The sequence below is a fragment of the Natrix helvetica genome (genome assembly GCF_964273705.1).
Source record: "Natrix helvetica genome assembly, chromosome: 2".
Classification (NCBI taxonomy): domain Eukaryota; kingdom Metazoa; phylum Chordata; class Lepidosauria; order Squamata; family Natricidae; genus Natrix; species Natrix helvetica.
Window position 1 is genome coordinate 53,372,287 of NC_138552.1, and position 144,179 is coordinate 53,516,465.

The window sequence follows — 144,179 nt, forward strand, 5'->3', positions numbered from 1 at the left end:
CATGACATTGCACATCGGGGCAGGGTTTACATGATGAAGTTATGACACACACTTTGTAACTTACGTTCTTTTCCCCTGGGTGACCCTGGCACCCCCAACCCAGTTTGGATAGCTGCTAATAGTTTAAATATAAGATCCCACTTTGTTAACGTGGATTGTTATACACAGGAGTAGCTAGGAAATGGCATTATTTGAGCCCTGCAAGCAGACAGAGCTTTCCTGGAGTAGTACTTAAAGGTTTACCACTCTTAGAGATCTTTCTCTGGATATACAACAAATGCAGACTATTTTGCAATTCTTCCTTGGCATATTGACATAGACAGACACTGATGTATTTCACATGTCCATTATACATTTATTTATTACTTCTATCTTTCTTTTGCTAACTCTGTTACTGTCATGACAAGAAGCAGCCAAGTTGGGCTTATGCGCCTTGCTATTTCCCTAACCTTGCTGGTCTTTTCAATTGTCATTCTGCAATTAATAAGTCATACTATTTACCTGTTTTGAATCACATTTTTTATCTCTTTCCCTTACACAAGCACCAACTAGAGAGAGGAAAAAACCAAGGGAAAGCCAAGTTTTCTCCAGTTGAAAGTGACACTGACTCTTAGGGTAATTCTTCCAGCACATGAAACAATTTCCAGTTCCTGACATTTAAAGTATCTTCTTACCATTTTGTCAACAGCTCCTCCCACTGGGAACATGTGAGAATGAGCAAATGACCGAATAAAAAAGCATGAAAGACAGAATGTCTGAGAGAGGGAGCGAACGAGAGAGTTCAAGATGCAAATAGACTGAGAGAGAGTAGTCAAGAAAGCAAATTAAATCAGTGATAGTGTAAGAGATGGAGTAAGAAAGAAGAAAGTGATAGTGAGCAAATGAAAAAGAGGAGAAAGTAGCATGCAAGAGAGTATTATCGAAGGATATGTATATAGAGAGATTGAATAGAATAGAATAAAATTCTTTATTGGCCAAGTGTGATTGGACACACAAGGAATTTGTCTTTTTGTACATATGCTCTCAGTATACATAAAAAGACAAGATACATTCATCAAGAATCATAAGGTACAATACTTAATGATAGTCATAGGGTACAAATAATCAGGAAACAATATCGATATAAATCGTAAGGATACAAGCAACAAAGTTATAGTCATGCAGTCATAAGTGGGAGGAGATGGGTGATAGGAACAATGAAAAGACTTACAGTAATGCAGCCTTAGTGAATAGTTGTTGAGGGATATATAGACATGTAGAATGAGAAAGACTGAACAAGAGAGAGAGAGAGAGAGGTAAAAACAGCTCATATGGAGTGTGATTGCAGTATGTACACCTGTGATATGGGTGGGAGCTTTCCAGTAAAACAGAAGCAAAAAATCCCCAACCACCCCAGAAATCAGACTATGGGTGGATGCTTTTCCAGCTAGTAGAGGATGGGGAAACAAAGCCAGGGGAATCTACCAATCATATCCTTAACTTCAATTTATAGGGGGCAGCTGTAGCACCATTTGGAAACTTAATTACCAAAGCAAAATAGAAATACGCTGACACAGGTTTATACTATGCCATAGACTAAAAGAAAACATATTAAACCAGCTGTATGGATGTGCCCTACAACTACTTTTATTGCCATCCAACGTGCTCTGGGGTTGATGGTTATAATCCAACCTGAAATCATTTCCTCAAAGTCTTTGTCCTATCTTTATATTTGTTACTTGGCCATATTTTCTTTCGCATGATGGTTTCTTCTGTTGTTTTCTTCTCATCAGAAATTATTCATAAAAATTCCACTGTTTCATTTCTGCTCATTATGAATTTATGCTTTCCTCCTACACCTATGTTCTGCTCTCTGCCAAGCAAGTCTTCCCTTTACAAATTTCAACCTTCTTTTTCCTAAAAATCCATTTTCAGCTCTCTTCTGAGATCTTTGGGCATAGCAAAAATGGTTTTCTAGTTTATTTTATTGTTAAATGTGTTCTTACTTGCAGGTCGCTTTCTTTTTTTAGTATTATGATTTCCTAATTTCCCCTATTTTATTCTTCTGTCAGTGGTGTTTGTTTTGCTTTTCCTTCAGTGGAATTTACCACTTTTCTCATTGGTTTAATTTCCACTGTCATTTAATTGTTTTTTCTGTCCATAACATTATTCTTCCTACTTTATGATCTGTTGATTTAAAGGTGAGATTGTTTCTTGGGGACTGGGGAGGGGATTATTCATCCTTACTTCCTCAAAGCAAAGCCTTCACCTCACAAGAAAAGCTGTTGTGTTGGTCAGTAATGGTCATGCTCAGAACCCTTGTAAGTTTCTAAGAATTCTGGTAGGAGGGCATTCATTTTGAACAGTTCCTTCACTCTAATGCCTGCTTAGAGTTCAGACTGGGATAGCACCTAAAGGTGCAGTATGGAAATGTCCTTCATTGGTCGCCGGAGAGATATGCAATGATTATAATAATAAAGAACCAAATAGAAAGGCCTTAGAACTTTTCATAGATTGGATAAAAGAGATGTAGATAACTTTATTAAGATTTTCACACTGAAAAATTACATGAAAGAGAAGGACAGTCCACTTTCCTTTTGAGATGTAAAATCACCATTCTTTGTAAAAAATAATTTAGAATAGAAACACTGGCGGATATCAGAATGCAGGTATCTAAAGGTAACAATTCTGCAATTTATAACGTGGTACACTATACAAACAATAAATATACCACTGTATTTACGTAGAATACAGTGATGCTGTAGAATCAGAATTTTAATCAAGATCCTGTTGAGATCATCTATTCTAAATCTTACGGAATGCAGTAAAATTAATACCACTTGCTGTATAGGTTTTCTTAATTCTCTTACTCCCCTGAATTTTTGATATAAATACAGATCAACAAAAAGATATTGCTGGGGTAAAACATGTTTCACCATTTACTGTGTGAATGGTTAAGATTGATGGGCTATCATTCTAAAAACTGTATAAATTTCTCATTACTATCTAGAATAGGTGCAATATGTGGGATATGTGTCATCAAAGGCAGATAATGACTATTTTCAAGATGGAAATCTCAAACCCCAATGTCTGCTGATTTTGTATGAAAGAGTTTTATGAACTAATGAGGAAAGGGGAACTAAAAACAGAAAACAAATGATAGGCCTCTAGGAACATGTTTCTAGCACAGTATGGCCAAATGGATCTAATGGTCTCAACAGTAGTGATGTGTTTCTTTCCCTTTCCTGTCAATTATTATTTTCTTAGTTTTTCAAAATCATAGTTATGCAGATCACATTTAGTTATACCAGTCCTATGCAAAACCTGATCACGGTGGGGGAAAACTACATTGAACTGTGTAATTGATATCTTGGCAAAAAAAGACTATAAAACATGGGTGTCAAACTCGATCGTGTCAAGGGCCAGGACGTATCGTGACATTTTTGCTTTTGCAAATCTGGGATGGGCGTGAACTGCGCATGACATATCCGGACCTCAGACCCCCAGTTTCATAGGTCTGCTATAAAATGTGTTTAGGTCATTTTCCCCACTAATGACTTAGAGGATCTGGTGTTTTACAGGTAGTCCTCAAGTTACAACAGTTCATTTAGTGATCATTCAAAGTTACAACATCACTGAAAAAAGTGAGTTACGACCATTTCCACACTTATGACCATTGTGGCCTCTCCATGGACACATGATCAAAATTCAGATGCTTGGCAACTGACTCATATTTATGATGGTTGCAGTGTGAGATCATGTGGCCACCTTTTGCAACCTTCTGACAAGCAAAGGCAATGGGGAAGCCAGATTCACTTAACAACCGTGTTACTAACTTAACAACTGCAATGATTCACTTAACAACTGAGGCAAGAAAGGTCATCAAATAGAGCAAAATTCACTTAACAAATGTCTCATTTAGCAACAGAAATTTGGAGCTCAATTGTGGTCATAAGTGTAATTGGTTTTGATTTTCTTTTTGTTATTGTTATTGAAAGGAATGCTATAAATTATTATTATTATTATTGAACATTTTTCTTCATTTCCTTTATGTAATATGTAACATAATAAAATATCATTCTCTTGATAACATGATAGTATCAAATTTACTGCGTGTATTTTTATAGACTGGGATTACTGAGCAATCTTAAAAATGGTACAAAACCAATTGATTAGGGGTGTAAATAGGTATAAAAACACATAAAATGCCTGGAAGTTTTGAGTTAGCCTTTCACACCCACTGAAAATTCTTTTTCTGCCAAATAAACACTTTCCTGTAAAACTTTTGCATATCTCTGGGATTTGCAGTAATAATGAGTCCAGTTAACAATTTTCTCCTAAATTGATCACTTAACGTTCTTTATGTTTTGCTTTTGTAAGGTTTCCTAATTTCTGAAAATAAACAGAAATGCTGTGAACTCTACTTCTTAATGGGTATTGCCACTATGATTAAGATTAGGTTTAAAAGGTTAATGGACTGTATTTTTTCATATCTTGGCATGAATGCAAAATGTACTTATCAACTTTGAAGATAAAAGCATCTATGTGAAAAGAATACATAACAAATATTGGTACTATGAACATATTAACATGTTTTAAAGATAAAACCTACTGCATACATCTACTAGCTTTTTATAGGGTTTTAAAATATTTAAATCATTACTTTGTTGAGTGAAACAACTTACCTGTGTGTGTGTATTTCTATGCCAGGTAAATATTTGTATATATATAACCTGGGTTGTGTTACATATTAGGCAGATTTGTTAGCCACTAAGCCACAGGCTCTCCTCCTTATCAGCTGAGCCAGGGAAATAGGTATGTATTTGTGTTACAACCCCTGGTATGCCCAAATATGGGAGGGAGCTCACTACTCCCCCTTTCTGTCCTTCGGCTCATTACTCATGTCTAACAAATCTGCCTAATATGTAACACAGCCCAGGTTCAAATCCCAGTAAGGGTATGGCTAGCTGATGAGAGCTAAATAGCTTGAAATAGATCTATACTAGTCTCCCTTTATTTATTTATCAGCACAAATACAACACAAATATTAAAAGGCAACATTAAAAATAAAAATATGGTTTTCTGCCTGGATGGTCCTCTGTAATGAGCCGAAGGACAGAAAGGGGGAGTAGTGAGCTCCCTCCCATATTTGGGCATACCAGGGGTTGTAACACAAATACATACCTATTTCCCTGGCTCAGCTGATAAGGAGGAGAGCCTGTGGTTTAGCGGCTAACAAATCTGCCTAATATGTAACACAGCCCAGGTTCAAAACCCAGTAAGGATATGGCTAGCTGATGAGAGCTAAATAGCTTGAAATAGATCTATACTAATCTCCCTTTATTTATTTATCAGCACAAATACAAAACACACACACACACACACACACACACACAAACTCATACATACATACACACATACAAACTACAGTTCAGACTGTAGGTTAAAAATACTAATATTTAATTTACTCAAACCTGGAGGGGCAGAATCATATTTTTGCCTGAAAAGGTTCCAGCTGGGTCATCTTGGGGAAGTTATTTTATTAATGAAGAACCATCATTGAATGGGCTTATATTTTTTACATCAGATGACATAGTGTCACCAGGAAAGAAAAAGAAAAACCCCTCAGTGATAATTTCTATGGAGAGATAACTGGGTATGGGAAGAAGCAATTTAACAAATGCTTTAAATATTTTCTTAATATATGACAGAATCAGCAACTTTACTATTGAGATGTTATCAAAATCTCATGGACACGAAACCATTAGAATTATGAAAAGTCTCATGAGATCTTATGTGCGAACACTGAAAGTTATCTAATGATCTGGTGATATTTTAGATTTTTAAAAAATGAAGCCCCACAGAAGCTATTAGGAGTTTTGTGTACCATAATGCTGATGAATACGGTATTTCAAAACTCTGGGATATGATCATTATGAATTTGTCAATTTTGGGTTATCTCAAAGACTATGGGTTTGTTTTTTTGCTGAATTTTGCTTTGCCATAAATTTTCCCTACAATCCCCCTTAAGGACAGGGATAACATAAAGGTGACCCTCACACACATACATCTATTACTTTTCCAAATTAAGAAACACAAATGCCTTCCAGCTATGACTAAATGAGAGGTGGAAAATTAAATGCATATCTTTTGCTCTATTTCTTCAGCATGAGTCACCTTACTTGTTAAAACATACACAAGTAAGAATGATTATTTCCTTGTTCGTGATAATTCAATTAACGAGATTAGTTCCTAAAATAATGCTACTAGTATGGTATATGTTTATGTACTTCAAAATGTATGATGAATGCATGAAGTACATGATGTACTTCAAAATGAAGGGGAACTTTCCCTTTACTCCATCAGTTTTAGTTATGAAGTACAGAAGATGCTAAGGTATTTCTATAATATCAGCATCATTAGAGATGTATATAACCTACTTAGCCAAATAGATACGGGCATATGATCTGGGTTTTGGACATTCTAGTGTTGGCATGAGATGTCTGTTCTGAATGGTACTGTACTTCATTGAATATTTGATCAGGGTCAGTCACCAGAACCAGAGGTTTAGTCTTCCAAGCTTTTGGAATCAGATCAGGTAACTTCTCTCTACCAGAATGTGTGCTTTGGGCTATTTTATGCATTGTATTTATGTGGTGCCTGGTTGGATGTGGCTTTTTATTGGTTGATTGGCGTGTTGATGGCCCACTATTAAGTTATTGGCTGCTGTTTCCTTGTGCCAGCTCCTAAGTACCTGATAAACTGGTGGTAAATCAGCACTTCTGTTGACTAACAAGGGATGTATGTCATTTGCACCTGGTCGGTCAACAAACTTAGTAGATGCAAAATTGAACATATGTCCTTGTTCATTGCAATGTTAGGTTACCAATGAGTTTGGGTCTCCTCATCTGACTTTTCATTTGTGTTCTTGCAATCTGGTGGTTAGCTACTTCCCCTTCTGTCCTACACAATATTTGATCATGTTCTAGCTGCTTCTTATGACTTACAAGCTGAGTTAGGATTCTACAATTTCTACCTCTAAAAGTTAAAGCAATTTAAATAGCCTTAAATGATTGAGGATCAGTGTGGTATAGTACTTAAGGTTCTAGTTAGGAGCAGGAAGTCTCAGATTCTAGCCTGTCGTTGAGCATAGCAGTGGTCTGGGTAATTTTGTGCCAGTTATTTTCTCTCTGCCCCAGACTTTGTATTGTAGATAAAAATATTCAACTTTCAATAAAACTGCCTTCCTTCTACAGTAGATTGCTTCAAGAACACCCATATCAATGTTGAATCATCATCATAATGAAATCCTGCAGCTAAAATCTTACTTTCTCATACACAATTGTTCTAACAGCACACAAGGAGACTTGTATTTGCATGACTGGCCATTTTTGTTTCATTCTCATTCCCTTTACTGAAATGTAAACACAATAAATAGGCTACACAGTATGTGGCCTATTTCTAACCAAAAGGTCTTGACTGAGTTAAATCTCCAGACCTCTTATTGGGGAAGGAGGGCAGGCCACTTGTTCCTGGGCTACAAGGCTGCATCTCAGAAGCATATCCCATTTTTAGCCCATCCACAATTCCCTGAAGTTATGCTGAAATGGCATCTGCATCCAAAAGGTTGCAGCACGGCCCAGGGACAAACCAATCTGGGTTTGTCCCTGGGATTCTGAACTTAACATTCCACCTATCTTGAGTTTTCCAGCTTCCAGCTATGTGTATGTGAATGCCTGCCACATATTATGTCTTTTATGTCTCAGAAAAGATCTTAGTCAAATTCGAGCTAAAGGATTGACAGGATGAGCACAAAGCCAGACCAGATATCTCACTCCTGTCTCTCAATCCTTATTTAGCTCTGAAAAAGTGGCTGATCTGGCTTGTTTCTGAAAAATGCATTTATGCACAACATACGCAATGTCATGTGTGATATCTATAAGAAGATCAACATTGTCCTTGAACAAGATAATTTTATTGATAACAAGAAGTCATCATTCTAACTTTTTAAAGCCAAGTATGTTCAAAATGGGAATTGAGTTTATTGGGCAATTTCTCTCTTGCTCTTATATAAACCATAGACAAGGCAGTTTATGTCTTCATTGTTTTCTCTTGGGCATAAGACAGTTTCAGTGGTTAGGCAAGTAAGAAAGTAATCTCCTCTTGAGACTTCTGAAAACTCACATCCAAGCCTCAACTCCAAATCCCCCCCCCCCAAAAAAACAACCCTGGTTAATGGAATATAATAAGAGCCATGATGGAAAACCACCTTAGATCATTGTAAATAAACAAACTGTGAAATGATCCGGCTTACCTACACTAAATAGCTGGGGGGAGTGGGATATATTGAAGCATCTAGAAAGTTGGTCAGAAAAGATGACGAAATAAGTGGAGTGCCAAACTGTGCTTAGATCGCTAGCAAGAATTAAACTACTATTTTCCATATGCATTTTTGTTGATTGGGAAAAGGGGCAGGAGTGATCACCCCTAATATGTTTCACCAATTTTATGGAGAGTATACTTTGCAGAGATTTTCCTGTCTTTTGGATCTAGGAAAGGGGTCAAATAATTGATTTTACCACAGTTTTGCTAGAAGACTTAAATAGAATACGGTTGTGGCTATTGCTTCCCTGATAAAATTGATACAAGAACTAGTTTTGAAATGTTGAAAGTGTCCAACACAGTGTGTAGTATTCCAAGTGGATTATAAATATCAGTTAGCTTGATAAAGATTTTGAAATTCATACAATTAGTTTAGCCAAACTTTATTTAACTACTGTTATATTGAATACATCATAATTGACTAGTTCACATGTAATATTCAACCATATACAATGCATATGTTGTGTGTGAATGGGGAGATCTCAGTATTCCAACTCTAAGCTATCTGCTATACTCTGAGCATGATTGAACCAACAATTTATACCATCCACAGTATCATTAATAAAGATATTTATTATTGCCATAATGATGGCTCAGTAATGCAACAAAAATCTACAATGCTTCCTATCTCAACCTGGTGACCCTGCATAGCTAATAATACATAAACACAGAAAACAGGGAAAAAATAAAAGAAACACAGGACAATACAATACAATGCAAACAAAGCACCAAGCAAATCTCACCATAAAGCAGGGATGGGGAATGATAGCCCTTTTATGACTTGTGGACTTCAACTCCAAAATTCTTGAACCAGACATGCTGGATAAGGAATTCTGGGGATTGAAGTCCACAAGTCATAAAGAGGCATTGTTTCCCACCTCTGCCATAAAAGATACTTAGTAGCTCAAATATCTGGCCCCAAAACCATCTCTTCAAGGCTTTTGCTTCCAGCTGCCATGAGTTCTGCCCTTACATAGTTTTTCATGACAAAAATGAGATATCTTAGACAAGATGCCAGAGTGATGACTACAAAACAAATATCGAACAGCTATTAGTTAAAAATGCTATTTTATATAAGCCTACGTACTGAAACCCCCACACACATTAAGTTTAATAAGAACAAATGGAGGTAAGGTTGTAGCCTTTCCGTAAGATGTATATCATGTTGAGCCTCCCACAAAATATGTAGGATGAAGTGATTTGCAATAAGTTCAGCCTTCCATCATGTTCTTGTATTTATTCAATTTTGCTAAGAAAAGGTCTACATTTATTTTAAAAAATAAACTCAAGATCATCATGTAATATAGCATCATCCTTCCATTAAAAACATATTCAATATAAATAATCAGCAATAACTACAAAGGGGACCATGTCAAATAATAGCTAAGATAATTAGTTAAAAGCCTTCTATCGTACACATGTTTTGGCTACACACTTGGAAAAAAATCTTTGTGGTTATTGTTTTAATAATAACTGACCAAGGTCTGGCAAAGTTCCTAACAAACAGCATTTTTCATAGTGATGGACATCATCTAAAAGTATTTGTTCTTGGCAACTATCCAACCCTCTGTATCTCTTTCAATGAAGATAACTGGAACAAGTATTTGGATGTTTATTAAATAAGTCAGGAAATAACATATAATATCGTATCAATGTCATTGATTGTGTGTTTTTGAAAGACAAGAAGGCTAGGCTAAACTAACAATATAACCTTCCTGCAATGTAGGATAAGTAGAATGTTGTCCTCCATTGCACTAAAGGGCAGCTGGTTAGTTTGAAGTTGCAAGATGGCATGCACAATTCTTTCTAATTTACCTAAGTTGAAAATACACTCCTTTGCTCCTTAACTAGCTCCTTTGCTAGTTAATTTTTCAGAATTTGTGAAGCCAATACATTTTATTAGTCTTTTCTATTATTATGAACTGTGGTGGCGCAGTGGATAGAATGCAGTATTGCAGGCTACTTCTACTAACTTGCAACTTCTGACTACTTTTGACTGCCTGCAATTTGGCAGTTCGAATCTCACCAAGCTCAAGGTTGACTCAGCCTTCCATCTTTCCGATAAAATGAGGACACAGATTGTTGGGGGCAATATGCTGACTCTGTATACCACTTAGAGAGGGCTGTAAAGCACTGTGAAGCAGCATATACGTTAAATCTAAGTACTATTGCTAAGTGTTATTACCCACCAGTGTCTACATAAAATTAATTACTGTATGGCAATGTAGCTAGTATGAATACGTGTAATTATTTTTTCCCCTGCACCCAGGTACTTTAGACATTACCTCTCAATATCCATTTCAACATTTTGTTTGGCTCATCCCATATTCCCAAATCTTGCATGCTAAAGGAGTGAGATGATCCCTTTAGTATTCAAGTGGCCACTTTTATCTACTAGTCAACTTTATTTCTAAGCATCATGTTAGTTAGTTAGTTATTGAAGATGATTGCCCTATCTACAATTCATGGATTGTATCTATCGATCATCTGTCTGCCTGCCTGCCTGCCTGCCTGCCTGCCTGCCTGCCTGCCTGCCTGCCTGCCTGCCTGCCTGCCTGCCTGCCTGCCTGCCTGCCTCCCTCCCTCCCTCTCTCTCTCATCTTTGACCCTCTTACCACAACTGAAGTTCAGTTCAATAGCACTAAAATCTAGGGATCTACAAAATATTTGAAGAGGCATTTCATGAACATTTGGAGGCACCTCCAGCCTGTTTGTTTGTTTGTTTGTTTGACTAGCATGTTTTTCTATTAGCAAGCCTAGGCATTTTCATCCCACAGCCTTTTTATTTTTAAGCTTACTTGTTCACAGAACTAAACTTTAACTGTTGGCGTGGTTTATCTTTTAGTTCTATTCAGGTAGTTTTGCTTTATAATTTAATTTTTTTCTTAAATTTTATCATTAAAAGTGTAGCAGTACCTTGAACACTACTATAGAGGAAATACAATATTGATGGGATACTTTTTAGATTTAGATTCACACCCCTCCGTGTGACTGTGGTGCTCCTCAACAAAATATTCACCACATTGTGTCACTACATCAAGAGTTCACACCAGCCCAATGTCTGATTTTTTTCAATATAGACCATCCTGTCCTTGAATGGCTGGTTTGCCATACACTAAATAAATAAAATGGTTAGATTTATCAAAGAGTATAATCCCTAAACTAAAAGCATTCTAAGCACATGGATTAAATGTTTGAAGGTGACCTCATCCAATAGTCTTCAATGCTGAGACAGGTGGATGAGGACATGCAAAGACAAAGAAATGACTGTTTTTATATATTAACTAGTCTAATAAGTACATATGTATAAATTTAAAGCTATCATAGTTTAGGTGGCATCCATATATTTTTGCATTTTCACCGAGGGAAAGTTTGCTCGTTGTATATTAGGTTTAATAAGCTGCTCAGCTCCATTACATTCTAAAAGGACAATAATTTTATAAACTAGGACTGTGATGGCGAACCTATGGCACACGTGCCACAGGAGGCACACGGAGACATTTATTAGGGCATGCACGGCATTGCCCTGTCAGCTCCAGCGCGCATCCACGCACTGGCCAGCACATTTCAGCCTTCATTTTCAGCCATTTTTTGCCCTCCAGAGGCTTCCCTTCAAAGAAGCCTCCTGAAAATGGGCCTGAGAAAAATGACCCTAAGGGCAACCCGGAAGTCCATTCCTGAACTTCTGGTTTGCGTGTTGGGCTGTTTGTTGCCCTCCGGAGGGCGAAAAATAGTCCAACACGCAAACCGGAAGTCAGAAAATGTGCTGTTTCTGGCCTCCAGAGGGCCTCTATGGGGGCAGGAGAGGCCGCTATTGCCCTCCCCAGGCTCCTAGAAAGCCTCTGGAGCCTGGGTGGAGCAAAAAACGGGTCCACCATGCCATCGCATGCCAAAAGTGAGGGGGGATGGGGGGTCACACAGGCATGTGCAGGGGGTTGCATGCGCATGCATGGAGGGAGGGTGTATACAATTATGAGTGTAGGCACGTGCATACACGATCCCCCATGGCCCCCCGCTTTTGGCACACGATTGCAAAAAGTTTAGCCATCACTGAAGTAGGATAAGGACAACTAGAGGCTACTGGAACATTAAGCACATCTTTCTTCTTATAAAATGCTACTTTTGAGTTTTACCTTTTTCCCCCTCCTGTTTCTTTAAATGTTCCCATTAAAAATTATCATACAGTATTCATAAATAAACCTGTGCCCCAACATCAGCATAGCTCCGTGAATTACCTTTTTTATTTGGATGTCAATTGTTTCTTTTTATTCCTCCAGCTAAGAAGCAGACTCGGAGTTCTTACAGAGTTAATGGACCAGACTGTGTTGATTTCAACATGGCACAAAGGAAGCTAATCGTGATCAGCAGCAATCTCCACCTACTTTGGAAAAAGCTGTAGTGAGATTGCTTTGTATTTCAGACTTCCTTTTCAAGGGCATTCTGAGGGCATGAATTGCATAAATGCACCAAGAATTGCTGTTTCACAGGAAACCATAGCTAATATTGCATTTACATAAATAACAACTTTGCAGCAGTTGAGATCTCACATGTCAGAGCTACTTGAGAATAGTAATCCCATTAGTGCATGGGGGGGGGAGAGATTAAATATTTCTGTAGGTGAAACCACAAACAATGTGATTTAGAATACAGAACTGGAAGAGCCCTTGTAGATTTTCTAGTCCAACCCCCACTCTGGCAAGAAACCCTATACCATTTCAGACAAATGGTTCTCCAATCTCTTCTTAAAAACTTCCAGTTCCAAATTTCTGGAGGCAAGTCCTGCCACTGATTAATTGTTCTAATTGTCAGGATATTTCATCTAAGTTCTAGGTTGCTTCTCTCCTTGATTAGTTTTCCTTCATTGCTTCTTGTCCTGCCTTCAGGTGCTTTAGAGAATAGCTTGACTCCCTCTTCTTTGTGGCAACCCCTGAGATATTGGAACACTGCTATCATGTCTCTCCTAGTCCTTCTTTTCATTAAACTACATAATTCCAGCAACCGTTCTTTATGTGTTTTAGTATCAGTCACCTAATCATCTTTGTTGCTCTTCTCTGCACTCTTTCTAGAGTCTCAACTTCTTTTTTACATTGTGGCAACCAAAACTGGATGCAGTATTCCAAATGTGACCTTACCAAGACATTATAAAGTAGTATTGACACTTCACTTGATCTTGATTCTATCCCTCTGTTAATGCAGCCTAAAACTGTGTTGGCTTTTTTGGCAGCTGCAGCACACTGCTAGCTCATACTTTAAGTGGTTGTCCACTAGATCTCCAAGCTCCCTCTTACAGTTACTACTCGTAAACCAGGTACCGTCTATACTGTACCTGTGCATTTGCTTTTTCTTGCTTAAGTGTAGAACCTTACTTTTTTCACTATTGAATTTCATTTTGTTAGATAGCGCCCAATGTTCAAGTCTGTCAAGATCCTTCTGTATCTTAAGCCTCTCTTCTGGAGTGTTGGCTATTCCTGCTGGCTTGGTGTCACCTGCAGATTTGATGAGTTCACTATCTATTCCCTCATCTAAATCATTGATAAAGATGTTGGGCATAAAACAGAGCCTTGAGGTATCCAGCGCATACTTTCCTCTATGTAGATGCCGTTCCATTGAGGATTACACGTTGAGTGTGTTGGTCACCCAGTTACAAATCCATCTGGTGGTGATGCTGTCTAATCCGCACTTTTATATTTTATTAAGTAGTTGGTTGTGGTCTACATTTATAACAGTGCACTTATAAACAGTATAAACTCATTTTAGATCAAAGGTGAACCTGTTCACTTATTTTCTCTTTGGAGCAACTCAATAATACTCTATTGACTATTAGTGACAACTTTGCCCCAAATTTATTCAAGGTCAAATAACCCCTAGGACAAGTATAGACTTTGAGTGGAAGTATTTCTCTGCAAGACCAAGATAATAGTATGAACTTTTAGGATAATACATTTGGTGTAGTGTACTACATACTGGAGACTAAGAATTCTAGTTCTTCCTTAGGAATGGATGGTGGATTAGTGACTTTGGGTTAATCACTCTCTTTCACTCCAACCCGCCCCATAAGTTTGTCATAGTGGAGAAAATTGGAGGAATTGTTTCCTTGAATTGCACAAATTAGATTAGCTCTATCCTCAATTGGTACTGTAAAGGAAAGCAGGTAGGCAGTTTCCAAGGAATCCAATCCCCACCTCATGGCTGGCAGACCTGGAAGAAGCTGCTGGACAAAATCCACACACTAAAGCAAACATCTAGATTTATATGATTATTACTGGTCTTGAATGTAATAAGAATAGCCATCACAGAGGCACCTGATGCTTCCAAATCCCCAGGGAAGTGGGAAAAGGCACATTCCTGAATGGGACACAAATCAGTATGGTGCATTGCATGAACAGTTGAATGAAAAACTCCCAGATTGTAAAAACTGCAGTTGCATGAGATAGCTTCATGAGATAGATGAAGAATTACCTAGTGAGGGCAATAGTTTTAATGATTGTGGTGTCCTTGCTCAAGTCCACAGAGGTAATAAAAAATAATTTTAAAGTATAGCCTCAAACCAAAAGCACCCAATTCCCTTGTCAGCAGAAATAGCAGGAAACCTGTAAATCACAGGTTGACATATTAGCAATATATAGCAGACAGAACCTAATTCTTTTTCCTTGTTTAGATTCATCTTCTGTGCATCAGAGGGGATTTCTTGTACTCCAAACTAAAATGGCAAGCAGTGGAGTGGGGTTCAGCAGGGTTTTGCTCAGCAACCAAAGAAGAGAGGATACACCCAAGGCAGCCTAAAGTAGCTAGGCAGGTTCCAACTTCTAATCTCAATGAAATAGTCACTGAAAGGTGCCAGATTAAATCACTGGCAAAAGTTGCATCAAGAGAAGGTGGAAAGTCCTAGTTTAAAACCAGAAACCAGGTCCAAACAACTTTGATCTGTTTCATTTACAGTCTATGGGGGAAAAGTGACATTATAAGAACATGACAGCAACAACAACAAAAAGGTTTATATGTGAGAAAAAGCCCGTAGAGATGTAGAATATAGAGGTAAATTTCTACTTAAGGTTAAATTCTCTACTCAATTTAACTAAGTTAAGGGAAGAGAAAGTATATCTCTCCTGAATCTTTGCAGAGAAATTAGGATAAAGGCCTCAGTGGTGAAGTCCAGGTTTAATGAAAAAGTAGAAGGAGACAGATTTGAGTTAGAGGTGGAAGATTGGAAGTGGAGAACAATAAGGGAGTAAACAAGTGAATTTCATAGGGACATGAAGTTTGTTATCTTGTACCAGAACCAGATTTTCCCAGCCCAACACCCTTTGTCGGAGTTTGTGACTTTGCAATGGATCTTTTGCCAGACACCCCTATTTTTCACATGCCCAGTTTTCCATGTATCCATTTTAAGGGTTACACTCTTTTTTTAAAATCTGGGTTTCTAAATATACACATTCATATGCCTATGGGAGCAATTGCCTCTCTTTTGATGGATGTTTTCTAGCAATTTCAATTTGCCTTAAAATGTACTTTGAAATGTGCATATATTTAAATGGATCAGCAGATGAAGATAATGCTGTGCTTTGGTTCTGTTTTTTCAAGATTGGAGATAACTCTTTCTATATGTGAAAATAACTTGCACAGATAATATTAGCAATTGCAGGACCATTCAGTAAACTAGTCACACTCCTGATATTAATAGACTTTTCATCTTTCTATTTCTTATCTCTAAACTGTTTAGCTTGGCTCCTTTCCAAAGATTATGATAAAGGACTTCATACATACACAGTTTTAAGAAACTGTTAATTGAGACAGAAATAATATTTAATAAATGATTACCAGTGCCCCCTGGTGTGTCTTTGCTGGCTGTAGAGAATAAGGAAGATGACCTTGATGGAGAAATACAGGCTCTGTTGCCTAGGCAAAAAAGGCTGGAGCATTTTTAACATCCAGAACAGTCAGATAATATTCAGAAGCAGTTCAAACAGTTGCCTCTCTCAGTCACTGAACGATAAGGAGGAGGCAGAACAAAATTCTGCTATTATAGCCAACCTCAATAAAAAGTAATTTTTGCTTTTATGTAAAGTTCATTTCCTGATCTGGTCCATCTAGTGGAGCTGACTCTGCTGGTCAGTTTGTTTGTAGGGATCTTCAGTTTATATTGTAATTCTTTTCTGCAACAAAGTCGTGTAAAGGCTGAGATTTTTAATTTATTAGGACGTGCAGAACTCAACAATCCACACTGAAGTTATTCTATGCACAGAACAGGTAGTTTTGGTGCTCTATGCCTGAATTGAAACAGATACATTTCAAATATTTTGGTCTTTATCCAGAATGAATCAAGGCTGTTTTGTTCCAAATAAAGACCAAGGCTCAGTAGACCTGATTATAGAAGTGACAGGAAGAAGCCATGAATGAGGGTCTTCCTTGGTGATAATCAGTGTGGACATCAACAGCAACACCTGTAGCTAAGTGGAGACAGTGGGAAGAGGAAAGGAAAAAAGCTGGAAAAATGGGGATGGAAGGGTTGCTTGCATAGCCATGTGGAGGATGAGGGGAGAGATGGGGCAATGTGCACAATCAGTGTCCTATTCAAAGCATGCCAGGCTGGCTTTGGTTTTGGCCAAATTCCAAAGCAACTAAACCATTCTAGGTTTTGTTAAACCATAGTTGATCCAAAACCTTTTATTTAAGCCTCTGGAATTAGATGGTCTGCTTGGGTTTGAACAAAACCGCTTTTCCATTTTCATGTACATTTATCTCAGGTTGTATTTATGAGTTCCAGTCTTTCAAACCAGCACTTCAAAACTTTGGTGATAGATATAACTGTGTATTCATGGAAAACTAACATATTCAGAAATGTTAGTACCAGGGGAAAATATTTATCTGGAGGAAGGGAGGAGAAAGTTGAAATTTGGGGACAAAATGAACTCCTTGTGTGTTTTAAGCACCGTTTTCAACACTAGATTCATTCATTGAAGAATGTCAACTGTCTGTGTCTGAATTCACTGCTCTTGGAATCATCATCTGTTAAATTTAAAAAGTGTGGCTAAATAATAAATTTAGAAGCAATGGTTGGGTGAATGACTTTTCACAAAACAATTAGGAAATATTTCATTATAAGTTAACTGACGTGTGAAAATATATTTATATAGCTAAACTGGAGTTTTATATAATGAATTCTATTGATAGACAACACTTCTTTTCACATTATTTAAGACATTAGGAGTAGCCACTGAAAGACCAGGTAAAGTGAAGAAAATACAATCATCTTGCTTCAGTTTTAGAGAGAAATTTGAATTTTGAAAGCAATGTCAGTTGAAGCACCCCTTTGAAATGTTGTGCTGTTTACTTAGGTAACAATAAGAAGATCTGATTCCAGTCTCAGATCTTCAAATGCTTTTCCTTAATTAAGGAAGACTGCAAATTTATTTTATCACATATTGTTAATCAATAATTCTTCAAAACAGAATGGCAATGTTTGCAAAGTAAACCACACAATTTATACAGGAGCTGTTTGTTTGTTGACATTTATAGGGTTACCCCCTCCCACCACAGAAATTTATGTTGATAAACAAAGTTAAAATAGAAAACACAATAAAAATTACCATTAGAGCCCATTTGGTCTAGTGGCCAGATAAGTAGATTTTGTTTAGCAGTAAAGATAAAAGACTAGAAACCAGGAGATTATGAGTTCTAGTCCAGGCATGAAAGCTGACTAGGTGACTTTAGGTTAGTCACTGTCTCTCTAAGCCCAACCCATATCACAGGGTTATTGTTGTGGGGAAAATAGGAGGAAGGAGTATTATGTATGTTTGCCACCTTGAGTTATTTATAAAATTAATAAAGGTGAGATATAAAAATCAATAGATAACATTAAAACATACCACTCAAAACATACAATTTGATATTTGAAAAAAAATGTTTTTCAGAGTACGTTGAGATGACTGGGCAGCAATATTTATTTACAGTGACATAACCAATTCTTCTTGGAGTTTATTTGAAAGGCATTCCAAACACAGGACAGAAATTATGTTTAAACTGTGCGTAATAATTAAACAGGAGCATGAACTTTTTTAAAAAATCCAGTAAATCCTTGGCTTTGGTAAAGATTACATGTTGATTATTTTGATCATTCTCTGCAGGAAGGGTTCAATCTTTCAGTTATATAGAGATGTAAATTACCCAATAGTTTTTATGATGTATGAAGACTTCAGGTCAAAAGGCAACAGTTCCATATAATCTTTTGAAAATAGTTTGCTACCGGCAATCGATGCTCCTCATACAATTTTTAACAGAGATTTTATAAAATACATCTGTCTTCTTCTTGGTTACCTAACAGTAATAAAACAGTTGAGGTTTTATTTGGCTTCTTCCACAGGATTTAGTGTTCCTGCTTTATTTCTAATTCTACAATGCAATTAATTCAAAAAAGGAAGCAGCAGCAAATCTATTGGGCAGAAGAGAAGGCTGGGAATGAAAATATTTCCTTTTGTCGAATGTTGTTCAGTCAACAGTCAATAGTCACCATCTACTGGCAAAACTGAATATCAGCAACAGCAAGTCAACTTTCAGAGTGTGATACGTGGAGAATATTAGAAGGTGGAAATCAAAGTATAAAAAGACATCTGATGGCTTTGGTTCCAAGGGCATTTGCTAAATATAACAATAATGATACATTGCAGATTGTACATCCTTTTGAGCCAAATTCACCACGAGGATAAATGGAAAGAGGCAGATGAAGGGAAGGCTCTTTACAGGCTGCTGCTGAGTTCCTCTCTCACCTGCCCTATTATTTAGTTAAATCAGTATAAGTGATTGTTAAGATTTAGTGAGAGCTGGGCTGATCTCCTAACTTACATCTAAACCAATTTATATTATAAAGATTTGTGTATGTTCTGTTACTTAAGTACTGCTTTTAGCACTCTGTTTATGTTCAGGAATATATTTTCTAGCAAGAGTTTCTGCTGAATTTAATTCCCTTCACAATAAGCCATGCCTTCATTTCTTACTATAAGACCGGGTTCCCAAATTTGATGTCATAGAAACAGCACACTTAACATATGTCATAACAGGCATGGTCTATTTGAAATACAGTATTTTAGATGATTCATTATAGGCTAATCTTGAGACAACATTAGTCTGATTCTTCCTGGTAAGTCACAAGTTAAACCCAGCTATCTCCCAGCCCGAATCTCACAACATCTCTTTCAAGCAAGGTACAGTTTTCCATGCACTCGTCCAGTGGTCCCAGTACAATGGACTCATATTGTATTCAGTCAATAGAGCATGCTTTGCAATTCAGGCATCTGCAAACAACAACAACACTAATACACAAATATTTTGTGTTGTATGTAAGGTACACTCAGTTGTGGACAGAAAATAACTGTCAAGAATTTTCCCTTGATAAAGATCAGTCAAGATGAAAGCTGCCCCACCCATATCTATTCTTGGTCTCACAAAGTTTTTTGGCACAAACCACTGGCTTGTCCACCACCATTCTGTATGTCTCAGGAGGGCTGGAAGTTAAAGCGGCACCAGATGCCATCATTTCCAGGTCCTCCTCCTTAAAAGAGCTAATCAACGAGCTTCCAAATTAATACATGCCGTGTGTGTGTGTGTGTGTGTGTGTGTGTGTAGACAGACAGACAAACAAACACACACACACACATACACATATGCAACAGCAGGGTGAATATCACACAACAGTTCCTGAATTGTTGGCCCATCAGCAGTACCATGAGATGGTATCCATTTTATTTATTTATTTATTCATTTATCAAATGTACTTAGCCACTCATCTCACAAGAACTCTAAGTGGCATACAATCTATCCTGACTCTGCTTCATTCATCTGAACAGACTAAAAAGCTTTATGAATTTAGGAGAATTTATTTCTAATCAGACAAAAATGAACTGGATCCTTAAGGAAGAGGAGAGAAAAAACAGAAAAAATAGGGTAAATACTTTTCCACTTATCCAAAAGTAAAAGCATGAAGACACAAAGGGGAAAACTCTTATAAGATATAAAATACTCATCTTAAAATTGACTGAAAAGTTTTATAAAGCATTTTACTCATTCAAAATGTATAATGAGATTTTTAATGTAAGGCGATGTATTTATCAGATCCTAATATCGATATGTATTACCTACAACATTTGTCTAAGAAATCTCGGTATTGCCTGCAAAATTTGTGTTCAATTTTCTTTCCACTCCTGATTGTAAAAATTAAAATACTTGTTTTAGCCAGATAAAAAACAACAATCCTCTAATATTGGGTAGGACTATATTTCTAATTTGCTTAGGCAAAGCTGAATTTTTTTACCCATGAAACCACATTCAGATACATGCTTACTCTGATAAAAATTCCACCAGTGGTTCTTCTTAATAAGCATATGCAATCGGTATATGCAGAACCCCTTGGAAGAGCCAGAGGAGTGAAATGATGTAGATCCTGGATCAGCCATGTAGCTCAGTGTGTGACTGTGTCTCTCTCTCTCAATCCAGCCTGCCTGATGTGATGCATTTTATGGGAATAAAGAGAGGATCCCTTTCCCCAGCCTATATGTTGCCTTAAATTCGTACAGAAAAAGTAGACAGTAAGTGTGTGAATATTAATTTTAAAAATACTCTGCAAATGTCAGAATATTCCAATTAGTACAAATGTACAGCATATGATGAATAAATGATTCATTGCTAAAAGAGCAAAATAAGGTTTAATAGGAAAACAGTTCTACATCTGTGTCTCCCTAATTCCTGCCCCAGACAGGTTCTATTAGTCCCACCTATTCTAGCCCCTTCTTTCCTTCTATTCTGGATTGAGCCCATTAAATGACTGGTATGAGGATGTGTTGTTGCCGTGGGTTGGGGGTGGTGTTTTTTTTAAAAAATGTTTAAATTTATTTTATATTGTTTTTATTTCCTGTAAGCAGTCTTGGGTTGCAAGAGTGAGTGGGCGGCAATATAAAATTTCCAAATAAATAAAATAAATAATAAATATTCTGAAGAGCAGATCTGAAGGACTGCAGGAAGAAGCTCTAATAGTGAAACGTAGCATTCCTTTAACAGACTAATAGCTATAGGCTTATATTCAGAACTCTTGGAAGCTTGCTTCCTTTGCCTGTGGATTGGGTTGGCCATTCAAATACCCTAAGGAATTGCTCTACTGTATGTAAAACGTTTTGAATGACATCTGGGTTATAGCTGTTGCCGTTATCTGTTCATCAACCAGTTTTGTAAAAGTAGAATTAGTAATGTGCACTGTGTTGTCTTTTGTGAAACTCATCAATATGAGATTAGAAAAATTCCAGCATGGAATAACTATACTGTACTGGACATGTTTACGTAGGGTTGTTTTGTATTACACTAACATACTCCATTACAATAATTCAGCATAGTCAATTGCTGCTTGATTAGTCCTTTGATCAGAGTACAGAGAAAATTCAAATTACACAGGTCAGGCCTAAGCATTCACATTTATAGTTTACCTTCTTAAGTGGTAACAACTTGGACAGCCATTTGAATTTCTTTCACGGATGTTTCCTACTTAAAAAAATCTTAATAAAGTAAGTCTCTTTACTCATAACAAGGAAAAGAAGGAGACAATAAGGAAACATTACATCACCCATGTATATCCAGGATAATCTTCTCATAACAAGGGCTTTTGATCTATAGACAGATGTGCTATGATGCGCCATTAAGACTGCCTGCCCTTTGATTTTTCAGGTCAAGATCCCAAGACAAGGTGATTTTGGAAGGATCCAGTCAATGCAACAGTTAGGCAGTCCCGGGAGTTAAGAACATCCAACAATATGAATAGGCTGACTATTATTAAAAGTAGAGGACAGTGTTCTTCTTTCTCAAGCCATTGAAGTGCTGAAGCGATGCAATGCTTGCAGGAACCATTGGAGCAGTGCGTTTTTAATATACAGCCTGTTTTCAGTGGTTTTCGGTGGTTCCTGAAAATTTTATGTTGTTTCAGCATCTCATTGACTAGAGCAGGGGTGTCAAACTTGTGGCCTGCAGGCTGGATGCATCACACGCTGGCTATGCCCACCCATTTTAACGAAGGGGAGGAAAGGAGGGATATATCACATGACGTGATGCTATGAGTTTGACACCCTGGACTAGAGGAAGAATAATGCCATCTGCCATTTTAAGTAATAGGCAGTTCACTTGCAAGAACAAATTTCAACTTAAATAGAAATTTGGTTTAAAGGCAGTTAAGAGAACACAATTCATTCTTAACCAAGGGACTGTCCACATTCCCCACACAACATTTGGAGGCCACCACCAATTCACGGCAAGAGTGACTCAGAATATATGACAGAAGCTACCCTGAAATTTCAGTCATTATCTGCTCTAAGGGTAAAGGAGCTTAGATATATCTAAGTAGATGTGAAGAATTAAGGGTAGATAATAATAAACTATCACTGGTTTGGTGGTACCAGTGCCTTAAGTAGGTCCATACAGAGAGTGGTAAGGACAGCTGAGATTATAGGAAGCTTGCTTCCAGTTAAGTCAGGATACTGCTTATAAGCGCTATGTGCTTAGAGCTTGAAGCATTGTTAGAGACCCCATACACCCACTTCAAAGTGTGTTTTTGTTGCTCCCCTCAGGGAGGAGAGGTTTTGAAGTATTTCTATCAGGACTTCCAGATTCTGTAACAGCTTTGTTCCCTATGCCATCAGTCTTGTAAATTTGCAGGATTCTTTTTTCCCACCTGTATATGTACACATTCGAACTAGACTGTGATGTTTCTGTATCACATATGTGCGTGTATATGGGAATTTGCATAATGGGTATCTTTTGAGAGCTGAATGCAATGAACTTTCATTTTAATGTATGCTGATTAGTGTACATTTAAAGTGACAATACAGTTCTATTCCACTCCATTCCATTCTATAGTGTATAACTAAAAAAGCTAAACAATTTTTATTCATAAACTAAACTATTGAATCATGTACAATTAATATTATATACACAGAAGACCTTACAGACCTTGCATTATCAAGGTTTTGCAAACAGAATTTGGGGTAAAATAATCCCAAACTTCTTTAGAAAATTTTTGCTAGTAACTGCAAGTCCTTGATTTTTTTATTCACTCTTGGTATTAATTGAAAAGATGTGGCACAAAATATGGATGGTAAAACTTACAGCATGTAAACATGACTGTTTAATCGTGTGTGTAAAAATGGGTAATGCCATTAAAATGTAATCCCATCCAAATAATCAGAATCCGGTGTTCTAATCACTTTTATGGCCACAGGTGTATAAAATCAAGTACCTAGGCATGCAGACTGTTTTTACAAACATTTGTGAAAGAATGGGTCGCTCTCAGGAGCTCAGTGAATTCCAGCATGGCACTGTGATAGGATGCCACCTGTGCAACAAATCCAGTCATGAAATTTCCTCGCTCCTAAATATTCCACAGTCAACTGTCAGCTGTATTATAAGAACATAGAAGTGTTCAAATAATTGTAGTCAAATGAGAATTGTGGTATATTGATAGTAAGATACATAAAGATTTTTGATTCAAAGTGTATAATCTAATATGAACTACAAGTAATGACTATGGAAGAAATGCACAAAAGTTATTTGTAACCAATCGACACGCTTTCTACAAGATGTATTGAAGGATGATTTTTTTTTTGTTCAATTAAAATAAAACATTTTTAAAAAAGAACATGGAAGTGTTTGGGAACGACAGCAACTCAGCCACGAAGTGGAGGGCCACATAAACTGACGGAGTGGGGTCAGAGGATGCTAAGGCACATAGTGCGAAGAGGTCGCCAACTTTCTGCAGTCAATCGCTACAGACCTCCAAACACCATGTGGCCTTCAGATTAGCTCAAGAACATGCGCAGAGCGCTTCATGGAATAGGTTTCCATGGCCAAGCAGCTGCATCCAAGCCATACATCACCAAGTGCAATGCAAAGCGTCGGATGCAGTGGTGTAAAGCACGCCGCCACTGGACCCTAGAGCAGTGGAGACGCATTCTCTGGAGTGACGAATCACGCTTCTCCATCTGGCAATCTGAAGGACGAGTCTGGGTTTGGTGGTTGCCAGAACGGTACTTGTCTGACTGCATTGTGCCAAGTGTAAAGTTTGGTGGAGGGGGGATTATGGTGTGGGGTTGTTTTTCAGGAGATGGGCTTGGCCCCTTAGTTCCCGTGAAAGGAACTCTGAATGCTTCAGCATACCAAGACATTTTGGACAATTCCATGCTCCCAACTTTGTGGGAACAGCTTTGAGCTGGCCCCTTCCTCCAACATGACTGTGCACCAAGGTCCATAAAGACATGGATGACAGAGTCTGGTGTGGATGAACTTGACTGGCCTGCACAGGGTCCTGACCTCAACCCGATAGAACACCTTTGGGATGAATTAGAGTGGAGACTGAGAGCCAGGCCTTCTCGTCCAACATCAGTGTGTGACTTCACAAATCCGCTTCTGGAAGAATGGTCACAAATTCCCATAAACACACTCCTAAACCTTGTGAACAGCCTTCCCAGAAGAGTTGAAGCTGTTATAGCTGCCAAGGGTGGACCGACATCATATTGAACCCTATGGATTAGGAATGGGATTTCACTTACAGTAAATTCATATGCGAGTAAAGGCAGGTGAGTGAATACTTTTGGCAATATAGTGTGTATATACCGGTGCAAAATAAAACATAATTTAACCAAAATTTTAATTTTATAAAATGACTATAGTTTTGAACTGAATTCCTGCCTCATAGAGCATCAATTTTCTCAAACTAGTAACATAGTAACCAGGTGGTATAAGAAGAAACAGACATTTTACTTGTTATTTTTATTAGAAAAAAAACTGAGAAAATCTTCAGAAATGTTACATTTCCACTTCACAATATCTTCAAAACAAGGCCTTTTGGATTGTTATTAAAGCTTCAAAAATTATTTTGTAAAAAACAATCTCCATGATGTACCTTTTTGCCTAGAGTTCACAAATTACAGAGTGGTTACCAACTTTTTTGTTAGTTATAGCAGCTATATTGTGAGTAATCCACATAAGGTTTAGCTTAGTCTATATGTAAAGTGCAGAAAATAAAATTGTTTATTTTTTCTCCCCCCTCCATTTTTGTTCACCGCATAGCTAGGTGTTTCCCTGGTCCCTTAAACTAAAGAAAAGCACCACTTTTGCATTCAGGAGACCCTGAACATTCTACTATTTCCCGGCTCAAATTATTATTTTTAATTCAAACAATAAGAGTACCTAAAGGCAGGAAAAAATGTTCCAATCCATTGGGTAGATTAAATTGATGGTATTAATTAAACTGACATTAGGCAGAATATCACTTCACTGTAAATAAATAATTATCACATTATAAATAAAAAAGCTTAAATTAATCATTTGGGTTATTATTTGACTCAGAATAACTAGTGCTTACCAGATCTTGTGTAACTACTGCATAGTTGATATTTTTTGAAACAGTATTTAACACACAAAGTGGACTACACATATCTACTTACGTAAAACAAATTAAAAACCCTATGACCTGAAGTGCAAAGCTTCACAAACATGAAGCATTTTTTTTACACACTTAAGATGATTATATGGAGCTTTAGACAATTTTATATGGATTGCTTTTTAGCTAAGAAGTTTGGACTGATGATACCTTAAGGTAAAAGTATTTCAAACTTAATTTATCAGCGCTTTTATTCTAAACACACTGACCGCCTTAATTTTATGAAGAATTAAATGTGCCAAAACCTTTTCCTAAAGAAAAATATAAAATCCAAATTGTGTCTGCATTTCATCCCCCCCTCCCTCCACACAAGTCACATACGCAGAAGTTTTAACACCAAGGTTTGATGAAAAATTGCACTTATTTAAATATAAATTAAATACAGCATATAGGAGATCACCTAAAATACTGAAAACACACATAAGAACCTGCATTTAATCACCGTTGCAATTGCACCAGGTTTAAAAATCAATAATATGAATCACAATAAATCTGTGCGACACACAGTAACTATGATTCATTGTCCATCTCCTAAATGCTACCAATTTGCTCATAGCTTGGATTCACAAAGCACTTTGCTCTAATGCAAAGACAGTTTCTGAGACACACTTGACCACTCAGGATAGTCAAAATTAGCTCCTTCTGAAGTGAACAAATCTATAATTACTAAAAAGAAAAGCCTACTTCCATTTGTTTAAAAATGGAATGTAAATGGAGGCAATGTCAGAAATAAGGATTTAAACTTAAACAGACTGGCAGGTTTCCAGTTTATCAAAGGCAATGAGGATGCTAATCTGAGTATCCAAGGTCACTATAAGACAAAAAACAACAGTTCAAACAGGTCTTCGGGTAGAGTTTTCTGGACACTAGACATTTAGTAGAGTTGTTTTTTTCTGCAATTAAAAAACAAAAGAAAAACAGACTCGAAAGCAGGGGGTGCAGCAGATGCACTTGGAGTTATGATGTAATTAAGACACAAAGCTAAAGGTGGGTCCTTGGGTATTAAATGTCTTCATCCTGATATTGCAGGTATTTTGCTGCAATCGTTTCTTCTAGATGAATTCCTGAGCTCCCCATTAATGCAAAAGCTGGATACATTTTACCAGAGCATTCCACTGGGCGTTCGTAAATGCACTTCATCCGATCTGCATCATAGAATCCAATGCTGCCTTTGTCACAGTCAAGGCAGATTCCGATGTTTGATGGCATGGGAAGAACTCTGTTCACACAATCTTTGGGAGCAGCTGAAGCAGATGATGCTTTAGGAATAAACATTTTTTTCATGCCTATAGTTATTAATGTGAAAGGCTGCAAGGACTCAGCAAAGATGTCTTCACTCCCACTGTCATGACCACTGTCTTGTTCGTATCTGAAAAAGGAATACTAGTCATGCCACAATACTTTTCAGTTTTCAGTGATTTTTTTTCAGACTTCACCACAATGTTCACACATTGTACATATTAAAAATATTGTACTGTACAATATCACAAATAAAGGTAAGTTGTGTTCGTTTTATTAAATATCTTTTGCAACACTCTCAGAAGGATTCTAACATTAGGACATTTAACTGATCAAAATTCTCTTTCCAGATGAATTGCAATACAGTCGTGTTGGGGACTCAATCTGGCTGCAACATTATTTCAGTGTAACCGTGTGAGAAGATGGGGGGAAATCCTGTAATAAGAAGAAGCAATCCACCCCCATCCAGTGCTTATCTCAGCTAGAATGTGCCATCAGGAATACAAGCAATCTATATAGCGCTTCAAATCCCCTAATCTATCTTGCCTACTACAAGTAATGCTCGATTTACAACAACTCACTTAGTGACCATTTAAAGTTATAACCGCCCAGAAAAAAGTGACTTATGACAGTTTTCCACCCTTACAGCTGTTGCAATATTTCCATGGTCACGTGATCAAATGTCAGATGCTTGGCAACTGACTCATTTATGACAGTTAGTGTCCCAGGGTCATGTGATCACATTTTGCGACCTTCCCACAAGCAAAGTCAATGAGGAAGTCAAATTCATTCAACAACAAAATGTTAGCAACTTAACAAGTGCACTGATCTACTTAACTGTAGCAAGAAAGGTTGTAAAATGCAGCAAAATTCACTAACAACTATCTCGCTTAGTACCAGAAATTTTGGGGTCATTTGTGGTTATAGGTTGAGGGCTACCTGTTCAGATTCATATATAGTATTTATTGTAGTTAATCTATATCGAGTACTTCAATCTTAAACAATACTTAACAAAGCCTCATATAACCTAACCTAAAGGATTCCATGGTGCTTTGCTGAATAAGTCATTTACAGTATGTGATCACAAACTCTTTTTACCTTATCACATTTTACTGTTCTTGAGATCTACCTATCATTTCATCATTTCACTTTATCACTTCCACTGACTTCTTTTTAGATCAGCAGTTCTCAACCTTCCTGATTTCATGGACGGGGTGGTGAGGGTGGTGGTTTTGTGCACACAACCTAAGTCCAGTGCATGCATGAATAAGCTTCGTGCACTCAACTGCCATTTGCATGGTCCAATTCCCAAAAAGCTGTACCGGTCCGCAGCCCAGGGGTTGGGTACCCCTGCTTTAGATTATAAGAAAACATCAGTATGATGTAAGTTTCAGATTCCAGATCTAACTTTCACAAGACCAGAGTACATGCTAAGATAATCTAAGCAAAACTGGATGAGCCTGTGACCCAGGGAATACATAAAAGGAGAGGGCATCATTATTTTTCAAGTGTGGATTGTCGTTATACTTTTTTTTAATGGGAGACTTTTCCCATCAAAAGATCACCAAGCTGCTTTTGGAACCTTCAATTCAATGAAAGCATGTTGGAATCCATTTGACATACACAGTCTAAAATTCCCTTAGGCATGAAAAATGATTCTTTATTTTAGATGCAGATCATTATCTAAAATATTATCTTCCCTATTAACATCCAATTAATATTTGAACTAATGGATAAAAGCTAAACTATTAAATTAAATTACAACAGCAGAACTCAAAACAAAATCTATGAAAACAATAGAAAGTGATTACTTACCTGGGGCTACTTAGTTCACGAGAATTGTGGAACCATTCTTGGATCTTAGCATCAGATGCAACTCCTACTTTCACAAGATATGAATAGGGTTCCACATGGAAAGCCCAGAAATGCTTTCCTTTCACAACACCAGTGTCTCCAATAATGTAGTCCAAGGCAGTGTAACAGCCTTGTTGGATACGTTCAGCTTCCAAAAGCAGAGGAAACCCAGCTCTGCTTTCCACAACATTTCTTCTTGCATTTAGCAGAAGACGTTCACTATTGTAGCCACATTTGTCATCCAAAAGAAAACTGAAAACTAAAAATGAATAACCAGTCAGTAATAGAATTATAGTTTCAGAAAATATTCGAAAGAAGAGGGTAATAAACATCTCCCTCCCCCCAAATTTCTAGATTACCCAATTCTATCACTCTGGAGGCTTAACACGTATAAACAATAAAATCAAAATAAAATCTGGAAAACTGTTATTTAGAGGGAACAAAAGTTCTAAAGAATATAGATAGTCTTGAGTTACAGCCATTCATTCAGTGGTCTCAGGAAGTTATGATAATGCTGAAAAGTCTTACAATTAGTCCTTCAAAGTTCCGGCTGTTGCAGAACAAAATTCTAGTACCTGGCAACCAGCTCAAAGTTATGACGAGATGCAGCATCCCACAGTCACATGATTATCATCTGTGTCTTTCCCTGCTGGCTTTCCCCAAGCAAAGTTAGTGGGAAGCTGGCAAGGAAAGTCACAAGTTGCTGGGGTAAGTCTTCCCTCCACCTTTCTTCATTTGCATGTGTATCACACCCTCCATTCACACCCACCTCCTACTCTTTTTAGATGGCCTCCCTACACCTACTGTACATGCACCCCAAAACTTCTTTCCACAGCTTCCCTAGAATAACACATGCTCTGCACCCTTTCCATGGCCTTCCTGCTATGTACGCACAATGCACACACCACATCATTTTCCTTTTTCCTTGGTAACTCTGCAATTGCACACATACCCAAACCCCCTTTCTCAGCTTCCCTGCACTCATACACATTTATATGTACTCCACACTCACTTTCCCTTGCCTCCTTGCACTCACCACACATGCACTTCGTACACTCTTTCCCCAGCCTCTCTGCACTTGCATACATGCTTCATCTTTCCCCGCCTGAGTTCATGCCACACCAAACACCCCTCCCTCACTTCACTGCAATCTGTGTCAGTCCACCCAAGGTTTCCCTCACCCCTTTGCAACACCCCTGCATTCCTTACCTCCTCTGTTTCCTGCTTAACTACATCTTAAGTTACAATGGCAACCAGGACTATCTGGATTGCTGTCGCTAAGCTATGCAGTGATGTTACACTTTATGACTACATTGTTTAGTAATGGCAATCACAGTCCAATTGCAGTTGTAATTTGAGGGCTAGCGATAGAGATAGATAGATAGATAGATAGATAGATAGATAGATAGATAGATAGATAGATAGATAGATAGATAGATAGATGATAGATAGATGATAGATAGATGATAGATAGATAGATAGACAGACAGACAGACAGACAGAATACATACTTTGAATAATATTTTAAAGTAACTGCTGTTAAGAAATCTCAAGAATATGTTATAATTTTTGTCAACGTGTTTCTTCTTATGCATTATTAGAAAATGGACAGTAAACCAGGTAATCAAACTATTTCATTTCTGCTTTTATCCAAATTACTATAGAATTCCCTTTTCTCTAAAAACAAGTATTATTTTATATTCACAGATACTAATAGTTTTCTTCATTCTGATTTAAATGTTCAATAAACTCACTACAAAGACATATATCATGGCATCTCTACCTCATTATAGCAACTTAAAGATTGTCAAGAATCTGTGGATATCATCTTAATTCTGTTTAGACTTATTAAGTATGATTGTTTAAATTTACACCTAAGATTCTTCGGTTTCACTAACTGCAACAAGAGAACAGGGACAAAAGTATCATGTGTACATTTTTTATTGTACCTGGAGCTGGTGGTGTATGTAAGATAAGTTCTCTGCTCCATGGGCTACAAATAGATCCTTTATATCCTCTGACCCTAAAGGCATAGGTACTGTTTGTGTCAAGGTCAGAAATTATTTCACTCTTACTGCAGACTTCAATTTCTTGCCATGCTGAGTTAGCCTCTTCTTTATTAAGCTTGTGATATTCAAGTATGTAAGTATCAGCTGAACCTGTTTTCTGTGGATGATCCCAACAGATCAAAGCTTTGTTATACATTTTGCTCTGTTCCTCACTGATTTCTGGTATATCATTTCCTGAATTAAACATAAAAATATACAAGATGTTACAAATAAAAATACTGATAAGAGGAAAATACATTTATATATAAAATATTCATAAAATTGAGAAGAAGAAGAAGGGTAAAACATGTTTACATCATCTTAGTTCTGCCTATCCAGTAGTGGTGGGTTCCGGCTCCTGGTGCAACCGGTACGGTGCAACGGGACCTGGCAACGGGGCCCGGCATCCAACACATGAACATCCACAGCGCACGCACATGTGCATGCGTCACCTCCTGCGACGGAGCATCGCGCAGGTGCCTTACGCTCCATGCACAGAAGCTCAAATATCGGTAAGGCGCTCGGGTGGGCAGGTGGGCCCTCCAGAGCACCATACCGGAACAGTACCCGGAGCTCCTGGCAGGCACCGATATGCCCGTACCATGGCTTAGCGGTCGTAACCTACCACTGCTATCCAGCCAAATTTAGGTGTTTTCAATTCTTGAGTGGGCATCATTTTTGTTAACCAGAAATGAACCAAGGGACCTTTTTGCAGGTTACTTACCCACACATATTATCCTCACCAAACTATATGCTCATAACATACCAACTTCTCCCTTGCAACAAACATTACACCAGGAGTAAACAAAACATTGGCCTGCCTTCATAGATAGCCAGAGAACATCTACTCTGAGTCCCTGCTACCCAAGAGACATAACAAATCAGGGCAAGCATTTTGTGTAAGTTGGAAGATTCTGTTCATTGACCTGAGGATCAACCTGCCCATTCTTCCAAAAGACTGGAAAATATCTCTTCCAGATGGTCATTGTAGATTGATTGTGGCATAATTAATGTTAAAATTAGTTTTATGGTAGTATGTTTTCTATTTTATTATCTTGGTCCCACAGTCAAGCCAGATGTTTAGACTGGATTTGACATTTTAGATAGGCATTCTTATTTGATGCTGTTGAAGGCATCATTGTGGGATGCAAGATATTCCAAGTAAAACTGTTTATTGCAATTGACTGATGATGATTTTATCAATGCCAATGGTGTTCAAAAGGTGTCCCAGATCTTTTGGGACTGTACGCACCAATATGCCTATTACTATTGATACTATCCTTGCTTACTTTTGCCACAATCATTCTACTTCTTTTGCAGATCTTTGCATTTGAAATTTTCTCTTCTGTGATAAATAAATAAACACTGCAACATCCACTATCCAGATTTTTCTATCTTTCTTATCAATAATTGTTAAGTCTGTGGTGCTATATGGCAGGTTCTTGTCTGTTTGAATTCTAGAATCCCAGAGAACTTTAGTTTCCTCATTTTGATTATCATTATTATTTTGTCTGTTTGGTAATCATTTGATTGCTTGCAGACAAAGGGTATTTCTTGCATATATTCCAATGCACCTTTGTTGCTACTTTGCCATGCCACTGTTTGTAATCAGTCTGTGCAATTTTCTTGCAGCAGCTAACTAGTTAGCCCTCCATTTCTTCAGTTTCTTTGGGGTGGCAGCAATTGCAATCTGTTGCTGCTTCTCAGTTCTGGCTTTGTACGTGTTTTTCTTAAGGTTTGTTGTTGTGCAGCCAGAATTAATCCTTTTGTCTCTTTCTTCAATTTTGCTGCTCTTATCCATTGCCACATTCTACTGTACACCCACTCAATAGTATATATGAAATACTTAGAGATGTTAGTAATAACTTGTTCGTAATGGCCAATTTCTCTTCCTATACGGACTTTTAGTATACTAAGAAATTCCCACATGAGGATGATCAAGTGTGTGTTCAACCAACGTTTGAAGAATATTGAATACTTTATCAAGAGCAAACTGTTTACAAATACCGTTTCTCTAGCTCCTTCTCTGAGGTGGAAAGAGGTTAAATGTTTTTTTCCTTTAAACTTACCATTTGAATGGAAACACATATTTTCAAGAGCTTCCTGTTGCTTTTCTATGTCAAGAACAAAGTCTTCAAAAGAAGCTTGAGCTGCAGGCCTGAAGCTCTTCAAAGATTCAGTAGCTTTCTGAATTCTATAGACAGAAAAAAGTACCAATATTATGTATACACTAGCAAATTGCCTTTAATACTTTAATATGAGAGAAAAAAATTGAATGCATCCATTCGTGAACCATGCTAAAATACATGATTTTACTTCTAACTGCAAACAAAAAATAATTATTTCACTAAAGAAAATCCCTATATTATAATGAATATTATAATGAAATTAGTTAACAATAGCAGCTGAACTATATAAATTGCATAAAATTTTCAAGATGGTAAAATGTAATCCATCCAAAATTCTACTGTGCAAACTAATTAAAATAGGTAGGAATGTAACAGATCTCACTTTGCATTTGGGTCCAAAGCAGAACATGCATCAGCAGAACATACTTTTATAGGTATCTATTATATACTATATAAAGCAAATTTCAAATTTTTGTGCCTGCTACCCTTGCACTGCATGTATCCCAAACCAATGGGTACTATTGGAGAAATGATTTGCAAAAGTACAACTAAAAGGATATTGGAAATTGGGAAAGAGGCATGCAGAGGACTATGCACAATTCAAGCTATTCTGAAAAGAAATAAATTACATACCTATCATGAAGCTGCTTTGCTGTTTGAACAAAACAAGATGGGTCTGTTTCTTTGAGAACTTCTTGTGCATATCCCACTAGGCCATTGTTTTCTAGAAGTCCCTGATACTCTTCTATTTGAGAATGCAATTTGTCCATTCTTAAATGTTTGGATGCTTCAATAGCTCTAATTGCAGTGTTTTTCCTTTCCTCCAAAACTTGAAACAGTTTATCGAAGTTATTAGAAGCTTCCTCCTTCGCTCTTTCACCATTGCACTGTTTTTTTAAAGTTAAAGCAGGATAACATATTAACTTTAAAATGTTTTTGATTAGATTCAAGAACAATCTCAAGGAAGGTAATGAGATTAATGTAATGTACAAAATCAGGATTCTTTCTAAAGTTAAATGCATTTGATACACTGAAATACCATTATTCATCTTTGTGATTCTGTAGTTGTTTTTAAACAAAACATTTAAAAACATAATTTTAAGTGACAACAGCATTTAAGCTTCTTTGCTTTCTATGTTACAGAGGCATGTTTACAATTCAACCCTTTACACATGTACAACTAAACCATGACAAATTATAGTTGTGAACAAAGAATTGCCCTTAAAAATTTAGACAACAGAACATCTGTAACAATCAGGACAAATATATTAGGATGAAGAAACACTTCATCTAAACTACTTCTTTACATTAAATATTAGGTTTCAAGGTCACAGTAGTACAAAACTACTGATAGAAAAATACTATTTTTAAAAGAACATGTTTATAATAGAAGTATTTCAAAACTGTTTAAAAATTGAAATATTTTCATTGTGCATTTCAGAATAATAAATTACGGATATTTGCATCTCACAATCTCAAAAACAATTTAAAACAAATAACAAAGAGTTATTTCGGGAGGAAAGGGTGAGAGATGCCTGTTCAATATGTAGGCATTTAGCAAATGTTTTTCCAATCAGAGCCATCCATGGGGGCAAAGACCAAAGAGTAACAAAGAACAAGGAGTCTGTAACACTTCCTTTTCTGGGCAACATAAAAAGTGAAGAGAGGGCACTTAGGCTACCCAACTTGCTCCAGTGAGAATGCTTTCTTGCCAAACAGGGTGAGGGACACTCTCCACTTTCTGCATTCCTATAGTACTTTTTTCTGATTTGAACAAAATTGTGAAATGGGTTAGCTCTAGATGCTTCTTGATTGTGGCATAATTTTCTGAATATTTTATATAGATTACTAAACTGTAGAATATGATTAATCTAATTTTCAATAAGAGATTTTCTAAAATTAAATGTTAGCTGCTCAATATCACTTACTGCCAACTGTCACAAATACAGTAAGTGAATAATCAGTTGTAGCACAATTTTCTAATACAGATAAACCTATTTACAAAGCAGAAACTATGTAACTCTTTGGGTTTTTTAATGCAATATGCATTAAAATAAATTAGTCAAATTATAATGGATAGAAATGTTTTAGTTACAGTAAAATTGTTTATGTAGAAATTCACATCAATACTAATATTATTAAAGAGCCACAAAGTAGCCCTTTATGCCCATGGCAAAAATAAGTAGTTCTTACCTCAGCTTCTTTCACTAAAAGACCAAGCTCTGAAATTTGGTTTTTCACGTGGCTCTCCTTACTAATGAGGTAGTGTATATCCTGCGAAAGTTTCTCCTATGAAAAATCATACTGCATGGTTAAAAATGATTGTAAAGTACTATTTTTGCATTTGAAGTTAGTGAATAGAAGAAACATTAATATTTTTGTTTTGTGGTTGACAGTTTGGTTCAATAAACTACTATGTTCTATATCTATCAAAACAGCCAAGCAATTGTTTTAGAGTTAACTAAAAATGCACATAATTTAATCATATGAGAATAAAGAAGTGTGATACCCTTGGCATAAGCTATGTAGGCACCAATGTCAAATATGTGAAAGCTGCATTAAAAAAGATAACCATGTTTTCACTACTATGGAAACGTTTGCAGTTTCACTTATTCTAATTGCTTCTTTCTCTGCTTACTAATTAAAAAGGTTATTAAAATAATATGTATACAACAAGTCCATTAAAACCTGCAGTGAACTAAAACAACTTAAGCCAATATTACATATTATCAAATTACATCCTTTGTCTCTGTTCCAAGAACTAATCTAAAAAGTTACTTGTGCCATCAAATATTTATCTATTTGAACAGATGGCACAAGTCAATATAAGGTATTCAATGATGTGGATTAAATTTAAATGTTCTCCTTCAAGGATATTAAATTTTTTGCAAACTATGGCCATGACCTTGTATTATAGATAGAAATACTCAAATGTGCCTAAATGTTAAAACATGATTAGGACCAAAGATATTTAAACAAAGTTGAAGTCAATTTTATTTCTGAGGAAATTTATAATATTCTACAGATATAACCCACTTTGGAAGGTGAAAATTATTGAGTTTGCTGGTCACAAAATTCTGGCATAAGTCAGAAGCAAAAAAAGAGTGGATGCTATTTAATTAGCCCAGGTTTCAGTAACATTTCATGATACTGAACACAGGACCATCTCAACAAAGCAACTACTTTACACCTTGTAACACTAAGCAACACAAAACCAGCTAAGAAATAAAGAGGGGAGACACCTTAAGTGTTTTGTAGGCACTGCTCATAGTAGTCACTCGATGGTTTGCATGTGTACCACCCAATTTGCAAAGGTGACAAACAGGTCTTCTGCATATTTCACAGTACATATTTACTTTTTCCATTTCATGTTCCGGACACATCAAAATCTGAGAATAAAATAATAGAGTATAAAATATACTTCAAGAACTGTGTAATGATGAAGTAAAATCGGAAGCATTTTCATTTTTGCTTTTCATATACATTTTAATATTTATGAAGATATTAAAATTATTTTCTTTCTTTCTTATCAGATAATACTTATATACAAATGAATGGATTGTTGCCAGAAGTATCGCTCTGTCCCGCTGACTCCTCGCTAGTATCATCCAGCTTCTAGCCTTTCACAGCCGCCATAACAAACCATCTTGGCTTTCATCCAGTCGCTTCAGGGCTTTCTCCTGCCTTCCTGTCTTAGACCACCATCTGAGAGTTGGCTCACAGGGCATCCCAATTCTTCTTGTCCCCCTCCAGGGGACCTACGATTCCGGAGAATCAAATAGACAGATGGAATCAGTGGTGTTCACGGAGAACCATCTCACACACCCGTTCAGATTGGCAGTTGGCCCCGCTCCCCCCCCCACGCCGCAAATTTTCTCTTGTTCAATATCAAACAATTTTATGCTGGAATCTGTGTCTCCAGTCAATAGATTATCTTAATCTCTTCTGGAGATTTTAGAGACAGACTGCAGAGGAAAAAGTTGCATGAGGAACTGTCTCTGAAACACTGGATGGAGACTTTTTAAAATAGTATTAATGTAACTATACAATCACAACATACTATGACCTTATTGTAAGAAATAGCGTATGTTTTGTTATTTTGGAAAATTTCAATCTCATTTGCTTCTACTATCTTTGGAATAAATTATGTCTTAAGAATAGATCATTAGCTCTTTTCTTTTGGACCCGTTAAGTCTAGTTACCTGCATTTTTTAACCTTTTAAAGTAAATTAAAACGAATTCCTTAACCATTTGTTTTGCATCAAAGCTTTCTTTCTTTTTTCAGCTTAACTACATCAATTATACTATACTATATTTTTTTAATTTCAGAATTAATGGAAAATACAATAGTTTTGGCTAAAGTATCATAATAGCCTAAAGTTTAATATTTTGATAGTTCACTTAGATAGGATTATAAAATTACATCTCACTGAAGCTATTTAATTATAATTGGAACTACCGGTAAGCTCAAATATATCACCATCTTCCCTGAGATATTACATATGCATTTATTCTTTAATAACTTTCCAAGCCAGTTTTTTACAATTGCAAGTTTTTTTTAATATTAATGGAGGGCACCAGATGTGGGTTCCTACTAGTTCGGACCAATTCAGCCAAACCGGCAGTAACTTGGTGGCCTGGGTCACTGGAACCGGCAGCGACCCAGGACTGCTATACCCCCAAACCAGTTTTCTCAGCATTGCCATAGGCGCCGCCATCTAGTTTTTGCCATCTGCGCATGCGCAGAGCAATTTTTGTTGCACTGAGCATGCGCATGCACGGTGCATCCCTAAGCAAAATGGCAGTAGTGGCTGTAAGTGTAAGTGCCCACCCCTGGAGGGCACCTACACTTACAGAGATACAGTAATATTCATAAGGTTGAATATTAACATTTTCTAATGTTAACAAAAGCACTTTGCAAGAATTGTTGCATTTATAATATGGTTGGGAAACCCAGATGCTGTTGAACTACTGATCAATTGGGGGAAAGAGTGCTCATTGCTCCTGTGGGGTCTGTTAAATCACAAATTTCATTTGGGCAATTTAAGTCATTTGTATAACTACATCATTATGCAAAATGTAGAAATTATGTCACTCCTGGTGGTTTTCATCATTTGAATAATAAAGCTGTGAATTGATGCAAATGACATAATTTGTGCATAATTTGTTAGAGATATTGCAAATAGCAACAAAGATTATTTATATTAATGTCAACTTAACTGTTCATCTAGACTATTTTGGTCCATTATAGTTTGCTAAAAGGGGTTCTATTAAACTGAGATTTCATTACATAACTGTCACTATCCCTAATGGTGGTTGTCATTTGTTTTTTTAATTCTACAATCTCTCAGATATTTAATTATTTGATTCAAGCTACTATTTAGACTAATGGAAAACATTTGATAGTGGTTCAATAGCTAGTGCAAATGGATGCAACTATGAGCAAATTATAAATTAGAAACTAGGGGAGAAAGATAACAATGTAAACAATGAAGAGTTGATTATTCCATGAATAAAACTGAAATATAAACCTCCTAATTTAATTTTCTAAACTGTTCAATTTCATACATTATTTACAATCAATTTCAATATCAGCTTTCAATAGACAAATCTTAAGAATATAACCATTATCAGTCCAATTCATATTTTTTGCTTGAAGAATTAAAAGATGTATTTTAAAAGAGAATCAGGAAGAAATCAACCAGAGAGAAAAATGGACATCATTTAAAATTGACAAATAGATAAGTATTTTTATAAGTAAATCAGTAGTCTTGGGGTAGCATTATAAAACAAAGATGTTGAGCAGAAAAGAAAGAGGAAATGTTCTTTTATATGCTACAGGACATGCTCACTTGAGACTTGAAGCCAATTAACATCTGAATCCATAGCTATTCCACAAAATATTATAATCTGATTCATGCTGAAGAACAATATATTCACATGATACAATGAGGACAGAACTGACCTAAAACCCTACTATCAAGCAAGGTTTCCTCACTCTGAACAAGTTGCTGAATAGCAGAAAACTGCAACCATGATGTCAGAATTGCTACTGTGTGATGTGCAGCATAAACTAAGCTACAACTAGAGGTCATAAGACCACTTTTATGAGTTGGTTTTTGCAAAGATATCAACTTTTTTCCAGTTCTCTGATCTTTGTCCCATTTAGCAGTGTGTAGCAATATCTGTTCTCAAAATTATAACATGGCTTTTACCACATTACCAAAAAATAAATCTTCTTTCTAGCTATCTAGTATAATCTATAATAAGAGGCAAATTTTTTAAAAAGTAGGTAGATAGAGGGATAGAGCGGGCAAGAAAGAGAGAGAAATACAGTAGGTAGGGAGGGAGGGAGAGAGAGAGATAGGTAGGTAGAGGGATAGAGAGAGAGAAATTAAAAAGAGAGAAATACAGTAGATACGTAGGGGGAGAGTAAGTAGGTTGGTAAGTAGGTAGAGGAACAGAGAGACAGAGAAATAGAAAGAGAGAAATACAGTACATAGGTAGGGAGAGAGAGAGTAGTTAGGTAGGTAGGTAGGTAGATAAAGAGATAGAAGATATAGCCCAGGTTCAAATCCCAGTAAGGGTATGGCTAGCTGATGAGAGCTAAATAGCTTGAAATAGATCTATACTAGTCTCCCTTTATTTATTTATCAGCACAAACACAACACACACACACACACACACACACATATATATGTGTGTGTGTGTAGAGAGAGAGAGAGATACAGTAGGTAGGTAGGGAGAGAGAGTGTAGATAGGTAGGTTGGTAGGTAGAGGGAGAGAGAGAGAGAGAACAGAGAGAGAGAGAGAAAGAAATATAGTAAGTAGATAGGGAGAGAGAGTGTATGTAGGTAGATAGGTAAGTAGGTAGGTAGGTAGGTAGAGGGATAGAGAGAGAGAAATAGAGAGAAATACAGTAGATAGGTAGGTGTTTCTGCTGGCACAGCACTTGATCAATGTAATTCTCATCAATCAGTTAAAGAGCTTTCCAAAAAGAAAAAAAAAGTTTTTGCACTCTGCAAACCTCCCGAAAACAGCCTGTTTTTCACAAAAACGCCCCCCCCCCTTTAAAGGCATGAATAGCTTTGGGGGAGCTTACAGAGTGCTCCGGGAGGGGGGGTAAAAACAAGCAAAAAAACGGCCAGTTTTTCATCAAAAAAATTGCATGCATAGCCTTATGGAGGCTTATAGAGTGCTGCTGAGGGCTGGGGGAGGGCAAAAAATGGCCTGTTTTTTGCTCATTTCTGCCCTCCCCAGCCCCCATGAGCTCTCTGAAAGCCTCCATAAAGGTATACAAGGCCATTTTGGTGCAGGGGCGGGGCTTTGGGAGGCAAAAAAGGCTGTATTCGGTGTATAAGACACACCCAGATTTTCAGCCTCTTTTTTTGAGGAAAAAAGGTGCGTCTTATACTCCGAAAAATATGGTATTTATGAAAGACTGTCAGAACACAGTATTACAATTTCGCTGAAAAACAGTTTAAATAAAATAGTAAATCAGGGATTGACCGTTGTCTTACCTGAACGGTCGTTCTCATGGCGCTGCGGAGAGTACAAGGATGGGTTAACACAGCCTGTTTGCCCATGGACTGAGTAGATTTTCCCCCTCTGGCCACGCCTCCTTTGCCTCTTCTGGCTCAGTTTTAAAAACGAGGTCTTGTCCGACGAAGACGTCCTCAGCTCACACCTGTGTAAAGATACAATCTCGGAGCTAAACAATCACCCTGGGTGGGTCTTGTACTCTCCGCAGCGCCATGAGAACGACCGTTCAGGTAAGACAACGGTCATTCTCCATAGCGCTGCTTGGAGAGTCCAAGGATGGGACATGCCCAAGCTATTGTGTCCCAGGGCGGGAAGAAGTGACATTGTCCGGAGCCTCAATAACCTTCTGTAATACTCTACGGCCAAAAGAGGCTTCGGCAGAGGCAAAGGAATCGATCTTGTAGTTTCTAATGAAAGCCGTGGGAGACGCCCACGTGGCCGCTCTGCAAATGTCCAGGATAGATGCTTGAGTCGCCCAGGCCGCGGTCGTGGCCGCACTTCTGGTGGAATGTGCCGTTACACGAGGTGGAACCGGCTTGCCCTGAAGGTCATATGTCATCTTAATGCAAGCTCGCAGCCACCGACCTATGGTTGAAGATGACACCTTGCGACCCAGCGAGCCTGGTTGAAAAGACACAAAGAAGGCCTCGGAGTGCCTGATGTCCTTAGTTCGTTTCAGGTAAATGCGGACTGCCCTTCGCACGTCCAATTTGTGCCACCTGCGCTCCTTGGAGTGTTGAGGGCTGGGACAGAAATTCGGGAGGATAACCTCCTGAGACCTGTGAAAATGAGAATTCACCTTCGGCATGAAGGCGGGGTCTAACCGTAGGATGACCCTGTCTGGGTGGATGATGCACAGCTCTTCCTTGGCCGAGAAGGCCGCAATCTCAGATACCCTTCTGGCTGAAGTAATGGCTATGAGGAAGGCAGTCTTAAGAGTCAGATGTCGAAGAGATACCTTCCTCAAGGGTTCGAAGGGAGCCGCTGTCAATGCCTGCAGGACAAAGGGTAGGTTCCAGGTCGGGTACCTGTGCACCACCTGGGGTCGGATGTTGTAGGCCCCCTTCAAGAAGCTCTTGACCTGAGGATGGTGACTCAGGGATTGAAGTTGGTGTCTGGCTAAGATGGTGGATAATGCAGCAACATGGCGCCTGAGAGTGGCTGGTGCCAGTCCTTTGTCCAAGCCCTCTTGTAGGAAGTCCAATAACTGAGGGATGGACGCTTCCACACTGTCAATGTCCCGTTTGCTGCACCAGGAAGAAAAGGCAGCCCAAGTCGCATCATAAATGCGAGTAGTGGCCGGACGTCTGGAAGCTTGGATGGTTTTAATGACGTTGTCTGAGAGGCTCTGGTCCTTCAGGAGCTGCCCCTCAAGTGCCAGACGGCTAACTGCAACCATTGGGGCTCTGGATGGTTGATGGCCCCTTGACGTAAGGATACCTGGTCTGGAGGAATTTTCCACGGTTGCTCCACAGACAGATCGACCAGGTCCGCGAACCAGGATCTCCTGGGCCAATGTGGAGCCACCAGAATGAGCTCCGCCCCCTCCTTCAGCAGCTTGTAGATCACCTGCGGGATCAGAGGGAGGGGCGGAAACGCGTAAAGAAGCCCTGGAGGCCAGCTGGACCTCAGGGCATCCGTCCCCTCCGCTTGTGCTGACTTGTAGCGGGAGAAGAACCGCTGGAGCTGTGTGTTTGCTGCCGAGGCAAACAGGTCAACCTGTGGGAGACCAAACCTCCTTACCACCTGTGCGAACAGGTCCGGATGAAGTTGCCACTCCGAGTTGTCGATGGTCTGACGGCTCAACCAATCCGCACTTACATTGCTGGTTCCGGAGATGTGATCCGCCCTCAGCGACGCTAAGTGGATCTCTGCCCATCGTCCTATGGCCTCCGCCTCTGACATGAGTCTTTTGGAGTGGGTCCCTCCTTGTCGGTTCACGTGAGCCTTTGTGGCCACATTGTCGGTCAGTAGCAGAACGTGGTGCCCCTGCAGCTGTTCTGCAAATCTCCTCAGCGCAAGCCGGGCTGCCCTGAGTTCTAGCCAATTGATGCTCCGGGCTGCCTCCACGCTGGACCAACAAAGGTCCGCGGAGGAGAGGATAGAAACTCCAAGGTTAGACCCCTCCTGATGGTATTTAAGACCCACTTGTCCGAGGTTGTTTCCTCCCAACGGTCTGCATAGAATTGCAGGCGGCCCCCGATGGGAGGAGACCCCAGACGGTCACTTCCCACATCTAAACTGACGGTTGTGGGATCCCCCACGAAAGGGCTTCCGAAAGGACCCCTGATTGGATTGTCTGCCCCTGGAAGAAAAGTTGTTTCGTTCCTGGGACCTGTCAGAGGACTGGTTAAACTGTCTTTGGGAGGAATATGAAGAGGAGGAGGCCTGGGCACCTTCCTGTGCCCGAAAGGCCTGTTTCCTGAACGAGCCCTGACCTTTCCTGTCATGCTTCCTGAAGGTGGAAGGAAGGACCTTCCTCTTATCCTTTGTCTCAATTAGGAATTTCTCTAGGGAATCCCCAAAGAGGTTCTCTCCCTTGAATGGAGCTGAAGCCAGCTTCCACTTAGCCTTCATGTCCGCCTGCCAGTGCCGAAGCCAAAGCAGGCGGCGAGAAGTGATGTTGGACGCTAGTGCCCTGGAGGCGAATTTCGCTGCATGCAGAGATGCATCAGAGGCATATTCCACAGCCGTGATGATCTTGTTAAGATCATGTCGCCAACGAGATGCTTCAGATGGGGGCTGAGATCTGAGTTGGCGCAGCCATAATAGGGATGCCCTCGTAAAGAACGAGGCAGAAGTGGAGGTTTGGATCGCCCAGGCAGCCGCCTGGTGCGTTTTGAGGCAAGCCTTTTCTGCCCTCTTATCCTCTGCCTTTAACCCTTCTAATAACTCGGCCGGGAGATTAGAATTAGAGGTCAGAGAGACCACAGGGGCATCCACTTCTGGAGGCTTCAATACATCCTCCAGCCTAGGTTCTAAGGGATACAGTGATTTGTCTGCGCCACTGGGGTTGGCCAGGGTACCTGGCTGTGCCCATTGGCGCTGGACAACCTCCATGAACATGTCAGGGACTGGTATCAGTTCTGGGTCAGGGGTTGTTTCGCTGAACAGCCCTGCCATGAGGTCCTGGGAAATAGAGGGGACTTCCTTGTCCTTAGGTTTGGCACCAAGCTCAGTAGAGGCTCTGGCCTTGTGTAAGATGGACTTGAATAACGCTGGCTTAAAGAGACCAGCGAAGGAGGGCTTGTCTGGAGGCATATCCTCATCCTCCGAGAGAGCAAAGTCCTCAGCAGTCTCCTCCTCCCACGTAGACACCTCTGTGGTGATAGAAGTGCCCGGGGAATCGAGTACTCTGGTCCTCTTTTCCCCCAGGGGGCGAGCAGGCCTAGAGGCCTTGCCACCCCTGCCTTCCTGTAGCCTCATGGCTTCTACCACACCCTGGGAAATAGCCTGCGTGATGAGATCCCTCATTTCTGCTGACATAGCTGGGCCCTTGTCCTCTACAGGCCTGGATTGGTCATAGGCCTGTCCCCTGGCACCCCTAGGAGGATCTCTCTGATCCTCTGCATGAAAACAGCATTGAAAGGAGGGGATATCCTCCCTGACTGAAGAGCTAGGAGAACCTGGGTAACCCAGAGAGGCTGCAGGGGATCCTGACATGGAATCCCTATCACAGAAGGATGGGGATCTATCCCCCATTTCTTCCCCCTGCTCTATCTCCCTCTGGTTGAGTGGGGGAGGAACTGGCCCAGCCTCACTTGGTAAGGGTGCAGAGGGAACCTGGGGCCTAGCAGACTTGTCCTTTAGGGAGTCCTGCCCCTTGTCCCCTTGAATTTTGGGGGCCTTGCTCCCAGCTGAAGAGTGGGAAGCTTTCCCCCCAGCGCCCTTGTTTCCCTTTCTCCCCTGGCCTGAGGGATCTGGCCTACTGCGCTTTGCAGATGGCCCTGCCAGCTCCTCCCTTCGCTCCAAACCTTCATCAGCCATCCTTGGTTGATCTTGAGTCGAAGAGGTCGCTGCTGTGGGAAGGACAGTGGACGCTGGCCCGACGGCTCCAGAAGCGTCTGCAGATTCAGTTGGGAGGCTGGATCAGGCACCAGGACACTCCTTGCCGCTTCCCCTTAGTTGGCTGGGGAACTTCAGGCTTGCTGGAGACCCAGGCAAGCCCTCGCAATCCTCTGCGGCTGTCTGCTTGAGGCGGAGAGCTCTGCTGCTTGCTGCTGCTTCCGGACAGTAAAAAAGTCTCAAAAAAATGGCCGCCGGTTCTTCTGCGTGCCAAAAGCCTCACTTAAGGGCCAGGCGCTTCCCATTGGCTGCAGCCGAAAAGCGCGCCAAAGCAGCGCTTTTCAAAATGGCCGCCGCTCTCCCGATCGGCAAAAGACGCCGTTTGGAGAAGCAAGGGCTTTTTTTTAAAAGCCTCTCCTCCAAAACAACCAGGGAAACACGGGGATTGCCGTCCTTCCCTGCGCTCGCCAGCAGACGCCGGACAAGCGGCCTCGCTTGTTCCCCCAGCTGCGACTAAGCAGCTGTGGAACCGATCGCTGCCTCAGCCTTACTTTGGTAAATCCTCTTCTTGGTAAAAAATAGAAAAAAGGAAAATAAAAAGTCAAAATAATAAAACCTGGGGAAAAATCCTAATAACAACTAAATATCAACACATAAAATACTCTAAAATTACTATTGGAGAACCCAGCCTATTTGCTCAAAGCTGAGTGTTCCCCAAAACTCGTCCTATCGGGCGGACTGAGTTTTTAAAACTGAGCCAGAAGAGGCAAAGGAGGCGTGGCCAGAGGGGAAAAATCTACTCAGTCCATGGGCAAACAGGCTGTGTTAACCCATCCTTAGACTCTCCAAGCAGCGCTATGGAGAAGGCAACATTTTCAGCATTGTTCTACACAGGCACTACTTTTCCAGCAGTTTTACATGACTATTTAAAAAATATAGAAATAAGATATGGATCTAATAAGGCTGGATACATAGCAATATGATATACGTATGTGTGAACAAATATTATCCAACTTCTGCCCTACCTTTTTTTATTTAAAAAACTGGAATTTTGTCAGGCACATGGTTCAATTAAGCTGATTTATTTGCTAAAGTCATTACACAGGAATCTTTTCTAGTAATGATCAACACCTGGCTAGAGTTAGATAAGAGCCAACTGCACTCAAGGGAAGTTTGGACTTAGTTCACTTGTGGCCACTTAACTATTCTAGCCTGATCCTCTTTTCAGTCTGGCCCCAGGTTCTGCCATTCCTTCTCCTACAAATTTGGCCAACAGCAAAACATAGCACATCTCATTTTTATTTCTAAGAATACCAAATATAGTTTCAGTACATGCTCTTAGAAAAACAAATATTAAAGGGACACAATCATCGGGGGGGGGGGGGGGGGGTGTGCTCATCCATCTACAAAATTGTGACTTACAATGAAAGAAAAAAATCCAATATGACTAGCAGTAAAACCTCAAATTCCACTTTAGGAGCATTAGGTTTCTTAACAAAATATTTAAGATTTAGGGGGACATTTGTAAATATAATACTCTAATCAGCATTTAAGAGCTCATTGTGCTAAATAAAGTAATAAAGTTAAGCTGAAGAAAATACTAAGAATTAAGCATGACTAATCCCACAAGGTAATATTACATTATATTTTAGTAATAAAATTAATATAGATCTTAAAATACTTTCAAATTATTTGAATATAAAAATAAAACTATATGCACTTTTAAAAATACTATATATAAATACTAAGCTTCTTATCCTAAATCTGCCTTGGTAATAACACTAAACTGTACATTTCCTCAAAGTGCAGCTTTTGCATACACTATATACATTTCAGCTCATTCATCAACATTTATAGCTATCGAGTCAAAAGCTATGAATGGTACTGTTAGTACATGTTTGCTAGGAGTATTAAAGTAATTGTTTCATAGCAAAATTTAATGAACAGTTGGTTTTAAACAGATGCATATACATTCAATTCTAAGTGATTAAATGTACACTGAAGGAAAATACCACTTACTTTAGGTCTGAAATTGGTGGTTGGTCCCACATATTCATGTTGGGCTTTTAAAGTTCCCCAGGGATGGTGTATTTTGAAGCATTCGTTGCAATAACTTGCACCACAATCCATGCAGCTCTTTGTGGATTCTTGTGCTGGAGGTTTACATAGATCACACATAATAGCTGTGGCTGCCCTCGCTGCCTGCCTGTACCGTTCTACAATAGTTTCCAAGGTGACATTTCGAAATAGGCCACTGATCCCACGTTCGCCAAGATCTACATCATGCCGGCATCCTGGGCAAGGGAAGGTAGTTGTCCTAGGCGTTAATGAATTGCGTTTCCAACCTGAATAGATGGTAGGATGTGGTTTAATTACAATGCAATGAAACATGTTTTACCTTTTCAAGAGATGAAGAAATGCTAAAATACTGGATTGCATTTTAAAACAATCAATGTACACTATAGGCAGATACTAAATTAGTGCCACAGAGTACTATTATTAAACAATTTTACAACTTGTTATTAAATATCTCAAATGAACTATGTAATCTTAACATGGAAAATTACACTAAATACTTTATAAATGGACAATCTATGAGTAAAATGTTGGAATGAATACATATAGAATATAGTAATAACCATAATAGAAAATAGTGTAATTTAAATGAGAAAGATTATATAATGGGAAGGCTTTGTTCAGATCCTTCCTTATCTGGAAACTCACAATAGCCTTTTGCAGTCTAGGGTCTCCCAACTCAATCTGTAGCAAATGTTTTTAATAAGGTACCTAACTGATTCCAGCATTGTTGTGGAGCAGAAACAGGGAAAGAAAGAAATCAACCTTTGAAGCAGGGGACTAATACTCTACTTCATTCTCAAACTGCAAGCAATTACTAACTAGTTATTAAAATTGCCTCATAGAACAGGGTTTTTTTTCCCCATAAACATGAAATATATATGCATTTCACATGCTCCAATGTATTAGTAATATTCTTTTGGACCTACAAGATCACAGCCCCTTAAAATATAACTCATGAAATCCTATACAAATTTCTATTTTAAAAAAAGCTGATTTTTCTCACCTTTGATGTCAAAAATAAAGTAACCCCCCCCCCCCCGAGTTTAAATAAATCTAGACAACTTTCAAATATTGCATAATTCTTTTTCAGATTCACTTTCCCAAAATATCTGTATTGTTTTGGAAAACTCTAATGTAAAGGTAAAATAAATTATAGGACTTTTTCACAAAAGGAAACTTTTGAACATAATTCTAAAGTATATGGAAAAGTGATTATTTAATTACATTACAATGGCATTTATTAAAATATTATTTTTTAAATAATTTATTATGTACTATTTAGACTCAGAACAACTGTGTGAATCAAAAGATAAAGTGATATTCTAAGAAAGATTTAGAAAAATGATTAGCACCAGATGCATATGAAAATTTGCAATAATAGAGACTATCCATAAAATAATATCAAATGATTATTTTAAAAAAATTGTTGGGACAGCAAGTCTAATCTAAAAAGGTCACACATGCTAACAGCATAACACACATGCATTTTTAAAATTAAAGCATAATATGTTCTAAACAAAATTTAACTCACAGCACAAATCACTACAGATATACTGAGAAGTGACATTGAATTAATGGGGAGTTATTTAAAAGTAATTGATGTAAGTCTTTAAAATGTAAACATCAGAAGGGTATACTAGTCTACAACATGCAATATGCAGTTAAGCAATGCCACAGAAGCAAACTTAAGATGACAAATTAAGCAGGGAAATAACTTAAGGCATTATTATTCAAGTTGAGATTAAACATATATGAAAAATAAAATATAATATAAATTAAAGTGCAGTGGTCAAGTATAGATAGTATGATTTGAAATGTTTAGATAGTAACATGCTTTTGAAATGCCCATAAGGGCAAATATTTTCACTGAAGCCAAAGCATGAATGCTTAGAACTGTTTCAAATTTAATTACAAATAAAAGTAACGACAATGAAAACATAATTGTGGTGATGATGATGATTGTTATAAAGAGATCTAAGATGTTCTATCCCTTTTCATATTCTCTATTTATATTTGCTTAAACTAAGATAGTATTTGGCATTTTACCCTTATTTGCACAGATATCACAAACTTCCAGCATTATTAGTGGTAGTAGCAAATCTTTATTTGTCTGGGCAAGATTTATTTGCATTTGAATTTTAAAACGGTTTAAACATATCAGCACAGTTAATACAGACTGCCAGTACGGTGTTTTCTATTATACTTTATAGCCAGAGGATCAGAAAATTTCAGCTGGGCTAAACACAGTATGTCCCTCTCATATTCCAATTAAGGTACTGAGTTCAATTTTAAACCACTAAAGTGCTTGGTACCTAGACTCTTAAGACATCTATGAATTTGCATTAAATTTAAGATTGTTCTAGATATTCTTCAATGAACATCACCTTTGCATAGCACCAGAAGTAACTCAACATTGAAGAATAAACATACTCTTATATTTTCCACTATCTATACAAATACAGAACTTGACAAAAATAGCTGGCTAAGAAAAATTTCCAACTGCCTTTTCCTGCTTCTATGTGATATTGCAAAAATATTAGCTATGGTTGCCAGGCAAAAAGTCCTTTTATCAATGCACTGAATATAGTTTCTACTACTCAGGGAGAGATGAATTATTTTATTCAATATTCTAATGGATTCACAAATAATTCACAATATCACACGACAAAGTAGAAAAGGGATAATACACCCTTAATTTATTGTAGAGTTCTGAATCAATAGTATCACGAGCATATCACATGAAAAATAAGAAGAATCAGTTCATGGGTGTATTTAAAAACACTCCACAAAATTAAGTCAACAGGATTCATTTTTGACACTAACAATGCTCTTCCTATAGCAACAATGGTCTTCCTATCTTTTGATATAATATTTAAAATTATTAGAGAACGACAAATATTGAACTAGGAACTAAAATTGAGAACTAAATCACAGTTTGGGAATAAGAATTTTTGAACAGAGGTGATTAAATCTAATTAGAATAATAATATCTAAAATCTATTACCCTCACCACTGGAAGTTTCGTTCATACTTTTTGGGCATTCAATTCTGCTAACAAAAATGAATTTTGAAAATGGGGCATAATCTCATATTCTTCTTTCCAGAAAATAATGAAAATACAAACCTGGTAGCAAAAAATCAGTGTATGAAATACAGCATTTACTCTTTTACCATTATTTTCTTCCTTTTCAACAGAATGTGATTAAAATTCCTTTACTAGTGATTTTAAATTTTGCAATCTATACTTTTTCAAAACTCATTTGTTACAGGAGAATTCAGAATATAAAAACTAACAAAAATTTTCACTTAAAACATCTTGATAGCATCAGAATTAAACATTAACTTTAGAAGTCATAAATGGTATTTTGAATTTTGGTATACCAAAATTCAAAATACCATTTATGACTTCTAAAGTCAATGTTTAATGCATGTTTAAGTCATCTAAGCAAAGTGCAATATTGCCCGTTTGAATCCAGTGAGTTCTATATGAATTAGCAAAATGAAAGTAATTTTTGTTCGCAATATTGCCAACTGATAATTTTGGACTTGACCACTGATACTTAAAACAATTATACTAAACCTTGTATAATAACATCCATGTTCTACCAAGTATTATCTACAGCCATATAAAAGGAAACATTTCTACCTCTCAACCCATGAGGCCTCCTCTGTGAGGCTGTAAACAGTGAACAGAGAAGCATTTTTAGAAGCTGAAAAGGAAGGATTCTTGTTTACAGTGGGTTTACATACCACTGGTTTACAATGGTATGCTGGAGATAACATAGCATTTTATAACAGCAGTTGGTTAAGTTTAAGCCATGCACATTTACTTGAAAGTTCCACTGATGAATAATGGGATTGACATTTGAGTAAGCAAGTTTAAGAGGGAAGAAGAAAATTTCTATCCCCATTTATATCTGAAAGAGAGTTATTAGAACATATTTTATTGATGCTTCTAACTATAGAATTGCTAAAGATTCAAGCATTTTTCTTTAAAATGTGATTTAAGAAATTTAATCAAACATACATCAACTTAACCTGAGAAATCAAAACGTTTAACATCACTTCTGTACTTTTTTAACATCAATAACACAATCTTTCAAAATATTTGGACAAAAAAAAATGCAGGTTAGTTTGAAAACAACGATTACAGGTAGTCCTTGATTGGCAGCCTCCCCATTATGTAAGTCATGATGGTCATAAAGCGTGTCACCATGTGACCAGACCAGCTTTTATGACTTTTCTTAGGCAGCTGTTGAAAAACTGCTGTGGTCATTAAGTAACCACCACAGTCATTAAGTAGTCACGTGTTCGTTAATCCATTGTTTGCTATGGAGCATTTTTGCTAAAAAACACAACTAAATGCCAGTTTTCAGCAAAAATGTTAAAAATTGCAGTCACATGACTGTGGGACACTGCAAATGGCCATAAATCATGGGCTCATTACTGAACATCAAAAATGCAATCATGTGAATGCGGGGAGAGGACAGCAATCATTAGAACTTCAGATTCAGGTTATAACTTTCCTTCAGGGGATTCAGCTAACTTCAAACAGTTGCTAAATGACCGGTTGTAAATTAAGGGTTAAGGTAATATGAACCTTACTGAATCTGTATTAACTAAATTTTCAATGTCTAAAACAATGGGAATTTGGTACTAGAGCTTATGAACTCTTGATTGAAGACAACCAGTTAAAATCCTTATTTTACATGATCAGCATGAGGCCATCCATGACTCATTAATTTTAATTTTCAATTCTAGTTACAATTGCTAAAATTGAGAATCAAAAAAGGTTGATAATCTATTGAAAATGATTCAAAGATCCATTAGTTGATAACAATCTATCAACTCTGACAACACCAGAAAGACTGCAGGAACATGAAAATGACCATAACTCAATCATCAATACATATGTTTTATATGCAAAAGATCATAGATTCATACTCTTGGTATCCATGTTTAAAGGGAAAAGGAAGTATGTGATACACATGACCTCTGCGCTAAGACTCTAGTCAGCAACTTCTAGTCAGAATTAACAGCTGTGAACCAGATAAATAGGTTGTGAAGTTGATGAACATATTTCCCAATTTTGGCTGGGTTTGTGAAGAATTCCATTATCATATATACAAATGAAATCTAATATAGTAGAGAAAGAAGTGGAGAAACAAACACCATGATCTCAGCCACTCTTCATAGGATTGTATTAATTTAGTAATTTATGCAGAATGCAAGCACCTGGAAATTGAATCAGGACAAAAATATGGCATATTCTTAGAAAAGTGAAGACGCGCATACTATGAAATATCAAACATTGTATTCAAGTAAACAATTAAGCTTTGCTGTACTCTAAATGCTGGAGACTACTAATTTCATGATGCTACATGTATGTGCATAGATAGATGAATTATAAAACCTATTTCTTGGAACATTATTACCCAACCTCTATCTTGACAACATAGCAAGAAAGCATCATTTTACATTTTTTGATTCATTGGTTATTTAATAATACACTGTGCAATTTAAATGATACTAATCAAGAGATTATATCATTTCTAATATTAGATCCAAAATTATCTATTGCTCAAGCATTTTGACTGTTTGACCTAATTGGATGTAGCTATCATGACATGTTTTTATTATTGTATTTTGATGTGGTTTTATTAAGGTTATTGTTTTGTAAATTACCGTGTTACTTTAAGAATAATTTTTAAAAACTTTTTTTACTTACTTGATCTATTAACCCTGTCAATTCTATCCAAGCTAGGGGAATTCATTCTACTGCGAGGGCTACTATGATTGGAAGTTTCTGAAGCGGCATCATTGAACGAATCTTCAAATGTTAAGTATAGGATTTCTTTTACACATTTGTGGCAGATACTATGTTGACAAGGGAGAATAAGTGGATGGGTAAATAACTCCTTGCATGCTGGGCAGATGAGTTCTCGTTCAATATTCTTAATGGTAACCTATAAACAAAAAGAAATGAGAAACTGATCAGAAGTACCATGATGGTTACAGCCAGTTAAAAAAACATAACATTATTTCAGTCAGGTAATTAAAAGAAATTAAAATATAAATACTGTCTGCTGTACGTAGCTATTTTGACATTCAGCAATCCAGATAACCTATAATTTTCACTACAAATAGTTGTTCATACAATAACTAAAGACTGCAAGATTAATAACTAAAGCTAACCATTTTGAGAGATTAAGAGCAGTCAACAATGAAATACTAAATACACAAGAGCAAAAACATAAAAATGAATTGGGAAAGAATATATAAAATATGACCTAGGAAGGTAGAGGGTAGGACTCCAACCAGTATAGAAGGCTGATTTCTTGAGTTTAGTGAAAATTTACTTTGAGCAAGGGAAATGTTCCACGATGTATTATTTATGTTTATTTGAAGTAAATGTATAAATACAGTATGGCTAAACTGAAAGAAAAAAAAGGAAAATTAATTGAATTATATGACAAAAAACAATAAAGCTATTTTGTAATTCATTTGTACTATTAATATCGAATCTTACTTAACATTGGGGAGGAGGATCCAATGTCGCGACGATACGGACGTGCAGTCTCGATGCTCCGAGACCGCAGCCGATACTTTTGCCACTGGGTGGTCCAATCAGACCTAAACCATCCTGCAGAGATAGTGAACAGGAAGAATACATCCTGCTGATCTCAGGGACATCGCAAAGTCCCTGATGGATCCAAGAGAAGTTCTTCAGGCCGGCGACAAAAAATCCAGCCATTTGGCTGATGAAGTCAGGCCGGCTCCAAAATGGAAGAATAAAGAAAGAGAAAATGTTTCCAGCTGGTGAGGAATTTTTGCCGTTTTAAAAGAGACTGCCTATAAAAAACTTAAAGTTAATTCAAATTTGAGAACAGAAGAAATAAGTGGCGGAATTAAGCTTTGAATGGTTTTGGACAGTGGGTTATCTTCTTAAATGCTATGTTCATGGATGGAATTTATGCAAGCCTTTTAAAATGAATGGATTAAGTTTTCTTCTTCCATTTTTTTCTTTTATTATTATTCTTTGTAACCTATGGACTAAAATTCTACTTCTTCACTACTGTGGGTATTTTTCCCCTTTTCTTCTCTAACTCATTCAAGAATTTGACTTTTGTTTAAGTTAGAATATAAAAAAGATACAAAAGGAAACAAAGAAAGTTGTTACAACAGAGTAAAAGAAAAATGCTGCTGCTCAGAAGCTGGAGGTTTGTGTATTGGAAACAAAGCACTCTTACTTTCCTCACTGATTATTCTGGCTTGGCACTTCAAGGTCTCACTGTTTGTTTATAGAGAGTGATAAGAAGAAAAACATACAGATGTTCCTTTGAAGTATATCTTTAACCAGAGAAAAGTGAAAATAAGACCTTATTGTGAATTTATGTTTAATCTTGTAAAAAATCTCCTAAGCCAGAGAAGCAGTGTTTGTCAGCTGGAGATAATGGCACAACTTCAACAGCAGAAAGAAATTTTAAGCCTGCAAAAGATATTGTTAGAAATTCAGAAATTATCAAATACATTTGAGAGAATGGAGAAGAAGTTGGAAAACCTAGAGCATCTAACAGTAAAATATGATGAAGAAGTTGGAGATGTTTATCAAGTAGAAAAAGTGGAGGTTAGAGTCCTAAAAACCGAAGAGGAAAATGACCATAAAGAAATTAAATCCGCTGATATCTATGGTGATTGGTTTGTGTCTGGAAATGGAAAGAGTGGAACACTGAAAGAGGAATTAAATGGAGGGGAACTCCTCCCCAGATGGCAAGATACAGAAGAAGAAGAAAAAAAACAAAAGAATGTATGGATTTAAAGAGAGAAATTTTATTAGCAACATCATTGATAACACTACCGACAATTAAAGATAAGCTGATTAAGGAAACAGAAGAAGGGCATCGAAATTACATGAGAGACTTAATAAGCAATGCGTTGCTAAGAGGAGTCCATACAAATTTGATTAAGGAGATGATTAGAGCAGTGTTTTTCAACCACTGTTCCGCGGCACACTAGTGTGCCGCGAGATGTTGCCTGGTGTGCCGTGGGAAAAATTGAAAAATTCCACTTTTCTGATGTCCGGGCTGTGATTGGTCCAGACGGGGACGGGAAGCGAGGAGGGAGAAAAAGAGACGGAGGCAAGGAGCTTCCCCCCCGCCCCCTCCCAGCAAAAATCTAACCGGGGAGCCGGGCGGGCAGTAGCAAATTAGCCGATCAAGCCGCGTGATCAGCTAATTTGCTACTGCCCGCCGGCTCCCTGATAAGATTTTTGCGGGGGGGGGAGAAGCTCCTTGCCTCCGTCTCTTTTTCTCCCTCCTCGCTTCTTGGGGCTAGAAGACCTCCAAGGTCCCTTCCAACTCTGTTATTCTATAAGGTCGTTGCAAATTTGATGCAAGAGAAGTTTCTGACAAGTGGAATGACGAGAAGCGAGGAGGCAGAAAAAGAAACGGAGGCTAAGGAGCTTCCCCCCCCCCGCCTCCTCCCAGCAAAAATCTAACCGGGGAGCCGGGCGGGCAGTAGCAAATTACCCGATCACGCCGCGTGATCAGCTAATTTGCTACTGCCCGCCGGCTCCCTGATAAGATTTTTGCGGGGGGGGGGAGAGAAGCTCCTTGCCTCCGTCGCTCCCTCCTCGCTTCTTGGGGTCCACTTGTCAGAAACTTCTCCTGCATCAAATTTGCAACGACCTTATAGAATAACAGAGTTGGAAGGGACCTTGGAGGTCTTCGAGCCAATTTTGCAGATCCCTGCCTGGGCTAATATGATTGATGCCCTTGGTGGACTTCAACTCTCAGAATTCTGGGAGTTGAAGTCCACCAGTCTTAAGAGCCAATTTTGCAGATCCCTGCCTGGGCTAATATGATTGATGCCCTTGGTGGACTTCAATTCTCAGAATTCTGGGAGTTGAAATCCACAAGTCTTCAAGCTATCAGGTTTGAAGACCCCTTGGGGTTTTTTTCCTAAAGGGTTAGGGATGCAAGGATCTTGTAACTTGACAGCTTTAAGACTTGCGTGCTTCAAATGCCAGAGTTTATTGAAACTAAAAATATAGTCAATATAGGCACAGAGTTAATTTTTTTAACATTTTCTAATGGTGGTGTGCCTCGTGATTTTTTTCATGAAACAAGTGTGCCTTTGCCCAAAAAAGGTTGAAAAACACTGGATTAGAGGACTGATACCACAAATGGCAGAAGACATGAGAATGTTTTGCTACTGGAAAGATACAGGTTGATAGATGGAAGTGCATAATTTAAAACTAGTTAAACTTAGTGAAAATTAGTGACAATAGATATAGTCAAATAAATAATTGATAATGATAATAATATATACATATGTATTGTTATGATAAGTAATAATTAGATATGAATATTTGAATGGTACCCATGAAAGGAAGATTAGAAATCTTTTTGGTTATATATAAAGGCTAATAAAAAAAGAACTACGTAAGTTAAATTTAGTTACATTTTGATTATAAGGGGGGGAAATGTTATGATACAGGATACAGTCAAATAAAGGAGGGATAATGATACAAGGGAAAATATATACAGTATGTATGGGTACTAAACTGGATGTAAATTGTAAACAGTGATTTGCTAAGGAGGATTAGAAATTTTTGTTACTAGATATTATGGATGTTTAGCTAGAATAGGCCATAAGGATTCAGTGTTATTGGATGATTTTAGAAATAGCAAATGAAATGCCAGTATGTGGTTATGTTTTAAATCTTGATATATTTATGATGGACGTTTAAACAATTGTAGTCAAATGAAAATGGAGGTATGATGATGGTAATATGTATAAATATCTGAGTTAAAATACTTGAGTTAATATGAATTATGATTGATGACTGTGGAAAAGATGCACGAAAGTTTTTTGTAACCAACTGATACACTTTCTACAGTATGTAAAAAAGGAGGATTCTTTGTGTTGTGTTTGTTTTGAAAATTAAAAATAAAATAAAAAAATTATTTAAAAAACCAAAACATTATTTCAGTCAGGTAATTAAAAGAAATTAAAATTTAAATACTGTCTGCTGTACATAGCTATTTTGACATTCAGCAATCCAGATAACCTATCATTTTCACTACAAATAGTTGTTCATACAATAACTAAAGACTGCAGTCAAAAATGAAATACTAAATATATAAAGAGCAAAAACATAAAAATGAAATGGGAATTATAACATATAAAATATGACCTAGGAAAGTAGAGGGTAGGACTCCAACCAGTATGGAAATGTATTAACTGCCTTGGAAAGAAGGCTGATTTCTTGAGTTTAGTGAAAATTTACTTTGAGCAAGGAAAATGTTCCACGATGTATTATTTATGTTTATTTAAAGTAAATGTATAAATACAGTATGGCTAAACTGAAAGAAAAAAAGGAAAAGTAATTGAATTATATGACAAAAAGCAATAAAGCTATTTTGTAATTCATTTGTACTGTTAATATTGAATCTTACGTGTGTGTGTGTTTAGTATTATTTAGTACTGTATACTAAACATATATACATTTCTGCTATTTTTTCTAGGTTTAATTTACTATATTTGTTAACTACTCTAATCTTATGATCCAAGATAGTATATAATTATGGTTCATTGCACAATTAGCCAGATGTTCACACAGGATTTGGTATTTTTGTCTACCTATCGAGCCCTTTCCAAGGACCTGGGAAAGGTAGATGGAAAGGTATTTGATGGAGTTACAGATATTGTCACAGGTTATAAGCTATTCTAAGTAAAGCTACCTTTTGCAATTGACTGATGGTGAATTTGTCAATGCTGATTGTTCAAATGGTGCTTCATTTTGCACCTAATAATTATTATTGGTTTACCTTTGCTTACTTTTGCCAGTCATTCTATTTCTATTTGCAGGTCTTTGTATTTTGTTATCTTCTCCATTTATTTCTCTTTTATTCCGCTGTCTCCAGATACTGCCATAGCCATTATCCAGACTTTTTTGTCTTTCTTACTGACAACTGTTAAGTCTGAGATGTTATGTGGTGATTGCCTATCTGCTTGAATTCTACAGTCCCAGAGCAATTTAGCTTCTTCATTTTCTATGACTTTATTTTATTGTCCCACCAGTTCTTGCTTGCAAGCAAATGATATTTCTTACAGATCTTCCAATGCACAAGTGTTGCTACTTTGTCATTGTGTTGTAGGGAGTGAGTGGTCCAGTTCACAGCTTCTCCTTTGTAGCATGCTGTAAGTCTCAGTATTGTCTCCATTCCTTTTTAACATATAAATGAAGCCATTAGGTGATATCATCTATCACCATGGGATGAGGTACCATCAGTATGCTGATGATAGTCAACTTTACATCTCCATCCTTGGTGATTCAAATGAAGCTATTGCTGCCCACTCACAGTGCCTGGAGGCTGTGGGAGTTTAGATGGGGGACAACAGATTTTGGATGAACCTTGGTAAGACCAAGTGTCTTTGGGTATGTAGAGCTTCAAGATACAGGACTTTAACATCTTTAGTTGTGGAAGGGGGTACAGCGTCCAAATGTACAATGTTATACATCTTATGTGCTTTTTCCTGAATCAGGAGCCCCTACACTCAGTCACTCAAGCCTTGTTCATCTCATGCTTGCATTACTGCAAACCACTCTATATGGGACTACCCTTGAAGAGTATTCAGAACTCACAATACGAGCAAAATGCATCCACACAGACAATCCTTGGTGTCCCTAGGGTGGCCCATGTTATACCACTATGAATTGTATTGGTTGCCAGTTTGCTTCTAGATCAAGGCATTCTCATCTTTAAAGTCCTTCATGGCATGGGTCCAAGTTGATTCCCTTATCTAAGGGAACCATCTTACTCCAATGGGATTGGCCTTCCCCACCCACACTGGCAGAAGGGGTATGAAGACACTGTCGATCAAACAATTCCAGCTGGTTGGATGTTTAGGAGACTCCTGTCCTCTGGAACATTGTGCCCCTCTCTGGCAAGGTGAGATCTGCACACACACAAATAGGCCTGAAGACCTGGTTCTCCCAATACAGTGGGGCCATGTAATTGTGGTGGTGATTAATAGATTATGACCCCATCCCCTATGTGATTTTGCTCCCTTCCTTGTCAATTTGAAACCAATCAAATCAATTTGAAATCTTTATCAATTTGAATTTGAGTTTAGTGTTGTATTTATTGTTCTAATGTTTAATCATGTTGTATTTATTGATTGTAACCAACCAAGGGCTGCCCCTAGGCAAGTTTGGCGGCATTAACGTTTAATTAATAAATAAAAGTATTGAAAACAAATCAAGGATAAAGAAAATCTAAAAATGATACATTATTTTTATTATATTACATGCTTTTTTTTACCCTTTGAAGAAAAAAAGCAAATAAATATAACACTATAGAGAAAACAAATGCCCCAAACAATATAACAGTATTTGATTCTGAGAGTTGTACTTTCACATTGATACCATGGTATGGCAGTAAAAACCTTAAGAGTTTATCAAACCACTTTAGACATGAGAATGTCGTTTGTTAAAAATCTATTTTAGTCTAAATATTTAACAAAAGAATACAAACCCTATCCAATTTATTATTGTATTTTCTACTTCTAAAAATAGTACTACATAGATTGAAGTGCCTGTGCTTTAAATACATATGAAGCATATGGCAATTTTCTTTGCCTCCTTTCCAAAAGGATTCTGAAGAAGAAAGTACATGGATAGAAAAGATGCTTGTCCCAGTTACAGTTCAGTCAGAATAAGTTATAAGCTGGTTGAATAAATCAGGAGATGTATTCTGCAACATTCAGTACTTTGCCTTTTGGGAATGTCAATTTAGAAACTCAGGAACCAAAGATTTGAAATAGTAATTATTCATTATCCGGGGGAGGGGGGGGGAATCACTTTCCACTTATCCAAAGAAAAAAGGGAAATGAGAGAAATAGTATTCCATGTTACTCTGTAATATATTGACTAGAGACACAGTTCTTTTTCAGTTCAAATTGAAAATATGATGGAGAAAGATAGATGCATTTTTGTCACACGGTCATTTTCTCAAAGGAATTTTGAAGTAGCACAATCTGCAATCTAATCTTTCAAAATGTATTTGCTCTGATATAAGCAAAATATATAAACAAACCAAAATCTCATTTATTTACTCAAATTCACTCAATAAAAAATGATAGTTATTTTCACTGCTTAAACATCATTTTCCACTGATAATTTAAACTGACATTTCTTAAAGACCTATGGTATTGACTCTCCCTTTTACTTTCTATGGTTTGACAATATTGTTTGCAAAAGTTGTTTGCAAATTAAGACTTAACGCTTATATCCTAAATGATAAAAGCAAACAAAATGAGTTAAACGTTGGATTTTATAAAGTTTTCTTTGGACAAATAGTTATCTTTCACTTTGGAAGATATAGTAATATGCCTTTTTAAAATCTACTTTGTATGCTTTAGAGCTGAACAACTAACATGTCAAATGTATCATGGCAACGTTTAGCCAAAAAAACCAGCCTGAGGATGGCGAGTGAGACCTCACCAAAACGTTGCCAAGACAATCTCAATTTTACACAGGAAAAGACCCGAATACAACAAGACCAGCATACCTACACCCGTGAAAATATATATATATATATATATATATATATATATATATATATATATATATATATATATATATATATATATATATATATATATATATATATATATATATATATATATATATATATATATATATATATATATATATTTTTCACGGGTGTAGGTATGCTGGTCTTGTTGTATTCGGGTCTTTTCCTGTGTGTGTGTGTGTGTGTATTATGTATGTATGTATGTATATATATATGTATATGTGTGTATGTATGTATGTATGTATGTATGTATGTATGTATGTATAGAGACAGACAGACAGACAGACAGACAGACAGACAGACAGAGGCAGAGACACCCTGAATCATTCTGAGACCATTGGGCGCAATATCCAATCTGGATCACTTCTCCAGAAAGCTATTTGGGACACATATTACTACAGTGTAAAAATGTTCTCAAGAAAAATTGTATTGGAATGCATTAGACTGACTTGATATCTTTTGTCATGGCCTTTACGGTGGTTCAAGGCACTCTTATTTATGCTTTTCAAAATTTATAAAAACTCGCTCTGAGTAATTACTGGAAGGCTTAATGTAAAATACCATCTACAATCCAACCTCTTTTCCATCTAATCTCTGGAAAATTATTGGTTAATAATTTAATAATAATAATTTATTAAATTTCTAGACCGCCCCCTCTCCCCGGAGGGACTCGGGGCGGTGTACAGGCATAAATTTAAAACATATAAACAATCAAACACATAAGTAAAAATCAGATTAAACAGCCCCTGTACAATTTATAAAAATTAAAAAACAGACCTTAAAACCAATCTTAAAAATTTAGAAATAGGACTGAGGTGGGATAGGTGGAATTAGGCCAAGCCGGCTAGCTGGAATAGGTGGGTTTTAAGTTTCTGACGGAAGGAGCGGAGTTAAAGGTTTCAGGGAAGCCGTACATAGGATGAAGATAAACTAAATGAATAATAATCATTACAGGTTGAAAAACTACTGTACAGACTGTTTATACAAAAGCAATTTTGGAACAGAGTCCTGAAGGATTGCAGTGAACAAGTAGGTATTATCTTTGGTTTACTAATTCCGGTGGCTGTTTTTTTCCCAACTTCAGTTTGTTTATCAATAACAGCTTCGACTTCAGTTTCCCACATCCTGGTTACATGCAGATTAGAGTGTAGTCCAATATTCTGATTTGCATTGGTTCTCTTTGAGAAAACGTGATGCAGCTGCAGTAATGCAAATAAAATTTGAGTAACAATGTGGAACCTAGTCTACTTTTGCCTCAATTTCCCTCTCATTTTCCCAAGCGCCTTTGCATACATTCATCTACTTGGCTGCATTTATGCTTTAGAAAGCAAGGCTGAAATCATCTTGTTTGTTTGTGCAAAGCAATTCATGACCAAAAGATTAACCCTCTCTAGTCAATATGTAAAAGGTAAATGTTCCCCTTGCACATATGTGCTGGTCGTTCCCGACTCTAGGGGGCGGTGCTCATCTCTGTTTCAAAGCTGAAGAGCCAGCGCTGTCCAAAGACGTCTCCGTGGTCACATGGACTAAACGCCGAAGGTGCACGGAACGCTGTTACCTTCCTACCAAAGGTGGTCCCTATTTTTCTACTTGCATTTTTACATGCTTTCAAACTGCTAGGTTGGCAGAAGCTGAGACAAGTAATGGTTATGCGGTGCTAGAGATTCGAACCGCCGACCTTTCTGATCAACAAGCTCAGCATCTTAGCCACTGAGCCACCATCAATACTTTCACACAATGAAAAGCTAGGAGATGGATTGCACATGCCCAGCCTAGATCAAGAGAATATGAAGGATGAACATACTCGATCTCTTAGCCAAGCTCCAATAAACTGTTCCTATCACATCTGCAACAATGCAGACATTCCTAAAAGGTCTGAAAGAAGTCACTGTCAAAGACTGAAATAGCTGAGGCTCCTCCTTGGGATAGAGTCCGTCAAACGCTCAATTACACACTATGAGTTTGCACAAAGCTTTGGTGAGGAAACACCCCAGGCTCCAAGCCTATGTCTTACTTAAAGCAAACAAGGGGGTGGGAGAAGAGTCAGCCTTCAAGCAAGGACGGACGGGTGAGGCTGTTTGGCAAGCCGGCTGCTGAAAAGGCAACCACAATCTCTTCTGAGAAGGGAGCGGAAAAGGCTGCCAGAGTTCTGCTTTTGCAGCGGAGCCACGAGGAGAAACAGAAGGGAGCCAGCCTGCAGTGATCGGGCTCCCTTCCTCCCCACGGTGAGGAGGAAGCCACGGTCAAAAGCCCCACAGGTCGGGGGGGTGGGACCCTCAGATCCTTTCCCTTTCTTCTCAAATGACGATCCCCCCACCCGCCCCGTTAAAGCCCCACCTCGGGAGGGGCGACCCTCCCGTCTCCTCAGCCTGTAAGTTCCCTCTCAGGAACACTCACGACGGGTTCCAGCCGGTCCCCTTCCATCCTGGAATCGTCACTACCACTGACGCCGCTTTCGGTCCCGGACGGTTGAGCCCGGAGGTGCCCGGGGCGCGCGAGTCTGGTTCTCTCGCCCTCTCCGCAGACTCTCGGAACCGGTCGAGTCCGCCCTTCCCCCTCCCGAGAGCGCGGCGCGAGGGAAGGGATCAAGAGAGCACGCGCGAAGCGGCTACGAGGCGCCCAGCAGCTGCCACTGCTGCCCCTAGGAAACTACGGCACCGGGCGGGTGGGCGGGTGGGCGGGAAGGAGGTGGGGCAAAGGGGGAAGGGGGCGGGGCCTGCCTGGCAACAGCCTCCACGCCACAATGTGGGGGCGGAGCGTCAGCGCCACCTGGCACCTTTGTTGAGCCGCCGTTAGGATGTTTTCTCCACCTTTCTTTTTCCAGGAAGGGAGCGGGGGGAGGGAAGAAGCTATAGAATGAGATCCCTCCCTGACCCATCCGTGGGTGGGAACCAGGAGGAGACTATAATAATTCCTTTCGAGAAGGGTGTCGGGATGGCCATGCCTCTCAGCCGGGCTCGAACCGAAATCGCTGCCACCCGTTTTCCAGCCTCACGGAACCTCGGAAGAAGTCCGTCAGAGCAGTTGCCACAAGGGCTGCGCGTAAACTGGATTTCTGTCTCAACGGTCAAAAAGACGAGAGGGGGGGAGAAAGGAGGAAAAGGACGCATTGTTTTCAAAGCAAATGGGAGTTTTAGTCTAGAAACGACAATCGCAGAAAGAACTAACCCGATTTACAATTTTCCGATACAGAGCACCGGTATAATTTTTCTTTGGGCAGAATCAGGAAAAGCACTAATCTTAACTGGCTGATGCTTTGACTCTTTTCTAAAGCAAATTATGAGAATTGGCTTTGCTATCCTTTGCAGGCCTGGGGTTTCCACAACACTACTTTATGAGGAGCATCAAAACAGTTTCCCTATCCTAGCCTAAGTAAGAATTTAAGAATTGCACTAAGCTGGGGAATTTAACTCTGAAAATAAAATATCTGCTTTACTCATGATTTGATAACTGGAACACATTTACTGCATGCAGTGTTACTCTTAATATGGTAGTTGCACAAGTTTGTACAATATGCATTCGGCCTTTAAATATATTTAAATGCAGTCCAAAACCTATTTTTCCCATAAAACAATTTATAAGGAAGGTTGGGTTGAGAATGACTATGCCAAAGGCTGAGGGTTTACGCTGGCCATAAACTATGATTTACAAATGCACTAAATCTAAGCCAAAACCTTTGGGAAAGTAAATACCTTCAGATTAATTCTCTTTATATCAAATGTCTTTAATTCACTTTAAAAAAAGTTTGATTAAAACAAAGAATCTGACCTAAAGCTTTATTTAAAATAATTTTTCTTTTCCTGTATTCAGCTCCTCCCCCCTCAAATCTTAGGGCCATTCTTCACTATCAGGCTGATTTCCATCCCTGATTCAGCAGAAACTACCAACGTAAAAGGTATCCTATCCATTGTTAATCCATACCCTGCTTCAAGTCATTGCAATCCTGATTTCCTTCCAATATGACAATACTTAAAATATTTTATAACTTTGAGATTGCTTTTCGATGCTTGTGACAAGAGGGAAAATATCCATCAAAGGAAAGCTATCTGACCTTGAACCAGAGACAGAATAAAGACAAATGATGTGTATAAACAAAAGCAAAAATAATGTTTGGCTACGCTTATGTGGCAGTCAGGTATCTTTAAGGGAAGATCTTTCCCTTAAAGCATAACCAAAAGCGATTCCGCCATTGTTTAAAGAAAATAAGAATAGTGAATTAAAAATAATTTAGCATCTAATAGGTGATAACATTTTTATTTTTATTAGCAGGCTAGAAATGCCAGCTGGATTATTTTGGGCCAGTCACACACACTCAGCCCACAATGCCAGGCTCAGATGACAAGCCAGATGGTCAATTCCTCACACAACCAATGAAACAAAACTCACTTGAACAATAGCAAAAAGCAGACTCCCATAGTTACAAGGAAACACTAGGAAGAATATATGGATCTAACATTTAAATATAAAATGGACTCATCGTAAGTCTATGGAGATTCTTAATCATCCAGATCATGGGTTGTTCCAAAGGTGCTTTCCCAAAGTCCAACTGGACTTTTTTGTTGTGGTCTTTTCTTTGAAAATGTTTAGTTTCTCATTCAAGAAGTTTCATCAGTTCTGAACTAAAGTTCTTGAATAAGAAGCAAAATGTTGTCAAAGAAAAAAACAAAGTCCAGTTGCATTTGGGAAAAGCACCTTTGGGGCTCATCATAAAACTTCATTCCTTGCATACACACACACACATTAATGAGCGGCTGAAACTGCCTGAGGCAGCAGCAGATGTGGGAGAAAGATCAAGCAGAAGTAGTGTAATGGCAAGAGAGCACTCTGCATGGCACGTACAATGGACAGATACCTGAGGTGGCAGACATTGGGAAATCCTACCAGTGGCTGGAAAGGGATGGATTAAAAGATGGCACTGATCATAACAGTGTAAGAACAGGCGCTAAGCACCCAATTCACAGGAACAGGGATCTACCACATTCAGCAGGTCCCAAGATGCTGGCTACGCAGAGAGGCCTCAGAGGCAGTCCAACACATTGAGGCAGGGTATAAGATGCATGCAGGAACAGCATGCACTGAATTGAGCAACCAAGCACCTGGCATTGTATACAGGAACATTGGTAGTATGGAGCAGCTGGGTGACGTTGGTATCTGGATCTGCTCCCTAGATCAGGTGCCATTCTTCACCCACTTTAACTCAAAGTTGGAAGGGCATTATGACAGTACAGTACACGTTGCTGTTATCTGAAACCATGCTGTCATTTTAATTAACAAATTAATCTTCTGAAACAATAATTGGTTTCAATAACATGCCTATTTTCTTTGAGAAACGTGGTCTTCCTTGAATCTCATTTTGGGGGATGCATTGCCTGAGTGGGACCAGAGTTTGATGGAGGAATACATCCTTCATCATACCCTCCACTTTTTTTTCTTTTTCTGATTATTTCCTACTTTCTTTCACTCCTTCCCTATTTCCCATCAAATTACACAGTAGGTTGCTGGAAAAGGAGAGAACATTTTGGCTACAGATTCAAACTGAATGGAATTAGAAATTCTAACACTGTAGAATATCAAAATGGGTCAGAGAGTATATTTATTAGGAAATAAATATATATCATTCTTTGGAATAACTATACCAAAAAATATACAATAATATTGCAATATCTTTAACAAGCAACCATAGTATTGACCGGCAAAATACAGCCAAGGATATTAACACCATACATCTAACCATAAGAGCAGCACTTTATTCATTTTTCACCTCATCTATATTGGAACAAAGTGGCTCTGACTCAGCAGAGCTCTTGAAGATGTACACTAATTGATTTTGTTGAAATGAATGCATTACAGTAAGAGTATTTCTGTCGGCAAAGAAAAGAGACTTAAGTGCTCTTCTGGCCTACCAAACACAGGAAACCACAGACTGTGTAACCATTTTCAGGGCAGATACGTGACTTCACAGTCTGTCATTAAGATGCATTGTATTGAATGGGGTTCATTCCCCAAGAATTGAATTAAATATGACAAGGATTCAGTCCTATTCAATACCTTGGAGTAAACACTGACTATTTGTCAGAACATACTTCTGCTATAAAAATTGATAGGCCTCATGAGAGTAGAATTATTCTTTTGCACAGAAACTAACCTTTTCACAAAAAGACTGGACTAGATTCTTTTCCTATCCATTATTATTCAAGTGTGCAAGTTATCAGAATGAATCCTTATTTGGAACCAATGACAATGGTTCTGTAGGATAATTGTGAGCCATCTTGAACATTTTTTACCATAGAAAAGCAGTATGTAAACAAAGATGAAAGTAGGTTTCCTTTAGTGAGACAACATAAATTGCCATTAAGGGAAAAGTTTGACATTTAAAAAACCCTTTTTGGTAACACATGAAACTGATGGACAATATCTTGTACAATAGGACATCCCCTTTTTCTATCTATAATCTTCTCTCTCTCTCTCTCTCTCTCTCTCTCTCTCTCACACACACACACACACACACACACACACACACACTATATGTTCTGGAGCATTGTTTCTCAATCTTGACCATTTTAAGATGTGTGAACTTCAAACTCCCAGGAATTCACCAGCTAGCATGATGCACAATTGCACTCAAAAATCAACTAATAACCAGTACAGCTTGTGTGGCAGTGATGACATATTGGAAATGCCAACAGGTTCTCTCTACTACTCACACCACTGCATTTTGAAACAGGTCTAGTTTCTGGGTGGTCTTCAAGGGCAGCTCCATGTAGCAGCATTGCAATATTCATACCCTAATCATCTAGTCACCAGATGATTAGTGTATGAATACCTCTCATGAGGAAGGAGGAAACAACCTGTGTCCAAGGTGAACCTGTGGAAAGGCCCTCTGGGCCACAAATGTATCTGATCTTCAAACAGTAGCTATGACTCCAGAAAAGACCCCTGGTAGCCTATGAGTCTTAAATGGAGAAATTCAGTTTGAGATATGAGGACACGCTGATTAACATCAAGCTCTTTCAAGATTAGATTTTTTTAAAAAAATTTCTGGGTTATTTAAAAACTATTTCATTTTGTGGCAGAATGACATGAAAACAGCAGTAATGGTAGATTACTAGAAAAAAATAATCCTAATAAGTATCAAGGGGGCATGATGGCTTAGTGGTTCAAGATGCTGAGCTTGTCATCTGGAAAGCTGAGATCCCAATTCAAGACCCCAGTGCCATGTGATGGGGTGAGCTGCCCCAGTTCCTGCAAACCTAACAATTCAAAAGCATGCCAATGCAAATAGATAAATAGGTACGGTGGGAAGGTAACAGTGTTCCCTGTGCCTCAGCATACAGTCATGATAGCCAGATGACCACAAGGGTGTCTTCAGACAACACTGGCCACTTTGGCTAAGAAACTGAGATAAGCACCACCCCTAGAGTAAGACATGATTATACAGCGTAAACCTTTACTTTTAACAACCATCAGCTACTTAACTTAAAAGATTTCACAGATTGATTTGATGAAATATTTGCCTAACTAAGGTAGTCTTTCAAATATGATTTCAAACTTGGCATTTTTAAGATGTATGGACTTCAACTCCAAGAATTCTTAAAGTTGCCAACATCTTAAAATTGCCAAGTTTGAACAATCCAATTGTGCATTGCCTTGATAAAGGTTGATATTGAGTAGTTCAAAAGTGGACTCAATCAGTAAGAAGGAGGGTGTAGCAATATTCCCACAGATGGTGTTTGGGAATAATAGGAAGCCCAAATGGAAATGCTAATAAAGCTGTCGCTAACTTATTAGGGACTTCCACAGCCCCCCACTCCCCACCTCACCCATATAATATGCTGTTTGGAGATTGTGAAACTTCAGTGCCACAATGTGAAATAAAGTTTACTGCCAATAAATAAAATTATTCTAAAAGGAATGCAAGTTTTCAGCCTTTCAAGAAGAACATAATTAGACAGAAACATTATTATAAGTCCTGAATCATTTCCTGAAAGAAGACAGTTTTTCCTATTATAGCCCTTATTGTTATCATTGCAAAAGAAAGCATTTTTAGCACTTAGTAACATGAAACTACTGCTTATGTGCAGATTAGCCTCCAAATGGTCATAATTAACTTCTAGTTCAGTATTTTTCATCTCCCAAGATGATTGGAGAATTCTGAGAGTTGAAGTCCACACATCTTAAAATTGCCAAGATGGAAAAACATTGTTAAGTACCAGACTCTTTGTTGCCTGGGACCAGCATGTAAACAGGACAAAATGTTAACTAGCTAGAAAAAGTTTCCAAGTTGTATCGATTTCATATCACTTGAGCATTCTACTGAACTCTTTCTTCAGTTCAATCTTAAGCAAAGGTATTGAATCCTTCACATTTATTATTTTTTGAAACTTGTATTCCTCTTTTCTCCCAGTGACTGGTGCTCCAGGGAATAACAAATGTATTGATTTACTTTACTGTCGCATTTATAAGAGATTATAATAAAAAATCAAATTAATTATGTCCAACACATGGTTAAAAAAGAATTCTTAAAGCTGTCAAGTCCTTTAAAAATTACTATAATCAAGTTAAATTATAATGGGCATTCAGTGGCAAATCTTAAATTAAAAGTCTTTCTAAGAGAGGTCAGTTTTCAAAAGATCAAGAGAGAGGGGAGGTTATCCAGATGTTTGTAAAAGGATGGTCCCTAGAAATGGTGCCTTTACTGAAAAACAAGAATGCTCTTGCATTTCCTTGAATTTCACATGGGGAAAAAATTGGAATGTCCCAACCTGAAATACATGCACTGGACAGATAATATCTATTGGAAAATCATTGTTAATGTGTCATTGAATTGTTTTCACCACCTAGCAACCATATAGATTTTCCCATGATGATCTATTTGTAACCTGTTCTTTCAATTCTCCCTGCAATCCACTCATCACTACTGTAACTGGATCCATCCATCTTACTGCTGTTCATCCTCTTCTCCTCTTTCTTTACACCTTTTCCAGCATTATGGACTTTCCCCAGAGCAACGAATCCCAAGTGAACTAAATAATGGGAAGGGACCAATAAGTACAGTTACTGTGTGAGATGGTTGCCTATACAATGTATTTAAATAATTACTTTTATTTTTAGCACTATGTAGTGAAATGTTTATATAATACAAATTACTTTTGACAAACCCAAGCTTGTGAGGAACATCACAAAGTCTTGAACTCTGCTTGAATCTCATCCCAAGACTTTGAAATTGAAATCTCCAAGCACCATAAGGTAAGGAGATCATAAGATCAGACAAGATATATAGTCAAGGAGGTCAGGAATGGCCTTTTTGTCTCATAAAACAAAAAGCAGGAGCCAAATTGCCAATTTTCCTAATATAGCCCAACAATATAAGTATTCGCAGTCCATCATCTCATGAACAGAGCCCCTGATTGCCACCAAACTTTCTTTGATGAGAAAGTGAATTTCATTCTGAATTAACTTAATCTTATTACACAGGCATTTGACATTTACAAGCAACAGCCTGAGACCGAAGATCTCACCAATTTCTAGATATACTTTTCCCTTGAACAATTTTTCTGGACCTCTTTCCTGAATCTTCTCTCCTATTCATTACTACCTCAATGTGCCCATCACTACTCATTATGTTATTGGATTGTCTGAATTTGTCTTATACTATTTCTAGCTGTTTCTCTGCAGATACCAATTCCCCAGGTATTTTGCCACCACCTTTTGAGCTCAGCTTCATTTTGCACATCTGAATTTTTTTTACATATTTCATATTTTCTGTACCTCAACTTAAAACATTATTGAGGCTGATGTAGGTAGGAATTCCCTCCCCCTTCTGTCACTTTGGGAGAATTCTCTTCCTTGAGTTTGAGTATCCAATCCTTCTGTTAGTCAGTCCTTCTGTTAGTCACTGCTCAGTATATTTCCATGCCACATTAGCTCATATATTAGAGAATCTTATTATTACTTACTATTCTTGCAGTTTCTCTTTCATTTTATCAGTTGTCATTCTCACATTTTTCTTCTATCTCAGTCCCATTCCTCTTTAATCAAATTGTTTTGATTTGTTATCAAAGCTCCTTTTGCAGAAACATGTTACACCAACTACATATACTGCCCTCTATTCTGATACTCTAATCCAGCAGCCCCCAACCTTTTGGGCACTAGGGACCAGTTCCATGAAGAGGTTTTTCCATGGACCGGAGGGGGCATGATTTCATGTGCTGCCTGCATCCCATGGATGGGGCTTCACTTTTTTACGTGGCCTAGTTTCTTATATGTTGCAGACTAATGCTGATCCATGGACCTGGGGTTGGGGATCCCTCCTCTAATCAACAGTGCTATCTTTTACATTTTTGTGTCTGACATTACATCTCCCAGGCTTCACTCTTTGATGACTGACTGCCAGCTCTTTTGAAAGAATCCCAGCCTTAAAAAGAATCCCTTTTATTCAGATATATTGGGCTTATATTATAGGACCCAGTAGACACACATATCTTTGCCAAGGCCCCAGTGTAGATAATTTCCCAAGGTATCAAATGCATCCATAACCAGGGCTGAAAAATGGATCTAGATCAGGGTGTCAAACTCGCAGCCCATGGGCCAGATGCAACAGGCGCTGGCCATGCCTACCCCTGTTTTAGCAAAGGGGGAAAATACATCACGTGACGACAACACAAGTTTGACACCCTTGATCTAGGTAGTTGATATCATCCATTCATCTCCTTGAATTTAGAACTTTGCCCAGGAGTAGAATATCTCAAACTGGTTGGAAATTATCCAACCTGGAGAAGAATTGAAAAAGAAATGAACAGCACCTCGATAAAAATATATTTAGTACCACGCTTTGTACCACCCTTTGTCACCTAAGCCAGAACTTATCTCAACTTTTATTAGCTAAAAAAATAACAGTAAACACATGAAAAGGATATTCTCCTTTTCAGAGAAAGACTCTTTGAAACATAATCTATTATAACTGGATAAGCCATAATTACAGCTATTGGATTTGTATCATATGTAATTGGCACAATTCCAAACCACTGAACCAAACTAAAAAGTTCCATAAAAACTGATTAGAGCAAGCTGCTGAATACTCCAAATTCTTTATACACAAAAAAGAATGCTGTGAAGTTTTGACTATGCTAGAATGGTCCACTGGAGATTTCTGTACAGGCACAACCTTGGTATAGAGTAGTATTTCTTGCCTATCACCATCTCCCTGGAACTGATTTCCAAATAGGTTCTAACCTGTTCTATACTGTTCTAGCTTTCTGCTGGTATCAATCTAGGGTTCTTTCATATTTCATTGTTGCTCACTATGAAAAAGCAAAAACTCCTTTGGCTTTCCTGAACAGAAGAAAACACAGGGGCAATTCATGCAATCATCCAAGTCATTTCCCTTTTCTAGAAGTGAGCTAGGGCTTGCACAGAACTGATCAAGGTAATGGAAAAATGTACAAGCCTGTCAAGAAATTTGGATAAATTAATGAATGTATGTATTTGTAATAATCAGCTGTGATACTCAAACAAGGAACTCAGAATATTTACAGCTGCTTACTAAATTTCTTGGGTCAAGCATAAGCTTTAGCCACATTTCAAATTCTTTGTCATACCAAATTGTTGTAGTCTTCTTCAACATTTACATTACAATGCAAATTAAATTCAGAAGACATCAATCATACTACACAGTTCAACCTAAAGCGTTAATTACCTAAGCATTATATCAGTTCATTTTAATTAGTGCAGTTTCTTTCCATTCTCTAGATGGATGACTAAATGAAGATCAGGTGCACAAGATTATATGAAGATCGAAAATGTTTTTAACTATTGCTGCCCAATGACCCTAAAAGTGACATTGAGCTGTGCTGAATGCTAGATGAAAAGAAAGGAGATTCTGCCTTACTACAAATATTAAAACTATCCAGAACATAAGTCTGTATTATGTAGCATTTGCACTCATTACTTTTAAAAAGCTAGATTTAATTTCTGCTTATAATCAAAACATGGATCAATTAGGGATGTGTAGTGAAATGACTTAAAATTCAATCCTAACAGCAGGATTTTTCAGATTGGATATTCCCTATAAATGAAGTAGCCAGATTCCAGTTTGGTGCCTAAGTGAAGCTCTGGTTCTGGTCAATTTTTATCTGCAGCTTTAAGTCACTGCAAGGCTTAGTGCAGTGTTTCTCAACCTTCCCAATGCTGCGACCCTTTAATACAGTTCCTCATGTTGTGGTGACCCCCAACCATAAAATTGGTGCCTCGGTTCCTAAGACCATCGAAAATATGTGTTTTCCGATGGTCTTAGGCGACGCCTGTGAAAGGATTGTTTGACCCCCAAAGGGGTTCCGACCCACAGGTTGAGAACCACTGGCTTAGTGCATAGCAGCTGAAACAACCACTAATGTTTTTGTTATAGACACAAATGAACATGTTGATATGGTCAAAGTTTGGGATGTGCACAACTCCTGGCATTTCAGACTGCTGTAGTTACATTCCCTACTCTCTGACTTCTGGCCCTTTTGCATTACGCTGCAGGATAGGCAGAGGCATCTACCCACTTTCCAAACCACTTTCAAGGTTTTACATGGTTTTACTAGCCCTATTTTTTAAACATGACTTTAGTGTTCTTTTGAAGGATCACTAGGCTTCTGTTTAACAAAAGCGACCAATGCTTACCTCGACGTGTTGCACAAAGGACTTAAATCGGGCAACAGAACCGGTTCTATCACCAAAAAGACTGCATTACAATGTTTGTGCTAATTCTGTTAACAATGGTTGACAATGGTTTTGCACTTAATTTTTAATTGGGAGTGGGCAGAACCATTCTACTTTATTCCCCAGCCTGCTTCTCGATGCTGATGTTCATAGCCATTTATATCAGAATGTTATTTATGGACTTATTTCTTCACATATCACTCTTTGTCTGCTACTTGCAATTCTATCTTTGGACATGAGTTTAGCACTCTTTGAGAAGAAAACCATACTCATATTCAGAAATAGCCTGATTGATAGTTTTGGCATGTAACACTTATGAGTTATAGTTGAGCAATTTAACTGCATAATTCCACCTGACATTAAGGAGAGTAATTTTCCCATTCACAGGTAAACTATAAAAAGGAACAAAGCCAGGGAAAATCTATTCCTTTAACTTATCCCATTTTAAAACAATAAGGGAAACACTACGGACTGGCTTCATTATTGAGGCGTAATAGGGTTAGCAATGAGAACAGCACAATTTGTACTTTCCTACTACTCACAGGGAAGGGAAGTATTTTGGTATGGTTGTTAAAATGCCCACATTTCAAGATCCCTCTTAGTGATTTATATTATGTTCTAGCACACCCCCAGCCATTTCAGAAGCAATCACAACAAGTGATACTTATCACTAATGGGATCCCATCGTAGTGTCCATGAGAAATACCAGAAGGTGTTAACATAAGTTATGCAGGCAAGATTCAATCCAAGGGATCTATCACTTCCTTGTTCAAATTTATGGCCTTCATGTGTGTTTTGGTTACAATAATAGATTATGCTGAATAAGTAGAATGTGAATTACTGCACAACACATTTGGAAGACAGCTCCAGTGTAGAAGATCTTACCTCCCTGTGAAAGATACATTTATCCCAAAGAACTTTTACTTTCTAAATCAGACAGTATAAGACACATGGTCATTCAGAAATAGGTTTTAGTACTATTCAATGTGTTGTGCTCCTAAATCTAATTTACTCAACTTTAAAATCTTTGCTTTCAACAATTTCCCCAAGTGACATAGAAAAAAAAAGATTAAAAACAAAGATTAAAGCAACCTGGTTGCAATCAATAGAGATGCTTCAGGTGTAGAAACAGCTCAGCTGTAAAAGCCTGGGATGGGGATTATGCATTTTATTATCCACATTACACTTTCAGCTGTACCTTTGCAGTAAGTTTCACCGACCATCCTGTGGAATTGCTATAATTCAGAACATCACCATGGAGAACAAACTATAAATTGGTTTTCATTCTAATTTTTATTATTTTAATTCCCAGACCATTAAATTATCAATTATAGTAATGAGAAACTAGTTTAGAACAAATTAATGACATCATTCATTAATCATACAATCTCAACATCTTTTGTCTCTAGTACTTGTTGAGTTCTGACAGGAATTGCTACCATACTGAGTTCACCATGTGCTTAACCAAACTCTGCACTGCATAAAATGACCTTGATTGGTTTTTACATCATAGTTTAGTGTACCCTTGTAAACCCAGCCAATTGTGATTCATTTAACACCTTGGCTTAACAACTTGCATGAATTGTTAGTACGAAGGAAGCTAATACAAGCAAAGAGACTTATTTCAAATACCTAGTAGCCGTTTTTGCATGTCATACTTACTGGTTATCTGAATCATGGTTTAACCCAGATTTCAGGCTTTATATGCCACATTCACTGAACCGCGAAGTACAGATAGTCCTTGACTTACAACAGTTCATTTAGTGACTGTTCCATGTTACCACGGCAGTGAAAAAAGTGATTTGCGACCAGTTTTCACACTTACGACCATTGCAGCATCCTCATGATCATGTCATCAAAAATGATTGGTAACTGACTCATATTGCTGTGTCCCGGGCTCCTAGGAGCCCCTCATATGACTTCATGACAAGCAAAGTCAATTGGAAAACCAGATTCGGTGTTACTAATTTAACAACTGCAGTGATTCACTTAACAACAGTAGCTAGAAAAGTCGCAATACGAGACAAAACTCACTCAACCAACATTTTACTCAGCAACATAAATGTTGGGCTCGATTGTGGTCGTAAATCGAGGACTCGCTGTAAACGGCCGAGTTCGCAAAACCCCTTGGGTTAAAGCGTGATTGGCTACTACTTGGTGGCTTAACTACGTCCTGCGAAGACAGCCCGGGAGCTAGCTAGTCCTAAACGTAGAATCGCTGGAGGATTTGAAATCCAGCTCGGCCGTTGGGTCTGTTAAATAAACAAGAGCCCGGCGTGCTCTAGCTAGCCTAGACTCCCGGAGTAGCGGCTTACGACTCACACTTGATTCCAGAGAGCGGACAAAGCCGCCCGTCCAGTCGCTCCAGTTAAGCAGCTCCGCTCGCGGAAGCCTGCCTGCTTCTCCCTCCGCCGCCTCGGAAAGTCTCTTTCTCGCGGCTGGTCGGTTAATTCCCGCAAGCCTGAGCCGAAGTTGCTTTGCACCTGCGAACGGGGCACCCGGGGGGGGGGGGGCGTACTTTGTATTGGACGCCGAATTACCGGCGACAAGCGCCGAGGAAGGGGGGGGGGGGTTGGCGGGGAGGCGAGAGGGAATTCGCTTTACCTTGCCTTTTGCTAACAGCTCCACTATGTAGCCGAACGCGCGCTCTTCCTTCGACTCGGACATCGTTTCCAAGAAAGCCCCGCGGAGGCAGACGCTTCCACCGCCACCCCCGCTCGCTCCACGCCCCCGGCAGCGTCAGTCAAGCCCCTGAGTCGAAGCAGCGGAACTCCGAGGAGAGATGGGGACCATCCCCGTCTTTCCTCCTCGACTGCCCCCCCGGTCGGAAGTGGCCGTGCCAAGAAAACCGCGAACGCCGCGGCTCCTGAGGAGGACCGCCGCGGCGGGCGGGGCGGAAAGGCGGCGGGGGAGCGGGGGGAGATGGACACAGGGCTGCCTTAATGAATTCTGTTTGACAGCAGGTCAAGGAAAAGGTGAGCGAAGGAGAAAGGGAAAAGAAGCTGCCCGGTATTGGAAACGATGAGCAGCTGGTCTCCGTCTTCGGACAGTCGCATTCCCTCTAGAGGAGGCAAAGGTTTTATCCCCCCTCTCTCTCTGGGGAATAGCTCTGATCCAATAATCAGGGGGTCAAATGAACCCAAAGCCAAGATCATTTCAGCAGAAGGACCTTGTTTACTCTTAGGACAGTTGTAAGCCAAAGCCATACAATCAGGAGGCTGATGGCACCTTTCCCACTGGACAAATTACAGGTTGTCCTGGACCTAACAACAGTTCATTTAGTGATGTTCGAAGTTACAACGGAAAAATGACTTATGACCATCTTTCACACTTATGACCATTGCACCATCTCCGTGGTTGTGTGATTTCCATTCAGGTGCTAGACAATTGACTCACAGTTATGACGGTTGCAATGTCCTGGAGTCATGAGATCCCCTTTTGCCAAACTTCTGACAAGCAAATTCAATAGGGAAACTAGATTCACTCCTTACTAATTTAAGCACTGCAGTGATTCACTTAACAAATGTGGTGGGAAAAGATGTAAAATGGAGCAAAACTCACTTAACAAATTTCTCACTTAACAACATAAATGTTGGACTCAATTGTGATTGTAAGTTGAGGACTCTATGTATATATAATCTGTGAAGTGGAAATTCTCTTTTGTTTATATTTTAAATCCTGAGGTCAGACTTGAGCCATTAATTGTTCTTGTCCTATTTTTCCTACACAGACTCCAGAAGGGTGTTGATGCTAGATCAGGGGTGTCAAACTCAAGGCTAAAATCTGTCCTGGAAACAGCAAAGGATTGGCCCACAGTTCCTCTGCCAGTGAAAAAAGAGATCAGGAGGGCCGCATGCAACCCTCCTGACTTCTGTTTTTGCTGTCAGAGGGTTGCAGGAGATCATTGCAGCTGAAAACAGAGCTTGGCAGCCCATTTTCACTGGCAGAACGCTCTGGCCACCATAGGCACCCCTAACATGAGTGACATTAAGGTGGCCATCCCCACAAAAGCCACCCCCACCCCCAGGGTCAAACAACTCTGATGTGGCCCTCAGTGAAATCAAGGTTGACACCCCTATGCTAGATAGTGGCATCTGCCCTACTGGAGGAAGAGCGTGTAAAAGTGTTGCTGATCTTGTGTGCTTGTTGGGGCCTGTGATGGTGTTCCTGGCATAAATGTGAGGGAAAAGGAGATATCTGGTCTCCCCATGTCCATACCGACAGCACCATCACAAATCCTATTGATGTTGATGCCCACTCCAAAATAAGTCGTCATAGTATTGCATGTTTATTAGGACTCTTCATGCTTTGAAAATGATTTAAAAGTGTTTCAGACTTCACTTGACTGTAATCACAAAAACACTTTACTATTCATTAAAACAATACCTTTTTCCCCTGGCCAATCCTTGTAAGCCTGGCAAAAAGATGCTTCTGGGTTAAGAATCAGATTCATTTTAATCAGCAGTAGATTATTATTTTTTAATGCAGGTTTCCCCCCCCCCTGGTTTGAAAACTGAAAAAAGTTAGGCTGCTTTAATGAACAGCAGAGAAGTGCTACTCTCCTGCAAGATTATTCTTACTAATGATTTCCTAGTTAAAGTTTTTTTTATTTCTTGACTCCAGTATATCATTTTACCAAATTTCTGCAGTCCTGATATATTATGCCTAGATAGCATTTTAAATAATTCTCTCTTCTCCCTTTCTTTTCTTATCTATTCAGCATACTCTTTTTGGAAAACAACACAGGTGGGTGTTGGTTCATCATTCCACTGTTTTGCTATTTGAACTGAGCTAGGTATGCTGTTATGTCATTTTGACAAACTAGCAGCACAGCACTACTGAATTGAAGTAATCAGGGATGCAACATCGAAAAGGAGACAGTGATGCTAAGCAGGAGTAGGAAGAAAAAGTATGGCCTCATCAATCTGAAATGGCTACTAAATGTTACTCTAATTCTGCACACAAAAGATAAATCTGATTTTATCCTTGAATGGCTGTAATAGATTTTACATGTTTTAGGGCTTTGTTTGATAGTGTTGCCACAAGAAGAAAAGTACTACCCTAACTTTAATACAACTAGGTAAGGCTACCTTATGTGTCAAGATGAGATGGAACTAGGTCATGGAGACATGTGCTCCCCGCACCCAATTGCTGGGGCATGTTTGCATCATGGTTCAGTACAAGTGGAGAAGCGCCCATTACAACACATTTGCAGTGTGTTCTTACAAACTGGAAGCCAAATTCTATTAAAAATCTGATCCCAGTTAATTATGTAACCTCATTAAATGTATCCATAGAGCTACTTGAGAGCTACTTTAGGAGAGTTGAATTGCTCTTTTCAGAGTGTTCAATGGTTATGGTTACTGCATTGATATTATAGCTTTCTACAGTTTAACCTTGATACAATATACTCTTCCCTTTAGAAAACTGAGCACAAAGCTAGGTATCAAGCTCAATTGTTACTGGATACTCTGCTTTCCACTCATTCATTAGCTAAATAGCTTGCTATTTATTATGTCCTGTTTCAGCAAAGGCACAGGCCTTCTCCGGTGACTTACCTTTTTTTCCCTTGTTCGGTACTGTCTTATAAAGTTTTGCAACTAAGCACCCAAATGAACTACATAACTTGATACAAAAAAAAAGGAACAGTCATCAACCAATACAGAAAAGAGTTCAAACAAGAAGAGAAAGGTAGAAATGTTATATTGCCGGTCTTGTTTGAGCTTTGATTACAAAACAAGTAATAAGTATCACCTTCAGTAGTTGATGAGGCCTTTCCTCTGGCAAACTCCTCTCAGTTCTTAAGTCCAGAAACTGGACCTATGATGCATACTGTAGCCATCTTCTTTCTGAAGTAGCTCCTGCAGGACTTGTATTTTAGCTGAAACGGGACCAAGGAAAATTGGCTTGTTAGGCAACAACCCTGGGGAGGCAAAGTGCATAATCCTAAATTCCAGCTAGCTATGAGGCTGAACTGCCTTCTGAACTACCCTTGTTTGACCTTCAGTTATCCCATTTTTCTTATGTTTTACATTTATTTTGCTCTCAAGAATCAACTTTTGCTGGATAAAAATTCTATTAGATTGAAGAGAAATACAACATCAACTCATTCCTTTCTCTGAATTCAAACTTAGTGGTGAAACAGGTAACATTGGAATCAACGGTCATAATTGGAATTTTGCTCCCACTTTTAAAAGACAAAGAGCACAGGAAAAAGTTGATTTATGTATTTGATAGCCAAAAATCATAGAAAGCCTGGTAGAACCTTTAATAAAGATCAAAGACATAAGCTTTCTTGACCTGCCCCTCATTTCATCATATGTAGTGAGTAGCTAGACTGATGTAGAATAGGAATTGTGAGGCAGAATGAGGGAGAGGACAGATTTGGTATGCAGATGCAAGTTACATATGCGACAGATTATCAGTATCTTTTGGTATTAAAACCCATTGTATTTGTTGAGAGCTTCTGAGATTACCTAAATCTTTTGTTGTTTGTGTGTTCATCAGTTCTTGCTCAATAGTGGAGTTAAGGACCTTTGAGTTCAGCTATAGAGTATCCTGGGAAGATGATTTGTTCTAATACTATTTTGCACTCAGACAAGAAAGAACTGGGCTGGATCTAATCAGTGTTGATCAACCACACCTACTGCTTTGCATTGTTATAATTTAGTGGAGAAACGCCCTTTGACTCCTGAGTACCTAAGGATATAAGATGCAGAACATAGCAAAGAAAGCAAACTAGGATATTGTTTTGGGGGAAACTACATCACAGCTGTGAAAGAAAAATGTTGGAGTCTCTTAAAAGCTAACAACTGTGCTTCCATCCGCTTGCATGGACTGAAGGTGAGTTCATTTGAGGGACATGAAGCATTATTCTAAGTTAGCAGATAGATTGGAGGCAAAAAATACTAAGGAGTAGTCAGAATAAAATGTAAGCAGCACAGATTTTACTGTCACGGTGTGTGTTCTTTGTCTTTTCTTTGGATCTCATTGCTTTCAGCCTCATATAGAGAGGGCCTTTAAAGTGCGTTCTATGCCAGTGATGGCTAACCTTTTGGTCATCACGTGCCGAAAATGTGTGTGCACCCCCATACCCCTGCACAAGTGCACATGACCCCTGCGCTTCCCCACCCCCATGCATGTGTGCATGACCCCCATACCCCATGTTTGGCCTAATAGGCCTCCCTGCAGCCTCCTGGGACCAAAAATGGGCCGTGGGGGAGGGGAGCACCTCCCTCCCCCATGCTCTGCCCCCCCACATATGCATGACCCCCCCGCTTTACCATGCATGCGCATGCACGTCTCCCGCATGCACTACACCCCGCACATGTGCGCCAGAGACCCTAAAATCAGCTGGCCAGTGGAAGGCGCGTGCTCATGCGCGGTAGACCTAAGCAGGGGCAACGGCTCGCATGCCCGCTGAGAGGGTTCTGCGTGCCACCTGTGGCACATGTGCCATAGGTTCGCAATCACAGTTCTATGCTATAAGAACAATTTGAAGATGAGATGAATGTTACTGCATAATTTTAGATTCCATTGCATTGCTTGAAGATTCCTAAAGTATAGAGTATTTCAACCCAGCAATAAGGTATTGCTAGCTTGAATAAGGTCTGGGATGTCTGGAAGGAGATGGGGAGGGGGGGGAGGGATTTAAAAAAGCCTGAGTGCCTGTAATTGTGTGATTAAAGCTCCATCCCTTTCTACACGTAGGTGAAATCAATGCATTATTTTAAAAAATGGGATTTCAATTACACAGTTACATCTACTTTCTTGACTCACCTCTCACTGAATAAAGTTTTAAGAATAAACAAGGCAGAATTACAAGCAACTGCATTTTCTTATGTCTAGTCATGCTTGTTAAAATCATTAAGTAACAGTGAGAATCATTTCAAACTTGTATTTAATTTGTATTCTGAAAGAGAAATCAGGCCTGCTTTTTGCCATGACTTCCGTATTAGGAATATTTTATGCCGCATCTAAATAATGCACAACATGACATCCATGTTTTGTTACATAGCTGAGGTTACTGTATTGTTTTGATCATAAACAGAATTTCTTCACAGAAAAAGCTGCTGCATATACCATCAAAGCTGCATAGTCAGAACCTTGTAGAATGAAGCGCCCCTGCTTTCTGAAGCTGTCCTTTGTGTTTGGTTAAGCTACCAAACACCTGCCGGGATAAATACAGTCTTGAATTGCTTGCTAAAGTTATCAAAGAGAAGCTGGATGGAATTTCAGCACTTGGAGCTCTTGAGTCTGCTCTGGTTTCCACAAGATGCTCAGCGGTGTTATGATTTGTTCTTGATTGAGATCCTCCTCTATGAACTCAGTCATTGCAATTTATAAACATACCATGCTTCTGGTTTGGTATGTTGTGTGATATTTTTACCTTAAAGTGACAGTGTGAAGTGTCTGTCAGCCATCATTTGACCTCCAGTTATGCATCACACTTGAGTTTGTTCCTCATATTAAGCTATGATTTACTTAAAAAGTGCTTATTAAAGAAACGTTGCAAATGTGAACAGTTACTGTTTAACAGTTCCTAATTCCTGTATTAGCAGGTGTGTCCACAAGTGGAAGGATCAAAAGAGATAACAGCCACAACCATGGAATTGAAACCCTGAACCTTTTTATCTAGGTTGTGACATTAAAAATAACTAAAGTTTCAACTGCATAGTTTTGATTGCCATCTTAAATTTTCCAATTCTTCCCTGCAGACACTGCTCTCTGCTAGACAACATTATTCATGCTTTACTATAGGCAAGAAAAACCAAATTCACACTTATCAAATAGGTGGTACCTGGTTCAATAGTAGTAACTGTGAGAGGGATCTTGGAGTTCTAGTGGACAACCATTTAAATATGAGCCAGCAGTGTGTTGCAGTTGCCAAAAAAGCCAACACAACCGTAGGGTGCATTAATAGAGGGATAGAGTAAAGACCATGTGAAGTGTTAACACCACTTTATAATGCCTTGGTAAGACCACACTTGGAATATTGCCTCCAGTTTTGGTTGCTACGGAAAAAAAAAGACATTGAGACTCCAATCTAGAAAGAGTGCAAAGAAGACCAACAAAAATGATTAGGGGACTGAATAGTAAAATATATAAAGAACGGTTGCAGGAATTGGGTACGTCTAGTTTAATGAAAAGAAGGACTGGGGTGATATGATAGCAGGGTTCCATTATCTAAGGGGCTGCAAAAAAGAGAGGCTCAACCTATTCTCTAAAGCACCTGAAGGCAAGGACAGGAAGCAATGGATGGAAACTAATCAAGGAGAGAACCAACCTGGAACTAAGGAGAAATTTCCTGGCAGAACAATTAATCAGTGGACTGACTTGCCTCTGGAAGTTGTAGGAGCTCCAACACTGGAGGTTTTAAAGAAAAGATTGGACAACCAGATTGTCTGAAATGGTATAGGGCCATGATGGCAAACCTATGGCACGCATGCCTGAAGTGGCACACGGAGCCATGTTGCCTGGCACCCGTGGTGTCATCCGTTCCTCTTCCAGGTTTCTGGCGTGCATGCGCACGTGACACTCAGCTGGCCTTTGTGCATGCGGCAGTGCTAGAAACTGGAAAAGCTGGTCTTCTGTTTTCCGGCATGAGCATACATGCTGGTCAGCTGATCGGCACATGTGCATGCGTGCCAGAAACCTGGAAGAGGAACAGAAGACTGGCTGGCTGGCGTGCATGCACACACACGAAGCCAGAAATTCATTTCCCGGCATGCGCATGACCCATGGGCAGCTCCTCTTCTGGGTTGCGACCCAAACGAGCGCACATGCTCGGTGCCAAAAAGGTTTGCCATCACTGGTACAGAGTTTCTACTTGAGCATGGAATTGGACTAAAAGACCTTTAAGGTCCCTTCCAACTCTATTATTCTGTTATCCCAATGCAGCTCCTATAAACAGGCATTTATATCAGGCTATTAAAATTCAAATTATAAAATTTTATAAACATTTGAAGTAAAGAATATAGACACTTGAATGTTTGAAAGTGGATTTTGTCTAGGACCATGTCACTGCATGTAACTGAAGTTCTATAAATAATACAAGGCTTTGATGTTTCTGACATGCTTCTCATGAAGTTTGTTTCCTGAACTCCATGGAAAAGCCTTGCTCACTTAGCACAAGGCTTTAACATTAGAGTATTCAACTCTGAAATATGGGTTGTGTAGACCCCTATAAATATTTCATGTATAATGTTCTATTTGTCATTATGTATTTATAAGCAACAATCCCAAGTCAATGGAAAATCATATAACAATTGCCTTGATATTAAAAAATGTTTCATTTGGAATACATATCCACATATCTATTGCAGAAACCTTGAATTAATCTTGGATCCTTGAATTAATTGCTATATTTTACCCTTCTTTTTTTTCTTGGTTTAATCATTTTATGCCCAATAAGTAGAGTCTTCTGGATGAGTTGAAAGGCACTTTTAACACAAGAGCATGTGTAAAAGAAAGACATAATTAACCAATAGGGCAAGATTTTTTTTAAAGCCAACAAAGAAGCCAGTACACTCAGGGTTAAAATAGTAATTGGCTTTGAAGTGTCAAGTAAGTATTCTAATTATGCCAAAGTAATAAGCAAGATATTAAAGATTTATGGAAGTAAAAAGGAAAAAGGGTGGTTGGCTAATTAATTGTAAAGGCATGAAATCTCAGAAGATCTTCCAACATAAATATATCAGACAGCAAATAATCTATTTCTCCCTCAAACAGTTCTATAGAACAAAGAATGAACTGACAAAGCTGTAAGTTCTACTTTTCATTTTCAATTTCTAATTAACATACTCTTTCTCTACTTCATATGATTCCCTGACCTTGTAACATTGAAGAAAGAGAATCATGAGAAAATGCAATATTGGTGTGCAAAGAAATTCATTAAGAAAGCAAAAAAAAGATGGAGTGTAGAGAGAATAATCTAAATGGCACCTGAACTAGAAGTTGCAATGGAAATCTGAGGAGACCTATATACATTTTTTCCCCTCTGAGAACTCAGCATTAGGAATGATTTGCCTCTGGAGTTTCACAACTACACAACTACATATTGAAACAAATGTTTCCTGCATCTAAGACAACTTTCTAAGCAATGGTAATGATGGAGTTTTCACTAGAAATGTTCCTCTCTAAGGGAATCTCTAGTAAAAGTCAAAAGACTTATATGGTCTGAAGAAAAACTAAAGTACAGCTGGTTTTTAAATAGGTGAACAAAGCATTGCTTACACAATTGTGAGTGCACATTACAATGGTGATAAATGTTTTAAAGGTTTAAACCCATTCACGTCTAAATATTTTAAACGTGCTGGGACTGGAAAACCTATTGGGTGAGCATTGAGAGAGTGGAAAGTTTATGAATACTGTATAAAGCCGTCTACCTTACAAGCACTTGTAGCTTGTCTGAAACTTACTGCACCCAGCATGCAGTTCACATACTGTAATATATTTTCTGTACGTATGAAATGTGTGTTGGAGCTAAGGGAATTTTCATTTGCTTTAAGTCACAAAAATATCCCATTGATTAATGGTTATAAGAAGCTGTTGCAGCTGCTAAAAGAGGAGGAATAGGAAAGGCAAAGGAGTGAATGAGAGAATGAACCTAATCCAGATTTGGTATCGGATCAACAGCTGCAACAAAATTTTGTTTCCTTTTTTGGAAGGGAAGTCGTGGGAACTCTTGATCTCCAACACATTCCATAGTCTGCACGTGCCTTTGAGATCAACATATAAGGGGCCCATGTTACATGTATTCAGATTCCTCGGTGCCATTAAATATCAAAGTCCACAGAACCAAACTAAACTTGCATGCATCTGTAAAAGCTGCCTATTTTTAGGCTTTTGGAAGTGCTAGTACAGGGAATGTTTTGTAGCCCATTAAGGCAAGCAGTGGATAGGAACAATTCTAGACACTTGCATCCTGTAAGATATGAAGAGTATTTATTTTCAGCAAGGCTATTGAAAGCAACCGCACCCATAAGGAATCATTATAAATAGCATGATCACTATAAACATCTCATTTTATAGTGGTCATTTGAAGAATTTGTGATCACATCTCAGATGAGATGGCCAACTTTTCAGTGGCAGTAAATAGTACTTAATTATGAAAAGAAATAAGGACACAATTGGCAATTTTGATGCAAAGTGGACAGAAATATATCATGCGTACTGGCTTTGCCAGAATTTTCTGATTTGAGGAGTCCTTACTGCTTAAAGTTTGTTTGTTTGCAGACCCTTTATTAGGTAACATCAATGCAAGTGGTTTGCTCCAATATATAGTAGACTGTCCTGCAAGCATTGATGGAGGTAGTTTTTTCTCCTTAATAGTTCTTTGATTATTGTTTTCTGCTTGATTGTTTGTCTAGTGTTAATCTGCTCATCTGGGTCTTGGCTGCTGGAGAGGATCTGCTCTTTTTTTCCCTCCTTAGCTTTTTAATTGTCTCTTTTGAATGGTGTGCAATTAAGTCTATGGAGATTCTCAACCATTCAGGTCATGGTTGTTCCAAAGGTGTTTTCAAAAGGCAATTGGACTTGCCAAGAAAGTCCAGTTGCCTTTGAAAAATGCCTTTGCTTGCGCAAATATGGTTTATTTCTGTGTGTCTTGAAAGCTGATTTGTCTGAATGCCAAACTTCCAAGAATTCCCTAGCTTTTTTAAAAAATTTAGCTTGGTCTAGGTCGAATGTTCAGTTTCCCAGTTGAAACTGTGGTTCAATTTTCAGACAGAAAGATATCAAAGTTAAGAATTACATTCTGGTTGTATTATATATTCATATTCAAGGTAGGACACCTTCTGATAGTCACATGAGAGTAATACCTGAAAGCCACAAAACAGTGTGGATACTTTTGATGTCTCGGAATCAATAATCAGAACAAAATGGGAAGAAAAGAAGAAACAAGACAGTATAGCTTTTCAAACCTGACTGATAGTGACATTCCAGGACACATGACCAGGCAGGAGAAGGAAGAGGGCTTAGCATGAAGGAATCAGCAACAGACTCACTGAAATCTAGAAATCTCCTGTAGAGGGAACATTATTCTTTCTATCCTCTGGATGGATGTAGTCCATTTTCAACTCAACTCCCACATGGCTGCAAATCTGGTGCTCTTCTACTCTTCTTCAGATGATAGACAGTGTCCCAAGACCTTTACACAAGGTTATTCCTACAGTACTTTGAGTTAGAATGGATTAAAAGCTGAGGCAAGGGGGTAAGAGAAGATGAGAGATACATTAATATTCAGAGCTAGCAATCTGCATTTAGCAAGTCTTAAAATGGGATGCAAAAATAGGTTTTTGAGATTTAATTTAGGTTTGCACAGGTGCTAAGATGCCTTCAGGCTGATGGGCAGGAAAAGATCCCTTGTTCTTAAAAAACTCCAAAGTCAACTGCTACATTTATTCCTAAAGCAATGCATATATAGCATAAGTGGATATGGAAAATGTTAAATCCATAGAAGAAAAACTGAACATATGATTGGTAAAGCATCAATTCAAAAAAAGACAATCAAAAAAGAAACATAGAATGCTCCCCACCAATAAACAAAAATTAAAGCTCATCTTCCTATATATTCTGCTAAACACATAATTTGTGTACTATAATATATTTTTCAACATACCACTACATTACAACTCAAGAAACACAAAACAGAATAACAGAGCTGGAACTTGGAGGTCTTCTAGTCCAAACCCATGTTCAAGCAGGTAATTCTATGCCAATTCAGGCAAATTTTTTCCCATCTCTTCTTAAAAACCTCTAGTCATTCCACTGATTAATTGTTCCGTCAGGAAATTTCTCCTTAAGTCTAGGTTGGTTCCCAATTTCATTACTTTCCATCAATTGCTTCTTATCCTGCCTTATGGTGCTTTGAAGAATAGGCTGATATCCTATTCTATATGGCAACCCGAAATTGGAACATTATCATGTCATGCCTAGCCCTTCTTTTAATTCAATTAGACATACCAAATTCCTGCAACTGTTCTTTATATGTTTTAGACTCCAGTCCCATACAGATGGGCTCCGGATCCAATGGAGATATGAATTTGGGATTTGCCATGTATTTTGCCAGGAAATGTACAGGCGGCCGGCTCAAAAGGAGTGCCCCATCCTACAATAACGACTGGCTCAAAACCCAATGGGGTTGTCCGTTTTCGTCTACGAATTCATAGAGAGCTAACCCTAACCCTAAGTGGAATTTCCCCGAATGGGATTTCCAATGTATTTTGCCAGGAAATGTATATAAAGCTATCTCAAAATGGGTCCGCCTCCTACACATACCGACAGGCTCTGAAACCAATGGCGATATCTCTTTCACTCTGCGAATTCATGGAGAGCTAACCCTAACCCTAAGTGGAATTTTCCCGAATGGGATTTTCCCATGTATTTTTCCAGGAAAGGTATAGGAGGCCGGCTCAAAATGTATCCATTTTGCTCTGTGAATTCATGGAGAGCTAACTCTAAATGGAATTTTCCCAAATGAGATTTTCCCAAGTGTTTTGAGAGGAAATATAGATAAAGCCGACTCAAAATGCACCCCCCTCAGAACCACACCAAAGGACTCTAATGGCGATGTCCATTTTTCTCTGTAAATTCATGGAGAGCTAATACTAATCCTAGGTGGAATGTTCCCGAATGGGATTTTCCCATGAATTTTGCCAGGAAATGTACATAAAGCCATCTCAAAATGCATGCCCACTTCCGACCACAATGACGGGCTCTGAATCCAATGGCGATATCTGTTTCACTCTGCGAATTCATGCAGAGCTCCCTAACCCTAAGTGGAATTTTCACGAATGGGACTTTCCCATGTATAATGCTACGAAATGTCCATAAGGCCAGCTCAAAAGGCATGGGCCCTTCTGACCATATCGACAGGCTCCGAATACAATGGCGATGTTCGTTTCACTATGCGAATTCATGCATATCTAACCCTAACCCTAAGTGGAATATGCTCGAATGGGACTTTCCCGTTTATTTTGCTAGGAAATGTACATGAGTCCAGTTCAAAAGGCACGGCCCCTCCTAAACATACTGAAAGGGTCTGAATCCAATGACGATCTTCATTTCAATCTGCGAATTCATGCAGAGCTAACCCTAACCCTAAGTGGAATTTTCCCGAATGGGACTTTCCCATGTATTTTGCTAGGAAATATACATAAGGGCGGCTCAAAAGACGTGCCCAATCTAACCACAATGACGGGCTCCTAATCCATTGGCGATGTTCATTTCACTCTGCGGATTCATGCAGACCTAACCCTAACCCTATGTGGAATTTTCCAGAATGGGATTTTCCCATGTATTTTGCCAAGAAATGTACATAAAGCCGGCTCAAAAGGCATAGCCCCTCCTAACCATACCGACAGGCTCTGAATCCAATGGCGATGTTCATTTCACTGTGTGAATTCATGCAGAGCTAACCTTAACCCTAACTGGAATTTTCCCGAATGGGACTTTCCCATGTATTTTGCTAGAAAATGTACATGAGGCCGCCTCAAAAGACGTATCTGCTTCTAACCACAATGATGGGCTCTTAATCCATTGGCGATGTTCGTTTCACTCTGCGGATTCATGCAGACCTAACCCTAACCCTATGTGGAATTTTCCAGAATGGGATTTTCCCATGTATTTTGCCAAGAAATGTACATAAAGCCGGCTCAAAAGGCATGGCCCCTCCTAACCATACCATAAGCCTCCGAATCCATTTGCAATCTTTGTTTCACTCTGCAAATTCATGCAGAGCTAACCCTAAGCCTAGGTGGAATTTTCCCGAATGGGACGTTCCCATGTATTTTGCTAGGACATTGTACATAAGGCCAGCTCAAAAGACGTACCCCCTTCTAACCACAAAGACGGGGACCGAATGCTATGGCAATGTTAATTTCTCTCGGCGAATTCATTCAGAGCTAACCCTAACCTGATTGGAATTTTCCCAAATGGGACTTTCCCATTTTTTTTCCTAGGAAATGTACATGAGGCCGTTTCAAAAGGCATGGCCCCCTTCTGACCACAATGACGGTTTCTGAATAAAATGGCGATGTTCATTTCACTCTGCGAATTCATGCAGACCTAACCGTAACCGTAAGTGGAATTTTCCCGAATGGGACTTTCCCGTGTATTTTCCTAGGAAATGTACATGAGTCCAGTTCAAAAGGCATGGCCCCTCCTAACCATACCGACAGGCTCTGAATCCAATGACGATGTTCGTTTCACTATGTGAATTCATGCATAGCTAACCCTAACCCTAAGTGGAATTTTCCCGAATGGGACTTTCCCATGTATTATGCTACGATATGTACATGTGTCCAGTTCGAAAGGCATGGCCCCTCCTAACAATACCGACAGGCTCTGAATCCAATGGCGATGTTCATTTCACTATGTGAATTCATGCATAGCTAACCCTAACCCTAAGTGGAATTTTCCCGAATGGGACTTTCCCATGTATTATGCTACGATATGTACATGTGTCCAGTTCGAAAGGCATGGCCCCTCCTAACCACACCGACAGGCTCTGAATCCAATGGCGATGTTCATTTCACTATGTGAATTCATGCATAGCTAACCCTAACCCTAAATGGAATTTTCCCTAATGGGACTTTCCCATGTATTTGCTAGGAAATGTACATGAGGCCGGTTCAAAAGGCATGGCCCCCTTCTGACCACAATGATGGTTTCCGAATAAAATGGCGATGTCTGTTTCACTCTGCGAATTCATGCAGAGCTAACCCTAACTCTAAGTGGAATATTCCCGAATGTGACTTTGCCATGTATTTTGCCACGAAATGTACATAAAGCCGGCTCAAAAGGCATGGCCACTCCTAACCAGACCGACAGGCTCTGAATCCAATGACGATGTTCGTTTCACTATGTGAATTCATGCAGAGCTAACCCTAACCCTAAGTGGAATTTTCCCGAATGGGACTTTCCCATGTATAATGCTACGAAATGTACATGAGTCCAGTTCAAAAGGCATGGCCCAACATAAACATACCGAAAGGCTCTGAATCCAATGGCGATCTTCATTTCAATCTGCGAATTCATGCAGAGCTAACCCTAAGTGGAATTTTCCCGAATGGGACTTTCCCATGTATTTTGCTAGAAAATATACATAAGGCCGGCTCAAAAGATGTGCCCTCTCTAACCACAATGACGGGCTCCTAATCCATTGGCGATGTTCATTTCACTCTGCGAATTCATGCAGACCTAACCCTAACCCTATGTGGAATTTTCCAGAAAGGGATTTTCCCATTTATTTTGCCAAGAAATGTACATAAACCCGGCTCAAAAGGCATGACCCCTGGTAACCATACCATAAGGCTCCGAATCCATTGGCAATCTTTGTTTCACTCTGAGAATTCATGCAGAGCTAACCCTAAGCCTAGGTGGAATTTTCCCGAATGGGACGTTCCCATATATTTTGCTAGGAAATATAAATGAGGCCGGCTCAAAAGGCATGGGCCCTTCTGACCATATCGACAGGCTCTGAAACCAATGGCGATGTTCGTTTCACTCTGCGAATTCATGCAGAGCTAACCCTAAGTGGAATTTTCCCAAATGGGACTTTCCATGTATTTTGCTAGGAAATGTACATGAAGCCGGTTCAAAAGGCATGGCCCCCTTCTGACCACAATGACGGTTTCCGAATAAAATGGCGATGTTGGTTTCACTCTGCGAATTCATGCAGAGCTAACCCTAACCCTAAGTGGAATTTTCCCGAATGGGACGTTCCCATGTATTTTGCTAGGACATTGTACATAAGGCCAGCTCAAAAGACGTACCCCCTTCTAACCACAAAGACGGGGACCGAATGCTATGGCAATGTTAATTTCTCTCGGCGAATTCATTCAGAGCTAACCCTAACCTGATTGGAATTTTCCCAAATGGGACTTTCCCATTTTTTTTCCTAGGAAATGTACATGAGGCCGTTTCAAAAGGCATGGCCCCCTTCTGACCACAATGACGGTTTCTGAATAAAATGGCGATGTTCATTTCACTCTGCGAATTCATGCAGACCTAACCGTAACCGTAAGTGGAATTTTCCCGAATGGGACTTTCCCGTGTATTTTCCTAGGAAATGTACATGAGTCCAGTTCAAAAGGCATGGCCCAACATAAACATACCGAAAGGCTCTGAATCCAATGGCGATCTTCATTTCAATCTGCGAATTCATGCAGAGCTAACCCTAAGTGGAATTTTCCCGAATGGGACTTTCCCATGTATTATGCTACGATATGTACATGTGTCCAGTTCGAAAGGCATGGCCCCTCCTAACAATACCGACAGGCTCTGAATCCAATGGCGATGTTCATTTCACTATGTGAATTCATGCATAGCTAACCCTAACCCTAAGTGGAATTTTCCCGAATGCGACTTTCCCATGTATTTTGCTAGGAAATTTACATGAGGCCGGTTCAAAAGGTATGTCCCCTCCTAACCATACCGACAGGCTCTGAATCCAATGGCGATGTTTGTTTCACTATGTGAATTCATGGAGAGCTAACCTTAACCCTAACTGGAATTTTCCCGAATGGGACTTTCCCATGTATTTTGCTAGAAAATGTACATGAGGCCGCCTCAAAAGACGTGTCCACTTCTAACCACAATGATGGGCTCTTAATCCATTGGCGATGTTCATTTCACTCTGCGAATTCATGCACACCTAACCCTAACCCTATGTGGAATTTTCCAGAACTGGATTTTCCCATGTATTTTGCCAAGAAATGTACATAAAGCCGGCTCAAAAGGCATGCCCCTCCTAACCATACCATAAGGCTCCGAATCCATTTGCAATCTGTGTTTCACTCTGTGAATTCATGCAGAGCTAACACTAAGCCTAGGTGGAATTTTCCCCAATGGGACTTTCCCATGTATTTTGCTAGGACAATTTACGTAAGGCCAGCTCAAAAAACGTGCTCTGTTCTAACCACAAACACAGGGACGGAATACTATGGCAATGTTAATTTCTCTCTGCGAATTCATGCAGAGCTAACCCTAACCCTGAGTGGAATTTCCCGAATGGGACTTTCCCATGTATTTTCCTAGGAAATGTACATGAGGCCGTTTCAAAAGGCATGGCCCCCTTCTGACCACAACGACGGTTTCCGAATAAAATGGCGATGATCATTTCACTCTGCGAATTCATGCAGAGCTAACCCTAACCCTAAGTGGAATTATGCCTATTGGGACTTTGCCATGTATTTTGCTAGGAAATGTACATGAGGCCGGTTCAAAAGGCATGGCCCCCTTCTAACCATACCGACAGGCTCCGAATAAAATGGCGATGTTCGTTTCACTACGTGAATTCATGCATAGCTAACCCTAACCCTAACTGAAATTTTCCCAAATGGGACTTTCCCGTGTATTTTGCAAGGAAATGTACATGAGGCCAGTTCAAAAGGCATGGCCCCATTCTGACCATACCGACAGGCTCCGAATACAATGGCGATCTTCATTTCATTTTGCGAATTCATGCAGAGCTAACCCTAAGTGGAATTTTCCCGAATGGGACTTTCCCAGGTATTTTCCTAGGAAATGTACATGAGTCCAGTTCAAAAGGCATGGCCCCTCCTACCCATACCGACAGGCTCTGAATCCATTGGCGATGTTCATTTCACTCTGCGAATTCATGCAGACCTAACCCTAACCCTATGTGGAATTTTCCAGAATGGGATTTTCCCATGTTTTTTGCCAAGAAATGTACATAAACCCGTCTCAAAAGGCACGGCCCCCTTCTGACCATACCGACAGGCTCCGAATACAATGGCGATGTTCATTTCACTTTGCGAATTCATGCAGAGCTAACCCTAACCCTAAGTGGAATTTTCACGAATGGGACTTTCCCATGTATTTTCCTAGGAAATGTACATGAGGCCAGTTCAAAAGGCATGGCCATTCCTATCCATACCGACAGGCTCTGAATCCAATGGCGATGTTCGTTTCACTATGTGTGTACATACATAGCTAACCCTAACCCTAACTGAAATTTTCCCAAATGGGACTTTCCCATGTATTTGCTAGGAAATGTACATGACGCCAGTTCAAAAGGCATGGCCATTCGTATCCATACCGAGAGGCTCTGAATCCAATGGCGATGTTCGTTTCACTATGTGTGTTCATGCATAGCTAACCCTAACCCTAACTGAAATTTCCCCGAATGAGACTTTCCCATGTATTTGCTAGGAAATGTACATGAGGCCTGCTCAAAAGACGTGCCCAATTCTAACCACAATGACAGACTCCTTATTCATTGGCGATGTTCGTTTCACTCTTCGAATTCATGCAGAGCTAACCCTAACCCTAACTGGAATTTTCCCGAATGGGACTTTCCCGTGTATTTTGCTAGGAAATGTACATGAGTCCAGTTCAAAAGGCATGGCCCCTCCTAACCATACCGACAGGCTCCGAATCCAATGGCGATCTCCGTTTCACTATGTGAATTCAAGCATAGCTAACCCTAACCCTAACTGGAATTTCCCCGACTGGGACTTTCCCATGTATAATGCTATGAAATGTCCATGAGTCCAGTTCAAAAGGCATGGTCCCTCCTAACCATACCGACAGGCTGTAAATACAATGGCGATGTTCGTTTCACTTTGCGAATTCATGCAGAGCTAACCCTAACCCTAAGTGGAATTTTCCCGAATGGGACTTTCCCATGTATTTTCCTAGGAAATGTACGTGAGGCCAGTTCAAAAGGCATGGCCCCTCCTACCCATACCGACAGGCTCGGAATCCAATGGCGATGTTCGTTTCACTATGTGAATTCATACATAGCTAACCCTAACCCTAACTGGAATTTCCCCGAATGGGACTTTCCCATGTATTTGCTAGGAAATGTACATGAGGCCTGCTCAAAAGACGTGCCCACTTCTAACCATAATGACAGGCTCCTAATCCATTGGCGATGTTCGTTTCACTGTGCGAATTCATGCAGAGCTAACCCTAACCCTAACTGGAATTTTCCCGAATGGGACTTTCCCATGTATTATGCTACGATATATACATGTGTCCAGTTCGAAAGGCATGGCCCCTCCTAACCATACCGACAGGCTCTGAATCCAATGGCGATCTTCGTTTCACTATGTGAATTCAAGCATAGCTAACCCTAACCCTAAGTGGAACTTCCCCGAATGGGACTTTGCCATGTATTTTGCTAGGAAATGTACATGAGGACGGTTCAAAAGGCATGGCCCCCTTCTGACCACAATGATGGTTTCCGAATACAATGGCGATGTTCATTTCACTTTGGGAATTCATGCAGAGCTAACCCTAACCCTAATTGGAATTTTCCCGAATGGGACTTTCCCATGCATTTTCCTAGGAAATGTACATGAGTCCCGTTCAAAAGGCATGGCCCCCTTCTGACCATACCGACAGACTCCGAATACAATGGCGATGTTCATTTCACTTTGCGAATTCATGCAGAGCAAACCCTCACCCTAACTAGAATTTCCCCGAATGGGACTTTCCCATGTATAATGCTACGAAATGTACATGAGTCCAGTTCAAAAGGCATGGCCCCTCCTAACCATACCGACAGGCTCTGAATCCAATGGCGAAGTACGTTTCACTATGTGAATTCATGCATAGCTAACCCTAACCCTAACTGGAATTTCCTCGAATAGGACTTTCCCATGTATAATGCTACGAAATGTCCATGAGTCCAGTTCAAAAGGCAGGGCCCCTCCTAACCATACCGACAGGCTCTGAATCCAATGGTGATCTTCGTTTCACTATGTGAATTCATGCATAGCTAACCCTAACCCTAACTGGAATTTCCCCGAAGGGGACTTTCCCATGTATTTTCCTAGGAAATGTACATGAGTCCCGTTCAAAAGGCATGGCCCCCTTCTGACCATACCGACAGGCTCCGAATACAATGGCGATGTTCATTTCACTTTGCGAATTCATGCAGAGCTAACCCTAACCCTAAGTGGAATTTTCCCGAATGGGACTTCCCCATGTATTTTCCTAGGAAATGTACATGAGTCCCGTTCAAAAGGCATGGCCCCCATCTGACCATACCGACAGACTCCGAATACAATAACGATGTTCATTTCACTTTGCGAATTCATGCAGAGCTAACCCTAACCCTTAGTGGAATTTTCCCGAATGCGACTTCCCCATGTATTTTGCAAGGAAATATACATGAAGCCGGTTGAAGAGGCATGGCCCCTTTCTGACCATATCGACAGACTCCGAATACAATGGTGATTTTCGTTTCACTTTGGTAATTCATGCCGAACTAACCCTAACCCTAAGTGGAATTTTCCCGAATGGGACTTTCCCATGTATTTTCCTAGGAAATGTACATGAGTCCCGCTCAAAAGGCATGGCCCCCTTCTGACCATACCGACAGGCTCCGAATACAATGGCGATGTTCATTTCACTTTGCGAATTCATGCAGAGCTAACCCTAACCCTAAGTGGAATTTTCCCGAATGGGACTTTCCCATGTATTTTCCTAGGAAATGTACATGAGTCCAGTTCAAAAGGCATGGCCCCTCCTACCCATACCCACAGGCTCTGAATCCAATGGCGATGTTCGTTTCACTATGTGAATTCATGCATAGCTAACCCTAACCCTAAGTGAAATTTTCCCGAATGGGACTTTGCCATGTATTTTGCTAGGAAATGTACATGAGGCCGGTTCTAAAGGCACGGCCCCCTTCTGACCATACCGACAGGCTCCAAATCCAATGGCAATGTTCATTTCACTTTGCGAATTCATGCAGAGCTAACCCTCACTCTAAGTGGAATTTCCCCGAATGGGACTTTCCCATGTATAATGCTACGAAATGCACATGAGTCCAGTTCAAAAGGCATGGCCCCTCCTAACCATACCGACAGGCTCTGAATCCAATGGCGATCTTCGTTTCACTATGTGAATTCATGCAGAGCTAACCCTAACCCTAAGTGGAATTTTCCCGAAAGGGACTTTCCCATGCATTTTCCTAGGAAATGTACATGAGTCCAGTTCAAAAGGCATGGCCCCTCCTAACCATACCGACAGGCTCTGAATCCAATGGCGATGTACGTTTCACTATGTGAATTCATGCATAGCTAACCCTAACCCTAACTGGAATTTCCCCGAATGGGACTTTCCCATGTATAATGCTACGAAATGTCCATGAGTCCAGTTCAAAAGGCATGGCCCCTCCTAACCATACCGACAGGCTCTGAATCCAATGGCGATCTTCGTTTCACTATGTGAATTCATGCATAGCTAACCCTAACCCTAACTGGAATTTCCCCGAATGGGACTTCCCCATGTATAATGCTACGAAATGTACATGAGTCCAGTTCAAAAGGCATGGCCCTTCCTAACCATACCGACAGGCTCTGAATCCAATGGCGATCTTCGTTTCACTATGTGAATTCATGCAGAGCTAACCCTAACCCTAAGTGGAATTTTCCCGAATGGGACTTTCCCATGCATTTTCCTAGGAAATGTACATGAGTCCAGTTCAAAAGGCATGGCCCCTCCTAACCATACCGACAGGCTCTGAATCCAATGGCGATCTTCGTTTCACTATGTGAATTCATGCATAGCTAACCCTAACCCTAACTGGAATTTCCCCGAATGGGACTTCCCCATGTATAATGCTACGAAATGTCCATGAGTCCAGTTCAAAAGGCATGATCCCTCCTAACCATACCGACAGGCTCTGAATACAATGGCGATGTTCGTTTCACTTTGCGAATTCATGCAAAGCTAACCCTAACCCTAAGTGAAATTTTCCCGAATGGGACTTTCCCATGTATTTTCCTAGGAAATGTACGTGAGGCCAGTTCAAAAGGCATGGCCCCTCCTAACCATACCGACAGGCTCGGAATCCAATGGCGATGTTCGTTTCACTATGTGAACTCATACATAGCTAACCCTAACCCTAACTGGAATTTCCCCGAATGGGACTTTCCCATGTATTTGCTAGGAAATGTACATGAGGCCTGCTCAAAAGACATGCCCACTTCTAACCACAATGACAGGCTCCTAATCCATTGGCGATGTTCGTTTCACTGTGCGAATTCATGCAGAGCTAACCCTAACCCTAACTGGAATTTTCCCGAATGGGACTTTCCCATGTATTATGCTACGATATATACATGTGTCCAGTTCGAAAGGCATGGCCCCTCCTAACCATACCGACAGGCTCTGAATCCAATGGCGATCTTCGTTTCACTATGTGAATTCAAGCATAGCTAACCCTAACCCTAAGTGGAACTTCCCCGAATGGGACTTTGCCATGTATTTTGCTAGGAAATGTACATGAGGACGGTTCAAAAGGCATGGCCCCCTTCTGACCACAATGATGGTTTCCGAATACAATGGCGATGTTCATTTCACTTTGGGAATTCATGCAGAGCTAACCCTAACCCTAATTGGAATTTTCCCGAATGGGACTTTCCCATGTATTTTCCTAGGAAATGTACACGAGTCCCATTCAAAAGGCATGGCCCCCGTCTGACCATACCGACAGACTCCGAATACAATGGCGATGTTCATTTCACTTTGCGAATTCATGCAGAGCTAACCCTAACCCTTAGTGGAATTTTCCCGAATGGGACTTCCCCATGTATTTTGCAAGGAAATGTACATGAGTCCCGCTCAAAAGGCATGGCCCCCTTCTGACCATACCGACAGGCTCCGAATACAATGGCGATGTTCATTTCACTTTGCGAATTCATGCAGAGCTAACCCTAACCCTAAGTGGAATTTTCCCGAATGGGACTTTCCCATGTATTTTCCTAGGAAATGTACATGAGTCCAGTTCAAAAGGCATGGCCCCTCCTACCCATACCCACAGGCTCTGAATCCAATGGCGATGTTCGTTTCACTATGTGAATTCATGCATAGCTAACCCTAACCCTAAGTGAAATTTTCCCGAATGGGCCTTTGCCATGTATTTTGCTAGGAAATGTACATGAGGCCGGTTCAAAAGGCACGGCCCCCTTCTGACCATACCGACAGGCTCCAAATCCAATGGCGATGTTCATTTCACTTTGCGAATTCATGCAGAGCAAACCCTCACCCTAACTGGAATTTCCCCGAATGGGACTTTCCCATGTATAATGCTACGAAATGTACATGAGTCCAGTTCAAAAGGCATGACCCCTCCTAACCATACTGACAGGCTCTGAATCCAATGGCGATCTTCGTTTCACTATGTGAATTCATGCAGAGCTAACCCTAACCCTAAGTGGAATTTTCCCGAATGGGACTTTCCCATGCATTTTCCTAGGAAATATACATGACTCCAGTTCAAAAGGCATGGCCCCTCCTAACCATACCGACAGGCTCTGAATCCAATGGCGATGTACGTTTCACTATGTGAATTCATGCATAGCTAACCCTAACCCTAACTGGAATTTCCCCGAATGGGACTTTCCCATGTATAATGCTACGAAATGTACATGAGTCCAGTTCAAAAGGCATGGCCCCTCCTACCCATACCCACAGGCTCTGAATCCAATGGCGATGTTCGTTTCACTATGTGAATTCATGCATAGCTAACCCTAACCCTAAGTGAAATTTTCCCGAATGGGACTTTGCCATGTATTTTGCTAGGAAATGTACATGAGGCCGGTTCAAAAGGCACGGCCCCCTTCTGACCATACCGACAGGCTCCAAATCTAATGGCGATGTTCATTTCACTTTGCGAATTCATGCAGAGCAAACCCTCACCCTAACTGGAATTTCCCCGAATGGGACTTTCCCATGTATTTTCCTAGGAAATGTACATGAGTCCAGTTCAAAAGGCATGGCCCCTCCTAACCATACCGACAGGCTCTGAATCCAATGGCGATGTTCGTTTCACTATTTGAATTCATGCAGAGCTAACCCTAACCCTAAGTGGAATTTTCCCGAATGGGACTTTGCCATGTATTTCCCTAGGAAATGTACGTGAGGCCAGTTCAAAAGGCATGGCCCCTCCTACCCATACCGACAGGCTCTGAATCAAGTGGCGATCTTCGTTTCACTATGTGAATTCACACATAGCTAACCCTAACCCTGTGGAATTTCCCCGAATGGGACTTTCCCATGTATTTCCTAGGAAATGTACATGAGGCCTGCACAAAAGACGTGCCCACTTCTAACCACAATGACAGGCTCCTAATCCATTGGCGATGTTCGTTTCACTCTGCGAATTCATGCAGAGCTAACCCTAACCCTAAGTGGAATTTTCCCGAATGGGACTTTCCCATGTATTTTGCTAGGAAATGTACATGAGTCCAGTTCAAAAGGCATGGCCCCTCCTAACCATACTGACAGGCTCTGAATCCAATGGCGATCTTCGTTTCACTATGTGGATTCAAGCATAGCTAACCCTCACCCTAACTGGAATTTCCCCGAATGGGACTTTCCCATGTATAATGCTACGAAATGTACATGAGTCCAGCTCAAAAGGCATGGCCCCTCCTACCCATACCGACAGGCTCTGAATCAAGTGGCGATCTTCGTTTCACTATGTGAATTCAAGCATAGCTAACCCTCACCCTAACTGGAATTTCCCCGAATGGGACTTTCCCATGTATAATGCTACGAAATGTACATTAGTCCAGTTCAAAAGGCATGGCCCCTCCTAACCAAACCGACAGGCTCTGAATCCAATGGCGATCTTCGTTTCACTATGTGAATTCATGCAGAGCTAACCCTAACCCTAAGTGGAATTTTCCCGAATGGGACTTTCCCATGTATTTTCCTAGGAAATGTACATGAGTCCAGTTCAAAAGGCATGGCCCCTCCTAACCATAACGACAGGCTCTGAATCCAATGGCGATGTTCGTTTCACTATGTGAATTTATGCATAGCTAACCCTAACCCTAACTGGAATTTCCCCGAACGGGACTTTCCCATGTATAATGCTACGAAATGTCCATGAGTCCATTTCAAAAGGCATGGTCCCTCCTAACCATACCGACAGGCTCTGAATCCAATGGTGATATTCGTTTCACTATGTGAATTCATGCATAGCTAATCCTAACCCTAAGTGGAATTTTCCCGAATGGGACTTTCCCATGTATCTTCCGAGGAAATGTATATGAGTCCAGTTCAAAAGGCATGGCCCCTCCTAACCATACCGACAGGCTCTGAATCCAATGGCGATATTCGTTTCACTATGTGAATTCATGCATAGCTAACCCTAACCCTAAGTGGAATTTTCCCGAATGGGACTTTCCCATGTATTTTCCTAGGAAATGTACATGAGGCCGGTTCAAAAGGCACGGCCCCCTTCTGACCATACCAACAGGCTCCGAATACAATGGCGATGTTCATTTCACTTTGCGAATTCATGCAGAGCTAACCCTAACCCTAAGTGGAATTTTCACGAATGGGACTTTCCCATGTATTTTCCTAGGAAATGTACATGAGTCCAGCTCAAAAGGCATGGCCCCTCCTACCCATACCGACAGGCTCTGAATCAAGTGGCGATCTTCGTTTCACTATGTGAATTCATACATAGCTAACCCTAACCCTAACTGGAATTTCCCCGAATGGGACTTTCCCATGTATTTCCTAGGAAATGTACATGAGGCCTGCTCAAAAGACGTGCCCACTTCTAACCACAATGACAGGCTCCTAATCCATTGGCGATGTTCGTTTCACTGTGCGAATTCATGCAGAGCTAACCCTAACCCTAACTGGAATTTTCCCGAATGGGACTTTCCCATGTATTATGCTACGATATATACATGTGTCCAGTTCGAAAGGCATGGCCCCTCCTACCCATACCCACAGGCTCTGAATCCAATGGCGATGTTCGTTTCACTATGTGAATTCATGCATAGCTAACCCTAACCCTAAGTGGAATTTTCCCGAATGGGACTTTGCCATGTGTTTTGCTAGGAAATGTACATGAGACTTGTTCAAAAGGCACGGCCCCCTTCTGACCATACCGACAGGCTCCGAATACAATGGCGATGTTCATTTCACTTTGCGAATTCATGCAGAGCTAACCCTAACCCTAAGTGGAATTTTCACGAATGGGACTTTCCCATGTATTTTCCTAGGAAATGTACATGAGTCCAGTTCAAAAGGCATGGCCCCCTTCTGACCACAATCACGGGCTCCTAATCGATTGGCGATGTTCATTTCACTCTGCGAATTCATGCAGACCTAACCCTAATCCTTTATGTAATTTTCCAGAATGGGACTTTCCCATGTATTTTGCCACGAAATGTACATACAGCCGGCTCAAAAGGCAAGGCCACTCCTAACCATATCGACAGGCTATGAATCCAATGGCGATGTTCATTTCACTATGTGGATTCATGCAGAGCTAACCCTAACCCTAAGTGGAATTTTCCCGAATGGGACTTTCCCATGCATTTTGCTAGGAAATGTACATGAGGCCATTTCAAAAGGCATGGCCCCCTTCTGACCACAATGATGGTTTCCGAATAAAATGGCGATGTTCGTTTCACTCTGCAAATTCATGCATAGCTAACCCTAAGTGGAATTTTCCCGAATGGGACTTCCCCATGTATTTTGCAAGGAAATATACATGAAGCCGTTTGAAGAGGCATGGCCCCTTTTTGACCATATCGACAGACTCCGAATACAATGGTGATTTTCAATTCACTTTGGGAATTCATGCCGAGCTAACCCTAACCCTAAGTGGAATTTTCCCGAATGGGACTTTCCCATGTATTTTCCTAGAAAATGTACATGAGGCCGGTTCAAAAGGCACGGCCCCCTTCTGACCATACCGACAGGCTCCGAATACAATGGCGATGTTCATTTCACTTTGCGAATTCATGCAGAGCTAACCCTAACCCTAAGTGGAATTTTCACGAATGGGACTTTCCCATGTATTTTCCTAGGAAATGTACATGAGGCCAGTTCAAAAGGCATGGCCCCTCCTACCCATACCCACAGGCTCTGAATCCAATTGCGATGTTCGTTTCACTATGTGAATTCATGCATAGCTAACCCTAACCCTAAGTGGAATTTTCCCGAATGGGACTTTGCCATGTGTTTTGCTAGGAAATGTACATGAGTCCAGTTCAAAAGGCATGGCCCCTCCTAACCATACCGACAGGCTCTGAATCCAATAGCGATCGTCGTTTCACTATGTGGATTCAAGCATAGCTAAGCCTCACCCTAAGTGAAATTTTCCCGAATGGGACTTTGCCATGTATTTTGCTAGGAAATGTTCATGAGGACGGTTCAAAAGGCATGGCCCTTCCTAACCATACCGACAGGCTCTGAATCCAATGGTGATCTTCGTTTCACTATGTGAATTCATGCAGAGCTAACCCTAACGCTAAGTGGAATTTTCCCGAATGAGACTTTGCCATGTATTTTGCTAGGAAATGTACATGAGGACAGTTCAAAAGGCATGGCCCCTCCTAACCATACCGACAGGCTCTGAATCCAATGGCGATGTTCGTTTCACTATGTGAATTCATGCATAGCTAACCCTAACCCTAACTGGAATTTCCCCGAATGGGACTTTCCCATGTATAATGCTACGAAATGTCCATGAGTCCAGTTCAAAAGGCATGGTCCCTCCTAACCATACTGACAGGCTCTGAATACAATGGCGATGTTCGTTTCACTTTGCGAATTCATGCAGAGCTAACCCTAACCCTAAGTGAAATTTTCCCGCATGGGACTTTGCCATGGATTTTGCCAAGAAATGTACATACAGCCGGCTCAAAAGGCATGGCCCCCTTCTGACCACAATCACGGGCTCCTAATCGATATGGCGATGTTCATTTCACTCTGCGAATTCATGCAGACCTAACCCTAACCCTATATGGAATTTTCCAGAATGGGACTTTCCCATGTATTTTGCCACGAAATGTACATACAGCCGGCTAAAAAGGCATGGCCACTCCTAACCATACCGACAGGCTATGAATCCAATGACGATGTTCGTTTCACTATGTGAATTCATGCATAGCTAACCTTAACCCTAAGTGGAATTTTCCCGAATGGGACTTTCCCATGTATTTTGATAGGAAATGTACATGAGGCCATTTCAAAAGGCATGGCCCCCTTCTGACCACAATGATGGTTTCCGAATAAAATGGCGATGTTCGTTTCACTCTGCAAATTCATGCATAGCTAACCCTAACCCTAACTGGAATTTCCCCGAATGGGACTTTCCCATGTATAATGCTACGAAATGTATATGAGTCCAGTTCAAAAGGCATGGCCATTCCTCCCCGTACCGACAGGCTCTGAATCCAATGGCGATGTTCATTTCACTATGTGAATTCATACATAACTAACCCTAACCCTAACTGGAATTTTCCAGAAAGGGACTTTGCCATGTGTTTTGCTAGGAAATGTACATGAGGCCGGTTCAAAAGGCACGGCCCCCTTCTGACCATACCGACAGGCTCCGAATACAATGGCGATGTTCATTTCACTTTGCGAATTCATGCAGAGCTAACCCTAACGCTAAGTGGAATTTTCCCGAATGAGACTTTGCCATGTATTTTGCTAGGAAATGTACATGAGGACAGTTCAAAAGGCATGGCCCCTCCTAACCATACCGACAGGCTCTGAATCCAATGGCGATGTTCGTTTCACTATGTGAATTCATGCATAGCTAACCCTAACCCTAACTGGAATTTCCCCGAATGGGACTTTCCCATGTATAATGCTACGAAATGTCCATGAGTCCAGTTCAAAAGGCATGGTCCCTCCTAACCATACTGACAGGCTCTGAATACAATGGCGATGTTCGTTTCACTTTGCGAATTCATGCAGAGCTAACCCTAACCCTAAGTGAAATTTTCCCGCATGGGACTTTGCCATGGATTTTGCCAAGAAATGTACATACAGCCGGCTCAAAAGGCATGGCCCCCTTCTGACCACAATCACGGGCTCCTAATCGATATGGCGATGTTCATTTCACTCTGCGAATTCATGCAGACCTAACCCTAACCCTATATGGAATTTTCCAGAATGGGACTTTCCCATGTATTTTGCCACGAAATGTACATACAGCCGGCTAAAAAGGCATGGCCACTCCTAACCATACCGACAGGCTATGAATCCAATGACGATGTTCGTTTCACTATGTGAATTCATGCATAGCTAACCTTAACCCTAAGTGGAATTTTCCCGAATGGGACTTTCCCATGTATTTTGATAGGAAATGTACATGAGGCCATTTCAAAAGGCATGGCCCCCTTCTGACCACAATGATGGTTTCCGAATAAAATGGCGATGTTCGTTTCACTCTGCAAATTCATGCATAGCTAACCCTAACCCTAACTGGAATTTCCCCGAATGGGACTTTCCCATGTATAATGCTACGAAATGTATATGAGTCCAGTTCAAAAGGCATGGCCATTCCTCCCCGTACCGACAGGCTCTGAATCCAATGGCGATGTTCATTTCACTATGTGAATTCATACATAACTAACCCTAACCCTAACTGGAATTTTCCAGAAAGGGACTTTGCCATGTGTTTTGCTAGGAAATGTACATGAGGCCGGTTCAAAAGGCACGGCCCCCTTCTGACCATACCGACAGGCTCCGAATACAATGGCGATGTTCATTTCACTTTGCGAATTCATGCAGAGCTAACCCTAACCCTAAGTGGAATTTTCACGAATGGGACTTTCCCATGTATTTTCCTAGGAAATGTACATGAGTCCAGTTCAAAAGGCATGGCCCCTACTACCCATACCCACAGGCTCTGAATCCAGTGGCGATCTTCGTTTCACTATGTGAATTCATACATAGCTAACCCTAACCCTAACTGGAATTTCCCCGAATGGGACTTTCCCATTTATTACCTAGGAAATGTACATGAGTCCAGTTCAAAAGGCATGGCCCCTCCTAACCATACCGACAGGCTCTGAATCCAATGGCGATCGTCGTTTCACTATGTGGATTCAAGCATAGATAAGCCTCACCCTAACTGGAATTTCCCCGAATGGGACTTTCCCATGTATAATGCTACGAAATGTACATGAGTCCAGTTCAAAAGGTATGGCCCTTCCTAACCATACCGACAGGCTCTGAATCCAATGGCGATCTTCGTTTCACTATGTGAATTCATGCAGAGCTAACCCTAACGCTAAGTGGAATTTTCCCGAATGAGACTTTGCCATGTATTTTGCTAGGAAATGTACATGAGGACAGTTCAAAAGGCATGGCCCCTCCTAACCATACCGACAGGCTCTGAATCCAATGGCGATGTTCGTTTCACTATGTGAATTCATGCATAGCTAACCCTAACCCTAACTGGAATTTCCCCGAATGGGACTTTCCCATGTATAATGCTACGAAATGTCCATGAGTCCAGTTCAAAAGGCATGGTCCCTCCTAACCATACTGACAGGCTCTGAATACAATGGCGATGTTCGTTTCACTTTGCGAATTCATGCAGAGCTAACCCTAACCCTAAGTGAAATTTTCCCGCATGGGACTTTGCCATGTATTTTGCCAAGAAATGTACATACAGCCGGCTCAAAAGGCATGGCCCCCTTCTGACCACAATCACGGGCTCCTAATCGATATGGCGATGTTCATTTCACTCTGCGAATTCATGCAGACCTAACCCTAACCCTATATGGAATTTTCCAGAATGGGACTTTCCCATGTATTTTGCCACGAAATGTACATACAGCCGGCTAAAAAGGCATGGCCACTCCTAACCATACCGACAGGCTATGAATCCAATGACGATGTTCGTTTCACTATGTGAATTCATGCATAGCTAACCTTAACCCTAAGTGGAATTTTCCCGAATGGGACTTTCCCATGTATTTTGATAGGAAATGTACATGAGGCCATTTCAAAAGGCATGGCCCCCTTCTGACCACAATGATGGTTTCCGAATAAAATGGCGATGTTCGTTTCACTCTGCAAATTCATGCATAGCTAACCCTAACCCTAACTGGAATTTCCCCGAATGGGACTTTCCCATGTATAATGCTACGAAATGTATATGAGTCCAGTTCAAAAGGCATGGCCATTCCTCCCCGTACCGACAGGCTCTGAATCCAATGGCGATGTTCATTTCACTATGTGAATTCATACATAACTAACCCTAACCCTAACTGGAATTTTCCAGAAAGGGACTTTGCCATGTGTTTTGCTAGGAAATGTACATGAGGCCGGTTCAAAAGGCACGGCCCCCTTCTGACCATACCGACAGGCTCCGAATACAATGGCGATGTTCATTTCACTTTGCGAATTCATGCAGAGCTAACCCTAACCCTAAGTGGAATTTTCACGAATGGGACTTTCCCATGTATTTTCCTAGGAAATGTACATGAGTCCAGTTCAAAAGGCATGGCCCCTACTACCCATACCCACAGGCTCTGAATCCAGTGGCGATCTTCGTTTCACTATGTGAATTCATACATAGCTAACCCTAACCCTAACTGGAATTTCCCCGAATGGGACTTTCCCATTTATTACCTAGGAAATGTACATGAGTCCAGTTCAAAAGGCATGGCCCCTCCTAACCATACCGACAGGCTCTGAATCCAATGGCGATCGTCGTTTCACTATGTGGATTCAAGCATAGATAAGCCTCACCCTAACTGGAATTTCCCCGAATGGGACTTTCCCATGTATAATGCTACGAAATGTACATGAGTCCAGTTCAAAAGGTATGGCCCTTCCTAACCATACCGACAGGCTCTGAATCCAATGGCGATCTTCGTTTCACTATGTGAATTCATGCAGAGCTAACCCTAACCCTAAGTGGAATTTTCCCGAATGGGACTTTGCCATGTATTTTGCTAGGAAATGTACATGAGGACAGTTCAAAAGGCATGGCCCCTCCTAACCATACCGACAGGCTCTGAATCCAATGGCGATGTTCGTTTCACTATGTGAATTCATGCATAGCTAACCCTAACCCTAACTGGAATTTCCCCAAATGGGACTTTCCCATGTATAATGCTACGAAATGTCCATGAGTCCAGTTCAAAAGGCATGGTCCCTCCTAACCATACGGACAGGCTCTGAATAGAATGGCGATGTTCGTTTCACTTTACGAATTCATGCAGAGCTAACCCTAACCCTAAGTGAAATTTTCCCACATGGGACTTTGCCATGTATTTTGCCAAGAAATGTACATACAGCCGGCTCAAAAGGCATGGCCCCCTTCTGACCACAATCACGGGCTCCTAATCGATTGGCGATGTTCATTTCACTCTGCAAATTCATGCAGACCTAACCCTAACCCTATATGGAATTTTCCAGAATGGGACTTTCCCATGTATTTTGCCACGAAATATACATACAGCCGGCTAAAAAGGCATGGCCACTCCTAACCATACCGACAGGCTATGAATCCAATGACGACGTTCGTTTCACTATTTGAATTCATGCATAGCTAACCTTAACCCTAAGTGGAATTTTCCCAAATGGGACTTTCCCATGTATTTTGATAGGAAATGTACATGAGGCCATTTCAAAAGGCATGGCCCCCTTCTGACCACAATGATGGTTTCCGAATAAAATGGCGATGTTCGTTTCACTCTGCAAATTCATGCATAGCTAACCCTAACCCTAAGTGGAATTTCCCCGAATGGGACTTTCCGATGTATAATGCTACGAAATGTATATGAGTCCAGTTCAAAAGGCATGGCCATTCCTCCCCGTACCGACAGGCTCTGAATCCAATGGCGATGTTCATTTCACTATGTGAATTCATACATAGCTAACCCTAACCCTAACTGGAATTTCCCCGAATGGGACTTTCCCATGTATTTGCTAGGAAATGTACATGAGGCCTGCTCAAAAGTCATGGCCCCTTTCTCACCATATCGACAGACTCCGAATACAATGGTGATTTTCGTTTCACTTTGGGAATTCATGCCGAGCTAACCCTAACCCTAAGTGGAATTTTCCCGAATGGGACTTTCCCATGTATTTTCCTAGAAAATGTACATGAGGCCAGTTCAAAAGGCATGGCCCCTCCTACCCATACACACAGGCTCTGAATCCAATTGCGATGTTCGTTTCACTATGTGAATTCATGCATAGCTAACCCTAACCCTAAGTGGAATTTTCCCGAATGGGACTTTGCCATGTGTTTTGCTAGGAAATGTACATGAGGCCGGTTCAAAAGGCACGGCCCCCTTCTGACCATACCGACAGGCTCCGAATACAATGGCGATGTTCATTTCACTTTGCGAATTCATGCAGAGCTAACCCTAACCCTAAGTGGAATTTTCACGAATGGGACTTTCCCATGTATTTTCCTAGTAAATGTACATGAGTCCAGTTCAAAAGGCATGGCCCCTACTACCCATACCCACAGGCTCTGAATCCAGTGGCGATCTTCGTTTCACTGTGTGAATTCATACATAGCTAACCCTAACCCTAACTTGAATTTCCCCGAATGGGACTTTCCCATGTATTACCTAAGAAATGTACATGAGTCCAGTTCAAAAGGCATGGCCCCTCCTAACCATACCGACAGGCTCTGAATCCAATGGCGATCGTCGTTTCACTATGTGGATTCAAGCATAGCTAAGCCTCACCCTAACTGGAATTTCCCCGAATGGGACTTTCCCATGTATAATGCTACGAAATGTACATGAGTCCAGTTCAAAAGGCATGGCCCTTCCTAACCATACCGACAGGCTCTGAATCCAATGGCGATCTTCGTTTCACTATGTGAATTCATGCAGAGCTAACCCTAACCCTAAGTGGAATTTTCCCGAATGGGACTTTGCCATGTATTTTGCTAGGAAATGTACATGAGGACAGTTCAAAAGGCATGGCCCCTCCTAACCATACCGACAGGCTCTGAATCCAATGGCGATGTTCGTTTCACTATGTGAATTCATGCATAGCTAACCCTAAACCTAACTGGAATTTCCCCGAATGGGACTTCCCCATGTATAATGCTACGAAATGTCCATGAGTCCAGTTCAAAAGGCATGGTCCCTCCTAACCATACGGACAGGCTCTGAATACAATGGCGATGTTCGTTTCACTTTGCGAATTCATGCAGAGCTAACCCTAACCCTAAGTGAAATTTTCCCACATGGGACTTTGCCATGTATTTTGCCAAGAAATGTACATACAGCCGGCTCAAAAGGCATGGCCCCCTTCTGACCACAATCACGGGCTCCTAATCGATTGGCGATGTTCATTTCACTCTGCGAATTCATGCAGACCTAACCCTAACCCTTTATGGAATTTTCCAGAATGGGACTTTCCCATGTATTTTGCCACGAAATGTACATACAGCCGGCTAAAAAGGCATGGCCACTCCTAACCATACCGACAGGCTATGAATCCAATGACGATGTTCGTTTCACTATGTGAATTCATGCATAGCTAACCTTAACCCTAAGTGGAATTTTCCCGAATGGGACTTTCCCATGTATTTTGATAGGAAATGTACATGAGGCCATTTCAAAAGGCATGGCCCCCTTCTGACCACAATGATGGTTTCCGAATAAAATGGCGATGTTCGTTTCACTCTGCAAATTCATGCATAGATAACCCTAACCCTAAGTGGAATTTCCCCGAATGGGACTTTCCGATGTACAATGCTACGAAATGTATATGAGTCCAGTTCAAAAGGCATGGCCATTCCTCCCCGTACCGACAGGCTCTGAATCCAATGGCGATGTTCATTTCACTATGTGAATTCATACATAGCTAACCCTAACCCTAACTGGAATTTCCCCGAATGGGACTTTCCCATGTATTTGCTAGGAAATGTACATGAGGCCTGCTCAAAAGTCATGGCCCCTTTCTCACCATATCGACAGACTCTGAATACAATGGTGATTTTCGTTTCACTTTGGGAATTCATGCCGAGCTAACCCTAACCCTAAGTGGAATTTTCCCGAATGGGACTTTCCCATGTATTTTCCTAGAAAATGTACATGAGGCCAGTTCAAAAGGCATGGCCCCTCCTACCCATACACACAGGCTCTGAATCCAATTGCGATGTTCGTTTCACTATGTGAATTCATGCATAGCTAACCCTAACCCTAAGTGGAATTTTCCCGAATGGGACTTTGCCATGTGTTTTGCTAGGAAATGTACATGAGGCCGGTTCAAAAGGCACGGCCCCCTTCTGACCATACCGACAGGCTCCGAATACAATGGCGATGTTCATTTCACTTTGCGAATTCATGCAGAGCTAACCCTAACCCTAAGTGGAATTTTCACGAATGGGACTTTCCCATGTATTTTCCTAGTAAATGTACATGAGTCCAGTTCAAAAGGCATGGCCCCTACTACCCATACCCACAGGCTCTGAATCCAGTGGCGATCTTCGTTTCACTGTGTGAATTCATACATAGCTAACCCTAACCCTAACTTGAATTTCCCCGAATGGGACTTTCCCATGTATTACCTATGAAATGTACATGAGTCCAATTCAAAAGGCATGGCCCCTCCTAACCATACCGACAGGCTCTGAATCCAATGGCGATCGTCGTTTCACTATGTGGATTCAAGCATAGCTAAGCCTCACCCTAACTGGAATTTCCCCGAATGGGACTTTCCCATGTATAATGCTACGAAATGTACATGAGTCCAGTTCAAAAGGCATGGCCCTTCCTAACCATACCGACAGGCTCTGAATCCAATGGCGATCTTCGTTTCACTATGTGAATTCATGCAGAGCTAACCCTAACCCTAAGTGGAATTTTCCCGAATGGGACTTTGCCATGTATTTTGCTAGGAAATGTACATGAGGACAGTTCAAAAGGCATGGCCCCTCCTAACCATACCGACAGGCTCTGAATCCAATGGCGATGTTCGTTTCACTATGTGAATTCATGCATAGCTAACCCTAAACCTAACTGGAATTTCCCCGAATGGGACTTCCCCATGTATAATGCTACGAAATGTCCATGAGTCCAGTTCAAAAGGCATGGTCCCTCCTAACCATACGGACAGGCTCTGAATACAATGGCGATGTTTGTTTCACTTTGCGAATTCATGCAGAGCTAACCCTAACCCTAAGTGAAATTTTCCCACATGGGACTTTGCCATGTATTTTGCCAAGAAATGTACATACAGCCGGCTCAAAAGGCATGGCCCCCTTCTGACCACAATCACGGGCTCCTAATCGATTGGCGATGTTCATTTCACTCTGCGAATTCATGCAGACCTAACCCTAACCCTATATGGAATTTTCCAGAATGGGACTTTCCCATGTATTTTGCCACGAAATGTACATACAGCCGGCTAAAAAGGCATGGCCACTCCTAACCATACCGACAGGCTATGAATCCAATGACGATGTTCGTTTCACTATGTGAATTCATGCATAGCTAACCTTAACCCTAAGTGGAATTTTCCCGAATGGGACTTTCCCATGTATTTTGATAGGAAATGTACATGAGGCCATTTCAAAAGGCATGGCCCCCTTCTGACCACAATGATGGTTTCCGAATAAAATGGCGATGTTCGTTTCACTCTGCAAATTCATGCATAGCTAACCCTAACCCTAAGTGGAATTTCCCCGAATGGGACTTTCCGATGTACAATGCTACGAAATGTATATGAGTCCAGTTCAAAAGGCATGGCCATTCCTCCCCGTACCGACAGGCTCTGAATCCAATGGCGATGTTCATTTCACTATGTGAATTCATACATAGCTAACCCTAACCCTAACTGGAATTTCCCCGAATGGGACTTTCCCATGTATTTGCTAGGAAATGTACATGAGGCCTGCTCAAAAGTCATGGCCCCTTTCTCACCATATCGACAGACTCCGAATACAATGGTGATTTTCGTTTCACTTTCGGAATTCATGCCGAGCTAACCCTAACCCTAAGTGGAATTTTCCCGAATGGGACTTTCCCATGTATTTTCCTAGAAAATGTACATGAGGCCAGTTCAAAAGGCATGGCCCCTCCTACCCATACACACAGGCTCTGAATCCAATTGCGATGTTCGTTTCACTATGTGAATTCATGCATAGCTAACCCTAACCCTAAGTGGAATTTTCCCGAATGGGACTTTGCCATGTGTTTTGCTAGGAAATGTACATGAGGCCGGTTCAAAAGGCACGGCCCCCTTCTGACCATATCGACAGGCTCCGAATACAATGGCGATGTTCATTTCACTTTGCGAATTCATGCAGAGCTAACCCTAACCCTAAGTGGAATTTTCACGAATGGGACTTTCCCATGTATTTTCCTAGTAAATGTACATGAGTCCAGTTCAAAAGGCATGGCCCCTACTACCCATACCCACAGGCTCTGAATCCAGTGGCGATCTTCGTTTCACTGTGTGAATTCATACATAGCTAACCCTAACCCTAACTGGAATTTCCCCGAATGGGACTTTCCCATGTATAATGCTACGAAATGTACATGAGTCCAGTTCAAAAGGCATGGCCCTTCCTAACCATACCGACAGGCTCTGAATCCAATGGCGATCTTCGTTTCACTATGTGAATTCATGCAGAGCTAACCCTAACCCTAAGTGGAATTTTCCCGAATGGGACTTTGCCATGTATTTTGCTAGGAAATGTACATGAGGACAGTTCAAAAGGCATGGCCTCTCCTAACCATACCGACAGGCTCTGAATCCAATGGCGATGTTCGTTTCACTATGTGAATTCATGCATAGCTAACCCTAACCCTAACTGGAATTTCCCCGAATGGGACTTTCCCATGTATAATGCTACGAAATGTCCATGAGTCCAGTTCAAAAGGCATGGTCCCTCCTAACCATACGGACAGGCTCTGAATACAATGGCGATGTTCGTTTCACTTTGCGAATTCATGCAAAGCTAACCCTAACCCTAAGTGAAATTTTCCCGCATGGGACTTTGCCATGTATTTTGCCAAGAAATGTACATACAGCCGGCTCAAAAGGCATGGCCCCCTTCTGACCACAATCACGGGCTCCTAATCGATTGGCGATGTTCATTTCACTCTGCGAATTCATGCAGACCTAACCCTAACCCTATATGGAATTTTCCCGAATGGGACTTTCCCATGTATTTTGCCACGAAATGTACATACAGCCGGCTAAAAAGGCATGGCCACTCCTAACCATACCGACAGGCTATGAATCCAATGACGACGTTCGTTTCACTATGTGAATTCATGCATAGCTAACCTTAACCCTAAGTGGAATTTTCCCAAATGGGACTTTCCCATGTATTTTGATAGGAAATGTACATGAGGCCATTTCAAAAGGCATGGCCCCCTTCTGACCACAATGATGGTTTCCGAATAAAATGGCGATGTTCGTTTCACTCTGCAAATTCATGCATAGCTAACCCTAACCCTAAGTGGAATTTTCCCGAATGGGACTTCCCCATGTATTTTGCAAGGAAATATACATGAAGCCGGTTGAAGAGGCATGGCTCCTTTCTGACCATATCGACAGACTCCGAATACAATGGTGATTTTCGTTTCACTTTGGGAATTCATGCAGAGCGAACCCTAACCCTAACTGGAATTTCCCCGAATGGGACTTTCCCATGTATAATGCTACGAAATGTACATGAGTCCAGTTCAAAAGGCATGGTCCCTCCTAACCATACCGAAAGGCTCTGAATCCAATGGCGATGTTCATTTCACTATGTGAATTCATACATAGCTAACCCTAACCCTAACTGGAATTTCCCCGAATGGGACTTTCCCATGTATTTGCTAGGAAATGTACATGAGGCCTGCTCAAAAGACGTGCCCACTTCTAACCACAATGACAGGCTCCTAATCCATTGGCGATGTTCGTTTCACTGTGCGAATTCATGCAGAGCTAACCCTAACCCTAACTGGAATTTTCCTGAATGGGACTTTCCCATGTATTATGCTACGATATATACATGAGTCCAGTTCAAAAGTCATGGCCCCTCCTAACCATACCGACAGGCTCTGAATCCAATGGCGATCTTCGTTTCACTATGTGAATTCATACATAGCTAACCCTAACCCCAACTGGAATTTCCCCGAATGGGACTTTCCCATGTATTTGCTAGGAAATGTACATGAGTCCCGTTCAAAAGGCATGGCCCCCTTCTGACCATAACGACAGGCTCCGAATACAATGGCGATGTTCATTTCACTTTGCAAATATATGCAGAGCTAACCCTAACCCTAATTGGAATTTTCCCGAATGAGACTTTCCCATGTATTATGCTACGATATATACATGTGTCCAGTTCGAGAGGCATGTGGAATTTTCCAGAATGCGACTTTCCCATGTATTTTGCCACGAAATGTATATACAACCGGCTCAAAAGACATGGCCCCTCCTACCCATACTGACAGGCTCTGAATCCAATGACGATGTTCGTTTCAATATGTGAATTCATGCAGAACTAACCCTAACCCTCAGTGGAATTTTCTCGAATGGGACTTTCCCATGTATTAAGCTAGAAAATGTACTTGAGGCCAATTCAAAAGGCATGGCCCCTCCTAACCATACCGAAAGGCTCCGAATACAATGGCGATGTTTGTTTCACTCTGCGAATTCATGCAGAGCTAACCCTAACCCGAAGTGGAATTTTTCCGAATGGGACATTCCCATGTATTTGGTTTGGAAATGCACTTGAGGCCGGTTCAAAAGGCATGGGTTCACCAAACCATACCAACAAGCTCCGAAGACAATGGCGATGTTCGTTTCACTCTGCGAATTCATGCATATCTAACCCTAACCCTAAGTGGAATTTTCCCAAATGGGACTTTCCCATGTATTTTGCTAGGAAATGTACATGAGGCCAGTTCAAAAGGCATGACCCCTCCTAACCATACCGACAGGCTCCAAATCCAATGGCTATCTTAGTTTCACTTTCCGAATTCATGCAGAGCTATCCCTAACCCTAAGTGGAATTTCCCCGAATGGGACTTTCCCATGTATAATGCTACGAAATGTTCATGAGTCCAGTTCAAAAGGCATGGTCCCTCCTAACCATACCGACAGGCTCTGAATACTATGGCGATGTTTGTTTCACTCTGCGAATTCATGCAGAACTAACCCTAACCCTAAGTGGAATTTTCCCAAATGGGACTTTCCCATGTATTTTCCTAGGAAATGTACATGAGGCTAGTTCAAAAGGCATGGCAATTCCTATCCATACCAACAGACTCTGAATCCAATGGCGATGTTCGTTGCACTTTGCGAATTCATGCAGAGCTAACCCTAACCCTAAGTGAAATTTTCCCGCATGGGACTTTCCCATGTATTTTGCCACCAAATGTACATACAGCCGCCTCAAAAGGCATGGCCCCCTTCTGACCACAATCACGGGCTCCTAATCAATTAGCGATGTTCATTTCACTCTGCAAATTCATGCATAGCTAACCCTAACCCTAAGTGGAATTTTCCCTAATGGGACTTCCCAATGTATTTTGCAAGGAAATATACATGAAAGCCGGTTGAACAGGAATGGCCCCTTTCTGACCATACCGACAGGCTCTGAATACAATGGCGATGTTCATTTCACTTTGCGAATTCATGCAGAGCTAACCCTAACCCTAAGTGGAATTTTCCCGAATGGGACTTTCCCATGTATTTTGCTAGGAAATGTACATGAGGCCGGTTCAAAAGGCATGGCCCCTCCAAACCATACGGACAAGCTCTGAATCCAATGGTGATCTGCGTTTCACTCTGCGAATTAATGCAGAGCTAACCCTAACCCTCAGTGGAATTTTCTCGAATGGGACTTTCCCATGTATTTTGCTAGGAAATGTACATGAGGCCGGTTCAAAAGGCATGACCCCCTTCTGACCATACCGACAGGCTCTGAATACAACCACGATGTTCGTTTCACTCTGCGAATTCATGCATAGCTAACCCTAACCCTAAGTGGAATTTTCCCGAATGGGACTTTCCCATGTACTTTGGTAGGAAATGTACATGAGGCCAGTTCAAAAGGCATGGCACCCTTCTGACCATACCGACAGGCTCTGAATCCAATAGCGATCTTCGTTTCACTCAGCGAATTCATGTAGAGCTAACACTAACCCTAAGTGGAATTTTCCCGAATGGGACTTTCCCATGTATTTTGGTAGGAAATGTACATGAGGCCAGTTCAAAAGCTATAGCCCCTCCTAACCATACCAACAGGCTCTGAATCCAATGGCGATCGTCGTTTCACTCTGCGAATTTATGCACAACTAACCCTAACCCTAAGTGGAAATTTCCCGACTGGGACTTTCCTATGTATTTGGCTGGTAAATGTACATGTGGCAATTTCAAAAGGCATGGCCCCCTTCTGACCACAATGACGGTTTCTGAATAAAATGGCAATCTTCATTTCACTCTGCGAATTCATGCAGAGCTAACCCTACGCGGAATTTTCCGGAATGGGACTTTCCCATGTATTTTGCTAGGAAATTGTATTTGGAGCCTGTTGGTATGGTCACAAGGGGGCCATGCCTTTTGAAATTGCCTCATGTACATTTCCTAGCAAAATACATGGGAAAGTCCCATTCGGGAAAATTTCACTTAGGGTTAAGGTTAGCTCCGCATGAATTCGTAGAGTGAAATGAACATCGCCAATGGATTAAGAGCCCGTCATTGTGGTCAGAAGGGGGCCATGCCTTTTGAAACGGCCTCATGTACATTTCCTAGCAAAATGCATGGGAAAGTCCCATTCGGGAAAATTCAACTTAGGGTTAGGGTTAGCTATGCATGAATTCACATAGTGAAACGAAGATCGCCACTTCATTCAGAGCCTGTCGGTATGGTTAGGAGGGGCCATGCCTTTTGAACTGGACTCATGTACAGATCGTAGCATAATACATGGGAAATTCCCATCCGGGAAAATTCCACTTTGGGTTAGGGTTAGCTCTGCATGAATTCGCAGAGTTAAACGAAGATCGCCATTGGATTCAGAGCCTGTCGGTATGGTTAGGAGTGGCCATGCCGTTTGAACTCGACTCATGTACATATCGTAGTACCATTCGGGAAAATTCCACTTAGAGTTAGGGTTAGCTCTGCATGAATTCGCAGAGTGAAACGAACATCGCCAATGGATGAGGAGCAGATCATTGTGGTTAGAGTGGGTTTGTCTGGCCCCCTTCTCACCACAATGACGGTTTCTGAATAAAATGGCGATGTTCGTTTCACTCTGCAAATTCATGCAGAGCTAACAGTAACCCTAAGTTGAATATTCCTGAATGTGACTTTCCCATTTATTTTGCTAGGAAAAGTTAATGAGGCCGGCTCTAAACACGTGCCCAATCTAACCACAATGACGGGCTCCTCATCCATTGGCGATGTTCGTTTCACTCTGCGAATTCATGCAGAGCTAACCCTAACTCTAAGTGGAATTTTCCCAAATGGGACTTTCCCATGTATTATGCTACGATATGTACATGAGTCACGTTCAAAAGGCATGGCCCCTCCTAACCCTACCGACAGGCGTTGAATCCAATGGCGATCTTCGTTTCACTCTGCGTATTCATGCAGAGCTAACCCTAACTCTAAGTGGAATTTTCCCGAATGGGACTTTCCCATGTATTATGCTACGATACGTACATGAGGCCGGTTCAAAAAGCATGGCCCCTCCTAAACATACCAACAAGCTCTGAATCCAATGGCGATCTTCGTTTCACTCTGCGATTTCATGCAGAGCTAACCCTAATCCTAAGTGGAATTTTCCCGAATGGGACTTTCCCATGTATTTTGCTAGGAAATGTACATGAGGCCGGTTCAAAAGGCATGGCCCCTCCAAACCATACGGACAAGCTCTGAATCCAATGGCGATCTTTGTTTCACTATGTGAATTCATGCAGAGCTAACCCTAACCCTAAGTGGAATTTTCCCGAATGGGACTTTCCCATGTACTTTGGTAGGAAATGTACATGAGGCCAGTTCAAAAGGCATGGCACCCTTCTGACCATACCGACAGGCTCTGAATCCAATAGCGATCTTCGTTTCACTCAGCGAATTCATGTAGAGCTAACACTAACCCTAAGTGGAATTTTCCCGAATGGGACTTTCCCATGTATTTTGGTAGGAAATGTACATGAGGCCAGTTCAACAGCTATAGCCCCTCCTAACCATACCGACAGGCTCTGAATCCAATGGCGATCGTCGTTTCACTCTGCGAATTCATGCACAACTAACCCTAACCCTAAGTGGAAATTTCCCGACTGGGACTTTCCTATGTATTTGGCTGGTAAATGTACATGTGGCCATTTCAAAATGCATGGCCCCCTTCTGACCACAATGACGGTTTCTGAATAAAATGGCGATCTTCATTTCACTCTGCGAATTCATGCAGAGCTAACCCTACGCGGAATTTTCCGGAATGGGACTTTCCCATGTATTTTGCTAGGAAATTGTATTTGGAGCCTGTCGGTATGGTCACAAGGGGGCCATGCCTTTTGAAATTGCCTCATGTACATTTCCAAGCAAAATACATAGGAAAGTCCAATTCGGGAAAATTCCACTTAGGGTAGCTCTGCATGAATTCCCAGAGTGAAACTAACATCGCTATTTAATTCGGAAACCGTCATTGTGGTCAGAAGGGGACCAGTCCGTTTGGAATGGCGTCATGTACATTTCCTAGCAAAATAAAAGGGAAAGTCCCATTCCGGAAAATTCCACTCAGGGTTAGGGTTAGCTCTGCATGAATTTGCAGAGAGAAATTAACATTGCCATAATATTCGGTCCCCGTCTTTGTGGTTAGAAGGGGGCACGTCTTTTTAGCTGGCCATATGTACAATGTCCTAGCAAAATACATGGGAAAGTCCCATTCGGGAAAATTCCACTTATGGTTAGCTATGCATGAATTCACATAGTGAAACGAACATCGCCATTGTATTCGGAGTCTGTCGATATGGTCAGATGGGGCCCTGCCTCTTCAAACGGCTTCATGTACATTTCCAAGCAAAATACATGGGAAAGTCCCATTCGGGAAAATTCCACTTAGGGTTTGGGTTAGCTCTGCATGAATTTGCAGAGAGAAATTAACATTGCCATAGTATTCGGTCCCCGTCTTTGTGGTTAGAAGGGGGCACATCTTTTTAGCTGGCCATATGTACAATGTCCTAGCAAAATACATGGGAAAGTCCCATTCGGGAAAATTCCACTTACGGTTAGCTATGCATAAATTCACATAGTGAAATGAACATCGCCATTGTATTCGGAGTCTGTCGATATGGTCAGAATGGGGCCATGCCTCTTCAAACGGCTTCATGTACATTTCCAAGCAAAATACATGGGAAAGTCCCATTCGGGAAAATTCCACTTAGGGTTTGGGTTAGCTATGCATGAATTGGCAGAGTGAAATGCACATCGCCATTGTATTCGGAGTCTGTTGGTATGGTCAGAAGGGGGTCATGCCTTTCAAACCGGCCTCATGTACATTTCCTAGCAAAATACATGGGAAAGTCCCATTCGGGAAAATTCCACTTAGGGTTAGGGTTAGCTCTGCATGAATTCGCAGAGTGAAACGAACATCGCCATTGTATTCGGAGTCTGTTGGTATGGTCAGAAGAGGGTCATGCCTTTTAAACCGGCCTCATGTACATTTTCTAGCAAAATACATGGGAAAGTCCCATTCGGGAAAATTCCACTTAGGGTTAGGGTTAGCTCCACATGAATTCGTAGAGTGAAATGAAGATCGCCATTGGATTCAGAGCCTGTTGGTATGGTTAGGAGGGGCCATGCCTTTTTAACTGGACTCATGTACATTTCGTAGCATAATACATGGGAAAGTCCCATTCGGGAAATTTCCACTTAGGGCTAGCTCTGCATGAAGTCGCAGAGTGAAACGAACATCGCCAATGGATGAGGAGCCCGTCATTGTGGTTAGAGTGGGCACGTCTTTTGAGCCGGCCTCATTTACTTTTCCTAGCAAAATAAATGGGAAAGTCACATTCAGGAATATTTAACTTAGGGTTACTGTTAGCTCTGCATGAATTTGCAGAGTGAAACGAACATCGCTATTTTATTCGGAAACCGTCATTGTGGTCAGAAGGGGGCCATGCCTTTTGAAACGGCCTCATGTACATTTCCTAGCAAAATACATGGGAAATTCCAATTCGGGAAAATTCCACTTAGGGTTAGGGTTAGCTCCGCATGCATTCGTAGAGTGTAATGAAGATCGCCATTGGATTCAGAGCCTGTCGGTATGGTTAGGAGGGGCCATGCCTTTTTAACTGGACTCATGTACATTTCGTGGCAAAATACATGGGAAAGTCCCATTCTGGAAAATTCCACATAGGGTTAGGTTTAGCTCTGCATGAATTTGTAGAGTGAAACAAACATCGCCATTGTATTCGGAGTCTGTCGATATGGTCCGAATGGGTCCATGCCTCTTCAACCGGCTTCATGTACATTTCCAAGCAAAATACATGGGAAAGTCCCATTCGGGAAAATTCCACTTAGGGTTTGGGTTAGCTATGCATGAATTCACAGAGTGAAATGAAGATCGCCATTGGATTCAGAGCCTGGCGGTATGGTTAGGAGGGGCCATGCCTTTTGAACCGGCCTCATTTACTTTTCCTAGCAAAATAAATGGGAAAGTCACGTTCAGGAATATTCAACTTATTTCCCGAATGGGACTTTCCCATGTATTTTGCTAGGAAATGTACATGAAGCCGGTTCAAAAGGCATGGCGCCTCCTAACCATACCGACAGGCTCTGAATCCAATGGCGATCTTCATTTCACTCTAGGAATTCATGCGGAGCTAACCCTAACCCTAACTGGAATTTCCCCGAATGGGACTTTCCCATGTATAATGCTACAAAATGTCCATGAGGCCAGTTCAAAAGGCATGGCCCCTCCTAACCATAACGACAGGCTATGAATCCAATGGCGATGTTTGTTTCACTCTGCGAATTCATGCATAGCTAACCCTAACCCTAAGTGGAATTTTCCCGAAAGGGACTTTCCCATGTATTTTGCTAGGACATTGTACATAAGGCCAGCTCAAAAGGCATGGCCCCCTTCTGACCACAATGATGGTTTCCGAATAAAATGGCGATGTTTGTTTCACTCTACAAATTCATGCAGAGCTAACCCTAACCCTATGTGGAATTTTCCCGAATGGTACTTTCCCATGTATTTTGCTAGGAAACGTACATGAGGCTCAAAAGACATGCCCACTATAACCACAATGAAAGTCTCCTGATCCAATGGCGATGTTCATTTCACTCTACGAATTCATGAAGAGCTAACCCTAACCCTAAGTGGAATTTTCCCGAATTGGACTTTCCCATGAATTTTGCTAGGAAACGTACATGAGGCCGGCTCAAAAGACATGCCCCTCCTATCCATACCGACAGGCTCTGAATCCAATGGCCATCTTCGTTTCACTCTGCGAATTCATGCACAACTAACCCTAACCCTAAGTGGAAATTTCCCTACTGGGACTTTCCTATGTACTTGGCTGGTAAATGTACATGTGGCCATTTCAAAAGGCATGGCCCCCATCTGACCAGAATGACGGTTTCTGAATAAAATGGCGATCTTCATTTCACTCTGCGAATTCATGCAGAGCTAACCCTAACCCTACGTGGAATTTTCCGGAATGGACTTTCCCATGTATTTTGCTAGGAAATTGTATTTGGAGCCTGTTGGTATGGTCAAAAGGGGGCCATGCCTTTTGAAATGGCCTCATGTACATTTCCTAGCAAAATACATGGGAAAGTCCAATTCGGGAAAATTCCACTTAGGGTTAGCTCTGCATGAATTCCCAGAGTGAAACTAACATCACTATTTTATTCCGAATCCGTCATTTTGGTCAGAAGGGGGCCATGCCTTTTGAAACGGCCTCATGTACATTTCCTAGCAAAATAAATGGGAAAGTCCAATTCGGGAAAATTCCACTTAGGGTTAGGGTTAGTTCCGCATGAATTTGTAGAGTAAAATGAAGATCGCCATTGCATTCAGAGCCTGTCGGTATGGTTAGGAGGGGCCATTCTTTTTTAACTGGACTCATGTACATTTCGTAGCAAAATACATGGGAAAGTCCCATTCGGGAAAATTCCACTTAGGGTTAGGGTTAGCTATGCATGAATTCCCATAGTGAAACGAACATCGTCATTGGATTCAGAGCCTGTCGGTATGGTTAGGAGTGGCCATGCCTTTTTAGCCGGCTTTATGTACATTTCGTGGCAAAATACATGGGAAAGTCCCATTCTGGAAAATTCCACATAGGGTTAGGGTTAGCTCTGCATGAATTTGTAGAGTGAAACAAACATCGCCATTTTATTCGGAAACCGTCATTGTGGTCAGAAGGGGACCATGCCTTTTGGAACGGCGTCATGTATATTTCCTAGCAAAATACATGGGAAAGTTCCATTCGGGAAAATTCCACTTAGGGTTAGGGTTAGCTCTGCATGAATTCGCTGAGTGAAACGAACATCGCCACTGTATTCGGAGTCTGTCGATTTGGTCAGTATGGGGCCATGCCTCTTCAACCGGCTTCATGTACATTTCCTAGCAAAATACATGGGAAAGTCACATTCGGGAAAATTTCACTTAGGGTTAGGGTTAGCTCCGTATGAATTCGTAGAGTGAAATGAACATCGCCAATGGATTAAGAGCCCGTCATTGTGGTCAGAAGGGGGCCATGCCTTTTGAAACGGCCTCATGTACATTTCGTAGCAAAATACATGAGAAAGTCCCATTCGGGAAAATTCCACTTAGGGTTAGCTATGCATGAATTCACATAGTGAAACGAAGATCGCCACTTGATTCAGAGCCTGTCGGTATGGTTAGGAGGGGCCATGCCTTTTGAACTGGCCTCATGTACAGATCGTAGCATAATACATTGGAAAGTCCCATTCGGGAAAATTCCACTTATGGTTAGGGTTAGCTCTGCATGAATTCGCAGAGTGAAACAAAGATCGCTAATGGATTAGGAGCCTTATGGTATAGTTAGGAGTGGCCATGCCTTTTGAGCCGGCTTTATGTACATTTCGTGGCAAAATACATGGGAAAGTCCCATTCGGGAAAATTCCACTTAGGGTTAGGGTTAGCTATGCATGAATTCCCATAGTGAAACGAACATCGTCATTGGATTCGGAGCCTTATGGTAAGGTTAGGAGTAGCCATGCCTTTTGAGCCGGCTTTATGTACATTTCGTGGCAAAATACATGGGAAAGTCCCATTCTGGAAAATTCCACATAGGGTTAGGGTTAGCTCTGCATGAATTTGTAGAGTGAAATGAAGATCGCCATTGGATTCAGAGCCTGGCGGTATGGTTAGGAGGGGCCATGCCTTTCAAACCAGCTAAATGTACATTTCCTAGCAAAATGCATGGGAAAGTCCCATTCTTGAAAATTCCACTTAGGGTTTGGGTTAGCTATGCATGAATTCGCAGAGTGAAATGAAGATCGCCATTGGATTCAGAGCCTGGCGGTATGGTTAGGAGGGGCCATGCCTTTCAAACCGGCTAAACGTACATTTCCTAGCAAAATACATGGGAAAGTCCCATGCGGGAAAATTCCACTTAGAGTTAGTGTTAGCTCTGCATGAATTCGCAGAGTGAAATGAACATCGCCAATGGATTAGGAGCCTTATGGTATGGTTAGGAGTGGCCATGCCTTTTGAGCCGGCTTTATGTACATTTCCTAGCAAAATAAATGGGAAAGTCCAATTCGGGAAAATTCCACTTAGGGTTAGGGTTAGCTCCGCATGAATTTGTAGAGTAAAATGAAGATCGCCATTGGATTCAGAGCCTGTCGGTATGGTTAGGAGGGGCCATGCCTTTTTAACTGGAATCATGTACATTTCGTACCAAAATACATGGGAAAGTCCCACTCGGGAAAATTCCACTTAGGGTTAGGGTTAGCTATGCATGAATTCCCATAGTGAAACGAACATCGTCATTGGATTCAGAGCCTGTCGGTATGGTTAGGAGTGGCCATGCCTTTTTAGCCGGCTTTATGTACATTTCGTGGCAAAATACATGGGAAAGTTACATTCAGTAATATTCCACTTAGGGTTACTGTTAGCTCTGCATGAATTTGTAGAGTGAAACAAACGTCGCCATTTTATTCGGAAACCGTCATTGTGGTCAGAAGGGGGCCATGCCTTTTGAAACGGCCTCATGTACATTTCCTAGCAAAGTAAAAGGGAAAGTCCCATTCGGGAAAATTCCACTCAGGGTTAGGGTTAGCTCTGCATGAATTTGCAGAGAGAAATTAACATTGCCATAGTATTCGGTCTCCGTCTTTGTGGTTAGAAGGGGGCACGTCTTTTTAGCTGGCCTTATGTACAATGTCCTAGCAAAATACATGGGAAAGTCCCATTCGGGAAAATTCCACTTAGGGTTAGCTATGCATGAATTCACATAGTGAAACGAACATCGCCATTGTATTCGGCGTCTGTTGATATGGTCAGAATGGGGCCATGCCTCTTCAACCGGCTTCATGTAAATTTCCAAGCAAAATACATGGGAAAGCCCCATTCGGGAAAATTCCACTTAGGGTTACTGTTAGCTCTGCATGAATTTGTAGAGTGAAACGAACATCGCTATTTTATTCGGTAACCGTCATTGTGGTCAGAAGGGGGCCATGCCTTTTGAAACGGCCTCATGTACATTTCCTAGCAAAATACATGGGAAAGTCCAATTCGGGAAAATTCCACTTAGGGTTAGGGTTAGCTCCGCATGCATTCGTAGAGTGAAATGAAGATCGCCATTGGATTCAGAGCCTGTCGGTATGGTTAGGAGGGGCCATGCCTTTTTAACTGGACTCATGTACATATCGTAGCATAATACATGGGAAAGTCCCATTCGGGAAATTTCCACTTAGAGTTAGTGTTAGCTCTGCATGAATTCCCATAGTGAAACGAACATTGTCATTGGATTCGGAGCCTTATGGTATGGTTAGGAGTGGCCATGCCTTTTGAGCCGGCTTTATGTACATTTCGTGGCAAAATACATGGGAAAGTCCAATTTTGGAAAATTCCACATAGGGTTAGGGTTAGCTCTGCATGAATTTGTAGAGTGAAACAAACATCGCCATTTTATTCGGAAACCGTCATTGTGGTTAGAAGGGGGCACGTCTTTTTAGCTGGCCTTATGTAGAATGTCCTAGCAAAGTACATGGGAAAGTCCCATTCGGGAAAATTCCACTTAGGGTTATCTATGCATGAATTCACATAGTGAAACGAACATCGCCATTGTATTCGGACTCTTTCGATATGGTCAGAATGGGGCCATGCCTCTTCAGCCGGCTTCATGTATATTTCCTACCAAAATACATGGGAAAGGCCCATTCGGGAAAATTCCACTTAGGGTTTGGGTTAGCTATGCATGAATTCGCAGAGTGATATGAAGATCGCCATTGGATTCAGAGCCTGTCGGTATGGTTAGGAGTCGCCATGCCTTTTTAGCCTGTTTTATGTACATTTCATGGCAAAATACATGGGAAAGTCCCATTCGGGAAAATTCCACATAGAGTTAGGGTTAGCTCTGCATGAATTTGTAGAGTGAAACAAACATCGCCATTTTATTCAGAAACCGTCATTGTGGTCAGCAGGGGGCCATGCCTTTTGAAACGGCCTCATGTACATTTCCTAGCAAAATAAAAGGGAAAGTCCCATTCGGGAAAATTCCACTCAGGGTTAGGGTTAGCTCTGCCTGAATTTGCAGAGAGAAATTAACATTGCCATAGTATTCGGTCCCTGTCTTTGTGGTTAGAAGGGGGCACGTCTTTTTAGCTGGCCTTATGTACAATGTCCTAGCAAAATACATGGGAAATTCCAATTCGGGAAAATTCCACTTAGGGTTAAGGTTAGCTCCGCATGCATTCGTAGAGTGAAACGAACATCGCCAATGGATTAGGAGCCTGTCATTGTGGTTAGAGTGGGCAAGTCTTTTGAGCCGGCCTCATGTATATTTCCCAGCAAAATACATGGGAAAGTCCCATTCGGGAAAATTCCACTTAGGGTTAGGGTTAGCTCCGCATGAATTTGAAGAGTGAAATGAAGATCGCCATTGGATTTAGAGCCTGTCGGTATGGATAGGAGGGGCCATGCCTTTTGAACTGGACTCATGTACATATCGTAGCATAATACATGGGAAAGTCCAATTCGGGAAAATTCCACTTAGAGTTAGGGTTATCTCTGCATGAATTCGCTGAGTTAAACGAAGACCATACTGACAGGCTCCAAATCCAATGGCTATCTTAGTTTCACTTTGGGAATTCATGCAGAGCTAACCCTAACCCTAAGTGGAATTTTCATGAATGGGACTTTCCCATGTATTTTCCTAGGAAATGTACATGAGTCCAGTTCAAAAGGCATGGCCCCTACTACCCATACCCACAGGCTCTGAATCCAATGGCGATCTTCGTTTCACTATGTGAATTCATACATAGCTAACCCTAACCCCAACTGGAATTTCCCCGAATGGGACTTTCCCATGTATTTGCTAGGAAATGTACATGAGTCCCGTTCAAAATGCATGGCCCCCTTCTGACCATACCGACAGGCTCCGAATACAATGGCGATGTTCATTTCACTTTGCAAATATATGCAGAGCTAACCCTAACCCTAATTGGAATTTTCCCGAATGAGACTTTCCCATGTATTATGCTACGATATATACATGTGTCCAGTTCGAGAGGCATGTGGAATTTTCCAGAATGCGACTTTCCCATGTATTTTGCCACGAAATGTATATACAACCGGCTCAAAAGACATGGCCCCTCCTACCCATACTGACAGGCTCTGAATCCAATGACGATGTTAGTTTCACTATGTGAATTCATGCAGAACTAACCCTAACCCTCAGTGGAATTTTCTCGAATGGGACTTTCCCATGTATTAAGCTAGAAAATGTACTTGAGGCCAATTCAAAAGGCATGGCCCCTCCTAACCATACCGACAGGCTCCGAATACAATGGCGATGTTTGTTTCACTCTGCGAATTCATGCAGAGCTAACCCTAACCCGAAGTGGAATTTTTCCGAATGGGACATTCCCATGTATTTGGTTAGGAAATGCACTTGAGGCCGGTTCAAAAGGCATGGGTTCACCAAACCATACCAACAAGCTCCGAAGACAATGGCGATGTTCGTTTCACTCTGCGAATTCATGCATATCTAACCCTAACCCTAAGTGGAATTTTCCCAAATGGGACTTTCCCATGTATTTTGCTAGGAAATGTACATGAGGCCAGTTCAAAAGGCATGACCCCTCCTAACCATACCGACAGGCTCCGAATCCAATGGCTATCTTAGTTTCACTTTCCGAATTCATGCAGAGCTATCCCTAACCCTAAGTGGAATTTCCCCGAATGGGACTTTCCCATGTATAATGCTACGAAATGTTCATGAGTCCAGTTCAAAAGGCATGGTCCCTCCTAACCATACCGACAGGCTCTGAATACTATGGCGATGTTTGTTTCACTCTGCGAATTCATGCAGAACTAACCCTAACCCTAAGTGGAATTTTCCCAAATGGGACTTTCCCATGTATTTTGCTAGGAAATGTACATGAGGCCAGTTCAAAAGGCATGGCCCCTCCAAACCATACGGACAAGCTCTGAATCCAATGGTGATCTGCGTTTCACTCTGCGAATTAATGCAGAGCTAACCCTAACCCTCAGTGGAATTTTCTCGAATGGGACTTTCCCATGTATTTTGCTAGGAAATGTACATGAGGCCGGTTCAAAAGGCATGACCCCCTTCTGACCATACCGACAGGCTCTGAATACAACCACGATGTTCGTTTCACTCTGCGAATTCATGCATAGCTAACCCTAACCCTAAGTGGAATTTTCCCGAATGGGACTTTCCCATGTACTTTGGTAGGAAATGTACATGAGGCCAGTTCAAAAGGCATGGCATCCTTCTGACCATACCGACAGGCTCTGAATCCAATAGCGATCTTCGTTTCACTCAGCGAATTCATGTAGAGCTAACACTAACCCTAAGTGGAATTTTCCCGAATGGGACTTTCCCATGTATTTTGGTAGGAAATGTACATGAGGCCAGTTCAAAAGCTATAGCCCCTCCTAACCATACCGACAGGCTCTGAATCCAATGGCGATCGTCGTTTCACTCTGCGAATTTATGCACAACTAACCCTAACCCTAAGTGGAAATTTCCCGACTGGGACTTTCCTATGTATTTGGCTGGTAAATGTACATGTGGCAATTTCAAAAGGCATGGCCCCCTTCTGACCACAATGACGGTTTCTGAATAAAATGGCAATCTTCATTTCACTCTGCGAATTCATGCAGAGCTAACCCTACGCGGAATTTTCCGGAATGGGACTTTCCCATGTATTTTGCTAGGAAATTGTATTTGGAGCCTGTCGGTATGGTCACAAGGGGGCCATGCCTTTTGAAATTGCCTCATGTACATTTCCTAGCAAAATACATGGGAAAGTCCCATTCGGGAAAATTCCACTTAGGGTTAGGGTTAGGTCTGCATGAATTTGCAGAGTGAAACAAACATCGCCATTGTATTCGGAGTCTGTCGATATGGTCAGAATGGGGCCATGCCTCTTCAACCGGCTTCATGTACATTTCCTAGCAAAATACATGGGAAAGTCCCATTCGGGAAAATTTCACTTAGGGTTAAGGTTAGCTCCGCATGAATTCGTAGAGTGAAATGAACATCGCCAATGGATTAAGAGCCCGTCATTGTGGTCAGAAGGGGGCCATGCCTTTTGAAACAGCCTCATGTACATTTCCTAGCAAAATGCATGGGAAAGTCCCATTCGGGAAAATTCAACTTAGGGTTAGGGTTAGCTATGCATGAATTCACATAGTGAAACGAAGATCGCCACTTCATTCAGAGCCTGTCGGTATGGTTAGGAGGGCCCATGCCTTTTGAACTGGACTCATGTACAGATCGTAGCATAATACATGGGAAATTCCCATCCGGGAAAATTCCACTTAGGGTTAGGGTTAGCTCTGCATGAATTCGCAGAGTTAAACGAAGATCGCCATTGGATTCAGAGCCTGTCGGTATGGTTAGGAGTGGCCATGCCTTTTGAACTCGACTCATGTACATATCATAGTACCATTCGGGAAAATTCCACTTAGAGTTAGTGTTAGCTCTGCATGAATTCGCAGAGTGAAACGAACATCGCCAATGGATGAGGAGCAGATCATTGTGGTTAGAGTGGGTTTGTCTGGCCCCCTTCTCACCACAATGACGGTTTCTGAATAAAATGGCGATGTTCGTTTCACTCTGCAAATTCATGCAGAGCTAACAGTAACCCTAAGTTGAATATTCCTGAATGTGACTTTCCCATTTATTTTGCTAGGAAAAGTTAATGAGGCCGGCTCTAAACACGTGCCCAATCTAACCACAATGACGGGCTCCTCATCCATTGGCGATGTTCGTTTCACTCTGCGTATTCATGCAGAGCTAACCCTAACTCTAAGTGGAATTTTCCCGAATGGGAGTTTCCCATGTATTTTGCTTGGAAATGTACATGAAGCCGGCTTTAGAGGCATGGCACCATTCTGACCATATCGACAGACTCCGAATACAATGGCGATGTTCGTTTCACTATGTGAATTCATGCATAGCTAACCCTAAGTGGAATTTTCCCGAATGGGACTTTCCCATGTATTTTGCTAGGACATTGTACATAAGGCCAGATAAAAAGACGTGCCCCCTTCTAACCACAAAGACGGGGACCGAATACTATGGCAATGTTAATTTCTCTCTGCAAATTCATGCAGAGCTAACCCTAACCCTGAGTGGAATTTTCCCGAATGGGCTTTCCCTTTTATTTTGCTAGGAAATGTACATGAGGCCGTTTCAAAAGGCATGGCCCCCTTCTGACCACAATGACGGTTTCCGAATAAAATGGCAATGTTTGTTTCACTCTACAAATTCATGCTGAGCTAACCCTAACCCTATGTGGAATTTTCCCGAATGGGACTTTCCCATGTATTTTGCCACGAAATGTACATAAAACCGGCTAAAAAGGCATGGCGACTCCTAACCATACCGACAGGCTCTGAATCCAATGACGATGTTCGTTTCACTCTGCAAATTCATGCAGAGCTAACCCTAACCCTAAGTGGAATTTTCCCGAATGGGACTTTCCCATGTATTTTGCTAGGAAATGTACATACAGCCGGCTCAAAGGGCATGGACCCTCCTAACCATACCGACAGGCGCTGAATCCAATGGCGATCTTGGTTTCACTCTGCGAATTCATGCAGAGCTAACCCTAACCCTAAGTGGAATTTTCCTGAATGGGACTTTCCCATGTATTTTGCTAGGAAATGCACTTGAGGCCGGTTCAAAAGGCATGGCCCCTCCTAACCATACCGACAGGCTCTGAATCCAATGACGATGTTCGTATCACTCTGCGAATTCATGCAGAGCTAACCCTTACCCTCAGTGGAATTTTCTCGAATGGGACTTTCCCATGTATTTTGCTAGAAAATGTACCTGAGGCCAGTTCAAATGGCATGGCCCCTCCTAACCATACCGACAGGCTCCGAATACAATGGCGATGTTTGTTTCACCCTGCGAATTCATGCAGAGCTAACACTAACCTGAAGTGGAATTTTTCCGAATGGGACATTCCCATGTATTTGGTTAGGAAATGCACTTGAGGCTGGTTCAAAAGGCATGGCTTCACCAAACCATACCAACAAGCTCCAAAGACAATGGCAATGTTCGTTTCACTCTGCAAATTCATGCATATCTAACCCTAACCCTAAGTGGAATTTTCCCGAATGGGACTTTCCCATGTATTTGGTTAGGAAATGCACTTGAGGCCGGTTCAAAAGGCATGGCCCCTCCTAACCATATCGACAGGCTGTGAATTCAATGATGATGTTCGTTTCACTATGTGAATTCATGCAGAGCTAACCCTAACCCTCAGTGGAATTTTCTCAAATGGGACTTTCCCATGTATTTTGCCACGAAATGTACATACAGCCGGCTCAAAAGGCATGGCCCCTCCTAACCATACCGACAGACTCTGAATCCAATGGCGATCTGCGTTTCACTCTGCAAATTCATGCAGAGCTAACCCTAACCCTCAGTGGAATTTTCTCAAATGGGACTTTCCCATGTATTTTGCTAGGAAATGTACATGAGGCCAGTTCAAAAGGCATGGCCCCTCCTAACCATACCGACAGGCTCCGAATCCAATGTCTATCTTAGTTTCACTTTGCGAATTCATGCACAGCTAACCCTAACCCTAAGTGGAATTTTCCCGAAAGGGACTTTCCCATGTATTTTGCTAGGAAATGTACATGAGGCCGCTTCAAAAGGCATGGCCCCTCCTAACCATACCGACAGGCGCTGAATCCACTGGCGATCTTGGTTTCACTCTGCGAATTCATGCAGAGCTAACCCTAACCCTAAGTGGAATTTTCCTGAATGGGACTTTCCCATGTATTTTGCTAGGAAATGCACTTGAGGCCGGTTCAAAAGGCATGGCCCCTCCTAACCATACCGACAGGCTCTGAATCCAATGACGATGTTCGTATCACTCTGCGAATTCATGCAGAGCTAACCCTTACCCTCAGTGGAATTTTCTCGAATGGGACTTTCCCATGTATTTTGCTAGAAAATGTACCTGAGGCCAGTTCAAATGGCATGGCCCCTCCTAACCATACCGACAGGCTCCGAATACAATGGCGATGTTTGTTTCACCCTGCGAATTCATGCAGAGCTAACACTAACCTGAAGTGGAATTTTTCCGAATGGGACTTTCCCATGTATTTTGCTAGGAAATGTACATGAGGCCAGTTCAAAAGGCATGGCTTGTCCAAACCATACCGACAAGCTCTGAATCCAATGGCGATCTGCGTTTCACTCTGCGAATTCATGCAGAGCTAACCCTAACCCTATGTGGAATTTTCCAGAATGAGACTTTCCCATGTATTTTGCCACGAAATGTACATACCGCCGGCTCAAAAGGCATGGCCGCTCCTAACCATACCGACAGGCGCTGAATCCAATGGCGATCTGTGTTTCACTCTGCGAATTCTTGCAGAGCTAATCCTAACCCTATGTGGAATTTTCCCGAATGGGACTTTCCCATGTATTTTGCTAGGAAATGCACTTGAGGCCGGTTCAAAAGGCATGGCTTCACCAAACCATACCAACCAGCTCCGAATACATTGGCGATGTTCGTTTCACTTTGCGAATTCATGCAGAGCTAACCCTAACCCTAAGTGGAATTTTCACGAATGGGACTTTCCCATGTATTTTCCTAGGAAATGTACATGAGGCCAGTTCAAAAGACATGGCCCCTCCTACCCATACCCACAGGCTCTGAATCCAATGGCGATGTTCGTTTCACTCTGCGAATTCATGCAGAGCTAACCCAAATCCTAAGTGGAATTTTCCCGAATGGGACTTTCCCATGTATTTTGCTAGGAAATGTACATGAGGCCGGTTCAAAAGGCATGGCCCCTCCAAACCATACGGACAAGCTCTGAATCCAATGGTGATCTGCGTTTCACTCTGCGAATTAATGCAGAGCTAACCCTAACCCTCAGTAGAATTTTCCCGAATGGGACTTTCCCATGTACTTTGGTAGGAAATGTACATGAGGCCAGTTCAAAAGGCATGGCACATTTCGGACCATACCGACAGGCTCTGAATCCAATAGCGATCTTCGTTTCACTCAGCGAATTCATGTAGAGCTAACACTAACCCTAAGTGGAATTTTCCCGAATGGGACTTTCCCATGTATTTTGCTAGGAAATGCACTTGAGGCCGCTTCAAAAGGCATGGCTTCACCAAACCATACCAACCAGCTCCGAATACATTGGCGATGTTCGTTTCACTCTGCGAATTCATGTATAGCTAACCCTAACTGGAATTTTCCCGAATGGGACTTTCCCATGTATTTTGCTAGGACATTGTACATAAGGCCAGCTCAAAAGACTTGCCCCCTTCTAACCACAAAGACGGGGACCGAATACTATCGCAATGTTAATTTCTCTCTGCAAATTCCTGCAGAGCTAACCCTAACTCTAAGTGGAATTTTCCCGAAGGGGACTCTCCCATGTATTATGCTACGATATGTACATGAGTCCAGTTCAAAAGGCATGGCCCCTCCTAACCATATCCACAGGCTCTGAATCCAATTGCGATCTCCGTTTCACTCTACGAATTCATGCAGAGCTAACCCTAACCCTAAGTGGAATTTTCCCGAATGGGACTTTCCCATGTATTTTGCTAGGAAATGTACATGAAGCCGGTTGAAGAGGCATGGCCCCATTCTGACCATATCGACAGACTCCAAATAAAATGGCAATGTTCGTTTCACTCTGCGAATTCATGCATAGCTAACCCTAACCCTAAGTGGAATTTTCCCAAATGGGACTTTCCCATGTATTTTGCTAGGAAATGTACATGAGGCCAGTTCAAAAGGCATGGCCCCTCCTACCCATACCCACAGGCTCTGAATCCAATGGCGATGTTTGTTTCACTCTGCGAATTCATGCAGAGCTAACCCAAATCCTAAGTGGAATTTTCCCGAATGGGACTTTCCCATGTATTTTGCTAGGAAATGTACATGAGGCCGGTTCAAAAGGCATGGCCCCTCCAAACCATACGGACAAGCTCTGAATCCAATGGTGATCTGCGTTTCACTCTGCGAATTAATGCAGAGCTAACCCTAACCCTCAGTGGAATTTTCCCGAATGAGACTTTCCCATGTACTTTGGTAGGAAATGTACATGAGGCCAGTTCAAAAGGCATGGCACCTTTCTGACCATACCGACAGGCTCTGAATCCAATGGTGATCTGCGTTTCACTCAGCTAATTCATGTAGAGCTAACACTAACCCTAAGTGGAATTTTCCCGAATGGGACTTTCCCATGTATTTTGGTAGGAAATGTACATGAGGCCAGTTCAAAACTATAGCCCCTCCTAACCATACCGACAGGCTCTGAATCCAATGGCGATCGTCGTTTCACTCTGCGAATTCATGCACAACTAACCCTAACCCTAAGTGGAAATTTCCCGACTGGGACTTTCCTATGTATTTGGCTGGTAAATGTACATGTGGCCATTTCAAAAGGCATGGCCCCCTTCTGACCACAATGACGGTTTCTGAATAAAATGGCGATCTTCGTTTCACTCTGCGAATTCATGCAGAGCTAACCCTACGCGGAATTTTCCGGAATGGGACTTTCCCATGTATTTTGCTAGGAAATTGTATTTGGAGCCTGTCGGTATGGTCACAAGGGGCCCATGCCTTTTGAAATTGCCTCATGTACATTTCCAAGCTAAATACATAGGAAAGTCCAATTCGGGAAAATTCCACTTAGGGTAGCTCTGCATGAATTCCCAGAGTGAAACTAACATCACTATTTAATTCGGAAACCGTCATTGTGGTCAGAAGGGGACCAGGCCGTTTGGAACGGCGTCATGTACATTTCCTAGCAAAATACCTGGGAAAGTCCCATTAGGGAAAATTCCACTTAGGGTTAGGGTTAGGTCTGCATGAATTTGCAGAGTGAAACAAACATCGCCATTGTATTCGGAGTCTGTCGATATGGTCAGAATGGGGCCATGCCTCTTCAACCGGCTTCATGTACATTTCCTAGCAAAATACATGGGAAAGTCCCATTCGGGAAAATTTCACTTAGGGTTAGGGTTAGCTCCGCATGAATTCGTAGAGTGAAATGAACATCGCCAATGGATTAAGAGCCCGTCATTGTGGTCAGAAGGGGGCCATGCCTTTTGAAACGGCCTCATGTATATTTCCTAGCAAAATGCATGGGAAAGTCCCATTTGGGAAAATTCAACTTAGGGCTAGGGTTAGCTATGCATGAATTCACATAGTGAAACGAAGATCGCCACTTGATTCAGAGCCTGTCGGTATGGTTAGGAGGGGCCATGCCTTTTGAACTGGACTCATGTACAGATCGTAGCATAATACATGGGAAATTCCCATTCGGGAAAATTCCACTTAGGGTTAGGGTTAGCTCTGCATGAATTCGCAGAGTGAAACGAACATCGCCAATGGATGAGGAGCAGATCATTGTGGTTAGAGTGGGTTTGTCTGGCCCCCTTCTGACCACAATGACGGTTTCCGAATAAAATGGCGATGTTCGTTTCACTCTGCAAATTCATGCAGAGCTAACCCTAACCCTAAGTGGAATTTTCCTGAATGGGACTTTCCCATTTATTTTGCTAGGAAATGTACATGAAGCCAGTTGAAGAGGCATGGCCCCATTCTGACCATATCGACAGACTCCGAATACAATGGCGATGTTCGTTTCACTCTGCGAATTCATGCATAGCTAACCCTAACCCTAAGTGGAATTTTCCCAAATGGGACTTTCCCATGTATTTTGCTAGGAAATGTACATGAGGCCAGTTCAAAAGGCATGGCCCCTCCTACCCATACCCACAGGCTCTGAATCCAATGGCGATGTTCGTTTCACTCTGCGAATTCATGCAGAGCTAACCCTAATCCTAAGTGGAATTTTCCCGAATGGGACTTTCCCATGTATTTTGCTAGGAAATGTACATGAGGCCGGTTCAAAAGGCATGGCCCCTCCAAACCATACGGACAAGCTCTGAATCCAATGGTGATCTGCGTTTCACTCTGCGAATTAATGCAGAGCTAACCCTAACTCTAAGTGGAATTTTCCCGAATGGGACTTTGCCATGTATTATGTTACGATATGTACATGAGTCCAGTTCAAAAGGCATGGCCCCTCCTAACCATACCGACAGGCTCTGAATCCAATGACGATGTTCGTTTCACTCTGCGAATTCATGTAGAGCTAACACTAACCCTAAGTGGAATTTTCCGGAATGGGACTTTCCCATGTATTTTGCTAGGAAATTGTATTTGGAGCCTGTCGGTATGGTCACAAGGGGGCCATGCCTTTTGAAATTGCCTCATGTACATTTCCAAGCAAAATACATAGGAAAGTCCAATTCGGGAAAATTCCACTTAGGGTAGCTCTGCATGAATTCCCAGAGTGAAACTAACATCGCTATTTAATTCGGAAACCGTCATTGTGGTCAGAAGGGGACCAGTCCGTTTGGAACGGCGTCATGTACATTTCCTAGCAAAATAAAAGGGAAAGTCCCATTCGGGAAAATTCCACTCAGGGTTAGGGTTAGCTCTGCATGAATTTGCAGAGAGAAATTAACATTGCCATAATATTCGGTCCCCGTCTTTGTGGTTAGAAGGGGGAACGTCTTTTTAGCTGGCCATATGTACAATGTCCTAGCAAAATACATGGGGAAGTCCCATTCGGGAAAATCCCACTTACGGTTAGCTATGCATGAATTCACATAGTGAAACGAACATCGCCATTGTATTCGGAGTCTGTCGATATGGTCAGAATGGGGCCATGCCTCTTCAAACGGCTTCATGTACATTTCCAAGCAAAATACATGGGAAAGTCCCATTCGGGAAAATTCCACTTAGGGTTTGGGTTAGCTATGCATGAATTGGCAGAGTGAAACGCACATCGCCATTGTATTCGGTGTCTGTTGGTATGGTCAGAAGGGGGTCATGCCTTTCAAACCGGCCTCATGTACATTTCCCAGCAAAATACATGGGAAAGTCCCATTCGGGAAAATTCCACTTAGGGTTAGGGTTAGCTCTGCATGAATTCGCAGAGTGAAACGAACATCGCCATTGTATTCGGAGTCTGTTGGTATGGTCAGAAGGGGGTCATGCCTTTTAAACCGGCCTCATGTACATTTTCTAGCAAAATACATGGGAAAGTCCCATTCGGGAAAATTCCACTTAGGGTTAGGGTTAGCTCCGCATGAATTCGTAGAGTGAAATGAAGATCGCCATTGGATTCAGAGCCTTTTGGTATGATTAGGAGGGGCCATGCCTTTTTAACTGGACTCATGTACATTTCGTAGCATAATACATGGGAAAGTCCCATTCGGGAAATTTCCACTTAGGGCTAGCTCTGCATGAAGTCGCAGAGTGAAACGAACATCGCCAATGGATGAGGAGCCAGTCATTGTGGTTAGAGTGGGCACATCTTTTGAGCCGGCCTCATTTACTTTTCCTAGCAAAATAAATGGGAAAGTCACATTCAGGAATATTTAACTTAGGGTTACTGTTAGCTCTGCATGAATTTGCAGAGTGAAACGAACTTCGCTATTTTATTCGGAAACCGTCATTGTGGTCAGAAGGGGGCCATGCCTTTTGAAACGGCCTCATGTACATTTCCTAGCAAAATACATGGGAAATTCCAATTCGGGAAAATTCCACTTAGGGTTAGGGTTAGCTCCGCATGCATTCGTAGAGTGAAATGAAGATCGCCATTGGATTCAGAGCCTGTCGGTATGGTTAGGAGGGGCCATGCCTTTTTAACTGGACTCATGTACATTTCATGGCAAAATACATGGGAAAGTCCCATTCTGGAAAATTCCACATAGGGTTAGGTTTAGCTCTGCATGAATTTGTAGAGTGAAACAAACATCGCCATTGTATTCGGAGTCTGTCGATATGGTCCGAATGGGTCCATGCCTCTTCAACTGGCTTCATGTACATTTCCAAGCAAAATACATGGGAAAGTCCCATTCGGGAAAATTCCACTTAGAGTTAGGGTTAGCTCTGCATGAATTCACTTAGTTAAACGAAGATCGCCATTGGATTCAGCGCCTGTAGGTATGGTTAGGAGGGGCCATGCCTTTTGAACCGGCCTCATTTACTTTTCCTAGCAAAATAAATGGGAAAGTCACGTTCAGGAATATTCAACTTAATTCCCGAATGGGACTTTCCCATGTATTTTGCTAGGAAATGTACATGAAGCCGGTTCAAAAGGCATGGCGCCTCCTAACCATACCGACAGGCTCTGAATCCAATGGCGATCTTCATTTCACTCTAGGAATTCATGCGGAGCTAACCCTAACCCTAACTGGAATTTCCCCGAATGGGACTTTCCCATGTATAATGCTACAAAATGTCCATGAGGCCAGTTCAAAAGGCATGGCCCCTCCTAACCATAACGACAGGCTATGAATCTAATGGCGATGTTTGTTTCACTCTGCGAATTCATGCATAGCTAACCCTAACCCTAAGTGGAATTTTCCCGAATGGGACTTTCCCATGTATTTTGCTAGGACATTGTACATAAGGCCAGCTCAAAAGGCATGGCCCCCTTCTGACCACAATGACGGTTTCCGAATAAAATGGCGATGTTTGTTTCACTCTACAAATTCATGCAGAGCTAACCCTAACCCTATGTGGAATTTTCCCGAATGGGACTTTCCCATGTATTTTGCTAGGAAACGTACATGAGGCTCAAAAGACATGCCCACTAAAACCACAATGAAAGGCTCCTGATCCAATGGCGATGTTCGTTTCACTCTACGAATTCATGAAGAGCTAACCCTAACCCTAAGTGGAATTTTCCCGAATTGGACTTTCCCATGTATTTTGCTAGGAAATGTACATGAGTCCAGTTAAAAAAGCATGGCCCCTCCTATCCATACCGACAGGCTCTGAATCCAATGGCCATCTTCGTTTCACTCTGCGAATTCATGCACAACTAACCCTAACCCTAAGTGGAAATTTCCCTACTGGGACTTTCCTATGTACTTGGCTGGTAAATGTACATGTGGCCATTTCAAAAGGCATGGCCCCAATCTGACCACAATGACGGTTTCTGAATAAAATGGCGATCTTCATTTCACTCTGCGAATTCATGCAGAGCTAACCCTAACCCTACGTGGAATTTTCCGGAATGGGACTTTCCCATGTATTTTGCTAGGAAATTGTATTTGGAGCCTGTTGGTATGGTCAAAAGAGGGCCATGCCTTTTGAAATGGCCTCATGTACATTTCCTAGCAAAATACATGGGAAAGTCCAATTCGGGAAAATTCCACTTAGGGTTAGCTCTGCATGAATTCCCAGAGTGAAACTAACATCACTATTTTATTCCGAAACCGTCATTTTGGTCAGAAGGGGGCCATGCCTTTTGAAACGGCCTCATGTACATTTCCTAGCAAAATAAATGGGAAAGTCCAATTCGGGAAAATTCCACTTAGGGTTAGGGTTAGCTCCGCATGAATTTGTAGAGTAAAATGAAGATCGCCATTGGATTCAGAGCCTGTCGGTATGGTTAGGAGGGGCCATGCTTTTTTAACTGGACTCATGTACATTTCGTAGCAAAATACATGGGAAAGTCCCATTCGGGAAAATTCCACTTAGGGTTAGGGTTAGCTATGCATGAATTCCCATAGTGAAACGAACATCGTCATTGGATTCAGAGCCTGTCGGTATGGTTAGGAGTGGCCATGCCTTTTTAGCCGGCTTTATGTACATTTCGTGGCAAAATACATGGGAAAGTCCCATTCTGGAAAATTCCACATAGGGTTAGGGTTAGCTCTGCATGAATTTGTAGAGTGAAACAAACATCGCCATTTTATTCGGAAACCGTCATTGTGGTCAGAAGGGGACCATGCCTTTTGGAACGGCGTCATGTATATTTCCTAGCAAAATACATGGGAAAGTTCCATTCGGGAAAATTCCACTTAGGGTTAGGGTTAGCTCTGCATGAATTCGCTGAGTGAAACGAACATCGCCATTGTATTCGGAGTCTGTCGATTTGGTCAGAATGGGGCCATGCCTCTTCAACCGGCTTCATGTACATTTCCTAGCAAAATACATGGGAAAGTCCCATTCGGGAAAATTTCACTTAGGGTTAGGGTTAGCTCCGTATGAATTCGTAGAGTGAAATGAACATCGCCAATGGATTAAGAGCCCGTCATTGTGGTCAGAAGGGGGCCATGCCTTTTGAAACGGCCTCATGTACATTTCGTAGCAAAATACATGGGAAAGTCCCATTCGGGAAAATTCCACTTAGGGTTAGGGTTAGCTATGCATGAATTCACATAGTGAAACGAAGATCGCCACTTGATTCAGAGCCTGTCGGTATGGTTAGGAGGGGCCATGCCTTTTGAACTGGACTCATGTACAGATCGTAGCATAATACATTGGAAAGTCCCATTCGGGAAAATTCCACTTATGGTTAGGGTTAGCTCTGCATGAATTCGCAGAGTGAAACAAAGATCGCCATTGGATTCAGAGCCTGTCGGTATGGTTTGGAGGGGCAATGCCTTTTTAACTGGACTCATGTAAATATCGTTGCATAATACATGGGAAAGTCCCATTCGGGAAATTTCCACTTAGAGTTAGTGTTAGCTCTGCATGAATTTGTAGAGTGAAACAAAGATCGCTAATGGATTAGGAGCGTTATGGTATAGTTAGGAGTGGCCATGCCTTTTGAGCCGGCTTTATGTACATTTCGTGGCAAAATACATGGGAAAGTCCCATTCGGGAAAATTCCACTTAGGGTTAGGGTTAGCTATGCATGAATTCCCATAGTGAAACGTACATCGTCATTGGATTCGGAGCCTTATGGTATGGTTAGGAGTAGCCATGCCTTTTGAGCCTGTTTTATGTACATTTGGTGGCAAAATACATGGGAAAGTCCCATTCTGGAAAATTCCACATAGGGTTAGGGTTAGCTCTGCATGAATTTGTAGAGTGAAATGAACATCGCCATTGGATTCAGAGCCTGGCGGTATGGTTAGGAGGGGCCATGCCTTTCAAACCGGCTAAATGTACATTTCCTAGCAAAATACATGGGAAAGTCCCATTCTTGAAAATTCCACTTAGGGTTTGGGTTAGCTATGCATGAATTCGCAGAGTGAAATGAAGATCGCCATTGGATTCAGAGCCTGGCGGTATGGTTAGGAGGGGCCATGCCTTTCAAACCGGCTAAACGTACATTTCCTAGCAAAATACATGGGAAAGTCCCATGCGGGAAAATTCCACTTAGAGTTAGTGTTAGCTCTGCATGAATTCGCAGAGTGAAACGAACATCGCCAATGGATTAGGAGCCTTATGGTATGGTTAGGAGTGGCCATGCCTTTTGAGCCGGCTTTATGTACATTTCGTGGCAAAATACATGGGAAAGTCCCATTCTGGAAAATTCCACATAGGGTTAGGGTTAGCTCTGCATGAATTTGTAGAGTAAAACAAACATCGCCATTTTATTCGGAAACCGTCATTGTGGTTAGAAGGGGGCACGTCTTTTTAGCTGGCCATATGTACAATGTCCTAGCAAAATACATGGGGAAGTCCCATTCGGGAAAATTCCACTTAGGGTTAACTATGCATGAATTCACATAGTGAAACGAACATCGCCATTGTATTCGGAGTCTGTCGATATGGTCAGAATGGGGCCATGCCTCTTTAAACGGCCTCATGTACATTTCGTAGCATAATACATGGAAAAGTCCCATTCGGGAAATTTCCACTTAGGGTTAGCTCTGCATGAATTCGCACAGTGAAACGAACATCGCCAATGGATTAGGAGCCTGTCATTGTGGTTAGAGTGGGCATGTCTTTTCAGCCGCCTCATGTACCTTTCCTAACAAAATCCATGGGAAAGTCCCATTCGGGAAAATTCCACTTAGGGTTAGGGTTAGCTATGCATGAATTCCCATAGTGAAACGAACATCGCCATTTTATTCGGAAACCGTCATTTTGGTCAGAAGGGGGCCATGCCTTTTGAAACGGCCTCATGTACATTTCCTAGCAAAATACATGGGAAATTCCAATTCGGGAAAATTCCACTTAGGGTTAGGGTTAGCTCCGCATGCATTCGTAGAGTGAAATGAAGATCGCCATTGGATTCAGAGCCTGTCGGTATGGTTAGGAGGGGCCATGCCTTTTTAACTGGACTCATGTACATTTCGTGGCAAAATACATGGGAAAGTCCCATTCTGGAAAATTCCACATAGGGTTAGGTATAGCTCTGCATGAATTTGTAGAGTGAAACAAACATCGCCATTGTATTCGGAGTCTGTCGATATGGTCCGAATGGGTCCATGCCTCTTCAACCGGCTTCATGTACATTTCCAAGCAAAATACATGGGAAAGTCCCATTCGGGAAAATTCCACTTAGAGTTAGGGTTAGCTCTGCATGAATTCACTTAGTTAAACGAAGATCGCCATTGGATTCAGCGCCTGTAGGTATGGTTAGGAGGGGCCATGCCTTTTGAACCGGCCTCATTTACTTTTCCTAGCAAAATAAATGGGAAAGTCACGTTCAGGAATATTCAACTTATTTCCCGAATGGGACTTTCCCATGTATTTTGCTAGGAAATGTACATGAAGCCGGTTCAAAAGGCATGGCGCCTCCTAACCATACCGACAGGCTCTGAATCCAATGGCGATCTTCATTTCACTCTAGGAATTCATGCGGAGCTAACCCTAACCCTAACTGGAATTTCCCCGAATGGGACTTTCCCATGTATAATGCTACAAAATGTCCATGAGGCCAGTTCAAAAGGCATGGCCCCTCCTAACCATAACGACAGGCTATGAATCTAATGGCGATGTTTGTTTCACTCTGCGAATTCATGCATAGCTAACCCTAACCCTAAGTGGAATTTTCCCGAATGGGACTTTCCCATGTGTTTTGCTAGGACATTGTACATAAGGCCAGCTCAAAAGGCATGGCCCCCTTCTGACCACAATGACGGTTTCCGAATAAAATGGCGATGTTTGTTTCACTCTACAAATTCATGCAGAGCTAACCCTAACCCTATGTGGAATTTTCCCGAATGGGACTTTCCCATGTATTTTGCTAGGAAACGTACATGAGGCTCAAAAGACATGCCCACTAAAACCACAATGAAAGGCTCCTGATCCAATGGCGATGTTCGTTTCACTCTACGAATTCATGAAGAGCTAACCCTAACCCTAAGTGGAATTTTCCCGAATTGGACTTTCCCATGTATTTTGCTAGGAAATGTACATGAGGCCGGCTCAAAAGACATGCCCCTCCTATCCATACCGACAGGCTCTGAATCCAATGGCCATCTTCGTTTCACTCTGCGAATTCATGCACAACTAACCCTAACCCTAAGTGGAAATTTCCCTACTGGGACTTTCCTATGTACTTGGCTGGTAAATGTACATGTGGCCATTTAAAAAGGCATGGCCCCAATCTGACCACAATGACGGTTTCTGAATAAAATGGCGATCTTCATTTCACTCTGCGAATTCATGCAGAGCTAACCCTAACCCTACGTGGAATTTTCCGGAATGGGACTTTCCCATGTATTTTGCTAGGAAATTGTATTTGGAGCCTGTTGGTATGGTCAAAAGAGGGCCATGCCTTTTGAAATGGCCTCATGTACATTTCCTAGCAAAATACATGGGAAAGTCCAATTCGGGAAAATTCCACTTAGGGTTAGCTCTGCATGAATTCCCAGAGTGAAACTAACATCACTATTTTATTCCGAAACCGTCATTTTGGTCAGAAGGGGGCCATGCCTTTTGAAACGGCCTCATGTACATTTCCTAGCAAAATAAATGGGAAAGTCCAATTCGGGAAAATTCCACTTAGGGTTAGGGTTAGCTCCGCATGAATTTGTAGAGTAAAATGAAGATCGCCATTGGATTCAGAGCCTGTCGGTATGGTTAGGAGGGGCCATGCTTTTTTAACTGGACTCATGTACATTTCGTAGCAAAATACATGGGAAAGTCCCATTCGGGAAAATTCCACTTAGGGTTAGGGTTAGCTATGCATGAATTCCCATAGTGAAACGAACATCGTCATTGGATTCAGAGCCTGTCGGTATGGTTAGGAGTGGCCATGCCTTTTTAGCCGGCTTTATGTACATTTCGTGGCAAAATACATGGGAAAGTCCCATTCTGGAAAATTCCACATAGGGTTAGGGTTAGCTCTGCATGAATTTGTAGAGTGAAACAAACGTCGCCATTTTATTCGGAAACCGTCATTGTGGTCAGAAGGGGGCCATGCCTTTTGGAACGGCGTCATGTATATTTCCCAGCAAAATACATGGGAAAGTTCCATTCGGGAAAATTCCACTTAGGGTTAGGGTTAGCTCTGCATGAATTCGCTGAGTGAAACGAACATCGCCATTGTATTCGGAGTCTGTCGATTTGGTCAGAATGGGGCCATGCCTCTTCAACCGGCTTCATGTACATTTTCTAGCAAAATACATGGGAAAGTCCCATTCGGGAAAATTTCACTTAGGGTTAGGGTTAGCTCCGTATGAATTCGTAGAGTGAAATGAACATCGCCAATGGATTAAGAGCCCGTCATTGTGGTCAGAAGGGGGCCATGCCTTTTGAAACGGCCTCATGTACATTTCGTAGCAAAATACATGGGAAAGTCCCATTCGGGAAAATTCCACTTAGGGTTAGGATTAGCTATGCATTAATTCACATAGTGAAACGAAGATCGCCACTTGATTCAGAGCCTGTCGGTATGGTTAGGAGGGGCCATGCCTTTTGAACTGGACTCATGTACAGATCGTAGCATAATACATTG

General features: G+C 40.9%; 1 protein-coding gene across 5 annotated transcripts; it reads right to left on the reverse strand.

Moving 5' to 3' along the window:
- Positions 1-25,140: 25,140 nt before the first annotated feature.
- Positions 25,141-75,951, reverse strand: TRIM36 (tripartite motif containing 36). 5 transcript variants are annotated; one of them, XM_081940682.1, is made up of 10 exons: positions 75,635-75,951; positions 52,453-52,690; positions 46,665-46,990; positions 36,341-36,487; positions 35,292-35,387; positions 33,732-33,985; positions 33,039-33,163; positions 30,871-31,164; positions 28,883-29,180; positions 25,141-27,197 (listed from the first exon to the last, which is right to left on the reverse strand). In XM_081940682.1, exons 1-10 carry the CDS (start codon positions 75,695-75,697, stop codon positions 26,831-26,833), a joined length of 2,208 nt encoding a protein of 735 aa, XP_081796808.1. In that variant the 5' UTR covers positions 75,698-75,951; the 3' UTR covers positions 25,141-26,830. The 5 variants fall into 5 exon arrangements, with proteins under 5 accessions (XP_081796808.1, XP_081796810.1, XP_081796812.1 ...); XM_081940684.1 differs by having other exon boundaries at positions 75,640-75,770; XM_081940686.1 differs by lacking the exon at positions 75,635-75,951 and adding an exon at positions 75,353-75,531.
- Positions 75,952-144,179: the final 68,228 nt, after the last annotated feature.

What these genes read in the sequence shown, in the direction of transcription:
- TRIM36 (XM_081940682.1), bottom strand. Translation starts at nt 75,697, where the DNA reads ATGTCCGAGTCGAAGGAAGAGCGCGCGTTCGGCTACATAGTGGAGCTG. An exon ending in GCAAAGCAGCTTCATGATAG is followed by an intron (nt 33,164 to 33,731) that starts GTATGTAATTTA and finishes TTCTGTCTATAG; the next exon opens with AATTCAGAAAGCTACTGAAT. An exon ending in CGTGAACTAAGTAGCCCCAG is followed by an intron (nt 27,198 to 28,882) that starts GTAAGTAATCAC and finishes TTCCTTTTTCAG; the next exon opens with ATACGAACAAGACAGTGGTC.